This window comes from Camelina sativa, chromosome 3 (genome assembly GCF_030686135.1).
Source record: "Camelina sativa cultivar CO46 ecotype springtype chromosome 3, ASM3068613v1".
Classification (NCBI taxonomy): domain Eukaryota; kingdom Viridiplantae; phylum Streptophyta; class Magnoliopsida; order Brassicales; family Brassicaceae; genus Camelina; species Camelina sativa.
The window spans coordinates 14,334,129-14,457,819 of NC_141882.1; the positions used below are offsets into that span (position 1 = coordinate 14,334,129).

Here is a 123,691-nt window from a genome sequence, read left to right on the forward strand (position 1 = left end):
AAAGAAGATCTTTCAAAGTAATGTTTTCTCATTTGATTTTCTGCCCCCCCCCCCCCCCCCCCCCCCATCCCCTTACCCCCTGACCAATAATTTAAATTATATAATTATATTAATTGTTTTTTTATATAAAGACCTGAGTAAATCAGTCTAAATAATTGTACTTGATCATTTTTCACTTTATTTATAAATTTGACAGGAGCAGTATACATGTATTATTTTCATTGAAATTAAACATAGTAATTCATACAACTGAGTGAACTATTGTTTTTTAGTTATTTTATTATTCCCATAATTGTATTATTCTTTGTTTTATCGAGTTAATTATGAGATAAGATTTTACCATTTCTTTAAAATTATTTTAAATTTGCCATTTTTTTAATTTAAAAACACAATTTTACACATTATATTTGGGTTGATTGGGTTCTTTTAGGGTATAGTTTTTGTCATTAAGTATGTATTCATGAAAAACATTCCCCAAATTTTTTAGCTTTTTAAGTAGAAAAAATAGTAAAAAATGGCAAATATGGAAGATTTTAGGGAAAATGGCAAATTTAAAAAATGGTTAGGCAAAAATGGCATTTTAGACAATCATCCCTTGTTTTATATCTATTTTGTTTGGTTTCTTACATAAAATGTCATTTTCTAAGGCAAAATTTACGAAGACGCCTTCTTAATAAAATTTTATGGATATGCTATTTTTAACACTTATGATTTTGCTTTTTGCTAAAATACATACTTTATAACAAATACTAAACTCTAAGATAAAACTGACTAAACCAAACATAACATGTAAAATGCATGCTTAATCGTATTTTGTAGCTTAAAAATGACAAAACCATAAAATTTTAGATAAAAAGACGAAATCCATAAATGTCACTACAAAATACTAAATTCATAATTGATTTCTTTTTGTTTAGTTAAAGATAAAAATAAAATGTGGTTGCTAATAATATAATGATTTTTTTTTGCAACATATAGTGAAATGAATATGTTGTACCATTTGCATCACCATTCACGACCCTTCAGAAAACTATTGTTTTGTAGATCAATCTAACGCATAAAAATTGGCGCGTTTAAAACAAGAGTTAAAATATCATAATGTTGATTTAATGTTTTTGCTATTTGTTTCGTACATCAAATTTGTTCGATAGTGCTACTACTACGTGTAATTGTTTGAGTTTGTACTGAAGAATTAGTTACAAAAAAACAAAATATAGCCCATTAGTTTACGTGGTTCAACACCCATTGCCTACATCATGAAACAGCATAACTCGATGGTATTTGAAAGAATCGATAATAAATCTCAAATTAGTTTCAAGATGTAGTACTAAATTAAAGGGTGATTATACTCGACAAGCAACAACATACGGATGGATCTTTACAAACCATCAAGATGACTCACTTGTGTGGGGAGCGGCTAGATTAAATTATGTAGAATTCCCGTTAGAGACAAAAACAAAGGACTCTTGGTAGCAATTCAACAGACTTGGATCAGAGGATATACATCTATTGTTTTTGAAGGTGATTGTGAAATTTTAATCAAAATGGCTAATGGTCTACGTTAACAAATCTTCTACGAGATATAAGTTTTCGAGCATCTAAATTATGTCATGCTGCTTTTACCTTTACAAAAAAGAATGTAATAGTGTTGCACATGCTTTAGCTAAGTTTGGATGTAATGAAAAATTGTATTGTATGCATTAACGCGAATTTGGCTCCTTCATACTATTTATAATAATTTTACCAAAAGTCAATATATTTTCAATTTGTGGAAAAAAAAAATTAAAGGGTGATTATAGGATTCTCAACTAATTATACTAAAAATTGTTTGGATAGTAAGAGTCTTCGATGTCTATATAATTTATTTATTTTTGTCAATTGATGTCTAATACTAGTTAATCAATATTATGCGAAATTAGTGACTGCAAAAAAGTTTGATAAAATATTGGACGTGGAGAATTTAAAATAAAACATCTATAGTACCTAAAATTCGTTTGCTCATCACCCTCATATATAATCTTTTGAACCATATCAATCAATTTTTCTATTAGTATCCAAAGAAATCAACAACTACATCATATAAACCAACTAAATCAGATTCGTATTCATCGTGACAGTGTAAAGCAGTTTTTTTTTGTTGTTGTTGGAAAGGTATATGAAAATAATCGACGGGACAAAGCGTGAGAGACCGAACTTATAAATGTGTTTTTGTTTGTCTTTTTCTCCCTATCAACCATTGTTGGATAATCACTAGCACGTGATTGTTCCTATGATATTATGTCACACCAAAAAATTACATTTATTTTTCAACGATTTGATATGTTTATTTGCAAAACAGAAAAAAAAACTCACTAAGGATGCTTACATTCTATTTATGACACGTAAATACTATGATTTATACGTCCACTAAAACCTAGGTTCAAGAGTTAATCTGATTAGAAGTACCTAAAATATATATATAAGACCAAATGAGTTAACCAAAATACTATTGTAAGTGTTTTTGATAAATATTTTTGAGTTTTCATGATTTCAATGTCTTTTTTTTTATCAGTGTGGCTGTGTGATCAATGTTGGTTTCTTATTTTCTTATTTTAAAAATCTTTTATTTATATTTCAATAAAGGTTACTGAATTATCGTAGTCTTTAATTGTGTATTAAACCTCTTTTTCTCTAGAAATTTTCTAAAGTACTCTCGAATAAAGGAGATTACATTCATGTTTATGGTCAAATCACTAGTGGACCTTTTGGTTCCTTTGCTGATTTTATTCGATTGTTTTTTAGTTAAATAATTTATTTCCACTCTTTCTGTCAAGGTATCTTTTTATTATTTATATTTCTTTTGTAAAATGATCATTTTTATATTTCTAATGTTAATTTTTTCTTAATTAATAGATTTAACCTTTCAACAAAATAATATAGCAGCTAAATAGTTTACTTTTTCTTTCACATAGATCGTTTAAAACATTGTACGACACTTAGACCAACTGACCAAATAAACAAAACAATAAAACTTTGAAGAATAATACTACTATATTTAACTAATAAATTCGATTTTAGAAAAACATAATCAAACCTGATTAAAAACAAAAACAAAAACAACGTCCGGTCGAATAATATCAATACTCATGGTGCACATTTAGAAATCGAATATAAACCCCACGAATAAAAAAACGGCGGGTAATACAACTATAGTAAAAAAAAAGTCATTACTATAAAAATACGTGTTTAATGATTACTAGTTAATTAGTTACCCAAACAATTCTCTTTTTGTGAGTGGAGCAAAGTATTGATACAATTTTTTGATATCATTGTGAGGTTGACCATCTTAACATATCATATCATTTGTGGAAGTGCGACGCACACACACACACATTTTAATAATTAATATATATGAAAAAATTTATGTTCGGTTTGCAACTAGGATTTTTTAGTAAAACTTTATCACTTCAATTTATATATTTATATATTGGTTTATTTTCGTTCGATTACATAAAGATCTCAAACCAAGATTTAGACTAATCGTCAAACCCATGATGATTAGTTGATATATAAACGTAGTTAATTAACCATGACTAAAATTGCGACAAAAGAAAAATTGAATTTTGTTCTCTAAATTTCTCTTTTTAACCACTAAATTACTAAGTTAGTTTTTCTCCTTTCTGCGGATTCTCCTTTCTAACTAGACAAACCAAGTTAATCCCAAGATATGCATGATGGTATTGGTATTAAACTATTAATTACAAGTCATCAGCCTTCAAAACCTTAGTCATATAGCTTCGAACAAGATTACGCACGCTTATGACTTATGATAGAAACCAATATATACACAGTGATCGATCCTTTTCGTGACCATGAATGCGACATACATTGCTTCCAAAACTATCTAACAAGAAAACAATATAAAGAAAAGCAATTCAAATATCTATGGTTTTCTGAAATCTGTGAATTAATATATGCTCATCAATGACGTTGAAACACACTCATGAGAACTGAGATGACATTAACCGACTGTCCGGTACGGTACATATACATACACTAGCAAACAATATTGGCTTTTTTTTTTGTTATTTGTTTTTTTTTACTATAACTAGATTATTGTGTTATTCAAAACCTTACTTCAAATCAATCTATATATAGAAGTTGAATTTTTTTTCTCTGACTTCTAACTTCTTTAATTTTCTTTCCGTAACCAGTTGAAGACATTGATGTCACGAAATTATGCATAACATATTCTTTTGTCTGGCATAAATTCTTTTTGATATTTAAATGCCTAATTAGTCATAGAACTAGTAGTAGACATAGGCGTGTGTTTTCTTCGAGGATGGATATTAGACCATCCTGGTCGGGCCCGTAAACCCACTTGGGAGTATTTATAGCCCTAATCATTATTTATCTTAATCATCATCTTGTGATGTAGCTAGCACAACTCGTCCACCATTGTTTTTTCCCCCTTTTTCGATTAATTATTCTTTGCACTCTTACACAATCCTTAATTTAACTTTGCACCGTCCATTGTTAACAAAAATTAATTAATAAGGATTTGATTTGATCTAACGTAATGCTTATTTCTAGGTAGATGATGGTTAATCTTTAGGTATTCAAGCCATGATATAGTATTTTAAAGCTAAGTGAAATTAATAGGTTCATTTATTTTTTTGTTAACGTGGAACTTGGTTATGGTACTTATGCCCATAATTAGTAGGGTTCATTTTAGTGTAGTAATGAGCTTTGTCTACTGATAACAAATGATTGAGTATTAGATATACATGACCCGATAGACTCCAACTAAGTTATAACACACATGATGATAGATTTTTTTTTTTTTGCTAAATCACATGATGATAGTTTGGTTCTAGAAACATGATTTTGCTTGAAAATAGTAGACACTCGATTTTATGTTGAACGTTGAAATTAATGTCTTTTTGACTCGCATGCATGTTATTTACATCCGTGAAAACAATTTGGGTTTTTAGTCCGAATCACGAGTTCAGAATTTTTTTGTCAGATTGGAAATTTTGTAATTTAGCATTAGAAATTACTAAATAGATAAGTTTGCATTGAACTTCATAGAATCAAGATTTGGAGCCAAAAGTTAATGTTTGCCTCGGAGTAGTTGTGGTGGAGTCACGATTTGGCATCATTTCGGAATAATTATGTGACAGCATAAATTGTAAAATCACATCATTGCCATATCCTTGCTTTGGATTCGCAATATCGAGATTGGCATAAAGTTTAAGAATAAAGATTTGACACAAACAATTTTGTATATTGGAAAAAACATTTTATTATTTTATATAACAAATGAATGCTTACGTATATATTTTTCTTACACCGAAATATTTTTTCTAATATTCCTAAACAAGGTTTGGTGCCACAAAATGAAATATCAAAAATAAAAAACATATGGTATGATGTTATCTTTGATGGGCCATTATAAGAGGCCCATATACAAAAACGTTGGGCCTAAATTTCTGAGTTTTCGACACGTAGAATCATTTCAGATCCGACCGTTCTGCAAGAGGAAGATTAGGGCTGGGCAAAATAACCGATAACCAAATAACCGACTGAAACCGAACCGAAAAAAACTAAACCGAACCGAACCGAAATTCTTCAAATACCCGAATGGTTAGTAAAAATCTATATCCAAACTAACCGAAACCGAACCGAACCGAACCGACAATTAAATGGTTAACCGAAATATCCGAAAACCTAGAAGATATCAAATATTATATACTTAATATTATGCAAAACTATAAAATAAACTTAAAATATAAATTATTTCTAGATTCAAAACAATTAAATATTTTAAATAATCAATATATGTAAATGTTATTATTTTGAATTTACAAAGTTAAATACTATTTTGTAAAATTGAATCAATATTTTTCCCTTTTTTGTATTTTTGTTATTGTATATTTGGTTAATTTTGGTTATATTAGGTTAGTTTTGGTTATATTTGGTTAATGTTAATATAATTTATGTTAGTTATGGTTATTTATTTAAATAACCAAACCGAAACCGAACCGAAAGAAACCGAACCGAACTAAACCGAAATTTCATAAATATCCAAATGGTTACTATATTACTATATCCAAAATAACCGAAACCGAATACAACCGAACCGAAACCGAATGGTTAACCGAATGCCCAGGCCTAAGGAAGATCACCAGAGATCGAAGAAGAAGAAGAAGAAGAAGAAGAAGAAGAAGAAGAATGCTCGAAGATCGTTTGTAGAAGAAGAAACCCGAACGAAGCAGAGTAACAATGGCGTCGACGGTGGGATTAGCACCGGGACTTTCTCGGAAGTTGAAGAAGGTATTGGAATGTCGTACGGATAGTCCGGATCTGATGGCGTCGCTTAACGCTTTATCCTCTTTCTACGACGAGAACAGTGCTCACGCACGGCGGAACCTCAGATCGACGATCGAGAAACGAGCGCTTCTGATCAACAGCGAGTTCCTAAGCGCGGCTGATTCGACTCAGATCGCATTGGATCGTGTGGAGGAGGAAGTGAATGCTTTAGCTGATTGTTGCGATAAGATCGCGGCGGCGCTAAGTAGCTCGGCGGCTACCACTAGCGATATCATTAGCACTACTGAGAGGCTTAAGCAAGAGCTTGAGGTTACTACTCAGAGGCAAGAGATCGTTAACTGTTTTCTTCGTGATTACCAGCTTTCGAATGAAGAGGTGAGTGAGCTCTTAGCAAATCATTAACTTGATGGTGATTAGATCTCTGTAATGTGAGATGAGGGTTTGATTATTTGATGCAATTTTTGGCAGATCAAAGCGCTTAGAGAAGATGAATTGAATGAGAATTTCTTCCAAGCGTTGTCACATGTTCAGGAGATTCATTCCAATTGCAAATTACTTCTCAGGACGCATCATCAGGTGAGATTTGCCATATTTTCACTGTGGTTTCGCAAAATGTATTTAGTTTTAGTGCAAACTGGATCGTTGTTGTTAGTATTGTTGAGTGTATGGGACGTTTGTGGATGCAGCGTGCTGGCTTGGAACTGATGGATATGATGGCTGTGTATCAAGAAGGAGCATACGAGCGCCTTTGCAGGTACATATCTGTTTCTTTCTAAAAAAAGTAGAAACTTACTGTTTGGATTTAGCATTGCTAGTTTGAAACTTAGATTGTTTGGTGTATCCTGAACTTCTCCACAATGTCTCTTTACATATCCGTTTCTTTCCCACAAGACTTGTTGGCAGAAATTTAGTGTTTGGATTTAGCATGAAGTCCTCATTTCGGAATTTGGATTTAGATTGTTTGGTGTTTCGAACTTCTCCACAATGGTTCTTCACACTTTTTACTTTGCTTATGGCTGTCTAAGTCGTGCTAGAGTTATGCATTACATATGTAGCTTGGAAAGAAATAAATTTTAGTTTATCCATACAAAAACATTTACTCATATGTAAATAGAGGATCATCTTAATTTGGTTCAAGTCAGATCCACCAAAAAAATTGGAACTTGCATTGGGTGAATGGAAACTGTTTTTTCATGATATATATGATGAAGTTCTGTTTTGGAAAGAGGTATATGTCTTCTATATCCGCCTAGGGCCAACAAAGGAAATACAGGACTAGCCCTGTCCAAGTTGAAACTACTGAGTGTCTTTTTATTCTTTTTGCTGTGAAAATTTCATAGAAATTTGAAGTATCAAATATAACTAAAGAAACATTGATCTTCTAGGTGGGTTCAGGCTGAGTGTAGGAAACTGGGTGATACAGATAACCCAGAGGTGAGTGAACTTCTGAGGACCGCTGTTCGCTGTCTCAAAGAAAGACCTGTGCTCTTCAAATACTGTGCAGAGGAGGTTAGTCTTTCGACTTCACTGAAGTCTAGTCTGTGTTGAACTATAGTGATATGGGGCATGTAAGCCTGATCTCCTTATGAACTATGTCAAATCATACAGGTAGGAAATCTGAGGCACAATGCGTTATTTAGAAGGTTTATTAGCGCTCTTACACGTGGAGGACCTGGAGGAATGCCCAGACCCATTGAAGTTCATGCTCATGACCCCTTACGATACGTGGGAGACATGCTTGGGTGGTTACATCAGGTTTGTGACAACATTTTCTTCTCCTATGATCCCCTCGTTTAATCCTCATGCTACTGATATCAGAATGGTGGTTTGTTTGCTACACTCAACAATAGATATAGTACATTAATAATTGTCAGATCAAGTGTGTAAATTGATTATTAGATAATCATAGACATTAGACTAAATATCTGTGTTGTTGTTTTTTCTTTCCTAAAGTGATGTTGTTTTGGCTGCAGGCTTTGGCATCAGAAAGAGAATTGGTTCATGCGTTATTTGATATAGATGCAGCTGACCATAAATCAACTGCAAAGAATACCTCTGAGAATGATGCCCTAAAGGCAGCAGAATCAAATTTTACATTTGTCCTGGATAGAATATTTGAAGGAGTTTGCCGCCCATTTAAAGTGAGAGTCGAACAAGTTCTGCAGTCACAACCAAGTCTTATAATTTCTTATAAACTCACCAACACATTGGAGTTCTACAGCTACACTGTGAGTTTCTATTTAACCTCTAAGAAATGTTGACCTTTATGAGCTACTGGTTTCATCATTGGTTTCTATCTCACCTTGCAGATCTCAGATTTACTTGGACGAGACACTGCTCTTTGTAATACAATCGGGATGGTGAAGGATGCTGCACAGAAAACCTTCTTCGACATTCTTAAAACCCGAGGGGAGAAACTTCTACGATACCCTCCACCCGTAGCCATTGATCTCTCTCCTCCTCCAGCTGTCCGAGAAGGAGTTTCTCTAACTCTTGAGATAATCGAGAATTACAACAGCATGATGGTTTCCGCTTCAGGAGAAAAACCCGCTTTTGATCCCGTCCTCTCTGCACTACTCGACCCAATCATCAAGGTAAATGAAAGTAGAAGCAAACTTATAGTATATCTTGTCCATGATAATGATATTTAAATTGAAGCAAATTTCTCAACTTTCTCCAATCCTGCAGATGTGCGAGCAAGCTGCAGAGGCGCATAAATCGAAGAAGAGTGGCCATCTACGCAGAAGAAGCAGAACAAGTACCGACTCAAGCCAGTTAACCTCAGTCGATGCTCTACTCTCTAGCAGCCCATCCCCACCACAGGTATCATTCGCCTATACAACACCGTTACGGTACATCAATGTTCTTAACCCGAGAAGATGTTCCTAAGTTTCATTTCTTCTTTTTTGCAGAACAACGAAACACCCTCTAAAATTTTCCTCATCAACTGTCTATGCGCGATCCAACAACCGTTGCTAAGACATGATGTTGCGTCCCAATACGTAACCAACATCGGATCAATGATCGAAAACCATATAAACCTCCTTGTCCGGAATGAAGTTGACACACTACTCCAAAAATGCGGTCTTTCAGACAAAATGCAAATCTTCCGCTCTTCCACATCTGAACTTCCCTTGTCTGAACGACAAGACACGTCACCCGCGATGCTATCCGAATGCCTCAAGGCATTCTTTGGCCTCGTATTGGGAAGCGAAGGCTCTCTTCCAGAGTTTGAGCAGATACAAGTCCCTAAACTCAGGTCTGAAGCTTGCGTCAGAGTCGCTAAAACTCTAGCTGAAGCTTACGAAGTTATATACCAAGCTGTAACAGATCAACAAAATGGATATCCAGATCCGAAATCTCTCGCTCGACATCCACCAGATCAAATCCGAACCATTCTTGGTATATGAATATGTACGCTTCTTCTTTTTTTCATTCATCTTACGAAATCAATACTTTTAAACCAAACCAAACAATTGATTAATCTTTTTGTCTAAATTCTCTGTTCTTATATATATATAGATATTTACATATCAGGTTTGTTATCATTTTCTCTTATCTATAGTTTGTTAAATCTAAAAGTGGGCTTCGTTCAAAAGCATGTCATGTGATTTGATACCAGTAGCTTTCATCTGATGGAGAAGCTTAATAGCTTCAATGTAAAACCCATTCTGCATATAACCCGCGACCATAGCGTTCCAGCAACTATCACTCGTCTCATCTTTCCTACTCTTGAACACCTGTTCTGCCTCTTTCACCTTCCCATACTTCCCATACATCTCAATCAACCGACATTGGATCAAAAAATCAGACTCGAACCCGAGCTTTATAGCATTCGCATGCACTTGATGCCCGCTTCTCCCACCGTCACTCACCCATGTACATGCTTTCAAAACATTAGAGAACACTGAAACGTTCTTCTTGACCCCATGCTTACCCATTTCGATGAAATCGCGGATTACTTCTTGAAACTCCCCTTCTCTGTAATCGTTAGTAACCTTGGCTGCCCAAACAACGGTGTTAGCACTGGAGAGCTGGTGTAGCACAAGATTAGCGTCTTCCAAACACCTGAACTCTCCGTAGAAACGTATCAAAGAACCAGAGAGATAAGAATCTTCGTCGTCTATAAAACCTAGCTTCTGACACAACCCGTGAACCTGCTTCCCTAACGACAAGTCTCTGCTCATAGCACACGCTTTCAAAACACAACCCATAATCCAAGACGGAATCTTGAAAGCACCATTCTTAGAATGTTTCAACATGGAAACAAAGAGCAAAGCAGCGTCTTCGTAATCACCCGTTTCAATACAACCGAGGAAAACAATCGACCAGGAATGAAAATCTCTGTGAGGCATTTTATCGAACATCTGGCGTGTAATATCCAAACGCCCACAAGACACATGCATCAGAAGAAGACGATTGACAAAAGTGGTCGTGGGTCTTATACTAGACTTCATGATATGCACTTGCAGCTCGTAAGCTCCACGTCGATCGTTTTCTCTGGCTGATTCTTTCGCAAGACAAGAGTAAAGGTCTTCGTTTCCAGGTAGAGAAAGCGAATCCATTAGTCTGAGAATATCAGAAGTTGAGCAACGTGGAATTGAATTTTGCGTCTGAATCTGTGGCTGTTGTATAACCACGACTGGTTCTAATTTTTGGCGTTTGGGTTTCCTTAGCAAAAGCTGTACATCGAAGTTGGTTCTGACGTCGTTTCCTACGGTTCGTGCGGCGGAGTTGTTGTAGTTAAAAGAAGGAATCAGAGATGGTGGAGATGGCGGTAATGCTAACTCCAAAGTTCTCATTTTTTTTTTGCAACAGGAGAAAAAAAAAAAAAAAAAAAAAAAAAGAGCTTTAGAGCTTCAGCTAACTTTTTAAAAAGTTTGAAGATTTTGTATTTACAAATCTGAGAGGAACTGAGAGAAGCAGCACTTTATAAATTGGTTTCCAATTTTTGTTTTTCGAAATTAGAGAGAGACCAGAGAATTTTACATTTGTAGAAGAAGAAGACGATGAAGAAGAAGTAGAACAAAGCTACAAGCCAAAAACCCGGTTCGATTCAATCTCAAATAATAATATTAGGTCCGGTTTAGTTTGTAGCGTAACCGGCTCGATTTAAGATATGAAATTTGTTTGTTGTCGTCTTTTTGTGGTTCGCAGGTGCGTGTTATTATTGTGTGTTAACGACGTGTTTAAGGAAACTAATCAAAATAAAATCTCTGGAGTTAGAGAGACTTAGTACAGCTCTTAATAAAAGAGATAATGCGTATACGTTAGTAAAATGTACACGTGTCACTTCTTCTTCTTCTTCTTCTGAAACTTCACACACTGAGAAAATTTCGAATTTTGTTTTCATGGTTTTGAGTTCTGTGTGATTTGAGGTTTTTTTTTTTATGGCTATGGCGTTTCCTCTATCGTATAATCCAATCACCGTTAAACCAGTAACGTACTCTCGGAGATCGAACTTTGTAGTTGTCTCTTCTTCGGGTTCTAATGGAAGAGATCCTTGTGAGGAGAGTTCAGTTCCTAATGGTGGTAAAAGCATCGATAAGCTTCAAGAAGAGAAGCGTCGTGCTGAGTTATCTGCTAGGATTGCTTCTGGAGCTTTCACTGTTCAAAAATCTAGGTGAATAAAATCAAAACTCTTTCTCTCTGAATTATAAAAAAAAAAAAAAAAAAAAAAAAAAAAGAACAAGAATCATGGATTAGAGATTTGAGTTTAGTTTCAGTAATCATACATGATCTGATTTTGACATATATGGTTTCTTGGTCTGTCTTTTGTTTGTGTTTGTGAAAGTTTTCCATCTACAGTGAAGAATGGTTTATCAAAGCTTGGAGTTCCAAACAATGTTCTTGATTTCTTCTTTGATTGGACTGGCTCTGAACAAGACTACCCCAAGATTCCAGAGGCTAAAGGCTCGATTCAGGCGGTTCGTAATGAGGCTTTCTTCATCCCTTTGTATGAGCTTTTCCTTACTTATGGTGGTATTTTTAGGTTGACCTTTGGGCCAAAGGTTTGTCTTTTTTGGTTTTATCTTCTGATTTCTTTTCTTAGCTTAAGGGTTAAAAAAACAGTACTTGGCTTTGAGTATAATTATGAATCTATATCATTTTTGGTGTTGGTAGTCGTTCTTGATCGTCTCGGATCCTTCTATTGCTAAGCATATATTGAAGGACAACGCTAAAGCTTACTCCAAGGTATAGTAACTTAGTAGTAGCACCAATAATTTTTACAGATGAATATGATCTTAGAGTTTGGTGCTTTTCCTTATACATATCTACTTGTAAATCTTAGGGGATTTTAGCTGAAATTCTAGATTTTGTGATGGGAAAAGGACTCATACCAGCTGATGGGGAGATATGGCGTAGAAGAAGGCGTGCCATTGTTCCTGCATTGCATCTAAAGGTAAACCAATTTCTCAATAATGTATGATTCTTTAAGTTGAAAGATATAAATCATTGTTTTCATTTTCTTGTCTCTCTTTTATAGTACGTAGCAGCTATGATTAGCTTATTTGGAGAAGCTTCAGATAGACTTTGTCAGAAGCTTGATGCTGCTGCATCAAAAGGGGAAGAAGTAGAGATGGAATCACTCTTCTCTCGTTTGACACTTGATATTATCGGCAAGGCCGTTTTCAATTACGACTTTGACTCGTTAACAAATGATACCGGTGTCATCGAGGTTCTCTCATGATTACATACATTTGCTTTCAGTACTTTTTTTATTTACCTTTCTGTGTGTTTGTTTGGATGAAAAGCTTTTTGTGTTCTCTTTGTTAGGCAGTTTACACTGTTCTAAGAGAAGCTGAAGACAGAAGTGTTTCACCTATTCCTGTTTGGGACTTACCGATTTGGAAAGATATATCACCTCGTCAGAGGAAAGTTGCTTCTTCCCTGAAGTTGATCAATGACACTCTTGATGAATTGATCGCAACATGCAAGGTATAACTCGGAGTTATGTCCAAGAATTGTTCATAGCTCTTTGTATCCTCATTACATTTGTTGTCTTCTTACACAGAGAATGGTAGAAGAAGAGGAGTTGCAGTTTCACGAGGAATATATGAACGAAAGAGATCCTAGCATCCTTCACTTTCTTTTGGCTTCAGGAGATGATGTAATAATATAGTCTGTTGTTTTGGAATCCAATAGGTATCAGCTGCAACGCATCTTTAAAATGACATGTGTTTCTTCCCAATTTGTTTTCAGGTCTCTAGCAAGCAGCTCCGTGATGACTTAATGACAATGCTTATAGCAGGACATGAAACATCAGCTGCAGTATTAACATGGACCTTTTACCTTTTAACTACGGTAGAGAATGGACATTATCAACCTAAACAAAAGCAGTTGATTTGATTTGCTCCCAAATTTTTTATAACAATTGTTGGTATTGTGCAGGAACCTAGTGTAGTTGCCAAACTCCAGGAAGAGGTATGGATATACATGATTTTTGCAAATGATCTTAGAAGAATATTCACATGTTAAAAAGAACTGTTTGGTTTTATTTTAGGTTGATTCTGTTATTGGGGATAGATTCCCAACCATAGAAGATATGAAGAAGCTGAAATACACTACCCGAGTCATGAATGAGGTAAAAAGGCAATTGAATTTACTGGTTCAGACAAAAAAGAAGATCATTGGTTTTACCTTTTTTACTTTAAATGATGTGCAGTCATTAAGACTATATCCACAACCACCAGTACTGATTCGTCGGTCTCTAGAGAGCGATATGCTTGGACAGTATCCCATAAAAAGGTCAGGGAACTTCAATATTGTGGTTTTCGTTTATCTGCGTTTTGGCAATTAGCTTGCCTTCTAGAATGCAGTTTATGAGTTATGATAAAATATTGTGTTTGAAAAACCAACCAGGGGAGAGGATTTCTTTATCTCGGTTTGGAATCTACATCGAAGTCCTCTTCATTGGGATGAAGCGGAGAAGTTTAATCCCGAGAGATGGCCTCTAGATGGACCAAACCCAAATGAGACAAACCAAAACTTCAGGTACTAGCTTTTTGCTTGTCACTTCTCATTTGATTATAGTTTTGATTATATCAAGAACTTTTCTTCTCCAGTTACTTACCTTTTGGTGGAGGACCGCGGAAATGTATAGGCGATATGTTTGCTTCGTATGAGGTAAAGATTTTATTGACATCAATACTTGTTACATATGAGTACCTGCTTCAGATGTTCTTGTAGTCACAGAAATCTCTGTTTGTAGAATGTGGTAGCAATCGCAATGCTTATTCGAAGATTTAACTTTCAGACTGCACCAGGGGCTCCTCCGGTATGGTCATCAGCAAACTCCTTCTGTTCAATCTCAAAACAACAGAAATATTTTAAAAACTGAGCTAAGATAAAACTTGAAACTCAAACTGAAATATCACTGATGATTAGTTCGTTTCTCGAATTTCGTTTTGTGGATGGACAGGTGAAAATGACTACAGGAGCTACAATACATACGACAGAAGGGTTGAAATTGACAGTGACAAGGAGGACAAAACCTCTCGACATACCATCTGGACCAGTACTTCCAATGGATGCTTCCCGAGATGAAGTTTCATCTGCTCTGTCTTAAGTCTTCATCTTTGCAAAACTGAAAACAAAGAGCAAGCTCAACTGAAGAAGCAAAAATCTTGTGCTAGAACAACAAATGTAGAATTTGTTAGAATTGACCAATGCTTCTGATAATTTCTCTGCACTATGTTGTGCAGACAAGTAAAAAGTAAACATTTATTATTCTTTGGAAAAGAAAAATGTTTTTCTCTGCACAGTGATGATAATATAACTTTTGGATTCTACAAAAGTTCAAATAGTTTCTAGGACATAAACACGAACCTCTGATTTTTACATAAATGAAGTGATCAGAGATTAAAAAAACACTTCCATCGAACATCATCGAAATTGACTACTTCGTCTCTCGTTCCGTATGTGCAACATTGACTCCTATAAAGAAAAGCTTTTAGCGATCCGAAATCTTCGGGTCTTCAGAGTTAAAGAACAATGTTTGTTTCATGTTCTATGTCTATGGATCTGCTGGATAAGATCGTTATCGTTATCAGCGCCATCTTTCTTTGTTGCTGACTTCTCCTTTATTGCTTCTTTCTCCAGTTTCTTCTTATCAGCCTCGGTTTGTTTTTCATTCTCCTCTCGAGATTTTATGAACGTCTTCATGAAAAGAGTCAGAATCTTGGTCACTGCAGATGGGAACAATGGTCGGATTAGAAATGAATAGAGATGCACTTGTCCCATAATGGCTTTAGACAATCTAGAAGAAGAGATTAGTGCATGTACCTTGCTCGAAAGGACATCGAGCTGGATCTTCACCGAAGTAGTGAGACAAAGAATCTGCATTTCTTCCCTGTGAATAACATATATCTAATATTAGGATTGGAACATGAGTTCGAATTGCTTGTCCCAGAAGGGTGAAAGTAACTGAGGAGTTGTTATAACTCACCACTTCTGAATATAACGAAGCAAGCGTCTTCACTTCCTCATCAGCGGTATCAAGAAAATCCTTCAAGACCTGAAACATAAAGTAATCTTATTTGAAACAGCTACAAACATTTTGTGGTTCTTATCATTTGGCAATGAGTTAACCAAGATGCACATTCCTGATACCCATATGAGCAAACTCAGAACACATTTTCACTGTGTAGCTCACCTTCCGGAAGCCCAAAGAAATGGCACCATCATTTTCTGAAGCCATGAGTTCTTGCTCAACCTTTTCAAGGCCTTTAGTCGCCGCTTGCATTTCTTCAGCCAACGTTTTCAATTCAATCTGCAATATTTGGAAACAAATAATAGAAAGTGAGAATGCGGAAGTTCATATTGCAAGCTCTAGCATCTAGCACAAGAAAAGAAGAAAGCATGATTAACAAGCATACCTTCGATGCAGCTTCTAAGTGAACAAGGTCATTAGCAAAATCCAGCAGTTCTGGCATTTTCTCACCAACAAGCTTAACAGTAAAAAGGAAATAAGGTATAAGTTTCATCTTTACGCAGCACCTTAGGCAAATAACTGCATTAACAGTATGATGCACTTCTAACATGCTCTGGAAATACTGAGATTAGAAAATCAAGTGAGGCTATTTCTACCTTGCATAAGTAATGCATCAAAGTCATTTTGTTATTTCTGGCACGTGTATCAGATAATTTAAGAAGACTGTCCAGTTTGAACCCCACAGCAGACCCTGCAACGCAAAGTCACTACATCACTAACAAATACTTTAAGAAAAATCATGAAACTGGAAATCAATAGGAAAACATGATACCTCTCGCAGTTCCCTGATTTAGAGCATTTCCCAGTGTTAAAATTGTTTGCATAATTTGACGCAACTTTGCAGACTCCTTCACCTGGAACATGATAATGAATCTTAATTACCAAGATGGAGATATATTGCCATGACTTAGAAGATCTCACCCTCCACTATACCTCTTTAGTAGCAGCGTTTATTATATTTAGGCAGCTTTTTAACTCGTCAACCTGAAAAGAACCAAAAAACAACATCGATTACAATATGTCTTAAGACAGGATCGACCAAATTCAGAGAGTTTCACTTTTCTACCTGAGAAGCAAAGGTAATCTTAAAGCCAAACACTCGTAACTTAGCTTCAATACGTGGAACCTTCATTAGTTCCATGAAAAACTGGTACATATGCAAGGTTAAGAGTCAGAGCACAGATGTATACAAGTATCATCCAACGCTTTAAGAACTGGACAAACCTGTTCACACTTTCCGAGCATTTCCTTGTCACCAGTATAATTCTGAAACAAGAACAACATGATTTAGCTTCAGGAAATAAGGAAGTGTGGATAGGAAAAAAAATTAACATGATCTTTCTTTGGTTTAAATTTTTTATCAAGCTTACTGTTTATCAAATATCGTTAACTAAACTTTCATAAGGGAAAGAAAGATGGCTTTAGAAAGAAATATGACAATAAAATTTTGAAATTACCCTTAACATTTCCATTTCCTCCTTGGTCGGGCAAAATTTGATGAGATTTTCAACTTGGTCGATGTCCAGAGCTGATGAATCTAAGGCTAGAACTGCACTCTAAGATAAGAAAATTATTTGAAATATTCAGTATTAGAAATCTTGTAAACATTCATTGAAAAGAGATGAAACTATACAAAATGTTAGATAAAGATATGTAAGCACTAAAGAACAAAACATGTATGTTTATGACAACCACCTTTCATTATTGTTACAACGCCAAAATGATGAGCAGAAAAGACTGAAAGCAAACACTTACAAGCATATCTGGTAGAGGAATCTTTATTTTCGTAAGCATTATTTCACAGTTATTTGCTCTTCGCAGGTCAACCTATACAAACAAAGCAAAAAGGTTAGAAATGAAAGATAAGGAAACTAAGAGGCAAAAATCGTAATCATTTGTATTAGTTACAGAGTACCCATTTGCGGGAATAAGTGACATTTGCAATGTCTATCATTTGTCAACTTTTTCTAGTAGCCAAAGTTAACCTTATATCATCATGTAATTATCTGGTTATTACACACTATATAGCTGTAGGTGATACCTGTTTAATTGATCCACTCTTAATTTTTGGTTTATAAAATGTCATTTACATATAATAAATGTTATATGTATACAGAGGTGAAATTGAGATGCCTTACCAGTTGAACTTTCTCGGGTTTGCTGATACTAGAACCCCGGCGACCTGTGTTTTTCTTAGCAGTGGTATCTGAAACTGCAGAAAACAGACTCTCGAGCTCTGATATATCTATTTCAGGGGCCCTGTCATGAAGATTCGTAAAATTCATCGTATTAGTTCAAAGAAAAATAGCAGCTAATGGGAGACAATCAAAACTGCAAGACAGAACTGGAACGACAGTTGACTTTTGTTTCATCCATCAATTAAATTATTCAGAGACCATGAATGTCAAACTAAAACATAAACAAGACGGAAAAACAGAAGAGGAACCCACCGTTGTTGATTTTCTTGTTTCTGAGTATCAGCCCACAAACTACCTTTTGCTGGCCGAGTAACCTTAGACCAATGCAAAGGTTTTAGCACGGTTTTCTTAGGTACAGCATTAGGAACACTCCCGCCTCGGCCTCTTCCAAGTCCTGAGGAAGCTCTGCCCCTTCCTGCAGAAGGAGGTGGTGGTGGTGCAGTTGAACCTTTTGCTCCCAGTGGTGGTGGGCCACTACCTGTACCACGACCCAGCCCTGGTGGAGGAGGAGGAGCGGGGGTCTTGGATACAGGTGGTGGAGGCGGAGCAGGGGTCTTGGATAGTGGTGGTGGTGGAGGTGGAGGCGGAGCAGAGGTCTTGGATAGTGGTGGTGGTGGAGGTGGAGGCGGAGCGGGGGTCTTGGATAGTGGTGGTGGTGGAGGGGGAGGGGGAGCACCCAACTTTTTAGATGAAGGAGGAAGTGGCGGAGGAGGAGGTGGCTTAGGGGCATTTGAAATATTAGCCTTAGGGGGAGGAGGTGGTGGTGGTGGTGGCGGTGCATATTTAACAGCAGGAGTTGCTTGAATTGGAGGAGGAGGTGGAGGTGGAGGTGGTTGCGCCTGAAATTTATTTCCTGTGCTCCCAAACGAAGGTGGCCGCGGTGGCGGTGGTGGTGGTTGAGCTGAGGGTTGAGGAATGCTTCTAAAAGGAGGTGGCGGGGGAGGAGGAGGTGGTGGTGGTTGAGCTGAGGGTGGAGGGATGATTTTAGAAGAAGGTGGCGGAGGAGGAGGTGGTGGTGGAGGGGTTTTGTTGATAGGCTGACGTAATGTTGTCAAGGGATCTATATTGCTGAAACTAGTGAAAGGAAGTGGTGGCGGAGGGGGTGGCGGTGGGGGTTGGGGTGAAAATGAGGCTGTGCTCGTAAAAGAAGGAGGAGGAGGCGGCGGTGGAGGTGGAGGTGGAGGTAGAAGTGTGACATGAGCAACGGAAGACGGTGGATCTGAGGGAACAGTTAAAGGGTAGACACTGTCTTTCACTGGAACTTCTTGCTGCTGGTGACGAGAGAACTCATGAGATTCCTCTGAAGATTCAGGAGCAACAGATAAAGGAATGTCGTATGTCTCATCATTATCAAAAGGTATACGAATGTGAGGTCTCTGAATGGCATCAAAACCTTCATCTGAACTATCAGCGGCACTAGATGTGTTTGTCTCCTCCTCGGAATCAGGAGAATTAAAATAAAAACTCCCTTTTTGCCGAAATCTTGTAAACTCTTTCGCATCATTTATGGCAGCAAGTTGTTTCAGCAACCACAACGCAGCATCATCTCCATTCTCAGCCAAATCCACACCGCTAAAAAGTTCTTGAACTCTAGAAAAGGCTTCAATGGGCAATCCACCAGTCTCATCACCATTTACTATTGGGGTTGGAACTTTCTGAGGCGCGGCATTCTCAACTTCTCCAAACAAGACCTGGATGCATAAAGAATGGAGTCATGACAAACACATGTAGAGCTTAGTATGAGTATGGACTATCTTTATCCAGCCATCTAAGGTTAGTCATTTTTTGTGTTTCGTTTCTCCTTTCTGCACCCATCTTTTCTCATATCCAACAAAATTACTATCATATAAAATTAAAAGAGATGGATAAAAAAGGTACACACCTCTGCTCGAAACCCTTTTGGGTAATGATCCTTGGCCTCCCAAAGAATATCCAAGTTGTCAGAGTTCAACATTAGTATGTTGGACCTGATAAATGCAGTATTGAACATCACACGAAACATCATAACCTCTCGTTCTGGATCTAGATCCATATGCACACACTCCAGAACAACATCTCCTTGAACCCAGCATTGGATGTCAATCTTGATAACGTCACATTCTGCCTGCAGCCATATTGTACAGACTTACATTACTAAGAAGAGTTATACTTTATAGAAGGTGTAGAAGAAATCATAAAAACAAGAACACACCGACCTGTCGGTAATGGCGAAGGGGTTTTTTCTTATCGGACATAGAATACACCATCTCCGTGGAAAGACCAGCTGTGCTACTATAGTTTCTTCCAAAAATACGTATAATTGGTCTGCAGCCATGTTGAGAGTCAAAGTTTGGAATAGCTCGAATAATAATGCAATCCAAGGAAAGAGCTCTTTCAGGAGGTGGCCACTCAGGATTTATGTTTCTCCTTGCTACATACTGAAGATAACGCAGTTGAGACGGGAATGGATTTAACGGCGAGAGCAGCTGCAAGAGACCCTTGGGAGCTTCTCGATGCACAATCTCAAGAGTTCTGCGCTCACCACTGTGAACTTTCCTGAAAATCAGAAAACTAGCAAGAATAAAAGCCAAAAGTGGCCAGCCTCCTCTTTCACAGTGAAGAAGAATCACATCCTGACGGTTCCTACGAGCAAGCCAACTCTCACAAACACGGAGAAAATGCTGAATCAATGACAAAGGGAGCAAAGGGCAGCCTTCATACTGCCTCGGATACTCAAGAACCGTAACATCATATTCACAGAGAGTTTCAGCAAAGACACTCTTTTTCTCCCCTTCTCGGAAATTGAAAGCTAGAAACGACGATTCCGGGAACTCTTCGTGTAAATCGTTGATGACTTCATGCAAGAAGATCTGATACAACCCATCCGCCAACACCTCAGTGCAAAAACATGAATCAAAAACTGTACATTTAACAAACAGATTGACTAAAATTAGATGTGCAAAAATCCAAAGAAACTAAAAACAGTAATCAACTAAAATAGCTCTCTCATTCATGATTAAAGAAAAGGAATGGTAAGTTACCATAAACTCTATCAGCAAATTCAAGCAACCCATCTGGTGGTCTCTTGTAAAAGAACCTACTTAATAGAGACATTTAGGCTAATCGGCAGATTAAACTATGCTTTCGATCAACAACCTCGAGAACCTGAGAAAACAAACAAAAAATGAGCCATTCGAAGCTACGAGTAACCAAATCAAATCACCATCGAAAACGAAAAACAAAGTCTCACAAATGGTTTAACAAAGTCAAAAGCTAATCGAATCAAACAAAAATAGGCAAAATCCCTTAAAATTACAATCAAATTGGAGATAAATCTAACATGAGCTTCGAATACGGATGGTTTTTGAGGATATGCGAACACTGGGACTTCACAGAAACCCCTCGAATTAGGGTTTATAAGTGCAGAAGATGAAGATGATGATAACGATGAGTTACCTTATTAGAGTAAGAAGAGTTTTGCAAAAACCGATGCAGCTGAAGCGGCGAAGGCGGCGGAATTGCGGCGGAAAGGCTCCGGTGGAGAACACAAAGGATGAAAATCGGGGAACGTTTGGTTTTTTTTTTTCAAATTTTGAAAAATAGAGAAATTTGTTTAAAGGGAACAGACGACAACATAAGCAGACGAATCGCTTTTTCGGTTTATTTAAAAAAATTTCCCAGTTCTTTCATGTTATTAAACTACTAAAAAGTAGTGCTCAATCGAATAATATTCAAATTAAAATTTGTTAAGTTTTCTAATACAAATGTTTGTGGAATTACAATTATGATAATACCATAATGTATATATTTTTAGTAATGTTATTGTTATTATTATTATTTTAACCCTTACTAATGTTATTTTTTTTTATTTTGGTTTTCTGATTCTGATATTTATATTGTGATATTAATAAATTCTAATAAGAATTTGAAAATTACTAAATAGCACATCACATAATAAAAAATATTATCTGAATGTATATGCCAAGTTTGTTCATGCATTTTTGACAATTGTTATTTACGTTCGATCGATATTTCAAGATAATATAGAATATATTAGCAATATAATGGTATAATTAAGAAAATTCTACTATATTAATTGAGAAGTACAAATATGAAATTAATCCGAGGTCAAAAAACAAAAAATGAAACCAACCTTATAAAATGTAAAAAAAAAAAAATACATTGTCCTGGTCAAATGTTTAGATTTTTAGTAAAGGTACAAATAAAATTTTAATATTAGACTAATAAAATCTTTTAAATAATTTTTAGTTTCCAAAAAAAAATTATTGTCTCTCCAATTCAATTACAGACGAAAATAACTAATTAATTTTAAAAAATTATAAACTAATCAGAATTTTAAAAACTAAGATTTTATCCTACTATATTAATTGAGAAGTACAAATATAAAACTAACCTTAAAAAGTGCCATTATAAATAGTTAAGAAAAAGATAAAATCATTGAGAGTAATAAAGATAATTAATAATTAATTAATCATCTAATTATCTATTTAAACAGATAAACTCAAATGTGAATCCCACCATCATCGGGTTGTATTCTGTTTACCGCAAGTTCTATTCTATTTCACACTATTATCAAATCCCACACACGAATATTTATTAAAAAAACATAGCTACAAAAATGTTAGCGTTCCCATTACCTAAAGATCTGACGTCTTTTAAGAATTAATGGCCTATTTGCATCAATTACAAAGGTTTAACTAATTTTATTTATCGTTACATGCAAATGTTTTATTGACAAAGGTTTTCACTTTCAATAAACATTTTTAAAATACAAAATTATTATATAAACCAACCAAATTTATAATCACAAACAATTATAAATAACATAATAAAGAAAAAAACAAGTTTACATTACAAAAAAAAATCAGCCCGCAGTCTACTGCGGGTTAGTACCTAGTATCTAAGTATACAAGATGATTATTTTTAATAACTATGTTTGGAAGATTTTGTTAAGATTTTAAATTATGATTCTCCTATCATCTTTCTTTTATTTCATTAACAAACTTTTTTCAAATCATATTAATATTTATAATTAATAAATATGTAGATTTTTTCTGCATATAGTGTGATTTGAGTTTTTAAAAACAAAGATATGTTGTTCAATCTATGAAAAGAGAATTGTTATTTAATGTTCCACATTGACGGGTTGGTAAAATTAAAATATATCTGGTTGATAAATTAATAAATTTTATTTGCTCACAATTACAATATTATAATTACTACTTTAAAATATCTTACAAAATAATGATGTAAATACAACAAACAAACAATATAAAACTGTAAGATACATACATCAAACAAATTAAAATAATATAATAATTTTAAATATTAGTATTCAAAATATATATGTACATTTACCAAACAATTGACATATTAAAAGTAAATATTGTCTCACACAAAATAATTTTTAAAAGATATATAATACTCCCTCTATCTCATAAAGATTGATGTTTTAGGATAATTTTTTGTCCCATAAAGATTGATGTTTTGTAAACTTCAAGAAGTAATCATTGAAAATATTTAAAATTTTGAATTGTTATTGGTTTAAAATTAAACAATATATATTTAGTCAAAAAATATATATTTAAATTCAGTAATCATTGTTTTCTTAAAATGTGTAAAAACTTCTAAACATCAATCTTTTAGAAACGGAGAGAGTAGTAAAAATTGTTATTAGTTTTTGAAAAAATGTTGCCCCATTTTTATAGCGCTGGATATTTCCTAGTAACTTTGTAATCGTTCTTAGTTCATTTTAATGGTAAGCAGTCGTTAAAAAGGAATTAAGAAATTCATTTGAAAATTTTTTATTTACTGTAAATAAAATACGTTTGCTTCTCATAATTTTAACATTGTAATGCATGAGATAATTTATAAATATAACATCGGCTTTAATCTTCTTATTTTCGTCATGATTTTGGTCACAACGGCTTTAAGCTTTGATTGTGATATAGAGACTACAATAACACAAAAGTTTGCTACTGTACATGGCACACAATTCTTAAATTTCTCAACAATTAAGGTTATGTATAATGTACAATCAATTTTTACAAAGTTCCACATAAGAGGTTTAATCTACAACCAATAAAATAATCAGACACTAACTATGATTCTACTTAATAAAAATTATTGATTTTTCTCATCTACTAAATTGTAGCCCTCAAATTTGTAGGTATTCGGACACTTCAAAACAAAACGTCTGTACCTTCAAATATAAACCACATACAATTTGAACAATTCTGCCACGTTCCTTTTTCCAGCTTTTGTATTATATACTCCAGATTGAACTTTAAAAAAAAAAAAGTTTTCTATGAATGTGGACTATAGCCTATGTACTTTAGATAAGGGTTCATCTTCAATTCGATAAGATCATATCACGGACGGACCAAACACCATATCCTATGGTTTTAATTTGCATCGTGATTCTTCGTTAAGACCAATATCAAGCATTTTTAAGATATGAAGACGAGGTCACACAAAGTAGAGAGATTTATATAATAAAAACACCAGAGCAAGAACAAGTCTTAAGCTATGTTATTTGAAGCTTTAAGATAAAAATAAAAGCAGAAAGACAGATTTGATGAATCACACACATATGTTAGTTCATCAGGTTGAAGCAGCTGCTTCCATGAGTTGCTTGACCTTAGTGATATAGTCACCCATGGCATCTTCCGTTGATTTCGCTGCCATCATAAGCAAAAAACCAAAGACAACGACAGGTCAAAACTCGGTTTCCGAATGAAGTACAAGAATCGCTAAATTACATTTCAATATGAAGTGTGTTTGTTAAGACGTTCATCATTTGAGAATATCTTACCTTCAACGGCCTTCCAAGCATCCCACTTGGCTCTTTCCTTCATGCTGAACATTCCAGGACGACCTTTGAATCAAATCGAAAAGAAAGAAACTGTTAATAACATAGCAAAGCAAACCGCAGGATCTGAACTATAATGAAGCTTCTTAAGGAGAGAATAAAAAACAAAAAGAGAGAGAGAGTGAGATATTAACTGGTGTCCACTGGCCCAACTGTAGCTTGCTTGTAAAGCCCGTAGAGGATGAGCAAGTCTTCGTTAGATGGAAGAGTGGTGAGCTCCTTCACTTTCACAGCGTGCTCCTCGAAATCCTCCTGCAGATTTATAATATATAAACCAACAATATCAGGAGAAAGAATCTTAATCGCATAAAACACCATTGGGATACTGTAAAAATATTACTACTACTCACTGGGGATGATACAACAAAGTGCAAAAGAGACTTTCAAATCAAACTAAACTCAACATATTCAAAATCTTTATTACCCTCTAACAGTTATAAAAACAGAACTTGGACAAGACCATACAGATCAAAAAGCTTGATTCAGTAAAACTGAATATCAAAATTCCATAAAGTGATCACACAACCTTCAATTTTTGCAATTGATAAAGCTTTTTTAAATTTATCATTCCCTAACTCTTTCTCCTCTTTCTAATAATGAACCGAATACAAAGAATCACGAAATAAGGAACATAACCTGGGATCGAACATTAAAACAGTAAAAATCTCAATCGAAGAATCCAGAATTATCAAGAAGGGAGAAAGACAAAACAAAACTAGATCCGCGTATAAAACCCTAAAAAACCGAGATCGGTTGGGTATATGGATCTGAACGTACCTTCAAACCCATGATGAATAATAATAGACGTATGAAGTTGAGGAGAATTAAAATCAGCGACGGAGAAGACGAGGACGACGCGTGAGATATATATATATATATGGGAGGATACCTCTCCCAGACCCATAACTAATAAATATTTTTTTCTTTAAATGAAATAAATCTTCTTAGAGATATAGACTGTACACGTGGATTCAAGCACTTCGTTGATTGGTTTATTCCCATCAATGTTGGTACAACTGTACATTAAATAAAGAACATGTTCTGTTTTTTCTTTTCTCATCGAACATGTTCTTCTCCAAATGCTAAAGGCATATCCTCTTCTTTTTGTTTTGCAAATTCTATTCTAAATAATGTACACGAAATACTATTTTGTTTACTAAGTTTTTTTCCTTTCAAGTTTAGAAATTCAGAAACGTAGCCATTAATAAATCAATCAAGCCAAAACACCTACTAGATAAACTCCACTGTGTTATATGAATCGTGGCAGATTACCTACCAAATCAAGGAAGATACATGTAAGATCAATTCATTAAGACCATTACTACACAAGAAAACTATACTAATAAACGTATGAAATTAAGGTTAAAATTATATAACACTGTACAATCAAGGCAAAATCCTCTGTAATCCACTTCCACAGGAAAACCAAACCCCCAAAAAAAAAAAGGATCAATTTGCTCTTATATCATCACAAAAACAGCGACTATATCAAGAGTTATCTATGTCACTGAACATCAATACACATAGAGCATTAGATCTCTTCAATCAGAAATCCTCTTTAAATCGCTTGCATTCGTATGATAAATCTTACCAATGGATATGCTACTGAGAATAGTACGGTGGGTGGTATTGTGGTGGCAACCCATATCCACCATAACCAGTTTGCTGCTCAAAGTAGACAGGTTGAGAAGCTGGACCTGGTACTGGAACCGAGCCAAATGGCGCCAATGGGTTGCCATATGGGACAGATACACCAGGTAGCATTGAGCTCAACAGACCATATTGGTTCACTTGTACACCGTGGCTAGGATTAGGCAAAAGTGGCTGTTGTTGCTGACTCATCGGTGGGACTGTCAAATTATATCCCGTAGTTGAACCATTACCAACTCTAGGACGCTTATTATCGACCTGTTGTTGCGGTTGTTGGGTATTATTATTAGCAGGTGAGGTGAACTTAGTGGCACGCTTCCTCTGAGCTTTCTGATCCTCCAACTCCTTAACACATTCTTCGAGTTTCTCTTCAACAAACTCGGATTCAAGACTTTTCTCTTTGACAACTTTGATCACTGCTCTCAACGCATTCAACTCTTTATCAGTCCCTTCGTTCTGTGCCTTGAGAGAGTAACTCCCTTCAGCACAAACTCTCTTAGCAGCTGCTCTCGAGTTCTTCAGACTAGTTTTCAAAATCGAAACTGGTTCGAATTCACCAGTCATCTCATTCTCATAAATGAATTTGATAGCAACAAGTAATCTCCCAGTATGCAAAAACTTCTTAATCAGCTCTGCTATTTTTTTCCTATCTAAGCCAATCTTCCTAGAGATCGTTGTCACTTGTTTATACTTAGTGATCAAGAAAATGTAATCACAAAGCTCCTCGTTACTAAACAGAGACCCCAATTCAAACGCTGCAACCAAATGCAAAAACGCTAACGCTTCTGATGGTTTGTTACCTATACTCAATTTCCAATTATAAGCAAGAGTCCTAGCTCTTTCTCTCAAATCATTCGTGAGATTCGCATTGATCTCAATCAAATCTTCCAATAACAAAACGAAGATCCTTCTTAACCCGATCGCTCTCGCCGAGGAAGACGACGACGAAGATGGGGAAGAGCAGTGGTAACAACCTTCGATCGCGTCTAGAACCAAAGCTGCTGGATTCTCTGCGCAACGAATCGCATCACGAAGCTCTAGATTGATCGATAAACGCTTCTTCGAATTATCAATCATGTACTTCCCCAAACCTATTCCGTCGTTCTTCTCACAAAACTTTCTCAATTCCGGCCAAACGAGCGTTGTCTCCGCCGTTGAGGCTTCGATTTTATCGGAATCGGGAGGAGGCGCGGCTGATTGGAGGAGACGGAAGCGGTCGAGCAGTGAAGACTGGAGAGAGGAAAAGTGAGAGTCAATCTCAGACCATGAGAGGTTGAAAGATGGTGAAAGAAGAGATCGGTGAGCTTGGAGATCGTCGAAAGCTTTCTTCAGATTCTGTTTCTTCTCGTCGATTTGGTTAATCGATGCGGCGATTGATTCCGGCGCCGTCATAATCGGAACCCTAGATTTCTATTGCTTCATCCGCGGTTGTATTGGTCAGCGGAGCGAGTAACTTACTTTCAAGTAGTATTAAATATTTATGTTCTAGGCGTATGTTGGCTTGTTCACGTCGGTTATTTCGGTTTTAGCCTTTAGGATATTTCGAGTACAACAAGTATCTTTTCAATTTTGTGTCTAAGAATTAATTTTATGATGAGTTTGATAAGATCTTAGCAGTGTTGTTGTATGAGATCATTTTTTTTATGCAATGAGAAGCAAGAGATAAATTGTGACCAGATCTTATGTGATTAAAAAGCTCTTCTAGCCTCAAAAAAATGCATTGTATCAAATTTATAATTTACTTAATAATTTTAAGAAACTAAAAATTAATAAAATATAACTCTAGAAGAGAAAATTGAAAACTAATTTTATCTCATATTTGAAAAGATAACAATATCTTAAATATATTTGTTTCATACTTTCTAATTTGTAATATCATTAGTAATAGTTTTACTACTTGTCCAACTAATTTTTTTAAAAACTATACTAACATTATCATAAATCAAAAATTCAAAAACATTATTATGTGAAAAATTATTTGTTTATATAAAGGTGAGTATCTACAATCTTTTTTCTTTTAGGATTAATAATTGACAGTATAATTTATTTAATTATGGTATTATAGTAATTAATTGTATAATTTTCTTAATTCTTTTTCTTATAGAATTAGTAATTTAAAATTAGAATTAGTATTATTTTTTTATACATATATGAACTATCTTTTATAATTATTAAATTTTAAAATTTTTAATTTCTTATAGTTTACAAATATGTTAAAATGAAGTTTTTGCATAGCACATGACAAAATTTTTAATTATTAAAATTGACACTTGTCGCAATCATATGAGTTAGTAACTTTGAAAACCAAAATTTATATAGTAACATAATATTGAATATGCTATCAAATGATTCACCGATTGAAAAACGTATGAAATTTATATTAATTGTTATTTTAATTATCTTATTTTTCTTGTATTATTTAATGTGAACCATATATGATTCAGCTTCAGTTCCCACAGAGACGGTTCTGATTTGGTTCGAAAGTAACCAAAAGTAACCAAAACTTCCGATTTAACCAAAAGTAGTAAAGTACAGTTAAAAACCAAAAACATGGCCGAAAGACTCAAAACCAAACTAAATCAAGAAATAATGTTTCGTACTTTTGTGGTAGTTTCGGGTGTTTTTGGATACCACTAGGTTTTCAGGTTTTACCCGAACCGAACCAAGAATCGGTTTGTAGTACTCTAAATCTTATGAATGCAACCAAAGTTTAAATTTTTGAGATTTCACAATTTAAAATTTTAGGTTTATATATATTCAGTTGGGTCTGGCTAATTCTTGTAATCTTTTGTTTAGACATTTTGTATTGTGTCAAAACAGGAAAAACCGGATCACGGTTAACCAAGTTCAGGTTTATTAATCAAATCCCATTGGTTCATACCCGAATTTCTTCGGATCTTAAACGAGAAACACACAACCAACAAAAGAGACAAATTTGCAAAACAAAATGGTTTCCACAGTGAGCATAGGATTATAACAAGAGACGAACACGCCCACACGTTTACTTTTCACACCCGACGTTTCCTTGGTAACCTGCAACCATTATGAGCTTTCCTAGTGGTGTCCTCGATGTACACAATCGGATTCATATCAGACCTAGAGTTGGTGAATCCATCTCTAAACGCAATAATAGCTTTCCTCTTCTTCCCAAAATGCGTAAATCCATTGACCTTAACCACCACATTTTTCAACCCCATAGCCTTAGCTCTTCTCCCAATGTTTTCAGCGGTTGCATCAGCTGTGTAATTCGTCATCTTCCTTCCACCTTTAAGATCAGGCAAACTACCAGACGTTGCTTTCAGTTTGATGTTTCCTTTGGAATCGGTTACCGTGACGAACGTGTTGTTCCGAAGCATCTTGATGTGGATAATGTCAGCATTCGTTTCAAGGTTTGGGCGATGGAAATGAGAGAATACCCCTGAGGTTCTCCGTCCTTCATCTTCTGATATTACTTCTCTAATAAACTCCATGTCGCTTGACTTCTCTTCGCTTGGAGAATTCTCCTTGAGAAGCGAAGATTGAGTGAAATTCTCGTAGCTAGGAGCTGAGAATCTGCTTCCTCCCGTGTTTGACAACCCTGGATTCGTCTGACTGAACTGATCAGGTAAGGTGTTTGGTAATCTTGCTCTCAGTGGGTTTTTGAAAGTAGGAGGAGCATTAGGAGCAGAGAAACCGTTTCCTCCTCCCCTGTTTAACATGCCAGCTTTCAAATCACCGAAAGTTCTCAAAGGCGAAGAAGGGTTAGGATCCGAAGGGAAACCAAATCTTCCCGTGTTTCGTACGCCTGAGTTGTTTTCAGAGTCTCCAGGAACTGGCCCTTGCTCTCTGAACCTTCCCCCTGTGGAAAGACGAATCAATCAATCCAGATACAATTTCATCCACATAACTCATAAGACTAAAGCTGTTACAAATATATATGTTTGCTAGATTCAGAATTCGTAGAAGATATTGTTTCAATCTATACGAAACTGTTATTAATCGCAAAAGGCTACTCGAACGAGTCCTCAAATCACACTTACTAACAGTGGGAAAAAAAAACCTAAAACGCCGAATCCAAATTCCTAATTTCTTGATCCAAATCATTAAATCTGAGCCATAAGTCAAAATGTAAAAGCAAAATGGCGTCTTTGGATAAGGTTTTAGGGAAAATAACGAACCAGAGAAGACATCAGATTGAGATGAAAATCGACGGACCGAATTGATTCCACCAACATAGCCGCGAATCAACGAAGGAAGTGAAGAAGCTCGAAGATGACGAGAGACACCATTCATTTCTCTTCTCTCTCTACTCGCAAATTTTGGGGGTTTAGGGTTTTTTACTCTGTAGTTTAGTTCCTTCTTCCTCTCGATCACATGAAATTGTAGATCTACAAAAAGAAATTGCCAAATTGGTATTACTTACCGGGCCTTTTCTATTATAATGGGCCTCTCTGCCATATAGGCCCATTAGTTCTAATAATCTTTTTGCGCTTATGATCTTACTAAAGATATAAAGACTAGTAAAACACAACACGGTTCAGTTCAGGGTTATTATGTAGAAATAGATTTCCATATATTTCTTGTTTAATTTCCTTTTTGTTTTGTTGAAGTGTATATTCTCTTGATCTCTTCATTAAATGATATGATATAATACAATACGCGTTTATTAATCTAACCGTTGTAATTGTAATTTTCCTTTTTCTGGTTTGTTTCAATTTTACTATATCAATCTAAACCGTATATATCTATATATATCTCTCTCAGTAGTCTCTATATATAATTAATCAGAGAAAACAAAAGAAACCCTAAATTGCTCTCTCGATCGTCATCTCACATTCATCAGCGACGAAACTCTTGTCTCTATGTTGGAATTGACTAACGCTTCTTTCTTTGCAGGCTTTATTTGCTTAATCTCTGATCGACGAAACTGAACTCTTGTCTCTCTGTTCGAATTCACTAACGCTTCTTTCTTTGCAGGGATTTATTTGATTGATTGATCTCTTTGTCTATCAGCGATGAAACTAAACTCTTGTCTCTATGTTGGAATTGACTAACGCTTCTTTCTTTGCAGGCTTTATTTGGTTATATCTCTCATCGACGAAACTCAACTTTTCTCTTTGTGTTCGAATATTGACTAACGCTTCTGTCTTTGCAGGCTTTATTTGATTAGTCTCTCTTTGTGTTTGAATATTGACTAACGCTTTTGTCTTTGCAGGCTTTGTTTGATTAGTATCTAATTTCGTTTCTTTTGAGTGTGTTTGGTAATGATGAATATGACAGGTTGGTGTTCAACGAAAGAACACTTTCTCCCCAGGAAGCGATCCAAGGAAAATTTTGATAGGTTTATACCAAATAGGGCTGCGATGGACTTTGACTACACTCATTACGCTCTAACTGAAGGAAGAAAAGTTAAGGATGAGGTAACTTCACCATCAAGAAAAGCATACATAGAAGGATTAGCAAAGACAATGAATATGAATAGAAGGCAGATTCTCGCCTTCAGAAACAAACCTCTAGCTCGGCTTTCTACTAGTATTCACTCTGCTTCATCTGATCCTCACCTACGACAACCTAGATCCGTAAAGCCTCGTAGATACATTCGTCAGACTTGTGAGAGAGTCTTGGACCTACCTGACATAGTCGATGACTTCTACCTTAACTTGTTGGACTAGAGCAGTGCTAATGTTCTAGTCGTGGCTTTGGGAGACAGTGTTTACTTGCGGAATGCATCCACTGATCTTACATTTGAGCTTGTGACTGTTGATGAAGAGGAGGGACCTGTCACAAGCGTTAACTGGACGCAAGATGGTAAATCTCTTGCAGTTGGTCTTCACAACTCTGAAGTGCAGTTGTGGGATTCTTCTGATGGTAGACTGATAGAAACATTGAAAGGTGGTCACCAGTCAAGAGTAGGATCATTGGCATGGAACAATCACATTCTAACAACTGGAGGAAAGGACGGACGGGTCATCAACAATGATGTGCGGATGAGATCGCCCATTGTGGCAACTTACGTGGGTCACACTGAAGAGGTTTGTGGTCTCAAGTGGTCAGGATCAGGACAGCAACTAGCAAGTGGTGGGAACGACAACGTGGTACACGTATGGGATCGTTCCTCCAACTCAACTAGGCAATGGCTGCATAGGTTTGAGGAACATAGAGCTGTTGTGAAAGCTCTTGCGTGGTGCCCTTTCCAATCGAGTTTGCTTGCAACTGGTGGTGGTGGCGGAGATCAGACGATTAAGTTCTGGAATACACTCACTGGGGCTTGCTTGAATTCAGTTGACACCGGCTCTCAAGTTTCTTTACTGCTATGGAGCAAAAACGAAAGAGAATTGCTTAGCTCACATGGGTATACACAGAATTAGCTTACACTTTGGAAGTACCCATCCATGGTGAAAATGGCTGAACTCACTGGTCATACATCAAGAGTTCTTTATATGGCACAGAATCCGGATGGGTGTACCGTGGCTTCAGCAGCAGCAGCACATACGAGTCTCTCAAGTTTTGGAATGTTTTTGGAGTACCAGGGACCGTCAAGAAAGCTGTTCCAAAAGTAGCTTCAGAGCCATTTTCTCATGTTCATCATATTCGTTGAAACTGTGAAGACTCTTTTTGACACTTGACATCAAACGGATTCTGAGTATTAGTTAGTGTTGTTGTCAATTATTATAGGCAGTGTCATTAGATCTCCAAATATAGCCTTAGTTTTGTCTCTTTTTTTTTAAGAAAAGTAAATAAGATTTTAAAAACAGGTTTTAGCGTGTTGACATTTGGGACCTTGTCCACTCTTTGAGCTCTCTCACACTCTCTTATGCTTTGTTTTAATAGAAGAATGTTCCACTCTCTTGTGTTTGTTTTGTGTTCTTTGATAAAACAAAAAACGTTTTAGAAAGAGACAAGAGATAAACTATAAAGACCAAAAGTTTTGAGTCCCTCAAAGTATTTTTGTGCTGGAGTTTTGAGGTAATTAGTCACTAGTATAATTAAAAAATATAATATCAATTTAAAGGACCAAAAAAAAGTAAAAGTAGATTGTTTATAGCTATATCTTGGATTCAAAGGACCAGCTCTTTTTGTCTGTGTAAAACTGCCAGAGTAACACTGATTACCAGTTTTAAAACTTTGATACAGTGACCACATCAAGAGGCTTGGTTAGACGAAAACCATAGCTTTTTCTGGCAAACCAGAATCTTCTCGCTTTTGACTGCATACTCAGTCTCCTCTCTCATGCAACTCCACCTCATCCCTTTGGCCAATGTTGTGATTGCATCCATGAAATAACTAGATTCTCGGAATATAACATATCCACTCGGTCGCAAGATCCTGTCCATCTCTAGCAAAACGTACTTCATCTCACACCTGTTCACAATATAGTTCAAGAAACACTTCAATACCAAAAAAGCCAAATCGTAACAACTCAAACTTAAACCATACCAAATTGAACAATAGTAAATTTTGTACCTGTGACTCTCTAAGGTAAAAAGGCTGTCAAGGTGAAGAAGATCATATGTTCTTGGATATGTCGAGAAAGCTTCGCACCTGCAAATTTGGTAACAGGTTAATAATATCACAAAGACCAAATAACGAAAACAGAGTGTTTTTTGAACAAAATGAAAACTTACCAGTCGTGGTAAGTTCCGATGAGACCGCGATCAAAGACAACAGGCAGTGAGTTTGCGCTGTACGAGGAGACAACATTCATGACCCAAACAGGATCCTCAATGAGAGCTGCAGCAAAACCTCCATAGACAGTGTTCATATCCATAACATTCCTTATCTTGTCTGTCCCAAGACCTGGTAAAATTTTCTTGTAATGCTTAACTCTATTCTTCCATTTACCATCATCGTGTTTCAAACCACTCGCGCTCCCTCCATGTACATCACCGATTCTCTCAGGCGTGACGTTTAACCTCTCAGGCCATTTTGGGATTGACCCGAGACCGGAGTTCTTGACTTTAGAGGTCGGTGCAACCACGCAGGGACGGAGAGGAGTGTACCAAGCAGAGTCAGGTTCTATGCTGTCGTCACATTTGGGAGGGTAAGCTTCCATGTTCTTTGCGATTTTGTCGTAGCAAGATTTGTCTGAAAGCTTCTGCCACACGGCTATGTCATCTTTTTGGGCGTACTTCTTGAAACACATGGAGGTTAGAAGTGTCTGAAGCTTGTTGTAGTCAGATTTCTGATCTTCCATGGTTGTGTTCCATCCACGCCATCTTCTGTTATAGTTCACGGGTGGACCAGAAAGAATCCAGAAACCTCCTGGTCGAACTATACGATGAATCTCAAGCAAATAGATTCCACCTGCAAGATCAGAGATCACACTTTTAATAAGGTTTCTTAGTCCCAAATATTTGATATAAGTGGATTAGATACACCAGTCACAAGAACTCAAATCCATTAGTAGATATCACTATGGAGTAGTCAATTCCATTAGCAATACATATCGTAGTTCAGAAGATACTTACCAAATTCTGTCCAGGGAATAAGACATCTTGAGCAATGAGCCATATCAAATGCATTTGAAGGGAAAGGGAGGCGTTGCGTAGAGATAATGCCGAGAATCGCAGGAATCCCACGTTCAAGAGCAAACTGAACCTGAGCTTCATGGTTATCTCTTGGAGCAAGAGAGAGTGATAGAATGCCACGGTCCAAAAGATCGCCTCCCCAGCTCGCAACCTACATAAGAAGAAACCACGGAACATTATAAACCAGAACAGATTAGAGAGAGTTCGAGTAGTTGGAAGAGAGACTAACCCCACAGCCAGTATCAATGGCGGTCCTGACTGTTCCATCTTTCATTCCGGGAATTAGATCTTGCATCAAATCAACATAGTGACTAACTCCACGAGGAAACATGGTACCACCACCGGGGAAATGGAACTTGTCCCCTTCTTTCTGAAGCCAATGCTGGTTTGATTTTTGCTTATTGATCCAATCATAAGGCACGTTTCTATACCAACACTGTTCTCGGCTCTTAGGCCATCTTATAGGTGGTTTATACCCGTCTGGTGGTGGAATCAAGCACTCGCTTTTTTCATAAACCGCAGGACAATGACGCTCCAAGAAACTTAAGCGATGTGTACCATATTTTTTCCACCTCTGAAAGAACAAGAAACACAAACAATAGTTCAATTATATGCAACTAAAAAGTGAATATACATATAAGTTGAGAGTGGAAGTGATGTTACCTTTGGATCGGTGCAAGGGGTGTAATCTTGGAACTCTGATCCGCATTCAGGGAAAGAAACGGATTTGACTTGAATAGGAGAAACCGTAGGTTCCTTAGGGGAAGCTACAGCCTTTGTAGTGGTGGTTCTTGTGACATCTTTGACTTCGATCTTGTGTCTCTCAGAGCAAAATATACCACCAAGATAGAAGGAGAAACCGCAAAATGCGATAAACAGAATCGTCAGTGACAAGATCCTCGAAGAACCCTTTTCCTGTTGTGAAGATTGCTTCCCGCTCTTCATAACTTCAATTACACCAAAAGATGTAACCAAACCCCACCTACAGAGTCAGATGAAACCAAGAATCTATAATCAGATCATAACAAAGTTGCCAAAACACTCAGCAGATCAACTGAAGAGCAGAAACATGAGTTTGTTAAGGAAGTAGAAGCCTAACTGGAAGACTTAAACGGGCTGGATCAGAAACTAAAGTTTGGATCTTTGATCAAATACAATAAACAAGATTTGAGATTTAGAACACATGGATCTGAAATTAGGCACTTTCCAACACAGTGTAAGTTCTGTTTCATGTACATGATTTATGGGTCCCCAAAAGTAAAGGTATCCATCCCCCTAAAGCATCCCACTACTAGCTATGTCAAAAAAAAGTTGAATTTCGAAGACATCAGACGCAACTACTCATTTGTTTTAACGCTAAAAATATAAGTCTCACCATCAACAACTGCTGATTTCAACAACTACGCATATTCCCAAAGATCGAAATTTTGCAGCAAAAAAAAACCAGTTTGAGAAAATTTGAGGGATTAATAAATAAAAGATCAGATCTTTAAATGATTCTGAAGTACCCATTAACAAAAACAAGTCTCATATAAACAATGGTTACAGCTCACAAGCTCTAAAGAAATGGATCTGACACACACATAGAGAAAAAAAAAACAGAGGAATATGAACAGAACTTGGAACTAGATTACTTACAGTGTTTTTTTGGTTTACTCTTTGGGAGGAAGAGAAGAACAAGATTTGAAATTTCTGGGAATAATCTGTGGGAGATAAAAGAGTTGAAGTAGGTAAAAGATAAGAAGTTAGAGAGTCCTAAGATGAAGGGAGAAGAAGAAGAGATCTCCGTAGATCTCTCTAACACACACTCTCAAGTCTGTGATTTTGGTTTTTTGGACAAGAAGTGATTGATACTTATCAGACAGATAGAGAAAGGTTTTATATATTTTTAAAAATATCTTTCTTTCTTCCTCTGTTAAATCTCTCTCATTCGCTTTCCTTCGTTCCCATCTTCTTCTTCCTCTCTCTCTCTCTCTCTCTCACTAGATTTTTCGATTTCTTTATTAGTGTAATAATTTTTTCCTGATTTTTTAAATCTATTTATTTTGGTATATTTTTGCTACAGAGATAAAAGTGTTTCCCTTTATTGTAATTTAGACAAATTGTTAAATCTCTTTCATCTCTACTTTTTCTGTTTCTCACTTTCCCATTCGGTATGTGAGACGATATTGATGAAGGGATATGAAAGTTGTTGTCACAGTAGCGACTACTACAACAAATGAACAAAGTGGTTTAAAGCGTGACCGGAAAAACAAAAAGTATTATAACATTTTAGTTCATCTCCAATGGGTTTTTACCAAAAACACCATTTTGGTGTAAGTTTTGGGTCAAAAACTCTCCAATCGTCAAATTTGGTGTGATGCCTATCTACAGCCATAAGCGTTATTCACTTGTTGTCTTAGTAATTAATTGATAAATTAAATAACAGGAGTATAAAATAGTTTAAAATTTATAATTTAATATTAATATGTAATGTTATTATATAATATTAATATTAATGTAATTATATAGTAATAAGTATCAAATAATAATGTTTTAAAAAATTATAACATAATAATGAATATTAAATTTTTATATGATATTTGGTGACATGTCATAATTTTTTGTATTTATATTTTAATTAATATGAAAATGTATTTTATTTATAAAAATAAATTCAAAAAATTGATTAAATTGATGATAAATTCAATATATTGGAAACATACAAATTTAAATTTAAGCGCTAACAACAGACATAAAACTATTAAAAATATAAAAGTAAAGTATATAGTAAATTAGTAATAGATATTCATTTTTTAGTGTCGTAACTGAAGAAAATAAATTTGTGGTTTTAGAATTACAACAAAAATGGTGTATAGCGATGAAGATGTCAAATAGTATGAGGAGAGCCACTATTGTTTTAAATGAGTATTCTCCGGAATTATATTTTTATTTTTATCCAAAATAGTACATTGATAAATTTGTGGCAAAATTGTCAAAGATGACTACTTTTTCTTACCTCGTCTACTTATTACATGAGATTCTAATATAGCAATTTCAATCATAATGAATGATCTTTAGTGAGACTTCTTTGAAGTAACCCATCTCTTCATCATTGATGTTTGGAACCTCCACCAGTGGGAGAGTTAAGGGGACCATATGTATTTGTCCCTCTCTTTTTTTTCTTTCATGTATCTCTAAACATTAATCACTAAACTACATTGAGTCAATTAGACACGTTACAAGTGATATATATATATATATTGATAGGTTTGTACTTATAAGCTTAATAATACTATACAAAATAAAGTGAAGAAAGTATTTTGATTACCATAATTTTTGTAAATTAGGTCGGTATATCAAGTCTAGTTTCCATGATTTTTCTTCTTTATTTTTTCTTTCTCCTAAAGTAGTAGTATTATGAAACAAACTATTTTAATAATTTTAGTGCTGGGAAAAAAGGTCGAGATCTAATATAACGCTTTTAGAAAAAGAAAAGAAAAATAATACGTGCATCGGTGCATGGGATATTATAATTCAGAGATAGCAACCATTTGTAAGTTAACACGTAACCCAACACAAAGCTTGAGACTCTTTGACGCACCGATACGCATTTTCATGAACGATGCAATTTTGTAATCTTCTTCTTCATTCAGCGTCAATCAGTAGTGATGCTCTTCTTTATTTTCCGAGGGCTTTCAAACCAAAACAAAAAAGATTCATTTGGTTAATAAAATTAAAATATTAAATATGTCGGCTGAGGAATAAAAGAGCACCGACAGAAGAATGCATCTGCCTTTATTCTTTGCTTTGGAATTCTAAACAACAAAAACTGTGTGCTCTCTCTCTCTCTCTCGATCTTGACCTCGAGTCACAGGTTCATATTCACTTCTTGAAATAGTTCAAACTATTTTGCAATTTGCAGTAATAATAATACTTTGAAAATAATCACAAGTACTACAGTATATAAGTTTTAGTGGAACGTATCCGTATGTGACTTTGTTGAATCATTGGAAATTAGTCCAACCAAACGTACTAACATAGATATCAAAATAATAACGACGGAGACATATACATGGGTCCTGTAATAAAAAAGATAAGCAAAAAAGTTTGATGCGGACATATTTACACTCAAGTAAGCATCTACAATGACATATGATTATGGATGATTATAACTGGTGATTATGGATGATTATAACTGGTGGCTTAGGCCTTGAATGGTTGGTTGGTATACTCTGGAACCGACTACAGTCGAATCAGTTTGCTATTTTTTTACTATAATTCACATAATTGTCTAATATATTATATATCAGCTCCGCTTCATTTCCGGACCAATAAATTACATGTTAATATGCAGTGAACAATAACTGTATACCAAAATATTACTATCCATTTGCAGTTTTTGGTATATGTTTTAAAAGTGTTGTATACTCTAGTATGGAATTTAACATATCAAAATGTTAGTTTAGTATGCAGTGTTTTTGCTTTATATAAATATAAAAAAACTTATTTTATATTTTAAAGTAATTATAACCTGATTAAATTGTGAGCATAAACATGGTATAATTATTTCTATTAATTGTATATTTTCATAAATAAATACAATTATTATGTTTTCTTTTGACATCACAATTATTATGTATGCAATTACAAAATACAAAACAAAATAATTCATTTTTGTCATTTGTAAATAATATAAATACAAAAGTTATGTATCTTTAGTTTAGTTTTTTTTTTTGGGGGGGGGGGGGGGGGGAATTTCTTTAGTTTACAAACGCAAACACTGTTATAATATTAGTCTGTATCAACATGAATCCCAAAATACATAATTCCATCAAGAGGGGTAATGTAAAAACCGGACCAAAAGATCTGGTTACATACACATCAATGACCATTATTGGTTCTGTTATAAATAAACCGGGGGAAGAGTTCTGGTACTGTCGTTCGTTATCAATCAATTGTCGTAGTAACATGACAATGTGCTTAAAGTTTCAAACTTTCCCACATGGATGTGTTGGCATTTTCACCATTTGACTTTGTTGTACACAGATTAGTAGTTACTGACCAAACTCTTTTATGTTTGAGTTTGGCTAAAAGGGAATCAAATCATATATAAGTATTAGTTTCTTCTCCTTGGACTTCACATTGGACAACATCGTATTGATTCCTCTGTAAACCAGATATGTGTATATAAAGAGAGCTCATCGGTGACTCACTGATGCATCTCGAAAGCCCATCTGACTGTATTGTTTTGGGCTGAGGGACGAGAGGTATGAATCTTGATGAGTGATTATAAGAATTCCTGAAAAATAACACAACCCATAAGATGTTTCACATATGTGACGATGATATGTTTCTGTAAGAGTTTAATGAATCCTGAAATATTGGAGCAAGGATCCTGATATGAACAAAAAGCGATGATATTCTCGTAACCATTATTACCTGGGAAATAGTAGAAATGAAGCACACTCACTCCTTAATCAGGCATCGGTTTGTCATGTACCCAGAGCCCTTTCCTCATCAACCATTTTGGGGTATTATATTCTGAAAGGGCTCGTTGCAGCAAATCATCTGGTTTGACTCCGTTTCTTAACATATGTTCATACAACAATGCAGCTTCAACGAGTCTTCCAACCTTACAACAACCACGGATAAGAATTCCGTAGGCAACAACATCAGGCAATAACTTTGAATCTATAGCTTGATGGAAGATATTTTTTGCTTCATCCACTCTTCCTCGTTTGCAAAGACCATCGATTATGATGCTATAGCTTATTATGCTTGGAGAAATACCTTTCTCTTGCATATCCTCAAAAAGCTTGAAAGAGCCTTCAATATCTACGGACTTTGAAAACCAATCCATTAGACAACCGTATGTGACAACATTCGGATTAGGATCCTTTTCCTTCATTGTGGAGAATATCCTTATAGCATCATCCATATCATTATTTTTACAGAGCGCATGGATAAGTATAGTCAAAGTAACGGAGTTGGGTCCAAAAGGGGTACATTTTAGCATCTCGAAGATCCTCGCTGCTTCATCTAACCTTCTCAAAGAGCAGAAGCCACATATCATTGTGTTATATGTCACAATATCAGGCTCCATTTTTCCTTCGAGGAGATTTTTGAAGTACTTAGAAGCATCCTCCGCACAATGACTTTTGAACAGCAAATTAATGACGACATTACACACTGCAATATCCGCCGAGATTCGATTCCTCTGCATAAGATCAAAGAGCTGAAGGCCAATGGTTGGCTTCATATGCTTGCAGAATGCATCCATTAGGGTACAAAATGCTACAGCATCAGGTTCCAAACCCATTTTGAACATCCGGAAAAACAGAAATAATGCTTCTTCTAATTTACCCTCCATCACACTCACCCTCATAAGTGTAGTGAATGTGGCTACATCAGGTTTTATACCATATACCCCAATTAATCTAAACACCTTCAAAACCTCTTCAAAACGATTTAACTTATACCAGCCATTTATCAAGGAATTAAAAACTACAACACTGGGCTGGACAGACTGGCGTAGAGTCTTTACAGAGAATCTCAAAGCATGGAGCATAAGCCCTTGCTTACAAAGGCCATCCACAAGCACACTATAAATGACAACATCAGGCGTATAACCCATCTGTATCATATCCTCATACAAAGCGAACCCTGATCTTAAGTACCCACACTTGCAAAGACCATCAATGAGACTGCTATAAGTGACAACAGATGGCTTCAGACCACGTTTCAAGATATGACCATATATACCAAAAGCCTCGTAAATTCTACCATCCTGGCACAAGCCTTTTATGAGAATGGTGTAGGTAACGACATTAGGAGAAATCCCTTGACACAACATTCTCTTGTACACATCAAACGCTGTAGTTATATCCCCGACTTTTACATATACATCAACTGTTGAACTGAAAACAACCACGTCCAACTTCACACCTTTATGTAAGGCCTGCAAGAAAAGTTTATGACCCATTCCTAACATCCCTGCTTTGAAGTATCCATCAATTACAGTACTGTAAGCAATCAAATCTGGCGCTATTCCCTTCTGTTCCATAACTTTAAAAAGCTCAAACGCTCTATCCATTTCACCTCTTTTGCAGAACCCATTAATCAACGTACAAAAAATCACCACATTAGGTGCCGGACCACAATCCAACACCAAACGTAACATCATAGAAGCTACCCCTATCTGATCAACCAAAAGACCCTTCAAAATCTTATTACAAGAAACAATATCAACACGAAAACCTCTCTCCATCACTAACCGGTGAAACTCTAAAGCCTTAGTAACCTCTCCTTTGCAGAAAAGAGCATCCATTACAAATCCATGAGCACTCACACCATAAGGCACGATTCCTCTACATAACTTATCAAAATGATCAGCTATCAAGTCAACACGAGCAGCATCAATCAAAGAATTTAGCAACCTATATACAGAATCCTCCGGTATAACTACACCCAGTTGAATACTATACACAAATATCTTCATAGCCTCATCAACCATACCATATTTACAACAACCATCAATCAAAAACCTGAAAACATCACCATGTTTCAAACAAACCTCCATTGACCTATCCTTAATCGAACCCAGAACGTGAAAATCCTTCCCACGATTCACAACCATTTCATCGAACACCTTATCTGCAACATCGACCATCCCATTCCGGATCAAAACATGAGCAATGGTATAAAAAGAAGGATCCTTCCCAGAAATCTCTGCCCATCGAAAATACTCTACCGCAGAATTGGGTTCTGATTCAAGCGAAAGAAGGACCAAACTCGTCTCGTTTCGTTGCAAATTTAGGCCGTAGTCAGAATCTAACAAGTTAAAGTTTCCTTCTTTGATTGCTTTAGATACACCGGCGGCGAGGGCTTTAATAGAATCAGACGAAAACACACGAGTGTTCAGCTTCACGAACACAGAGTAAAACGGCGGGAAAAACTTGCGAAATCGTAAAGACGATGAAGACAAACGAAACATCTTTCACAGAGTTCCCATCGCCGCGGAAAAAACAGAGCGACTCTGTTTTTTTTTTTTTTTTTAATAACTAATTTTAAAATTGACTTAACTTATATAATATGGGCTTTTAAGTGAACCAGCCCAATAGAATTATTTTAATGAAAGCGACGTCGCCCCTACCTCGTGAAACCCTAATTAGTAATTACAAAGCCGCCGTGTAAAAGACCCGGTTTATCTCAACCCGACCCGATTGAATAAAAAACTATGGGCTTTATTGGTTCAGCCCAATAAGACTGATGAGAGTTCGTTTCTTTATTTAATGGAAGCGATTCTTTACTCTCAAAACCCTAATTCAATACTCTTGTATTCACCGCCGTGCTATCTCAATCTCCGGCGCCGCATCAGCGTCGGATTTTGAGATTTATTTGCTCATACCGATGCATTCGTATTTGGGTTTTGCTTTAATTGGGATTATATCCTAAATCTGTAGTAAAGTTTGATGCTTTTTGTTGTTTTTGGTTCCAAATTTCATGTGCTTGGGGTTAAGAGAATGAAGAGATTTTGCACTATGCATCGAAGGCTATGTCAATCACTATGGCATAGTCTTTAATCAAAAGGTGCAGAAATAGAGAGCTGTTAAATCAGCAAGCGGCCAGACAACCGTCGGGATAGATCCACAGGTGAAGCGGATTTTGTCATCTGATTTCAGCTACTAAATCTATCTTACATCTTTTGTGGACATGAAAAATCTCATTTTGTTTTTTGAATTTTTTCGATACTTGAAGTTGTTTTGTGTTATTGAGTTGTTGTTGTTATTGCACCTTGAATTGAAAAGGTCATGCTTCGTTCTGGTGGCATGGCCATTTTCGAGGATGCGTAAATTGATTGCTGTTAAGTCAGTAAGCGGCCAGACAACCGTTGGGATAGATCCACAGGTGTTGCGGTTTTTTTCTCCGCTCTCTGCCTACTAAATCTATCCCACATTTTAATGTGTTTCTTTATGGATTCAAGTTTCCTGGTTAAAGCTTTGGTTCTTTTGTAATAGTGTTTGGAGTTGGGCATGAGATGTGTTGTTAATAATGGGAGAGTTGATTGGGTTTTACAGATATTTTAATTAGATAGAAGACTTGGTTTAAGAAATGTTCCTAGATCTATTATTGAAATTTGACCTAAATATCTCGTACTAGTATTACAGTAAACATTGGTGTTGGTAATGGTTTGGTCTTGAACAAAAAACATATGATGAGAGCATAAAGATTTGTGAAAAGCAATTTGAACAAGTTCCATTTCAAAATTTGAGTAATTAAATTGTTTAGTCACTCTCACTTTCAGAATAAGAATATGAAACTCAAACCTTTTATTAACATTTTGTTGAATCATCTTTGAGAGATACAGTAAGCGAATCAAACTTTTAAGCCTAAAGCGAATGTGGTTCCGTTTGTGGCATTCTGTTGCAGCGATCCCGAATAGTATAGAACATGACTTCTTCCATGATCATTCAAAGGCGATATGCTTTTGTGAAATTTTGGTGGTTTACAATCGTTACACAGTGCATCCAATTGAAAAGAAACAATGATAGAAGAAGTTGAAGATATATTGACAGAGGTGGATGGCGGTTCAGTTGTAAAAGAAAATAAAATTCGTCTGTCGTATTCAGAATCAGATAAGTTAAATAAAAATCTTTTTTTCTCTAACATCTAAAAAATGTTGAATACAATATAGCTTGAGAATTCGTAGTTTATACTGTTAGTTTCAAATATTAAGCGATAAATATCAAACAACTTCAAATTTTAGAAGCTGACTTTTTTTATCCTTATGACAAGTAGGCAAACCCACAATAGTATTAGTATTGTTAATTTGTATTCTTTCCTCATTTCCGGATGTTGGCTTTGGAGCTAATGGAGAGACGACTAGGGTGTCGTATGATAAATTTTATTAAGAATGTTCGTGTAGGTTTAAAAACTGTTAGAGGCAACAAAATAAATAAATTATTAGACCACAAAAACGAAGAAATTAGTAGAAGCAAAAAATATATAATTTTGGAGCCAAAACTGAAATAACATATGCGTTATTTGGTACTAAAATTTTTACTAAAAAATTAATGAATTCTATTTTTCATTCACAAATATCCAAAATTCAGTTTTACCAAGAAGCCTATTTGAGTGTACTACTTTCTCTTGTTAGAGGATTATGAATAAGGTAGAAACTCGAAATTAAAATAAAAGATTTGAAGTTTTCTATATTGTGGTAAAAAATGATTAAATGTCTGACCATAGTACAGTAAAACCTCTATAAATTTATTAATTTATAGAGGTTTTAATTTATCGATAAATTAATAATTATTAATTTATTAATTTATAGAGGTTTTAATTTATCAATAAATTAATAATTATTAATTTATTTATAAATTAATCAAATATTAATTTATGAAGAGGATTTTTATCAGAAATTTAGAGTTTAGAAGAAACTGCTGCTACTATTTTTCAAGGTGATGATGAAGTTGAAGAAGATATGATGGTACCTTTAGACCAGTTACACGTAAGGAAACAATTATCGCGTCAAGAACTTTCTACAATTTTTGGATGCGATTTGAGAAGACAACACTAGAAGTTTTTAATGCAGTTAGAAAGATTAGAGATGCTCTCAGACAAGAATTCAAATTCAAAAACAAACAAACAATAATAGACCATATTTTACTAGATTTTCTTTATATATATATATATATATATTAGTTTATTTGATTATTAATTTATGATATTGATGAGATCATATTTTTATATGAAATTTTTAAAAAAGTTATTAATTTATTATTTTATCGAATAATGTCCAAAATTACACTAGTCCCAACATGGGACCAAAGAAATTTATTAATTTATATAAATTATTAATTTACGAACATTAATTTATAGAGGTTCTACTATGATACCATGAACATGGTACATTTGCTAGATTTGCTGCATGCAAAAGGTCAAACCAAACCCAACTAAAGGGTACACAATAACTAACACAGATCCAATTTGCTCTTTCTACACGTGAATAGATAATAGATTTTATAACGCTTTGTCCTTGCCCCATTTACCAAATACTTTTGCCTCAAATACTGTTTTTTACTTTTTTTTTCTTTTTTCTTTTTTGTAATTCATTTACAATATATGTATTGTTTCTACGGTTTTCATAAATACAAATTTGGTTACCACTTATCATAGTTTAGTTTTGTACGTTTTAGGATGAAGTTTAAGTTCTAAACCTAACAACTCATTAATGAAGAGCAATACTTTTTAGCAATTACACCAACAATGATATACAACAACAACTAACTGAGATTCGTACTTAGAATTTAAAGAATAGTCAAATAATATACATCGACAACAATGACAACAACACTAACAAAGATATTAAAAGCACATGCGAGATATTCCAGATTCCAGATTCCAGATTCCAGATCCATCTTTGTGATTTTTTTTTTCGCACATTTTCTCTTCTCCATTTGTTTAAACAGACGTGCAAGAATCTTTTAAAAAAGCCACGAGGCGAAAACTTAAAAAAATATATAAATAAATTCCTATTTCATTCATTCTTTTGAAATATGGGTTTTATTCTACAAAGAGGGGTTTGTTTTGTTTTCTTCTTCAGGCATCTCTGAATCGTTCCAAAGCTTCACCAACCTTAACAGACGACGGAGATCTCAAGAAGATCCTCGACTCGATTCTCTCACGGTTCGTTCTTCTTCACTTCTCGTTAAAGATTTAATCTTTATTCATCGTTGATCAAGACATCAATCTCTGTTTCTTGATGAATGATCCAGTTCAAAGATCTTTACTTTTTAAAGTTCCTTCTCGTTTCTTTTTCGATTTTGTTGATGTATATTGAAGATACCCATCTGAGAAAAGTAACAAAAAAGTCTCCTTTATTTTGTCTACTTTACCAATTGTGACGAACCCTAGATTCAAAAAACTGTAGCAAATTTGAGTTAATCTATAAAGGTTGTTGCAGATATCAAAAATCCTTAATTGGGGATGATGTGGAGAGTTCTAATCCGTTTAAAATCTGGATGACGTTATGCAGAAGCGGAGGATCATCACTGTGGATCACTCGTCGTCTATCGAGATGAGAGAGTACAGTAGCAGCAACGATGAAGTTCCTTACTCTAGTGTCCGCCGTGATGATGAGGAGGTTCCGTCGTCACCTAAAGCTACTGACAAGATTCGGAAAGTTTCGATGTTGCCGCTTGTGTTCCTCATATTCTATGAAGTCTCAGGAGGTCCTTTTGGTGTTGAAGACAGTGTGAATGCAGCTGGACCATTGTTAGCTTTACTAGGGTTTGTGATCTTCCCTTTCATTTGGAGTATTCCTGAGGCTTTGATCACTGCTGAGATGGGTACAATGTTTCCAGAGAATGGTGGTTATGTGGTGTGGGTTTCTTCTGCTTTGGGACCATTCTGGGGGTTTCAGCAAGGTTGGATGAAATGGCTGAGTGGTGTTATTGATAACGCGTTGTATCCTGTCCTGTTTCTTGATTACTTGAAATCTGGAATCCCTGCTTTAGGTAGCGGTTTGCCTAGAGTTGCAGCCATCTTGGTGTTGACTATCTTGTTGACGTATCTCAACTACAGGGGACTGACTATAGTTGGTTGGGTTGCTGTGCTTATGGGGGTTTTCTCTATCCTTCCCTTTGCTGTGATGGGTTTGATTTCTATTCCGCAGATAGAGCCATCGAGATGGCTTGTGATGGACTTAGGGAATGTGAACTGGAACTTGTATCTGAACACGCTTTTCTGGAATCTTAACTATTGGGATTCGATCAGCACGCTAGCTGGTGAAGTGGAGAACCCGAACAAGACGCTTCCAAAGGCTTTGTATTATGGTGTGATCTTAGTTGCTTGTTCTTACATCTTCCCTCTTTTGACTGGAACCGGATCTATCCCGCTAGAGCGTGAGAAATGGACAGATGGGTATTTCTCTGATGTGGCCAAAGCTCTTGGTGGAGCGTGGTTGAGATGGTGGGTTCAAGCGGCTGCAGCTACATCAAACATGGGAATGTTTCTAGCCGAGATGAGTAGTGACTCTTTTCAGCTTCTTGGAATGGCTGAGCGCGGTATGCTTCCTGAGTTCTTTGCCAAAAGGTCACGCTACGGGACACCTTTACTAGGGATTCTGTTTTCAGCGTCAGGCGTTGTGCTCTTGTCTTGGCTAAGCTTTCAAGAGATTGTAGCTGCAGAGAACTTACTCTACTGCGTTGGTATGATCTTGGAGTTCATAGCTTTTGTTAGAATGAGAATGAAATACCCTGCTGCATCAAGACCGTACAAGATACCTATAGGAACCGTTGGTTCGATCCTCATGTGTGTTCCTCCAACGATACTGATCTCTGCTGTTGTAGCACTCTCGTCTCTAAAAGTAGCTGCAGTAAGCGTTGTGATGCTACTCGTAGGTTTCATAATGCATCCTTTTCTGAACCATATGGATCGCAAGAGATGGGTAAAATTCTCCATCAGTTCTGACTTACCGGACCTTCAGCAGCAAACTCGGGAGTATGAAGAAACTCTGATACGATAAAGAGTGTTCTTTGTTCATTCCCACAACTATGTTTTAAAGTACAGAGCTTGTAAGCCATAGACTAAAGCTCTGTACTCTGTTCATTCAAAGCTTGTTCTAAAGTTTTTAGTTTTTTTTTTCTTTCTCGTAAAGTTAGTTTACGTTACATACGGTTTTAATAAACTTGTGCAATGTGTTTGTATCTCCCTTTCATTTTCTTTTGGTCTTTGCCTTTATTGATTTGTGTAAAACAAGGTTTAGCAAATCTTGGATAGCTAGATAAGATTTCATCGCTAATGATTGAAAAGATAGAAAACAAGTATCAGTGTTTGACCATTCTTTCTCACGAAAGCAGGAACACAAGTGTCTCAGTTGAATTGATCAATGTGATATGGACAATCTCAAAACAGAGAACCACAGTTTCTTAAATCTTTGACAAGATGTGACCAACTATAACGATATGGTTGAGTTTTGTGTTCTTCTTAAAGCATAGCTCCATCTTTGCTAATAATCTTCAGACGACGAAGATCCTCAGACAAACCTCGATAGTCTCACGGTTCGTACTTCTTCACCTCTCGTAAAAATTTTAGACTGTTGTATCAAGGATTCAAGAGTTTATACAATTGTTTTAAGCTTTATTCTTGTTTCTTTTGGTTGATTCAGAAGAGAAGTGTTATTACCATGAGAGACTATAACATGAATGACTTTGCTTATGCCGATCTTCAAGATGATGATGTTTCTCTGCCTGAAGCAGCAACCAATTCGATTCAGAAAGTTTCAATGCTACCACTCGTTTTCCTCATATTCTACGAAGTCTCAGGAGGTCCTTTTGGTGCTGAAGGTAGTGTGAACGCAGCAGGACCACTGTTAGCTCTTTTAGGGTTTATCATCTTTCCTTTCATTTGGTGTATCCCTGAGGCATTAATCACAGCTGAGATGAGTACAATGTTTCCAGTAAACGGCGGTTTTGTCGTTTGGGTCTCCTCTGCTTTAGAACCCTTTTTGGGGGTTTCAAGTAGGTTGGATGAGATGGCTTTGCGGGGTTATCGATAACGCTGTATCCTGTTCTGTTCCTCGACTATTTGAAATCCGCTATACCGGTTTTAGCTACTGGATTGCCAAGAGTTGCGTCGATCTTGATCTTGACTCTATTCCTTACTTTTTTAAACTACAGAGGACTAACCATTGTTGGTTGGACTGCTGTGTTTATGGGAGTTTTCTCTATGCTTCCGTTTGCGGTCATGACTCTTGTTTCGATCCCGCAGCTAGAGCCATCGAGGTGGCTAGTGATGGAGTTAGGAAATGTAAACTAGAACTTGTATCTAAACACGCTTTTCTGGAATCTTAACTACTGGGATTCAGTTAGTACACTAGCTGGTGAAGTTGCAAACCCGAAGCAAACACTTCCTAAGGCTTTGTCTTACGGTGTGATCTTTGTCGCTCTTTCAAACTTCCTCCCTCTTTTGTCTGGAACGGGGGCTATACCGTTGGATCGCGAGTTATGGACAGATGGTTATTTAGCTGAGATTGGTAAACTCATCGGTGGAAGATGGTTGCGGTTGTGGGTTCAAGTGGCTGCAGCTACATCAAACATGGGAATGTTTTTAGCCGAAATGAGTAGTGATTCGTTTCAACTACTTGGAATGGCTGAGCTCGGTATGCTTCCCGAGGTCTTTGCGAAAAGGTCTCGTTACGGGACACCTTTGTTAGGGATCCTTTTTTCAGCTTCAGGTGTGTTACTATTGTCTGGACTAAGCTTTCAAGAGATTGTAGCTGCGGAGACTTTGCTCTATTGTGGTGGAATGGTTTTGGAGTTTATAGCATTTGTTAGGATGAGGATGAAATATCCGGCTGCGTCGAGACCGTATAAGATGCAAAGGAGAATATATATTAGGGATCTTTTTGTAATTAATATAGACTTAAACCCTAACTCTAAACCCTTTTGTATCAGCTTATATATATCTTGTACATCGTTCATATAATATAATGTGGCTTAACCTACATGGTATCAGAGCCATAGTATCTTAACAGATCTAAACCCTAAAATTTTTTTTTCCGCCGCTCTTCTTTTCCTCCTTCTTCTTCTTTCTCTTCCTCTTCCTTCTCTCGTACCTTCCTTCTCTCGTACCTTCCTTCTCACGTCACTTTCTCTTTCTGTTTTTGTCATATCTTCTACAAAGAGTGAAACCGTTGTCACCTCTGATGCGTCTGTTCTCCACAACGTCAACATGTCTAATGTGATCAAACTGACTGCCTCCAATTACTTGATGTGGAGTCGTCAGGTTCATGCCCTTCTTGATGGACACGACATCGCCGATTATCTTGATGGCCCCACGAGCTCTCCACCTCCAACACTCACCACTAACGGTGTTGCATATGTGAATCCTGCGTACTCTAACTAGAAACGTCAAGACAAACTCATCTATGCTAGTCTTCTTGGGGCAATCTCCGTCGAGATCCAGCCTATCCTATCCAAGGCGTCGACATCTGCTCAGATCTCGAGTACTCTCTCCGACACTTATGCCCAACCTACGTGGGGTCATATCAAGCAGATCCGGGAGCAGATCAAACAATGGAAGAAAGGTACTCGTTCCGTTGATGAATACGTTCAAGGCTTCGCAACTCGTTTTGATCAACTCGCTGAGCTTGGGAAGCCTCTTGAACACGAAGATCAGGTTGACTATATTCTTGCTGGTCTCCCGAAGGATTTTAAACCTCTGATCGATCAAATTGATGGCCGAGATTCTCCTCCGTCGCTTGCTGAGATTCATGAGAAGTTGCTCAACTATGATCTGAAGCTTCAAGCTTTGGCTCGTGCGGTTCCATCCTCTGTTCCCGTCACTGCCAATACTGCTTCTTGCAAGAACTCCGGTGGCCATAACAACTTCCGCAATCCAACCCATGGTTCGTCTCATGGACAATGGAATCAACAGCCGTCGTCTTGTGGATCTCAAGGTCGTGGATATCAGGGACGATGCCAACTCTGTGGTGTCTATGGTCACAGTGCTCAGCGTTGTTCCCAGCTCCATACCTCTGGCCGTGGCTACCCGACCTCTGGTGGTGGCTATCCGTCGTCATCCTCCACGTCGTGGTAACCACGAGCGAATGTTGCTGCTATGTCGTCTCCTACTCCATGGATTTGTGATACTGGCGCCACTCATCATCTTACGTCTGATCTCTCGAATCTTGCACTCCATCAACCATACACCGATGGTGAGGAGGTCACAATTCACCATCCCTGATGGTTCAGGTCTCGCGATAACACATACGGGTTCCGCTTTACTCCCTACTCCATCTCGATCTCTTGCTCTTAAAGATGTCTTATATGTCGCGAATGTGTGCAAAAATCTAATTTATGTGTATCGACTATGCAATTCTAATCAAGTGTTGGTTGAATTCTTTCCTGCATACTTTCAGGTGAAGGATCTGAGCACGGGGTCCGATTACTCCAAGGCCGAACTAAGAATATGTTGTACGAATGGCCGATGAATCGTCAGACGATGTCCATTTTCACGGCCATTTTCACGGCCGATCTCGCCTCATGGCACCGACGACTAGGGCATCCCTCTATTTTGGTTTAAAAGAATATTGTTTCTCAATTTTCCTTACCACTTTCTCCTTCTCCACAAAAAGATTTTTCTTGTTTGGATTGCTTTATTAATAAAAGTCACAAGTTACAATTTTCCACAAACACCATCGTCACTTCTCATCCCCTTGAAGTTATCTATACAGATGTGTGGTCCTCTCCCATTTTATCCTCTGAAAATCACAAATACTACCTCATTCTTGTTGACCATTTCACCCGTTATACTTGGCTATACCCACTTCAACAACAATGCCAAGTCAAAGATATTTTTATTGCTTTTAAAGCCCTTGTCGAGAATCGGTTCCAACAAAAAATTTGAACCCTATATTCGGATAATTGGGGAGAATTTATTGCCTTGAGGTCGTTATTGGTGTCTCATGGCATTTTGCACTTCACCACTCCACCTCATACACCACAACACAATGGTGTCTCGGAACGGAAACATCGTCATGTTGTCGAGACGGGTCTCGCAATGCTTGGTCATGCCTCTGTTCCGCAACGGTATTGGCCATATGCACTTGCTATGGCGGTGTATCTTATCAACCGCATGCCAACTGATGTTTTATCCGGCGAGTCACCTTATCGGAAACTATTCCAAACTACTCCAAATTATCAGAAACTTCGAGTGTTTGGTTGTGTCTGTTATCCATGGCTTTGTCCCTATCGGCAAAACAAGCTAGAGACTCGCTCAACGTCATGTGTGTTTCTTGGTTATTTGCTCACACAAAGTGCATACTTATGTCTTGACGTACAGAGTGGTCGGATATACATTTCTCGACATGTTCAGTTTGTTGAGACGTCATTTCCATTTGCCACTCCTATGGTCTCTCCCGGATCATCGTCGTCATCTATCGGCCATAACAACAACTCTTCTGGTTGGCCTTCTTTAGTCTCTCTCCCATCGCTGCCAGTTCCTTCACCGCCTCCGACCTTGGCTCCACTTTCGCTGTCATTGCCACCGTCGGCTTCTACATCACCATCACCAGCTACCCCTACCGTCTCCTCTGCTCTACCATCATCGACCTCTGTTTCATCGGATGCTACTCATGAAATAAGGTCCAAACGGGCTCAAGATTCTATTGTGGCCTCATCACCTTCGGCCCAACAAAGTCCACAAGGGTCCTCAGGCCCTTCGACATCAGCAAGTCCACATTCTCCATCTCAATTATCTCCGCAACCCTCATTGTCTCCAATATTGTCGCCGACCTCTATTTTGCCATCTCCGATATCATCTCCGCAACCGGACCCATCTCCGTCGCCGGCTCCTTCGCCATCTCCGGTGTTACCTCCAGGCGCATCTCCAACGCCGTCGCCTTCACCACCACCACAAAATGTTCATCCTATGATGACACGAGCCAAGAATCAAATCACCAAACCACAAAAACGACTGAACCTCATGGTTAATGTCACGCTTCCTGTGATTCCGACGACGGTGGCTCAAATCTGACATCACACCTTCAATTTGGTTCCCCCTGATGTTGTTACAAATGTGATCACTTGTAAGTGGATCTTTACTCTAAAGTATAAACCAGATGGCTCGATTGACAAGTACAAAGCAAGGTTGGTTGCTCGAGGTTTCAACCAACAGTATGGACTTGATTATTCGGAGACGTTCAGTCCCGTAATTAAATCCACAATGGTTCGTCTTGTTCTTGAGGTTGCAGTCAAACGGAATTGGGCGCTCCATCAAGTTGATATCAACAATGCTTTCCTTCAAGGCACTTTAAATGAGGAAGTCTATGTCACTCAGCCACCGGGATTTATCGATCGTGATCGTCCTACACATGTGTGTTGCTTGAACAAGGCCTTATACGACCTTAAACAGGCGCCTCACGCTTGGTATTAGGAACTCCGTCAGTTTCTCATTCAATCCGGCTTCAAAACGTCTCTCGCAGATGCTTCACTCTTCATTTGCAAGCGTGGTCAGTTTTACATCTATGTTCTTGTGTATGTAGATGATATTGTGATTGCTGGAGATCCGGCTGTGGTGGCACCTTTCAATGCTAGTCTTGCACATCGTTTTTCCCTCAAAGATCTTGGTCCACTTAGCTACTTCTTGGGTATTGAAGCAACTCACACATCTCAAGGTCTTCATTTGATGCAACGCAAGTATATCACCGACCTCTTATCCAAGACCAATATGCTTGGTGCCAAACCGGTTTCCACACCCATGACACAGAAGCCACTCACCCTCTTTTCTGGAACGCCACTTGATGATGTTGTACAATACAGAATGGTAGTTGGGAGTCTTCAATATCTTGCCTTTACTAGACCGGATATCTCTTTTTCGGTTAATCGATTGTCACAATTTATGCACAAACCCACCAACGAACACTAGCAAGCGGCTAAACGGATATTGCGCTATTTGGCGGGGACGACATCATTGGGTATTTTCCTACGTCGTGACGCTCCTCTCACCATTCATGCCTTCTCTGATGCTGACTGGGGTCGCAATCATGATACTTATGTGTCTACTAATGCCTATATTGTGTATTTTGGAGGAAGTCCAATTTCATGGTCATCAAAGAAACAAAAGAGTGTGTCGCGATCTTCAACGGAAGCCGAGTACCATGCCGTTGCTAACACAACTTCTGAACTCCGCTGGATCTTCTCCTTGCTCACCGAAATGGGGATCACACTTCCCACTGCACCGGTCATCTATTGCGACAATGTCGGAGCCACATATTTGTGTGCCAACCCTGTTTTCCTCACCAAAATGAAGCATGTCGCCATCGATTACCATTTCGTTCGTGAACACATTCAAGCTGGGATGTTAAGAGTCGTACATGTCTCCACTCATGACCAGCTTGTGGATGCCCTAACCAAACCTCTCCCATGTCCCCGGCTTTAGGAACTCAACTCCAAGATAGGAATCAGGAATCTGCTTCCTTCTTGAGGGGGCGTGTAAAGGAGAATATATATTAGGGATCTCTTTGTAATTAATATAGACTTAAACCCTAGCTCCAAACCCTTGTGTATCAGCCTATATATATCTTGTACATCATTCATATAATACAATGTGGCTTAACCTACATAAGATACCAGTTGGTACCGTTGGTTCGGTTATGATATGTGTTCCTCCCATTGTACAAATATGTTTTGTCTTTGTCCTATCTACTATCAAATTGGCTTTAGTGAGCTTTGTGATGGTCGTCATTGGTTTGTTGATGAGACCTTGTCTAAACCATCTCGATCGGAAGAGATGATTCAAATTCTCAATCAGTTCTGATTTGCGAGTGTTTAAGTAGGAAAATTCGAATTTTGAAGAATATTTGCTACGTTAGGAGTAAAAAGCTTGGAATCCATTGCCATACAAATATCTCTATCTTGTGTTTGTTTTGTACTTTTTTCTTCAGTACTTGTAACCAAAGCTTGAGGATCCTGTTTGGGTCATGAATGTTGTCTCCTCGTACAACGCAAACTCGCTACATGTTGTCTTTGATCGGGGTCTCATCGGAACTTACCACGACTGGTAAGTTTTCATTTTGTTCAAAACACTCTGTTTTCGTTATTTGGTCTTTGTATTAACATGTTACTAAATTTGCAGGTGCAAAGCTTTCCGACATATCCAAGAACATATGATCTTCTTCACCTTGACAGCCTTTTTACCTTAGAGAGTCACAAGTACAAAATTTACTATTGTTCAATTTGGTATGGTTTAAGTTTGAGTTGTTACGATTTGGCTTTTTTGGTATTGAAGTGTTTCTTGAACTATATTGTGAACAGATGTGAGATGAAGTACGTTTTGCTAGAGATGGACAGGATCTTGCGACCGAGTGGATATGTTATATTCCGAGAATCTAGTTATTTCATGGATGCAATCACAACATTGGCCAAAGGGATGAGGTGGAGTTGCAGGAGAGAGGAGACTGAGTATGCAGTCAAAAGCGAGAAGATTCTGGTTTGCCAGAAAAAGCTATGGTTTTCGTCTAACCAAGCCTCTTGATGTGGTCACTGTATCAAAGTTTTAAAACTGGTAATCAGTGTTACTCTATGGCAGTTTTACACAGACAAAAAGAGCTGGTCCTTTGAATCCAAGATATAGCTATAAACAATCTACTCTTACTTTTTTTTTGGTCCTTTAAATTGATATTATATTTTTTAATTATACTAGTGACTACTTACCTCAAAACTCCAGCACAAAAATACTTTGAGGGACTCAAAACTTTTGGTCTTTATAGTTTATCTCTTGTCTCTTTCTAAAACGTTTTGTGTTTTATCAAAGAACACAAAACAAACACAAGAGAGTGGAACATTCTTCTATTAAAACAAAGCATAAGAGAGTGTGAGAGAGCTCAAAGAGTGGACAAGGTCCCAAATGTCAACACACTAAAACCTGTTCTTAAAATCTTATTTACTTTTCTTAAAAAAAAAAGAGACAAAACTAAGGCTATATTTGGAGATCTAATGACACTGCCTATAATAATTGACAACAACACTAACTAATACTCAGAATCCGTTTGATGTCAAGTGTCAAAAAGAGTCTTCACAGTTTCAACGAATATGATGAACATGAGAAAATAGCTCTGAAGCTACTTTTGGAACAACTTTCTTGACGGTCCCTGGTACTCCAAAAACATTCCAAAACTTGAGAGACTCGTCTGTGCTGGTGCTGCTGAAGCCACGGTACACCCATCCGGATTCTGTGCCATATAAAGAACTCTTGATGTATGACCAGTGAGTTCAGCCATTTTCACCATGGATGGGTACTTCCAAAGTGTAAGCTGATTCTGTGTATACCCATGTGAGCTAAGCAATTCTCTTTCGTTTTTGCTCCATAGCAGTAAAGAAACTTGAGAGCCGGTGTCAACTGAATTCAAGCAAGCCCCAGTGAGTGTATTCCAGAACTTAATCGTCTGATCTCTGCCACCACCACCAGTTGCAAGCAAACTCGATTGGAAAGGGCACCACGCAAGAGCTTTCACAACAGCTCTATGCTCCTCAAACCTATGCAGCCATTGCCTAGTTGAGTTGGAGGAACGATCCCATACGTGTACCACGTTGTCGTTCCCACCACTTGCTAGTTGCTGTCCTGATCCTGACCACTTGAGACCACAAACCTCTTCAGTGTGACCCACGTAAGTTGCCACAATGGGCGATCTCATCCGCACATCATTGTTGATGACCCGTCTGTCCTTTCCTCCAGTTGTTAGAATGTGATTGTTCCATGCCAATGATCCTACTCTTGACTGGTGACCACCTTTCAATGTTTCTATCAGTCTACCATCAGAAGAATCCCACAACTGCACTTCAGAGTTGTGAAGACCAACTGCAAGAGATTTACCATCTTGCGTCCAGTTAACGCTTGTGACAGGTCCCTCCTCTTCATCAACGGTCACAAGCTCAAATGTAAGATCAGTGGATGCATTCCGCAAGTAAACAGTGTCTCCCAAAGCCACGGCTAGAACATTAGCACTGCTCCAGTCCAACAAGTTAAGGTAGAAGTCATCGGCTATATTAGGTAGGTCCAAGACTCTCTCACAAGTCTGACGAATGTATCTACGAGGCTTTACAGATCTAGGTTGTTGTAGGTGAGGATCAGAAGAAGCAGAGTGAATACTAGTAGAAAGCCGAGCTAGAGGTCTGTTTCTGAAGGCGAGAATCCGCCTTCTATTCATATTCATTGTCTCTGCTAATCCTTCTATGTAGGCTTTTCTTGATGGTGAAGTTACCTCATCCTTAACTTTTCTTCCTTCAGTTAGAGCGTAATGAGCGTAGTCAAAGTCCATCGCAGCCCTATTTGGTATAAACCTATCAAAACTTTCCTTGGATCGCTTCCTGGGGAGAAAGTGTTCTTTCGTTGAATACCAACCTGTCATATTCATCATTACCAAACACACTCAAAAGAAACGAAAATCAAACAAAGCCTGCAAAGACAGAAGCGTTAGTCAATATTCGAATACAAAGAGAGACTAATCAAATAAAGCCTGCAAAGACAGAAGCGTTAGTCAATATTCGAACACAAAGAGAAAAGTTGAGTTTCGTCGATGAGAGATATAACCAAATAAAGCCTGCAAAGAAAGAAGCGTTAGTCAATTCCAACACAGAGACAAGAGTTTAGTTTGGTCGCTGATAGACAAAGAGATCAATCAATCAAATAAAGCCATGCAAAGAAAGAAGCGTTAGTGAATTCGAACAGAGAGACAAGAGTTCAGTTTCGTCGATCAGAGATTAAGCAAATAAAGCCTGCAAAGAAAGAAGCGTTAGTCAATTTCAACACAGAGACAAGAGTTTCATCGCTGATAAATGTGAGATGACGATCGAGAGAGCAATTTAGGATTTCTTTCGTTTTCTCTGATTAATTATATATAGATACATACGATTTAGATTGATATAGTAAAATTGAAACAAACGAGAAAAAGGAGAATTACAATTATATATAATAACCCTGAACCGTGTTGTGTTTTACCCTAGTTCTCCAAAGAGTTTTTATTTTTTATTTTCTCTCTGTCAAGAAACTAAAGCTTCTTCTTTTACTCTCTTTTTTTTTCTCTGTAAACAAACAACGTAGCGACGTACAATGATGGCTTCTTCTTCTTCAATGTTGACGAAGGACAAAACAACGAAATTGTTGTAGGTGAGAAACCGAAGATGTTCAAGAAACAACCCTCGCTCTCTTCCGTATCAAAGAAGACAACGAATCTTCCTATGAGAGAACATACCATGTTTAAGAAAGCCTCCGAGCTTTCAATCCTGTGCGATGTCGAAGTCTGTGTTATATACTACAACCGTGACGGAGAACTCGTCAGGACATGGCCGGAAGATCAATCCAAGGTTCGAGACATGGCGGAGAGATTCAGCAAACTCAACGATAGGGAGAGACGCAAGAAAAGCACAAACCTTTCTCTGTTTCTGAATAAGAAGACCGGCCTCAAAGACAAGAAGACATCTTTTGATATCACGGACAACAGATTCTCTGAGAAAGTTTTGGAGATGGAGGCTTCGTTAGAGAGTTCTCTACGGGTGTTACAAGATAAGCTTCTTCGGTTACAGAACCAGGCGGAACCCAATCAGAAGAACCCTGTGGTGTCTTCCGGCGGCTTCTTCACACCAGATCCATCATTGATGAGCGGAACAGAGCAAGACCTATCGACGCCATCATTGACTCAACAACATCAGAGCAAATTTTCAGTCTTTCTCTATAACCATGACAACGGTAGCTTCTGCCAACTCCCTGACTCCTCTGTTTCTACCTTTGACCCATCGACGAGTTCGGCTTCACTTGGGACAACTTTGTTGTGACCAATTTAGATTTTAGGGTTTGTAATAAGTCGAGAATTTTTGTTATTATCTTTTGAATAATTGTATGTTTTGGTTAGTATGAATGCATTTTTTTTTTCTCAAGTTTTGTAACATAGTCTTGGCTTCGGCTTCGGACAGATGATATTGTTAGAACTATCACAGTTTTGCAACTTGAAAATAGAACTTCTACCACAGTTTTGCAATTTGTATTGTTTGCAAGACCACAGTTTTGCAATTTGTATTGTTTGCAAGACCACAGTTTTGCAAGTGACGGTTAAGTGTATGAGTCTAGCAATTTGTTCTGTCTAACAAGACCACAGTTCTAATATCTTGAGGATGCTATGAAACGGAAGCTACTGCTCTTGTTTTTGAACATTAAGGCACAGAGTTTTTGATTGATGCTCCTAACTGTGTGCTCTAGTATCTAAAATTCGAAGATGATATAACAAAAAAAGTAAAATCATAATTAGTTCAAGTACAACGTTCCTACTACCTTGTTCCTATGAATGAGTTTTGTTTAATTTCTATGAGTTCTTGTGAGGTACGTAACTGGAACAGAGTTGGTTGAAACATATTGGACAGGTAGAAAGGTCTCAAAAAGTGATAGAGGCTACTAACTTTGTACCACATGAAGAATTATGTTGTGTTTTTTTGGCCAAGTTAAATGCGTAAACGAACCATTTATTTATTTTATAACAAAAAATATCAAATCATACAATACACAATTTCACAATGACCAGTAACTTCAAAAATTCTAGCAAATACATGAAAACGGTCAATCGAAAAAAACAGTCACTTTGTACGGTTTTGCTTCTCCTCGATTCCAGATTGAGAGAAGCGTTTCCTAAGAACTGCAAAAACATCTTCCATCTTCACATCCCTTTTAGATAGAAGCACCATTGCGTGGTATAACACATCAGCCATCTCCGATGGTGTTCTTGAAACTTCCTCATTATCCTCCAGTGTTCTGCATAACTCATCAGCTTCTTCCCTGAAACAAAAAATCCCAATAAGCTTCATAACGATCAAAAAGCTCAAATACAATTACAGATAACCGACAATATACCTGATCTTTGAGCAAAGCAGAGCGTCATCAGTCAATAACCGTCGAGTCCATGACGGTTTACCTTCTTGAGGAACTGTTGATTCTTCTTTCCGCTCGGAAATGATTGATTCTAGCGAATACAATGTTGTTAAAGCTAGCTTGTTTCCTGAAGCCTGTGATGCAGTCAGAGGAAGTAGTTGATTTCCTTCAGATTTCAATTCATCTCTTGTCAGAGGAAAAGGTAAAAAAAAAAAAAACCCCCACAAAGACAAACCTCATCATTGTTTAATTGATCGAAAACAGATGTGTAGTAGCAAGTCTCTTCTCCTGTGTGACAGGTAGGTCCATCAGGTGTTCCAAGGTAAATAATCTGAGAAAATACAAACCAGTGAGTTTACGAAGAATACAACTATTATGATTCATATCAGCGGTCAAAGCAAACATACCGAATCTCGATCGCAATCAATATACACGTCGCGGATATTGATGAAGTTATTGGATGTCTCTCCCTTGGTCCATAAGGTTGATCTTGATCGACTAAAGAATGTAGCTTTCCGAGAACTGATAGTTGTGGAGAGGGCCTCCCTATTAACAAAGCCTTGCATTAGTACAGCTCCTGTGTCAACGTTTTGTGCTATTGCCACAGCTAATCCTTTGTCATCCCATTTAATGCTGTCCAACAAGTTATCTACCTAACCCAAGAAAACAACAGAAACCATGATAAACACCAGGGAATACAACAGAAGCATAAACAATGCATGTTGAGACAGCAATAAAAAGATCACAACTGCAACACTAACAATACAGATACATAGTAATTTAAACCAAACAAGCCCCTCTCTAATAATATAAAGAATAAATGCATTATCGGACTAGAATTGGAAGCTAAAAGAGAAATGTCTCAATGGAGATTATTATTTATTCAGTTGTGGAGGACAGATGTAGCCCATGCCATCACAGATTCAGACGACCAAGCAAACGATGAACACCTTCAGAGAGAATTCCAGACAAAAAGATGGAAACCATCAAAAGGCCCTTCCTTCTCTCTGTTTTCTTTACCAGAGATGTAACAGTTCCAACTCACTAGTGAAAGAGTAGGAACCTGACCATCTCTGGCCAAATCTCAACTATACGGGATGTAAGTATAGACTAACAAATAACAACAAATTAGAGTAAGAACATGAATCTTTAGTTCACTGACAGATCAATGCAGCATGACTCTTAAACGTGAGACCCCAAAGACAAAATGTTTTTCCTTGAAAAGATATCAAAATGTGATGAACAGATGTAGCTCAAGTCATCACGGAACAAAGATGACAAAGCAAACGATGAGCACCTTGAAAGAGAAATCCCGACCAAAAGATGGAAACCATCAAAAAGCCATTCCTTCTCTCTCTTTTCTTTACCAGAGATGTAACAGTCCAAACCCACATGTCAAAGGGTAGGAACCTGACCATCTCTGGCAACAAAATCCCAACTTTACATTATACAAGAAACATTAACACAAAGGCCAATCGTAATTACCAATTATTCTCACTAGTCTCTAAGCTGAACATAAGTTAACTACAGAATGTGTCCATAGAACTAAATTACTTTCTTCAATTCAATGCTTTAATAGAATGTGATGAACAGATGTAGCTCAAGTCATCACCAAATGCAGACAACTAAGCAAACGATGAGCATCTTAAAAGAGAATATCCAAACCTAAAAATGGAAACCATCAAAAAAGCTTTTCCTTCTCTCTATTTTATCTACCCGACATGTAACAGTAGTTACTCATATGTCAAAGAGTAAGCACCTGACAATGTCTGGTTCGATATTCAACCCAACCTCTAATCCAAAGCTTCTGCAACTAGTTCTAGATACAATTTAAGCTTAACACGATTCCATTACAGATCATAAAGTTTAGATTATACAAAAGATTAATTCACTAGTTTTACCTTAGCTTGAAGAGCAATGTTTTTATTATCATTAGACGCGAATACGACATTGGATCTGCTTCTCTGCTTAGTATATCTGATTGGGATGAAACAGCTACTTCTCGTATGTAAAGACTGAGCTAATGCATTGTACGATACCGCCATTAACTCGATGGAGCGCTTATAAAAGAGGAACCAAAAGTGGCGGCGGACTGAATATAAAAGAGTGACGGAAGAAGAATAAACCCTAACTAGTTCTTCTGAGTTTTGTGGTTTAGTTACAGAGACAGTGAAGGGCTTTTTAAAGACCGACTCAGCATATATTCAAATAGACTAAAATGCCCCCCAGTCTACCTCCATTTTCGAAATTTACAAAAGCATCCCTGTAATTGCTTCAAATTTCAATTTCCGCCATAACTTGTTTTTTTCTTTTTTTTTTTTTTACTCTCTTCGTCGTCTCCAAGGGGATTTTTGGGATCCAAAAGCCCTAGAAACATCTCCCCCCCCCGAGTTATCATCTATCAACCTTTCGCGTTGGGTTTTCCGATACTTTCACGGTCATCTCCGGCGTTAGTTTTTCCGATTAGGTTGGTAATTTTACGATTCTATGTATGTACGTCTCTTCGTTTCGCTCTCTCGGTTTTATAGAATCGCTTCTAGAGCAGATGCAACGGTTTTATGTGAATTTGATGACTATATAAGAGACTTAGCATTGTTTTGTTGTTTCTCGATTCAGTCTCAGTTTTTTTTTGTTTCCGGCTAGATAGATAGTGGTAACCTAGGGCTTGATTGATGCTTATTCGAGTGTTGCTGCTACTAATTGTTGATTCTGGATTGGTTCAATTTGTTTTCTTAAGATGATGAATGGGTGGCATTGTTATTCATACTGTCAATTTTTCGATTCCTGTTTGATTTGAGCCTCTGGTTTCTGAATTGAATTTATATATTTGGTATTTTAGGCTTCAAATATCTCAGAGATGGCTGCTGCAAGAGCAGGAGGCAATTCTTTAAAAGATTACTTGAAGAAGTATGAATGTAGTGATGTTGTAGAAAAGAAGAAGAAGAAGAAGAAGCAGAAGAAGAAGCCAGTTAAACCTGAAGCCAAAGGTGTTTTAGTTGTGGATGAAGATCCTGTTTGGCAGAAGCAGGTTGATCCTGAAGAGGATGAAAGCGAAAATGATTCAGCAGGTAAATTTCTTTTTACTGTTTCTTGTTTCTTGGACTAGTTGTATCTCCTATGCTTTCACTTCTATGATCTAATAAACAGTTTTGGACTGACATGTTTTGTTTTGTTTCGTGAAGAGGAAAAACCTGTGGTTGATGAAGACATTGAAGTTAAGAGAATGAGGAGGTTGGAGGAAATTAAGGCAAGGCGTGCTCATAATGCCATTGCTGAGGATGGGAGTGGGTGGGTGACGTTACCTCCAAGCCGTGAAGACACAGCATCTGATATTTCTCCTCCACGTAGGCAAAGAACTCGTAATGACTCGCCCTCTCCTGAGCCTGAACCTAGACGCGCGGTTGCGGATAGAGCTGAAACAGATATGTCACCACCACGTCGGAGAAAACGTCACAATACGCCTTCACCTGAACCTAACAGAAAATATGATTCCGATATGTCACCACCTCGCAAAAGAAAAGCCAGGAATGACTCGCCTTCTCCTGAACCTGAAGATAAAGTCCCCAAAAATATGAGTGAAGATCTATCTCCTCCTCGCAGGAGACAGGTTCATTCTCCATCACGTGGATTTAGTAGAAGGCGTTCTGATTCTGTTGAGTTGGACGATGATTTATCTCCTCCTCGCAGGAAAAGGGATTTACATGGTTCACCTGTCGCAGATGTAAAAAAGGAGAGCAATGACCTTTCTCCTCCACGAAGAAGACGATATCATTCTCCATCACCTGAACCGGGTAGAAGGCCTGCAAAATCTATTGCCTCAAATGCTGATTTGTCTCCTCCCCGCAGGAATAAGGCTTCTCGAGACTCGGATCTTTCTCCTCAAAGAAAAACTGCGGATTCTCGACGTTCTTCTGAAAATGTGTCCAGGAATTCCAATATTGATAGCTCTCCTCCACGGAGACCACGCAGAGAATCACCACCTCCTCAAACAGCTAAGGAGCAACGAAAGACCGGATTGATTAGTGGCAAAGACATTGGAAGTGAATATCGAAAGAAAAAGGAGGATGAACAATTGAGGTAATTATCAGAAAGTAGAATAAGATTTTTTACACTGTGTTTAAGTGATAGGCATCAGGGTTGTTTCAATAGTATCGGGCAAGAGTGGTTTCCTGTTTTCTGAAGTTTGATGTTGCCTACTTCTTCCTAAGTTGCTAAGATTTTGTCTTTCTGTGTCTTGTAATAGGGAATTCATAGAGAGACCAGTCTTCAGTAACGATGATTTGAGATTCTTGACTGCACAGTTTAGGCTGCTATTTTTCTGACAAATTATACTCCTGTGCAGGTTTAAAAATATGGATTCCGAGCTAACTGGTCAAAATGCAGAAGCAGTGTTCCGTGACAAGATCACAGGTGGACTATAGATCTTTAGTCATTATAAGCTGTAGCGTAAATCCATAATCTCATGCCTAACTCCCTGATGCTTCCTGATTTTGCAGGGAAGCGTATAACAAAGGAGGAATATCTTAAATCCAAGCAAAAAAAAGTAATTGAGAAGCCAAAGGTACTGTTTGTTCGTTACTCCTGAAAACAGATATTGTAATCTAAATCCGAGACAAATAAAGTTACCAATGTAATTGCCTAATTCTTGTAGGAGATAAAACTGGAATGGGGCAAAGGTTTAGCTCAGAAGCGTGAAGCTGAAGCTAGACTACAGGAACTTGAGCTTGAGAAGGAGAAGCCATTTGCTCGGACAAGGTATTTTATTAATTCTTCTTCTTGACTCGAGGTTGAGCTATTATGTACTTGGTTGTTTATTTAAACGGTTTTATATCTGTCGTTTCAGGGATGATCCCGAGCTTGATCAAATGATGAAAGAAAGAGTTAGATGGGGAGATCCAATGGCTCATTTGGTCAAGGTATTGAAATTACTTCTGCTTACCACAAACCTATGATTATGAATAACCAAGATTGTCTTGTCATAAAATGTAACATCCTAATGTATTACCAATTTTGTATATGGCAGAAAAAGCGGCATGAGACAACTCTTGTGGATCTAGGAGACGATGAGAAGATGAAAGAATCTGGGTTCATTATACCACAAGCTGTGCCTAAACACAGTTGGTTGACGAGAGGACTAGAAGCTGCTACAAACCGGTATGGAATTAAACCGGGTAGACACTGGGATGGGGTCGACCGTAGCAACGGTAAGTTACTCTGATACATTTGTTTTCATTATTCACATTCAAACATTCCATTAGAAGATTAGTTGTCTGATCTGTTATTTTTGTCTGGTGTAATGGTTTCAGGAACTGAGAAGCGAATGATTCAGAAGACCAATGAGAAGAAAGCAACAGAAATAGAGGCTTATCTCTGGTCCGTTGCAGACATGTGAATCAAGATTTTGTTGGGAAAAATGTGGTTTGTTTCGGGATATAACAACCTTTCTAAACTGAGGAAGTTTGGGTTTGTATTTGTTCTATATGTCCGATAACTGAGCCGTTTAGACTTAAGAGGAATGCTGATTCTGGTTTGGAATGTGAGATAACCATATATAAAGTTTGGCCTGAGTCTTGTACGATCGGGCTGATGCAGTTGGTACGTAACGTAAGGAACCAGTCCAAGAAAACGCACTCAAGTGTTTATTCGGATTTATAATTTTATTCTCTGGTTATCTAAACGAGCTGTAACACTAACACTATCGAAGTAGTACAGAATAAATAGAAGTAAAAAAAAGTTCAAAAAGTTTCAAGTTAAATCAAACACGATGAACCCATCGTTGTTACTTGTGTATGCATGTAATCTAAAGTGTAGATTCGGTAACTTTATAAGGGCCAGCCTAATGTTTTGTGTTGTTTTGTTGCAAAAAGTGTTTCCAAGTTATAGTTTTGAAATTATTATACTTTATCTGATTTTGGTTATTAGTGGCAGCAAAATTCCAAGCACATCTCAATAAGTATGCACGGACACCTAATTTATTTGTAAGACGTTGATCTAGGATTATGATTGTCAGGTCATAAGAGAACATGTTCACTGGGAAATGATTTTATTTTGACTGTTTTCTTTTTGTATTTTCTTCTATTCCTAAGCAAATAAATAAGGAGTATGTTCTCTTTACTTCCTAAAACAGAAATGAGGAAAAACCAATTTAAAGGAAAAGGATTAAGGGAAACCTGGGAAATAGGGAAAGGAATTGCGAGATAAAGAAGATCACCTGATGACGCTTTTACCTTTTCTAACGTAGGACTATACTATTCATTACTCATTTCATAACTGCTAAATCTACTAATTTTCACATATCCAAGTATTGTAAATATTAGAGTTCAAGTGATTTCATTTTCACAATCTTAATTAAGTTTTGAAATATTGTTCTTTTCGATTATATAAGTAGTAAATGAAAAAGGTCTTTATCAATTTATAATCAACACGGTTTATAAGTGTAGGTTGGTGTATGTAACTATCCAAACAAAATATTCGTACTATACACAATACATTCATACATAGCCCAACAAATTGTAACTATTAAAAATCACAAGATAAAAGAAAAAAAATAATGTATTTTCGGATAAATTTGTATCTTTAATACTTTCACGATATTTTCTGTATTACGAATTTTTGAAATTGTAAAATAAAATAAAACTATAGTCTCATTGCTTTAGAAGATTTCAGTTCAAATTAAACATTGTTTTAGTACTTAAAAGGAAAAGGGGAGACATAAGAAAGTGCGTTGCCCATGTTTTGAAACTAGTCTTTTCCTCTTTATCAAAATTTCAAACTGGTTATAAGTACAAACTCATTAAAATGATATCTCCAATAACAAGGGTTCAAGTTAATGGTGTCATTATCCAAATTCAGTTCACCATAGTGCATGTTAGTGATAGAAAGAAACATTATTGGCAAACTAACAACCATTGATATATTGCTTTGTGGTAAAATACGACTGTTTAACTTGATGGATGACTATATTTTCTAACTAAAGTGGGCGTCAATCGACTTATGGTTATTTAATTAAGTAGGTTTAAATATTTTAGTTTATTCCATTAAGAGATTTTATAACTACATTAAAATCATAATTTTTTACATAGTACAATGTTTGATTCATAGTCATTTCAGTGTTAAAAGTAAATAAACCAAAATTATCTAATAGATAAGATTAATACAGATCAGTAGACTCTACATGTCTTGTTGTGACTTTGTTTTGGGTGCAATATCTTGTTGTCACATGTATACATTTATGATAATTAATATACTAATATTATTTAGTCATTCCCAAACTTATGAAAACGTGTGATCGTTTGATAACTTGATTGTTTAAGGTTTTGGAAGTTACACATCTATACATTAATACTCGTTTGTCGGTCGTCGCGACACAAATTTACTAATATGTACACACTATTGTCACGTCCATCACTCAAATTTACGTTTGTAGCTGAAGTTAATAAAATTTGGAAGTATCCAAACTTTACATTTAATATATAACATTGTGGACGTACAACAATTTGCAGCACTGCTATTTACTACATTTGTGCACAATACAAACGTTCACAATATCATTGAAAAGTGTCAAAGTTATTAAATCATTGTACGTTTTTTATGACTTTATCAAATCAATAGTGTCTCACTATTTTTTCAATCCTCTCAACTATTAGTCTATAACGACAACTCTTCTCTTACTCGCTTCCGGTCAACTTAGCAAGTTTTTGAGACCAAAACCAATCAAGAACTGCCAAAGGCACCAGAAAGAAAAAAATCAATTATTTCTGGTTTGATTGGTTCAAATGCAGAATTGGTGGACTTCATTACAAACCTTTTAAATTAGAGTAAACGTTCAATATTTTTCTTGTACCTGAGCAACATTAGTTAATGCTACTGTAAAAGAATTTAATTACAAACTAAAATATAAGTCCACTCGTTATTCGGAATAGTTTCTAAAAGAAGCTTAGCATATCAAGTTTTTATATTGTCCTTACTTTATTTATTGTATCAAAATGAACTTGCAAACTGCTTACATTAGTAAATATATAATGTTAGCAAAATATCGTTCTGAATAACTTATATAAAGCGTATTGTAATTATATAAAAATTAGAAATTTGGAATTTTAATTTTGAAACATAAATGGGATATGATTTTCTGTTTGTCCAAACAAAAAAGTGGGATATGATTCATTTAACTATAATTGGAATATGATCTAACTATGCAGTGAAAAGATGTCTAAAAGGAATATAAAAATTAAAAAAAAAAAGCCCTAAAGCTGAAGAACATGTTTGTAATTTTTATTAGTAAAACAACTCCAAAAGACAAAATTTAATGTAAGACAAGATGGGAAACGTCGTTTTGGGGACATTGACTATACTTTTCTTACATTAACTATTTTCTTACATTAACTATATAATAAACATTAAGAAAATTTGTATAGAATTTATTACTCCCTCCATTTCAGTTTCAATATATAAGATGTTTTAACTAAAGCACGCATATTAAGAAATATTTACTTTTAACAAGTTCAACTAATCAGAAACAATACTGCATAATATAAATACTAAACTAATCTAAAAGTTGCATAGAAACTTGAAAGCATCCTATATTATGAAACAAAAAGCTTATCTAAAACATCTTATATTTTGAAACGGAGTAATTTTTAAAAAATATTTTTTACATAGTCCATATGTTTCCAAAACCTTCGGACCTCTCGTACATTTCTTCTTCATATAAAAGACTAATTTAAAAATATTACATTCAAAATTGATGCAGTTCTTTAATAAAAAGAAATGGTTTAGACTTAAAAGATCTATATATTAATTAAAATACCACAAATATTTGTTTTGAACCCTATACAATATTCAGAACATTTCTAAAATATCATAAATGTAAAAAAAAAAAAAATATATATATATATAAAGGTATTAGCCTAAATCACAAAAATGTTTTTTTACAATAACCACTTTTCATTAATATATATATTTATTTATTTATTTATTTATTTATTTATATATATATATATAGTATATGAAACTGATTAATTTTTTTTTTTCAGTTATTTTCATATGTCTTGGATCTTTATTTGGAGTTTTGCTGTCCCTCTGTTCGAAGCATTCTTTGCTTAAAGGCAGGTTAGCCCCAGGAATAAAGCCAAGTTGCCACCCCCAACGTTTTGGGTTAAAGAGATACATTTATATTTATCTTTGATTTTATTTCTTTTTAAGAAAGTTTAGCATCGTCGAACATGTTGCACATAAGCTAAATGCTTTTTTAGACACTGCACCTTATATTTTTCAATGTTTCTATTAAAAGATCGAACTAGAGTTCGTTTAATATACTTATAAAAAAAAGATAGTTAGATGCTTTTAGTAAAATATATATTAGTACTTGTACTGGATGTTTGATCAGAAGAAAAGTTGAACAACAAAATAAAGCATAAATATTTACGGCATTTTGTTACAACTTATTAAGTATAGTAGTAATAATCGCTACGAAATATTGTGTTTTTAATTTTCGTTTTGATTCACATACAAAAGTTAACTGCTTGGACAAACTAACAAACTTTGGTTTAAACCGAATTGACCATAAAATTTGCTAAATGATCCATCCTAAAAAAACTTCGTTTTATATATAGTTTTACTTTTACTAATAGACTATGTGATATGATCAACCACAAACTAAAATAACAATTTTAAAAATTATTAAACTGATTATTTACATTAATGTTTTTCTTTTCATGATAAAATAATGTATTAGTTTTATGTAGGTCTTGACAAAATTTATTTGGTTTTATGTAACCTTTTTAGAGGAATTGACTAATGACTAAGATGTTTTTTTTTACTATGATGTTAAGTCAATGTTTGCTTAAGTCAAAATTTGGTATAAAAGGATTAACTAGATTAGTTTAGTTAGTGTACGGATTTACACAAGTTCATGTACAAATATAACGTGATCATAAATTGTATATTATTACAGAGAAGTGTAATGCCTATTACTTAACCGCGAATTAACGTTAACGATATCATAAGCCTACCTATGAGACTTTGGAGAAGGATCTCCTGATGCCTACTAATATTTAGTAATTTTATAATCAAAAGTTTGTGTTTTAGTTTACCATGCATCTTTATCGGAATCAAGTGAGTTTTTTTTGTCCTACAATTTTTATCTAAAAGAACGAAAAAAATCGATGAACAACACGACTAAGTAAAGCCAAGCTCTTTCGTCACATATTATCTCAAAATTTTATAATGATTCGAACTATTAACTATACATGCTTACTTTTACGCTATACATGTGAAACTTCTCATGCATGGTGATTAACCTTTTATGTTTACTAATATGCCTTTTTTAATACAGTATATTTTAGAATTCCAGTTCAATTGTGTGCTTTCTTCGAAAATTTTATGATTAGCTAGCTATGTAAACTGTAACGTTCAGTGAAATTGAAGTAATTTCTTGATTAGAATTTTGCATTAGATGATCAGTTCATAACCACCATAAATCCATAATCACTGTTTTATATCCCAAATATATCATCATTATCCCCAAAATTAAGAATGCTTGTCCGAAAACTCATTTGACATTACACTTAACTTTTGATAATCCCATAATTGAGTGAAAGTATCAAATTAATATATTTTTGAAATTACATAAAATATGAGATATAACAAAAAAAATACATAACTAAACACGTCAATTTTGCAAAGCTCTTGTGTACTAGAGAAAGTTTTGATTAGCCAATCAAGAAAAAGACATAAATAAGAAACACTTGAAAGCATTACAATGCATAAATGTACCATAAACATTAGCCTAATAAACATGACAAAAAAAAAAACACATCACATGTGGAAAAATAAATAGAAAATAGTTAGTATATATGTATCCCATACTTGAATTCTCTCATCCACCATGCCAACATTAATCCATGATGGGGACAGTATCTAAGCTAACCAAACACACTTCAACTTGAAACACTTTAACGCTATTATGAATTCATCGTTTCTCTCTATATTATTCATCACAAGCGATGCTTCTTTACTCATTTTGTAGAAACATGATAAAACAAAATAAAAAATATGTCACACACACATGGATCATAACCAAAACAAGACAAAACGATGAAAACATATGCACATAATAATCTTAAAAACTAAAAAAGAGAGAGAGAGAGAGAGAAAGAGATGATGAGAGAACCCACAGGCCACAACAACAACACACACACATGTACATGACAAAACCAAGCAAAGCGAATGGTGATGCGACGGTTCCCTAAGCCTTGTCAAATATATCGTGACCAAAACCCGACCCGGTTTCAGCTGTCTTAAACCAATCGTGAACCGCCACGTAAGCAACTTACAGCACACGTAAGCCATCTCCGTCACCGGGTAGACAACATGGGCCCTCGCTGCCGTCTCTCCCCGAGACCAACCTTTCATCGGCACACCAAAAAAACAAACTCCGTTAAGTCACGGTCTTTTTAAACATTTAACGCCGTTAAAAAATAGATAATATAAATACTCTTCGAACCTCTTTGTCTCTTCTCTTTCTCTTCGTCTCTCTACTAGTTAGAAAGAAACACACAACAAAACAAAAAAACAACTCGGAGCTCTGTTGCAGTTCCCGGGTCACCCGATAACCCGAATTCTCAACCCGGTTTCGTTCGTTCGTTTTCGTTCTCTTACATATTTATCTCCGAGAAGACGAAGAAGATTTTCTAGAGATTTTTGATTTGGAGCTTTTGTTCAGAATCAGATTCCAGTTTTACACGAAGTAAGACGTTCAGGTCAGTACTACGACACAAAGGTGTTATGATCTGAAATTTTCTCGGGAAAATAATAAAACAGAGAGATTCGTTACTTTGTTTTTTCTTGTTCTGTAGAAACGATTAGTCACTGATTTTATTTTTACCGATCGATCTTTTCATAAAAAATTTCCCGGAAAAAAAACAAAAGAAAGATTCAGCGTGTTTTTTTTTTTGTATTTAAAAAAATTACACTGTCACACACTTTGATTGATTTGATTTTTTGACAGATTCGATTCGTCGTTTCTCTCTGATAAAAACCAAATAAGTTTCCATAATTTTTTTCCTCAGATTTTTTCTTTCTCACTAAACCCAATTAATCAGAAACTTTCCAGGGGAAAATGTTACATTCAATTTCAATAAAAATAAATTCAAAAATTTCCCGGTATTTATTGTCGTTCCATTACTTTTAACCCTTTATTTTTTGAGAAAATAAAACGTTGCTAAATAATAATAATAATCATAAATTGTATTCGTCCTTTTGTTTTCTAGTATACATTTATTACAATAACTACTGTGTCTGTAACACAACACCACTAATCTCTCTCTCTTTCTTTACTCTCTGCAGCCATTGATGGTCTATTTATAGGCTTAGACACAGAGCCGAACCCCACTCGTGCCGGCGTCCTAAATAGACTAATCCTTCCTTCCACAGAGCAAAACATAAATCTTACAATCAACTTGTTTTGTTGTTTCTCAGATATCGAAAAAAAAAGGTTAGTACTTGAGTATATTTTAAAACTCTACATTCTAAATCAAGATTTAATGTTTGGGTCTTTATTTTTGATTGAAATGATTTAAAAAAAAAAATTAAAATATTCCATGAAGAAGAAGTCGTTTTCTGAGGTGAGAATAATAATAGGCTTTTGTATCAGTTTTTTTGTTTTGTTTACTTTCGAATATATATATCCATAGAGCTCTTCTCATGTCGCGACACGGTTTAGATTGGTCCATCATCACTCATAAACCCTAAATATAGTAACCAAACTCTTTTTCTTTTTCTTAACACGTGACTGTCAATATTCCTTTTTCTTGTTAAAAAAACTTATTTTATTTTTCCTTTTTCATTGATTCGAATTATTATTATTATTTTTTTACTTCATCGGTTCTAAATTGTGTTAAGCACGGGGATGGGAATCAGAACATATTATTTTAAGTAGACTCATATAAATAATTTAAGTTTTTGAAAAATGTCAGAAATTTCGGCTACTGTAAAAAAAATTTAAAATGTAATTATACTAGAGCTTTTTTTGTTAGTTGAGGGATCGGATCTTTGCTGCACACATTTAAAGTAGAATAAAGAACCATTGGTCTCTGTTATGATCTTCTTTAGAATATTATATTACTTGTAAAATAATGTGTTTTATATACCATTTCAGGTGTTTGGATTTGCACATTTTTTTTTCCTTGCACTGGGGTCCTATCCTCTGATCCCCAAACTCTTTTTTTTTTTTTTTTAATAAAGAAAAATATAACTTGTAGTTTTAACACTTTTGTCTCTATCAAGATCACTCCACTAATTTAAACATATATTGGTTTCCCATTTTTTTTTGGTTTTCATAGATGGATTTAGTTCTTGAGATATTTATAGCATTGGTTCTTCATGAGAGTTAAACAACCAATTTATCAATCAAGTTTCATTTTTCTATTTATAACATGAGTAGTAGTTGTTTCCTGACTAGAGAGATATGTCATCAACAACTTTGTCCTTTTCTGTTTGTGTGTTGCGTTATAAGAAAACGACAATTTTAAAAATCCAAGTTCTCTTTTTATATGTTTCCAACTTCTCTAACTAATGTTTACAATTGTCTTGTTACTATTGTAGGACAACTCTCATCATTTCCCTATATTTATTTAAATGTGTACTATGATGATTACATAAGCTCTCTCTACCCGTGTTATAATGTCGGATTGTGGATTTAGCACTACTCTACGTTTTTTTAAAAAATTATTCATTTTGCGTAGAGTAGTAGAGGTTTGGTTGTGAGATGTGTTTTTTAAGTAGGAGACTCTGGTTTTTATAGGGGCTGATAAGGCAGAGAGAAACACACATACAAGAAAAAAGAGAGGGGCAAAGATGTTTTCTTGTATAGCTTGTTCCAAAGCAGACGGAGGTGAAGAAGTTGAACATGGAGCGCGTGGTGGCACCACTCCCAATACTAAAGAAGCCGTCAAAAGCCTAACCATACAGGTCTCTCTCTCTCTCTCTCAATCTCAGTATCTTCTTTCTTTGTTGATCCTTCTCTGCTTTTTTTCTTTCACTTTATTCTATTGCTTTTTTTCTCCCCTTGCTCGTGAAACAACAAACTTTAGATATAAGTAACGTACGGTCCATAGATTTGACTCATATTCGTTTCTTTTATCTTAGAGATTCTATTTACCAAAGGATAGATAGAGGGTTACTACTGTTGTTTTAGGACAGAGAGATCTTACAGTGATGCAACTTCACTTCACTTTGGAATCTTTCACTAGATCTCTCTTTTAATAGTTTTCATGTCAGTGTTTGTTTCCTCCCCTATGTGACTAGGCATGAAAGTCAAAACAACTATACTAAAACAATTTAAATTTATAGGATTATATAGTGGCTGATTAAAGCTTATGATGATGGGCCATGCTTTGATGAATATTGCTAATGAAGACTGATCTAAATACATACCTAGACAGGGAATAAAGAAAGGGTTTGAGGGTGGGGGTAACTATTTTAGTAAAATCAAAAGAACAAATAACAAAATAAAAAGTGGGCCGGTATGATTGTGTTTTTGCAGACTGAGAAAGACAAGTTGAAGTATTTTTTTATATACTTATGTTAGATCTCATTAGCTTTACTGAATGTTCTTTTAAGAATGATCAATCATCATAGTAGACCTCCTTTTTAACTTCGTTAGGCTTAAAAAAATATACTTAGTCATGGTTAAAGGCCTAATCGGTGTTTTTTGGGTGCCTATTATGTTATGCAGATCAAAGATATGGCTTTAAAATTCTCTGGTGCTTATAAACAATGCAAGCCATGCACTGGTTCCTCTAGCAGCCCTTTAAAGAAAGGACATAGACATTTCCCGGATTATGACAATGCTTCTGAAGGTGTTCCATATCCTTACATGGGTGGAAGTGCGGGTTCAACTCCTGCTTGGGACTTCACAAACTCTTCTCACCATCCAGCTGGACGGTCAGACTCAAAATTTACATCAATATATGGAAATGATCGGGAATCTATCTCTGCACAGTCTTGTGATGTGGTACTGGATGATGAAGGGCCTAAAGAGTGGATGGCTCAAGTAGAACCTGGTGTTCATATTACATTCGCTTCGCTTCCTACTGGAGGAAACGATCTCAAACGGATCCGCTTCAGGTATTTAAATAACTCAAAACAACCTTTATGTCTGTGCTCTTTTTTAGTTTGTCTTGTCTCCTGTTTCGATATGTATGTTGGTAGGTTTAGTTAGACATTGCTTGAGACACCAAGTGCTTAAGATATATCTCACTTCATGACTTCTACAGCTAAAACATGAGATAGAAATTTACCATTACTTCTGTTTTCTTTTGAAAGCCGGGAGATGTTTGATAAGTGGCAAGCACAACGGTGGTGGGGTGAGAACTATGACAAGATCGTTGAGCTTTACAATGTACAAAGATTTAACCGCCAAGCTCTACAAACGCCTGCTAGATCCGAGGATCAGGTCTTTCATCTTTCTCTTCAGACAAGAACCTTTGTGAACCTTATCTTTTATTCACCAAAGAAGGTAACACAAGTTTATTTTTCAGTCACAGAGAGATTCAACGTACTCTAAGATGGATTCAGCGAGAGAAAGCAAAGACTGGACTCCAAGACACAACTTCAGGCCTCCAGGAAATGTCCCACATCACTTCTATGGCGGCTCTAGTAACTATGGACCAGGAAGTTATCATGGAGGAGGACCTCCAATGGATGCAGCACGAACCACCACTTCTTCCAGAGATGATCCACCGTCCATGAGCAATGCTAGTGAAATGCAGGCTGAGTGGATCGAAGAGGACGAGCCCGGTGTTTACATTACCATCAGACAATTAGCAGATGGGACTAGAGAGCTACGTCGAGTCAGATTCAGGTATGAATAAAAAACATCTACTAAAATATGCATTTAGGTTGGATTGTTCGATAACCATACGGTAACTAATTGGAGTATATCCTTTTTGGTTAAATCTAACAGCCGGGAACGATTTGGGGAAGTGCATGCAAAGACATGGTGGGAGCAGAACAGAGAGAGAATACAAACACAGTACCTCTAAGAAAAACAAACAAACATTATGAGTCTCTCTCTACCAAATCTTTGATTAATTAATCTCTTTCACACAACAATACAGCTATACACATTTTGCTAATCTTTTGTTCATCTTAATTAGCTTAACATCTATACATAAATCAAGTGTTTTAAATCATCATCTGTAATCAAAGCTGATTACATATACTATCGTTAACAGTTAAAAGTTTAATACAGACAAAAAGCTTTGACCATTAGAAATATACTCATACTATGGACTAGAAGATTAATGCGATCAAACATACTCTCAATTCTACGAGGCTAACTCAAACTGTATCCAGAACTGAAAAAAAAAAAAAAAAAAAAAAACCAACGCAAACGATTATAATTAAGAGGAGGATCAAAGAAAACAAAATTTTAAAAAAAACTTGTGAATTTCTGAAGCGGTAAATACAAGAAGCAAACAAACATGTAAGCAAAGCTTCCTATATTAACCCAAGTCTCTTTGTTTGGAAGTTCATTTCTTATTGATCATAAAATCTGAAAAAACACTCCCCTTCTCGACTAAGAGCTAGAACTACGGGTACGTACGACTGTCCTTTCAGTATTGCCATAACACTTTTTCAACCACTCCATTTATGATGTGCACATGTCTGAGCCGCCGCCTCCAAGATTTGCATGTTCTGTGTCTTCTCCTCCTTCAAGTATCGAGGTATTGCCTTCTTCCATAACATCCATGAATGCAGTATCATGGTCATCCTTCAAGGCCTCCTTTGCAACCTTTGCAGCCTCGAGAGCTAAACTTTCTTTAACCTCTAGCTTGTTTTGATCCTTAAAAACAAGATTGGAAAAGAAACATGTAAACCTTTTAACGTTTATTAATTTTATGATGACTTAACAATGGTAAAAGATCGACCAAGGTTAAGGCAATATGATATCAAGCATACGTTGCATCGTCAGCTGTCAAAAATCTTCCTGTAATGAATTAATTACAGGAAGATTAATTCTAGGAAGATTAATTGTGAATTAAGTCGCCAGATTTTTGTTATTTATTTAATTCTAGGAAGATTTTTAATGACTTTTTGTTACCAAACATTGTTACTCCTCTACGGGGGTTTTAAAATATATGAATTTTTAGTTCTTATTCTCAAAGAACTGATCAACATGTTGTAGAATAAAAAAAAGTCAACTTTAGTATTTGCTTATTTAGTTATTTATATAAGTTCTAACGATTACAAAGTAGAGTTGACTATTGGAGATTCTAAAAATGTTTGGAGAAATGTCACCATAGTTCTATCTATCAATGGCCGAGATCTCTGATATTACTACTCAGACTCAAATCACCGTCTTAGAAATCGAAGATGGTCAATCCGGGAATCATTCATCGTCACCGGATGTCTCAGGTCCTCTTATATCCGTATCGTTCGTTCAAAAGGTGATCGACATGGTTTTCTAAGTTTTATCCTTGTTAGTCAAACTTAAATCTTGATTTTGGTTCTAATTTTTGGTGACTGAATTTTCTTAATTTAATGAAGTATACAAAATCAAACCAAACACACATCTATTTCAAATCCGTTTGGTACAATTGATGGATCTACCACTTGTTCACGTTTAAAATTTGAATCTTTTATTTATATCGTTCATAAATTAGATGGATTTTGTGTGTTTGATCAGGTTTTTGAAAATTAATTCTATTGTAATGTATATGTTAAAGATATAACTAGAATTTATTTTAAAATTAAAACTAAAAAGTAGTAGCTAATACCATTTCAACGAAAATTTGTCATATTTTTTTCTTAGCTTTAGATTTTTAGATATTGTAAAAATTATATATAATCAATACTACTGAATTCAAATTCGGTTTCCTTCAAATGTATCTTGTTGATTAAGTGTCGTTATAGGTTCAATTCATTCTTATCGAGCATCTTGAATTTTGGATATTGCAGCATTACGTGACCCAAAAGTGAAATAGTTTCTCAAGGATCTTATACTATAGTATTTTTTAACATATCTTATTATTGTACTTTCTATATAGTTGATTGGAGAGTTCGTAGGAACATTCACTATGATATTTGCCGGCTGCTCGGCCATCGTGGTAAATGAGACGTACGGTAAACCGGTGACACTTCCTGGTATAGCTTTGGTATGGGGACTAACCGTAATGGTTATGATCTACTCAATTGGTCACGTCTCCGGTGCACATTTCAACCCTGCTGTTTCTATTGCCTTTGCATCTTCTAAAAGGTTCCCTTTTAATCAGGTGAATCTAAAAAACATCTATATCACTAGTAAAAATGCCTCATACTGTTCTTTCGTTTCCATAACTACCCTAGTACCAACCATACCGAAAAAAATTGTATATGTATGTAATGCATTGCATGTGGTTGTAATCGATATCTTTATAGGTTCCAGGGTACATAGCTGCTCAAGTTCTCGGATCAACCTTAGCAGCCGCAACTCTACGGCTTGTTTTCAATCTCAACGACAACGTCTGTAGCCTCAAGGGAGATGTTTATGTGGGAACATATCCCTCAAACTCCAACACGACATCGTTCATAATGGAGTTCATTGCTACTTTCAATCTAATGTTCGTTATATCTGCTGTTGCTACTGATAAACGAGCAACCGGGTCATTCGCAGGAATTGCTATTGGCGCTACCGTAGTGCTCGACATCCTTTTCTCCGGGTAATTAAGCTATAAACCTTTTGATACGTGTTTCAAAGGTTATATTGTTAAAATGTACCATGAAACATTATATTATGTTTTTCATAAATTGGTTAGGCCAATTTCGGGAGCATCTATGAATCCAGCAAGAAGCTTAGGGCCTGCCCTTATATGGGGATGTTATAAGGACTTATGGTTGTACATAGTTTCACCGATCATCGGGGCACTATCAGGTGCATGGACTTACGATATGTTACGATCCACAAAAAAATCATATAAAGAGATTATTCGTCCAAATTGCAATAAAGTTTCTTCGAGAGATCGCCAAGAAGCGTCTCAAGATGAAAATTGTCTTCTACGAGTGGTTGATCCGTCTAACCAGAATTATTTTATATGTTCATCACCTACTAAAATCGACGACAAATGTAATGTCACATGTAAGTTTGAGTGAAAGATCGATGTACGTACTATTCTCCACACTAGTTCAATCCCCATCTTACATTTGGGTTTTGAGATCTCTCATATATTTGTTGGTGTGTTTGTTTTTCTGGCTTAATAAAATGTTGTATATATTTTTATTTTATATGCGCTAAACGATAACAATAAAGAATCAAGAGACTCTTGATCTAGTAGTTTTCTTGAAAAAAATAAAAACAGATAAAAAAAATTATAGATTTGGTATTTGTTAAAAAAAAAAATGATCTAAAAGCTTAAATATTGCTGTTAAATATTGCTGTTAAATATTGCTGGTCGGGGATGGTATTGTTTACCTCAAGAGAGAGAGTCTCTTATGCAGTCTCACTCCTGTTTATGCAGAGGTTGAGGCCTTAGTTTGGGTAATACGATGTATGACTGGGGCGGATAATTAGAATGTTGTTTTCTTTACAGACTGTTCTGATTTTGTGAAAATAGTGTTTTCGCCTTCTGAGCGGCCAGCTTTCAATACGTATTTGGACGAGATTCATGTTGACAAGGGAGAGTTCAGTTCTTTTTCTTTAGGCTTATTCTCTCGTTCACAGAATGGTAAAGCAGATAACTTGGCTCGAGTGTTCTGTCAGTTTCTCGTTTAGTTACCTATATAAACAATGTTTTTTCTTACTGGCTCGTTTGAGCTGATCTTGTAATATGTTGTTAAAAAAACAAAAAAATGACGAAGAAGCCTATGAGAATTTATATGTTCGATTTTTTTTTCCAACATTCAACTTTATATGATAAAAATAATAAAACGGAAAACTATTTACTAATAGAAATTTTATTTTAATGTGGTCAAGAACTAGAAAATGTTCATAAGAAATTACAATGATATTATTAAAGAACTATAAGATGTTAATAACTGTTTTGTTGGTCAAATTAAAATGTTAATAACCATATTAAAATAAATAAATGGTTCGTTTACTCATTTAACTTGGCCAAAAAATACAACATAATTCTTCATGTGGTACAAAGTTAGTAGCGATGTAAAAAAAAGTTGAATTTTGAAGACATCAAACGCAACTACTCATTTGTTTTAACGCTAAAAATATAAGGCCCTGTTCGTTTGGTGAACTAGACAAAATATCTGGATACAGTATCAAGACGCAACACGTGGATGCAACATCTAGATGATGTTCGTTTGTGTTATTGGTTCATGTGTCCATAAATTGTATCTGCTTTTAATTATGTTTGTTTTGTAATTTGATATATGTATCTGGATACAATTTATGTAAAATGCCAAATAAAACCCTTTATTTTATGTTAAATATGTTTTAGTGTATTAAATTTACTTATGTTTTTTTGCTTATTTTGATATTTTCATATATATATATATATACTAAATAAATATTTCAAAATGAGATTTTACGGTTTTAGCGGAAAAATATAATTTTGCGGTTTTGGCGAGAAAACAAGATTTCGCGAGTTTGGTGGGAAAACGTGATTTTGTGGATTTGGCGGGAAAATGAGATTTTGCGGATTTGGCGGGAAAACGAGATTTTGCAGTTTTGGCGGGAAACAAGAATTTGCGAGTTCGACGAGAAAACGTAATTTTGCGGTTTTGGCGGGAAAACAAGATTTTCGCATTTGACGGGAAACGTAATTTTGTGGTTTTGGCGGGAAAACAAAATTTTGCAGTTTTGGCGGGAAAATGAGTTTTCATGTTTTTGTGTTTTTGGTAGGAAAACAAGATTTTGCGGTTTGACGGGAAAAGCTAAATTTTGCGGTTTTTGGCGAAAAAACGAGATTTTGCGGTTTTAGAGAAAAATGAGATTTTGCAGGTTGGTGGGTGAAGAATTGGAATTTTAGAGTTGTATTTATATTAGAATTGAGAAAAAATATTTTGTAATTATTTAATTAAATAGGGGTATTTTTGTGGTACAAAGTTAGTAGCCTCTATCACTTTTTGAGACCTTTCTACCTGTCCAATATGTTTCAACCAACTCTGTTCCAGTTACGTACCTCACAAGAACTCATAGAAATTAAACAAAACTCATTCATAGGAACAAGGTAGTAGGAACGTTGTACTTGAACTAATTATGATTTTACTTTTTTTGTTATATCATCTTCGAATTTTAGATACTAGAGCACACAGTTAGGAGCATCAATCAAAAACTCTGTGCCTTAATGTTCAAAAACAAGAGCAGTAGCTTCCGTTTCATAGCATCCTCAAGATATTAGAACTGTGGTCTTGTTAGACAGAACAAATTGCTAGACTCATACACTTAACCGTCACTTGCAAAACTGTGGTCTTGCAAACAATACAAATTGCAAAACTGTGGTCTTGCAAACAATACAAATTGCAAAACTGTGGTAGAAGTTCTATTTTCAAGTTGCAAAACTGTGATAGTTCTAACAATATCATCTGTCCGAAGCCGAAGCCAAGACTATGTTACAAAACTTGAGAAAAAAAAAATGCATTCATACTAACCAAAACATACAATTATTCAAAAGATAATAACAAAAATTCTCGACTTATTACAAACCCTAAAATCTAAATTGGTCACAACAAAGTTGTCCCAAGTGAAGCCGAACTCGTCGATGGGTCAAAGGTAGAAACAGAGGAGTCAGGGAGTTGGCAGAAGCTACCGTTGTCATGGTTATAGAGAAAGACTGAAAATTTGCTCTGATGTTGTTGAGTCAATGATGGCGTCGATAGGTCTTGCTCTGTTCCGCTCATCAATGATGGATCTGGTGTGAAGAAGCCGCCGGAAGACACCACATGGTTCTTCTGATTGGGTTCCGTCTGGTTCTGTAACCGAAGAAGCTTATCTTGTAACACCCGTAGAGAACTCTCTAACGAAGCCTCCATCTCCAAAACTTTCTCAGAGAATCTGTTGTCCGTGATATCAAAAGATGTCTTCTTGTCTTTGAGGCCGGTCTTCTTATTCAGAAACAGAGAAAGGTTTGTGCTTTTCTTGCGTCTCTCCCTATCGTTGAGTTTGCTGAATCTCTCCGCCATGTCTCGAACCTTGGATTGATCTTCCGGCCATGTCCTGACGAGTTCTCCGTCACGGTTGTAGTATATAACACAGACTTCGACATCGCATAGGATTGAAAGCTCGGAGGCTTTCTTAAACATGGTATGTTCTCTCATAGGAAGATTCGTTGTCTTCTTTGATACGGAAGAGAGCGAGGGTTGTTTCTTGAACATCTTCGGTTTCTCACCTACAACAATTTCGTTGTTTTGTCCTTCGTCAACATTGAAGAAGAAGAAGCCATCATTGTACGTCGCTACGTTGTTTGTTTACAGAGAAAAAAAAAGAGAGTAAAAGAAGAAGCTTTAGTTTCTTGACAGAGAGAAAATAAAAAATAAAAACTCTTTGGAGAACTAGGGTAAAACACAACACGGTTCAGGGTTATTATATATAATTGTAATTCTCCTTTTTCTCGTTTGTTTCAATTTTACTATATCAATCTAAATCGTATGTATCTATATATAATTAATCAGAGAAAACGAAAGAAATCCTAAATTGCTCTCTCGATCGTCATCTCACATTTATCAGCGATGAAACTCTTGTCTCTGTGTTGAAATTGACTAACGCTTCTTTCTTTGCAGGCTTTATTTGCTTAATCTCTGATCGACGAAACTGAACTCTTGTCTCTCTGTTCGAATTCACTAACGCTTCTTTCTTTGCATGGCTTTATTTGATTGATTGATCTCTTTGTCTATCAGCGACCAAACTAAACTCTTGTCTCTGTGTTGGAATTGACTAACGCTTCTTTCTTTGCAGGCTTTATTTGGTTATATCTCTCATCGACGAAACTCAACTTTTCTCTTTGTGTTCGAATATTGACTAACGCTTCTGTCTTTGCAGGCTTTATTTGATTAGTCTCTCTTTGTATTCGAATATTGACTAACGCTTCTGTCTTTGCAGGCTTTGTTTGATTTTCGTTTCTTTTGAGTGTGTTTGGTAATGATGAATATGACAGGTTGGTATTCAACGAAAGAACACTTTCTCCCCAGGAAGCGATCCAAGGAAAGTTTTGATAGGTTTATACCAAATAGGGCTGCGATGGACTTTGACTACGCTCATTACGCTCTAACTGAAGGAAGAAAAGTTAAGGATGAGGTAACTTCACCATCAAGAAAAGCCTACATAGAAGGATTAGCAGAGACAATGAATATGAATAGAAGGCGGATTCTCGCCTTCAGAAACAGACCTCTAGCTCGGCTTTCTACTAGTATTCACTCTGCTTCTTCTGATCCTCACCTACAACAACCTAGATCTGTAAAGCCTCGTAGATACATTCGTCAGACTTGTGAGAGAGTCTTGGACCTACCTGATATAGCCGATGACTTCTACCTTAACTTGTTGGACTGTAGCAGTGCTAATGTTCTAGCCATGGCTTTGGGAGACACTGTTTACTTGCGGAATGCATCCACTGATCTTACATTTGAGCTTGTGACCGTTGATGAAGAGGAGGGACCTGTCACAAGCGTTAACTGGACGCAAGATGGTAAATCTCTTGCAGTTGGTCTTCACAACTCTGAAGTGCAGCTGTGGGATTCTTCTGATGGTAGACTGATAGAAACATTGAAAGGTGGTCACCAATCAAGAGTAGGATCATTGGCATGGAACAATCACATTCTAACAACTGGAGGAAAGGACGGACGGGTCATCAACAATGATGTGCGGATGAGATCGCCCATTGTGGCAACTTACGTGGGTCAAACTGAAGAGGTTTGTGGTCTCAAGTGATTAGGATCAGGACAACAACTAGCAAGTGGTGGGAACGACAACATGGTACACGTATGGGATCGTTCCTCCAACTCAACTAGGCAATGGCTGAATAGGTTTGAGGAACATAGAGCTGCTGTGAAAGCTCTTGCGTGGTGCCCTTTCCAATCGAGTTTGCTTGCAACTGGTAGTGGTGGCGGAGATCAGACGATTAAGTTCTGGAATACACTCACTGGGGCTTGCTTAAATTCAGTTGACACCGGCTCTCAAGTTTCTTCACTGCTATGGAGCAAAAACGAAAGAGAATTGCTTAGCTCACATGGGTATACACAGAATCAGCTTACACTTTGGAAGTACCCATCCATGGTGAAAATGGCTGAACTCACTGGTCATACATCAAGAGTTCTTTATATGGCACAGAGTCCGGATGGGTGTATCGTGGCTTCAGCAGCACCAGCACCATACGAGTCTCTCAAGTTTTGGAATGTTTTTGGAGTACTAGGGACCGTCAAGAAAGCTGTTCCAAAAGTAGCTCCAGAGCCATTTTCTCATGTTAATCATATTCGTTGAAAATGTGAAGACTCTTTTTGACACTTGACATCAAACGGATTCTGAGTATTAGTTAGTGTTGTTGTCAATTATTATAGGCAGTGTTATTAGATCTCCAAATATAGCCTTAGTTTTGTCTCTTTTTTTTAAGAAAAGTAAACAAGATTTTAAGAACAGGTTTTAGTGTGTTGGCATTTGGGACCTCGTCCACTCTTTGAGCTCTCTCACACTCTCTTATGCTCTGTTTCTATCCTCTGTTTTAACAGAAGAATGTTCCACTCTTTTGTGTTTGTTTTGTGTTCTTTGATAACACACAAAACGTTTTAGAAAGAGACAAGAGATAAATTTTAAAGACCAACAGTTTTGAGTCCCTAAAAGTATTTTTGTGCTGGAGTTTTGATCCAATCATAAGGCACGTTTCTATAACAAAACTGTTCTCGGCTCTTAGGCCATCTTATAGGTGGTTTATACCTGTCTGGTGGTGGGATTAAACACCCGCTTTTTTTCATAAACCGCAGGACAATGACGCTCCAAGAAACTTAAGCCATGACTACCATATTTTATCCACCTCTGAGAGAACAAGAAACACAAACAATAGTTCAATTATATGCAACTAAAAAGTGAATATACATATAAGTTGAGAGTGGAAGTGATGTTGTTACCTTTGGATCGGTGCAAGGGGTGTAATCTTGGAACTCTGAATCCGCAGGGAAAGAAACGGATTATGCTTATCCAAAAACATTTAGGTAGGAGTCAAAAACATAATTGACTAAAAAAAAAAGAAAAAAAAAGTGTCTGTTATTAATTTTGTTTTCGTTGTAAAGTTACAATTTTATCCTTATCGATACTTAAGTAAACCCATAAATATCCCTAACCACCTTAACTTTTCTTGTTTCATTCTCCTTCCCTGCGCCTGATTTAGTCCAACAAATCCGATCTACCACCACACCACTCCTCGTCCCGCCGGTCATTTACTGCCGCCGATTCCAAAATTCCGATCACTTCTGGGAGATATCCAATCGCAGACAGTGGTTCTCAGTAAGTTTTCTTATGCTTACTTAATACTCTCGTCCGATTATAAATTGTTCATATTTTTACGAAATCAATCTAGCGAATGTTTCAAGGTTTCTCGAGTTTCTAGGTCTTCTCAATCGATAACGATATAGATATGTTCCTTTGTTCTCTGTATGTGTGGATTTATGCATGCCGCTTTGATTAGTTTTTATCTCGCTTCTTTCGCTTTAAGAGTTTTGCAATCTGTTTTGATCGTAGGTGAATCTGGGCTTTTGATTAGCGATCAGTTTTTGTCACTGTTCAGAAATGTCTGTGTGAGTGCTTCTATTACCCTATTTTCTCGGGATATTATTGATGCCTTTTTATAAGAAATCTTTCCATCTGATGAATCTGTGAAATGGCTTATTTCGATTTAAGAGATAGTAAAAGGGATCGGATGTTTTGGAAATTTTTTTTTTGTTCTTAAAAGATCTGTGATGCAGTGTTGCTTCTGCTCCTGGGAAGGTGTTGATGACTGGAGGCTACCTCATACTTGAGAAGCCAAATGCAGGGCTTGTGTTGAGTACAAATGCACGGTTATATGCGATTGTGAAGCCGATCAATGAAGAAGTTAAGTCTGAAAGTTGGGCATGGGTATGCATCTTCTTTCTCATTTGTGTGTTATTCGAGAAGTAAATACAGTTGCAGTGTTGATGGGTTATTGTGTGAAGACGGCTGATGAAACAGTTTTTGGTATGTTTGTTTACTTGTTTTCCAGCAATGGACAGATGTCAAATTAACTTCACCACAGCTCTCAAGAGAAAGCATGTATAAACTGTCACTTAAACAGCTGACTCTTCAGTGTGTGTCTGCAAGGCAAGACTCGAAAGACTTTTTTCAAATGTCACTTCAACAATTTTTTAAATTTTTATCATAAGTCTTTTAATTTTTATTTTGGCATATCTGTATGTGTCTGTAGCGAGATGTCACTTGTCAAATATAGCTGGTCATAGAGTACTTACATTTTTTTTTTTTCGGAACAAAAATCAGTGATTCAAGAAACCCCTTTGTAGAGCATGCTATACAGTATGCTATAGCTGCTGCTCATTTGGCAACTGACAAGGACAAAGAAGCATTGCACAAGCTCTTCTTGCAAGGCAATCTTCTAATCCATGCTTTTTTTAATCATTTCTATTTAATGAAGAAGAGATTAGATGATAACTGTTGCTCTAAATGTGTTTTGCAGGTCTTGATATCACAATCTTAGGTTCCAATGACTTCTACTCATATCGGAACCAGGTTTTTTTCTTTGCTGAAAACTGTTGAAAGTACACTTGCATTTGTTGATCTTTCCTTTGATTATTCAAATCCTCTTGAGGTGATTGTACAAATAGTTGATAATCGTACTTATTCTCATAGATAGAATCACGTGGGCTTCCATTGACACCAGAGTCGTTGGGTACCCTTGCACCTTTTGCATCAATCACATTCAACGCTGCCGAGTCAAATGGTGCTAATAGCAAGCCTGAAGTAGCAAAGACTGGCTTAGGTTCTTCTGCAGCAATGACTACAGCTGTGGTTGCAGCTCTGCTACATTACCTTGGAGTAGTTGACCTATCCGACCCATGTAGAGAAGGAAAGTTTGGTTGTTCTGATCTAGATGTTATCCATATGATAGCACAAACATCTCATTGTCTTGCACAAGGAAAGGTCGGAAGTGGGTTTGATGTCAGCTGTGCTGTCTATGGGAGTCAGCGTTATGTTCGCTTCTCTCCAGAAGTCTTGTCATCGGCTCAGGTTCTTAACTAGAAGTTTGCTGTTATATAATTTCCGCTTAGGATGGAAGTATTCTGACTCCCAAGTTTTGCAGGTTGCAGTAACAGGTCTGCCATTATATGAAGTTATTGGCAAAATATTGAAGGGAAACTGGGACCATGAGAGAACTGAGATCTCTTTACCGCCACTGATGAATCTTGTAAGCAAACAATCAGACCTAAAGTCTCACCCTGGAAAAATTTGATGTGAACCTCACCAACTTCTGATATCCTTGACTTTTGTGAAATCTGGTGTACTAACAAAAATGTTGTCTTAATAGTTCCTAGGAGAACCTGGAAGTGGTGGATCCTCCACACCATCAATGGTAGGTGCTGTAAAGAAGTGGCAAATGTCTGATCCAGAGAAGGCACGAGAAAACTGGCAGAAGTTGTCAGAAGCAAATTTAGAACTGGAAACTAAGCTAAACATTCTGAGCAAATTAGCTAAAGACCACTGGGATGTTTATCTAGGAGTCATCAAGTCTTGTAGTCTGCTTACTTCTGAAAATGTATATTTCCTTCGCTGATTTATTGACTTCATTTGACATTTTACATAGCAGCTTGGTTGATTTCCTTCTTGTATCTCATTTTTAGTGGGTACTACATGCTACTGAACCGATCAATGAAGCGATTATTAAAGAACTCTTAGGGGCAAGAGAAGCTATGTTGGGGATCAGAATTCTTATGCGTCAGATGGGTGAGGCTGCTGGAGTTCCGGTAAGTTTTTTACTTATTCTGTTTTGGTACTTGCTTCAGATCTCAACCGACCATTTGTGTATGACAACGTTGTGTTGATGCATAAAATACTCGGCTGGCTGTAGAATTTTAATAGCATACACAAATATAAGGGTTCCCACCTCGTGCATTAGAACAAATTGACTTGTTTTGCATCTTCATTGACCTGGAGGGACCATGGAATTGCAGATAGAGCCTGAATCCCAAACTCAACTTTTGGATTCTACAATGAATGCTGAAGGGGTTCTATTTGCTGGTGTTCCTGGAGCTGGTGGATTTGATGCCATATTTGCAATTACTTTAGGGGATTCGGGCAGCAAACTGACCCAAGCATGGAGTTCAGAAAATGTTTTGGCCCTGTTGGTGAGAGAAGATCCACATGGCGTTTGCCTAGAAAGTGGTGATCCACGCACCACAGGTATTACTTCAGGCGTTTCATCAGTTCATCTTGAGTAAGCAACATTGTTTGGTATAGGTGCATCACCGAGTTCGGTTGAGTATACTATTTTGCATATAGAGACTTGGGTGCTAAATTTCTTGGTGTAAGCACTTTTACTGTGCAATTTCCACCCATTGTAAGGTCTTTTTAACTCTTGGAAAACTTGCGGGAAAATAAAAGTAAGGTTGATTTTGAATGTTCTCTGTGTTTGCTTTCATTCGCTGCTGCTGTTATTGGTATATTCATATGCTTGTAAAGAGTCTGGAACAAGAATTTAACGATAGAGATATTAAACGAATGATCCAAATCTACCAATAATCTTTACAGGAACAAGTTCCACCTTTAAAAAGGTGAAATCTGTTTCTATCTCTTACAATAATCTCTCTTTCATAGATTATGGAGATTTTCTTTGTATATGTGTGACAGTCACTACACATCCTGAGGTTTCTAGCTATTTTAATGATAGACCCTGGAGGTGTATACAAAAGTGCAAAGGCAATAGCCACCTTTTGGCTGTGTCCTTTTAGTCTCTCTCTCTTTTCTTCTTCGTCTACGTTTAGCAATATCTGTGTCAAGTCCGGTGAATACCCTTCAAATTTTAGCTGCCATTCCATCTGGTTTAGCATCTTGTAGATTTCTTTGCATCGAGGGTGCGATCGATCTTGTGAAACAAACCTGTGGGTTTTACCTTTTACCTCGACGATGCTAAAACCAGGGGTTTGCTTCAAACCCTTGGTAGCAATTTCTGTTCGAGCTCTAGCTACATCATCCCACATTCCAGCTTGTGAATACATGTTAGAGATCAGCAAATAGTCACCTGTGTTGTGTGAGGCTAACTTAAGCAGTTCACGAGCTGCTATTTGGCCTAGCTCAACGTTCTGATGAACTCTGCACGAGCTTAAGAAGCTTCTCCAGACAACATCGTTTTGCTCGATAGGCATGCTATGGATAGTTTCCAAGGCTTCCTCAAGCAATCCAGCTCTTCCGAGAAGATCTACAAGACATCCATAATGCTCAGCCGTTGGCTCTACCTTACCTTCTTTTAACATTTCCTTAAAGACTTGACGGCCTTCTTTGACAAGACCAGAATGGCTACAAGCATTGAGAACACTGACATACACAACATGATCAGATTCTAAACCTTCTTGGATCATCTCTGAGAACATTCTTAAAGCTGCTTCTCCTTCTCCGTGCAAAGCAAGTCCTGAGATCATTGCACTGTAAGTCAAATTGTTCCTACTTTCCATCTTCTTAAATATATGCAACGCCTTCTCTAAGCATCCACATTTAACGTACATATCTACAAGTGAAGTGTGGACTGCAATGTTGAGTTTGCTTATGTTTCTCAGCAGGAAGCCATGAATGCTCCTTCCCAAATTGAGTGCACCTGTGTTGGCACAAGCCGATAGTGCACTAACCAATCCGCTTTCTTCCACCTTCAAATCCTTTTCTCTACACATTTCACGGAATAGCATCAAACATTCGCTCCACATTCCCATTGCTGCACGAGCTGACACCATTGAGCTCCAGGAAGCAGCTGTTTTAAATTCCAGTTTCTCAAAAACAGCAGAAGAGAGTTCCATCTCTCCACATCTTCCATACATACTAATCAAACTGTTCTGAACAAACACATCATCATCAAGACCAAGCTTAAACACGTGCCCATGAATCTGTTTCCCTTCTCGAATCGACTTCAAACGAGTGCAAGCCTTAAGAAGAAACGGGTACGTGAAATGATCTGGCTCAATCCCTCTCTCTATCATCTCACTGTAAACACATAAAGCTTCCTCGAAACACGTTTCGTTAACATAACCTCTGATCATTGTATTGAAATCAAAGGTACACGGATCATCGAATCCTCTGAATATGGAAGCTGCGTAATTCATACTGTTGTCCCATCCGGAGTGAGCGCATTTCGCGAGAACGCTGCTAGCTGAGAATGAAGAAGAACAGAGAAAACTTAGCTTGATGAATCTGGCGTGGATTTGCTTGAACTCGTCTACGTCGTTGCATCTCTTCAAAAGGTATAAAATTTCTTGCTCTTTACCTCTAAAGGTGTTGACTGCTTCTTGGTTATGGGTTATATCGTCTCTGGAAGAAACTAGAGACTGTAGAATTGGTGACTTAATCATCCTCTCTCTCTCCTCGTAACCATGGGTGTCCGGAAAAGATTTGAATATTGTTTAGGGGGAGGGGTTTTGAATCTCATCTTCGTGAGATTTTCATGGCAAATATGAGCCACTAGTAATTATTTGGAGAGTTCTGATAAGTTTGTGATGGGGTGAGAGAGAGACTAGAGAGAGTGGGTGCTTTGGATTCTCTCTCTCCATGCTTTGTCAGTTTTTTGGGACCTACCTTAAATTGAGATTCAGACACGATTGGTTCGGTTTTTTTTTAAAGCTTTATTTCGGTTCGGTTCTAGGCCTAAAAACTAATAGAAACATGAATGCACTGGCTTTTTTTTAGCAGTCGGAAACCAAAACCAGATTATGTTGACAAATGAATCCTCTCACAAACCCGTAGAACTGAAATCAGTTCAAAAGCGTAATATAAAGAATCAAATCACATGGGTGTCTTTCGGAGTCATATATAGGTTTTGTAGGTTTTCGGGTATTTTGGATATGAAATTTTGGTAACCATATAGGAACCAATTAAAATTTGGTTCAGTTTGGTATGGGTATTGAAATTTGAATAGAATCAGACCCGTAAAAGTTTCGATTCCAATGAGTTCGGTTCTGATTGGTTTACAAATCCAAAAGTAACCAAACAACCTGACCGAATTGAAATCGAAACCTGAGCGAATCCCAAATTTTGGTTTGGTTTGGTTTTTTTTTTTTTTTTTTTTTTTTTGGCAAACAGGTTTGGTTTGGTTTAAATCTTATAATCGAAACCGAAACCTAAGCGAATCCCAAAATTTGATTCGGCTGATACCGTTATCTAGTTTTGTTAGCTAAACTTGAAGATAGTACTATGAATTTTGTGAAAGCTCTTTACAAATAGAATGTCAAATTTGTGTTGATATCACATAGATATTTATAGTTAAAGAAAAAAAAATGTTAGTAGAGTAGTTGATAGTGTTGACAGGGTGGGTCTCCCATTAAGTTTAGTACTAATTACAAATTTGACTAATTGATAGTGTGTTTCATCTAAATTGGCGCAGAACCTTTTTGTGTTTTCTGTCAACATTTGAACTCCCACTTGTGAGAACTAAGGTTTTCACGTGAGTTCCGAAGTGAATTAAGTCTGATTGTTTCACTGTTTATCACCGTTTTAGTTCTGAGCAGAGTAAAAGAGTAAATAGTTATTTGCAAAGTGAAAGTGAGGTATTATTGCCAAGTGAAAGTTTTTTCGACCCCCTTCTACATCCCCACCCTCTCTTATTTATAGTCTAATTAAAATTAAAGTCGAATCAATTTACTCCGCAAATCCCGTGCTCTCATTAATTCGATTTATTGCTTGATTTTTGAACCATCTCCGAACTCCGAGATGCTTTACCCGACCATTATTCTTTTACTTCGGTGTTCCGCATCTCAGCCGAGCGGCTGGTTTCATTTCGTCCTGGCCTATCTTATTTGTCCGTCTTAGGCCCATTCTCAACGTCTGTCCAAGGCCCAAGCCCATGATCCGAAGTGACGGATCACGGTACCAACAGTTGCCCCCCAAGTCTCCCGAGCTACTTAGTTCGGGGGACTTTTATCTCTCAATTAACCGCTTCGAGAAACTGAATATTTACCAAATCCCATGATTTGATTGCGATAATGATGGGATTTTGTCTTCCCGAACAAGCTCTGGGCCCCCACGATTTTATACATTAGAACACGCTATAAGAGAGAGAGAGCAAACCGGGACCTTTCGCTTCCCTAGGTAATCATTGCTCTCTCCCTCGACCCAGTGTATAAAGGTGAGTTATTTACTTTGTTTTTGACATTTCTTCGTAAGAATTTCTTCCTGTGTATTGCTTCTTTCTCCTCTCTTATTTTCGTTGTTCGCCAACAAAAGCTGTTTTCTTCTCCTTTCTATCGAACGGAAAGCATGTCGCCGCACAAATCCACCCCGGCTAAAGCCGCGAAACCGCTCATCCCCGGGGTTTACGGTCGCCACACTCCTTCTATTCTCACAGAAGACAATATTGCAGAGATCAGGAGGTCGTGTTGTATCCCATCGGAGGTAGAAATTCGCATCCCGGGTGCCAACGAGTCGCCGGAGAATCCTCCTCCCGGTTACTGTTGCACCTTTGTCAAGTTTTTCTCCGCGTGCGGATTGTCTTTCCCACTCCCAGAGCTCATCGTTCAGATGATGTTCGAGCTTAGGTTCACTCTCCCTCAAATGTGTCCGAACTTCGTTCGGACTGTCCTTTGCCTCCAGACTTTCGCGGAGGAGCACGGCTACAAGTTGTCCCTTCCGGACTTCCTCCATATCTATACCGTGAAGACAGGGCGAACCAAGGGTACTCTGTACGTGAGCCCGCTCTCCGGCCTAAAGGTCTTTGACGACCTCCCGGATAAGGACGAGAAGTGGCGAAAGTCATTTTTCTTTTTCCCTGTGAACGAACTCACCTTCGGGCCCCGCGCGAATTTGTTCGTGTCGAAGTGGGCCTCGAAAATTGGTAGTGTAGAGTACTCTAAACGGTATTAGATGTCCTTTCTCTCTTCCATTACTAATCCTTTTATCATCATTTTTGCAGCTCACTTCGAGCGTGGACAGCTTTCCCCTACCTTTGCTGAATATTTTTCTCGGCTCTGCGAAGGCCAGATCGCTTAGGATTCGTTCTCGTGTAAACGGATCAGAGAGTCCAGAGTCCGACTTAGGAGCTGTTCCTACGTTACCTCTACCGATCCCTGCTTCTTTGACACCTCCGCCATGACTTACAGAGAGGAGAAGAACTTCAGGAGAGAACTGGAGAACGCCGTGAAGGAAGCGAAAAGGCTAATGTCCAACTCTTTGGCAAAGGGTAAAGCTCGCCTTCCGGCGAGGAGTGCTGACTCTTCGGCTTCGAAATCAACTGAAGCTCTACCCTCAACCTCGGTGAACACCGCAACTCCTGCTCGGGAGCCCAATGCTGAGCTGACTTTGGATCCAGCCGCGCCCCCTTTGATTGTTATCTCGGATTCGGCTGACGAAACCGGTGAAGGCAGTGCGCTTGCTACAGTTACCGAGAGTGGCCGAGCAGCTGGCGGTTCACAGCAGATGGAGGCGTCGAAGAAGAGAAAAGAGCCCGAAACTTCTTCCTCCCCCCGTGAAAAGGCCCGGGCCCGAACTAGCTCCTCTGGAGACGGGCGAAGAAGATCTGGTTCGAGGGAAGGACCCTCTGAGAAGAAATCTGGGGAGCTCCCTTTGGCTAAAGAATCCGGAGGTTCCTCCGGTAGACTTCCACCAAAAGAACACCGTCACTCTCCCTGAGGTAAGAATTTTGTCTACCACTTGTTCTAACTCCTTTTTGCATGATGCGATGGTGAGCTAAGTAATCTTCCTTGGATGCAGCTCCTCCTCCCTCGCCTGCGGACTTATTGAGGAGTTTTGCTCGCCCCGGGGCTCGTGTTCCGCCATTTGCGGACATGACCGAGACTACCCGTGAAAACTTCTTCCGATTCGCGGATAAAGTTGGCAAGGTGAGTCCAAACTGAGATTTCCTTATCTTAGTCGACGTCAGTTGGAAGGCGACACTAACCCCCTGTTTTTGCAGATGATGGTTGAGTTCAACAGTTCGGTTGCTTCATATGAGGATCAACTTTTTGCCGCTCCTTCGATTTCCGAGCTGTCGAAGTTAAAAGACAGGGTGGCCGAGCTGGAGGCCCAGGTAGAGGAGTACGCTCGTCTAGAGGCGGAAAACGCCGAGACCGTGGAGAAAGCCGAGCAGATTCGGTCGCGGATGAAGAAAGCTGAGCTCCAAGTGTTAGACCTCGGGATCGCAAATGAGGACCTTAGAGGGAAGCTGAAGAGAGCCGGCGACCTTTACTATGAAGCTTCAGCAAGTGAAAAGGCCGCCAAGAACAAGCTTCATGAGTCGAATTCCGAAACCAACTCCTAGAGGCAAGTCATGGCTGCGAGATGGATAAGGCCCGAAGAGAAGAACGCCAACATCTAAGGCGGTCCCTCCGACCCTTGATTGAAGATGTAAGAGCTCACTTCGAAGAGAGGAAACGTCTGAGCCCAGCTCTGGTTAGGGCTGCTGAGATTAAGGCGAACCGAATGCTCATCGAAGAGATCTCAAAGGGTGAAATTGCGGACCTTGAAGCGGAGCTCGAATCAATCCGTGCTAACGAAGAAAAGGCCGACGGTGATGTCGCGATGGTAACCCTCCGTGACTTTGATATTTCAGCTTTCTCAAGCCTCTTGACAGATACGCCCCCCTGAATTGCTATGCAGCGAGCCCCCATTGAGCATCGTGATCGATGAATCCGGGACTAACATCGGGCAGATGTCAAACCAGGAACTGGAGGTGATTAGGACTAACACTCCCGAAGCTGACGCGCCTGAGGTGTCGTTGTCCGAGCTATTCCCCGATGTCTCTGAGGAGCTGACCACAGAAGCAGTGGAGCGCAGTTCGGCCCCTGACCCCCTTTCTACTTCGTGAATCGTTTTTTCTTGGGGTTGTTTTGGGCCTGTGTTGCCTCCTCTCTTGTTGATTTTGCTTTTCCTTTAGTTTTTTTTTGTATGCTTAAAAACTTGATTCGGGAGTTTTTTGGTCTTGGTGACCCTCCCCATAATATTGCCCGTTTCGAAAGAATCTTTTTGCTATATTAACTAACCAATCGAATTCACAGCGAAGTGCTTGGCCAAGCCATGAATTGTACTTAGTCGTTAAATAAGTTTAAGCTTAGTTTGTTGGGACTTTTTGTTTTGTTTTTTTGTTTTTTTTTGCGAAGTGGGACTTTGATTTTAGGGACGCGAAGTTAGACTTCGGCTCTGTAGGTGCGAAGTGAGGTCTTGGCTTTTTTTTTTTTTTTTTTAAAATAATAGAAGGTTACACGTGTTTTAGCCTTAGGACCTCAAAAAGGTACGAGGTAAGACTTCGGTTTAAAGGACACGAAGTAGGACCTCGGTTTGAAGACGTGAAGTGAAAACTTTCAGACTCTATTCATACGAAATAAAACCTCGGTTTAAAGGTACGAAGTGTGACTTCAGTTTTTAAGGATACGAAGTGTGACTTCGGTTTTTAAGGATACGAAGTGTAACTTCGGTTTTTAAGGATACGAAGTGTGACTTCGATTTTTGAGGATACGAAGTGTGACTTCGGTTTTTAAGGATACGAAGTGTGACTTCGGTTTTTAAGGATACGAAGTGTGACTTCGGTTTTTAAGGATACGAAGTGTGACTTCGGTTTTTAAGGATACGAAGTGTAACTTTGGTTTTTAAGGATACGAAGTGTGACTTCGGTTTTTGAGGATATGAAGTATGACTTCGGCTTATACTGTATGTGCGAGGTAACGCAAAAAGTTCTATGAAAAACTTTAATTTTACTTTATGCTGATAGCTGGACCCGAAGTGGGCTGCCTACGTACCCTTTCGGGATCAAGCCAATCGTAGTTCGATACAATATTCAATACCGAACTAATTATAAAAACATTTAAGGTGTAACGAATTCCAGGACCTCGGCACGGCATTCCCACTTAAATCTTCCAGACGATAGATGCCATTTCGAACTTCGTAGGTAATCTTATACGGACCTTCCCAATTTATCCCCAGTTGTCCTGCGTTGTTCTCTTTGGTGTTTTCATGGACTTTCCGAAGAACTAGATCGCCGACTACCAAGGTTCTGCTTCGGATTTTGGAGTTATAGTAGCGGGCAACCGCGTTCTGATAGTTTTGAATCCGAACTGAGGCTCGATCCCGACACTCATTGATGGTATCAAGGGTGTCTTGTAGAAATTCCTCATTATCCGCAGCACGGAGTGGGTTTAGCGAGGTACGGACTCCAAGTACTCCTATGTCAGCCGAGACCACAACATCGACTCCGTACACCAAGGAAAAAGGTGTTTCATTAGTAGCCCGGCGAGGTGTTGTTCGGATCGCCTAGAGAACGCCTTGCAGCTCGTCCGGCCAGCGCCCTTTACGAGAATCGAGCCGTTTCTTCAAGTTGGCTAGTATGACTTTGTTCATTGCCTCGGCTTGTCCATTACCTTATGGGTAACGAGGAGTTAACTTACTGAGTCGGAATTTTCCACTTCGCACAGAAGCCCTCGAACTGCGAGGAGATGAACTGCGGACCATTGTCTGTGACGATCTCATGAGGAACGCCGTAACGATAGATTATACCTCTTCCCTTGTTACTTTCGCGTAGGCCGCTGCCTTTACCCACTTGGAGAAATAGTCGGTAAGAGCTAAAACGTACTGCACTCCTCCCGGTCCTCGATGCAAAAGGCCAATGATATCCATGGACCACCTCATAAACGGGTAGGGCGCGGACACCGAAGATAACAGTTCGGAAGGTTGATGTATTGATGGAGCGTGCTTTTGACACTTATAGCAAGTTCGGGAATATTCTTCACAGTCGGACACCATGGTAGGCCAGAAATACCCCTGTCTTTTGATTTTGTAGGCCAGAGTTCGTCCTCCGGGAGTGATTTCCGTTGGGGCCATCATGAACAGCTCGCATTAATGCCATGGGTCCTCTCCAGCTACACATGTTAGATATGGACCAGCTACACTCCAACGTAGGAGAATTCTGCCATAGATGCAATACCGTGCGCAAACGATTTTGAGTTTCCTGGCCGCCCATTTGTCAGCTGGGAGCTCTCTGTTTTCCAGATAAGCCTAGATCGGGCAGCGCCAATCTTCTGCCCCCCAATCGTTGGTGTTCGTATTGCTTGATGGAGTACCCGATTGATCGACGACCGGTGAGCTGGAGCTTTCCGGACCTTGGTCTGAGTTCGGTTCGATTAGAGGTGGATGATTGGTTTCCGGAACGGGAGTGATGGGAGCTGACTCCACTTGTGGTGAGGAGTCTGTCAGTGTCCTGCGAACTACCTCTTCGACGACCAACTTTTTCTTCATCGCTCGTGTTACGACATTGGAACTTTCTAATTTTATGCTCGGAAATTCGATGACTTCGACTGGGATAATCCTTGTCATTGCCAGGTCCGAAGTCGACGCTAGAGCCGCTAAAGCATCCGCAGCAGAGTTCTCACCTCGTGGGATTTTGGTAATTTCAAAATCTTCGAACCTAGTGACTAACTCCCGAGCCGCAGATAGGTAAGCCTCCATACGGCCATCCTTCGTCTCGTACTCCCCCAGAAATTGATTGGTAACCAGCTGGGAATCACAAAAAGCTGGGAGCTTCCGGACGCCGATCTCTACTGCGAGGCGTAAGCCAGCGAGGAAAGATTCGTATTCGGCCTCATTATTTGATGCACTAAACGCCAAACGAAATGACTGTTCAATCACTTCACCGGTAGGAGAAGTGAGGCGAACTCCAATCCCTGCACCCGATTTAGAAGATGCTCCATCCACGTATAAAGTCCATGGGATCTCGACACCGTCCCTATCCGAACTAGCTAGTGGGAGTTCTATCAGGAAATCTGCTAGCACTTGCGCTTTAGCACAAGTTCGAGTTCGGAACTCGATGTCATATTCACTAAGCTCGACGGACCACTTAGCTAACCTCCCAGACTGGCTCGGACTATGTAACACCGTCCGGAGTGGTTGCATCGTTAAAATTATGATTGTATGAGATTGAAAGTAAGGCCGCAGTTTTCTCGCCGAAGTCACTACCGCTAGAGCCAGTTTCTCCATCATAGGATACCTGGATTCCGCCCCTGTGAATGATTTACTGACATAGAAAATTGGTCGCTGCTCCCCCCTTTCTTCCCGAACTAAGACCCCGCTTACTGCGCTGTCCGAGACGGTTCTATAAAGGAAACGTGGTTCACCTAACTCTGGTTTAGCCAAGACCGGGGGTTCGGAGAGGTATGCTTTTAACTGAGCGAACGCCTCTTCGCACTTCGCATCCCATAAGAAATTTTTCCCTCCTTTTCTCAATAGTTGGTAAAATGGGAGGCATTTATTTGTAGAGCGGGAGATAGAACGATTGAGAGCTGCAATTCGCCCGTTAAGACGCTGCACTTTGCGTAATGTCTTAGGAGAACTCATGGATAAGAAGGCATTAATTTGCCTCGGTTCTCTTCAATTCCTCGCTCCGTAACGATGTACCCTAAAAACTCCCCCGATGGGACTGCAAAGGTGCACTTTGTGGGGTTAAGCTTCATCCCGAACTGGTTCAGGATATCGAAGCAAACTTTTAAATCCGAAAGGTGTGAGCTGGCTTCCATGGATTTCACCAGCATGTCATCGATGTAGACTTCCATAGTTTTCCCGAGCTGATGCTCGAACATCCTGTTTACTAGTCGTTGGTAAGTTGCTCCGGCGTTTTTTAATCCAAAGGGCATCAATTTGTAACAGTAGGTCCCTCGATTTGTAATGAATGCGGTTTTTTCTTGGTCGTCCGAGTTCATATGGATTTGGTTGTAACCAGAAAAAGCATCCATGAAGGACATCAGTTCATGGCCCGAAGTGGACTCGACTAGCCTGTCGATATGCGGAAGTGGGAAGCTATCCTTAGGACATGCTTTATTCAGGTCGGTAAAATCGACGCAAAGTCGCGAGTTCCCGTTCTTCTTCTTTACCACTACAGTATTGGCAAGCCACTCAGGGTACTTCACTTCGCGTATTTGCCCTGCACTTAGTAAGCGGTCTACCTCTTTGTTAACAATTTCAGCTCGTTCTGGGCCTAGTTTCCTTCATTTCTGTTTTACTGGTCTGAACGTCGGATCAACATTTAGCTCGTGTGAGATTACCGTCGGACTAATCCCGGGCATTTCGTCTACTGACCACGCAAAGGTAGTCATATTTTCTTTCAAAAAAGAAATCAACTTAGTCCGTAGTTCGATACTCAACCCAGCTCCGATCTTGATCTCCTGATCCGGAAACTTGTCATTAATAAAGATCGACTCTGTGAGGTCGCCTTGGAGTTGCCTCTGGACCGGGTTCTTCGGGACCTCAAGTTGTGGTTGCTATTGGACTAGGAGCTTATGGCTCGTGAGATAGCAGCTCCTCGCCGTCCTTTGACCTCATAAAATCTCTCGAACTCCTTGCGGAGTTGGGAACTTGACAAACTGATGGTATGTTGAAGCCACTGCCTTCATCTGGTAAAGCCAAGGTGTTCCCATAATAGCATTATAGGCCGCAGGTCAGTCAAAAACTGTAAACTCTACCATTCTTACTACTCCTTGAGTGGAGACCGGTAGTGTTATTGTTCCTAAGGACATTGAAGTCTCACTCGTAAATGAGACCAAGGGTGAAGGTGGTCCCGAGATATGCTCTCTTCCAATACCCATTCTAGTAAGCATTTCGAGGAATATCAGATCCACCGAACTCCCAGTATCGACTAAGATTCGGCACACTTCATGGTTGGCAACATCCAAAGATATGACTAACGCGTCGTCATGCGGAGTGTCTAGCTCCTCGGTTTCTTTTTCTGAAAAAGTGACTTCGGGTAAATCACTCGTAGTGATTTTAATTCGCTTAGGCTGCAGGCTCGCGAGCTTCCGTTGGTGGTCTTTTATTGCTGTGATGGAGTTCTGGAAGAGGCGTGAATCTCCCATTATGACGTCTATCCTTTTCTTGGGAGTTGAACCTTCCTCGGATTGCTTAAGTTTCTTTGTGGGTCAAGCTCGGAGATAGTCACGCTTGACATCTCGCCTGACATGAATTTCTCTGCATGGAGATGTATCAATTTTTTGCAATCCCGGGTGGAATGACCATTTGTCTTGTGAAGCTTGCAGTACGCGTTCTCATCTCGAACCCACTTGTTACTTGGGAGTACCCCGCTGTTGGAGCATGGTGAAAACGGAGGCTTGGACAGTGAATTCTTTGGAGATCCCTTTTGCGGAGATTGGTTCACGACAAATGTGCCTGCTCCAGACTTCGGGGTTGAAGGCGGAGTCTTTTTGATTGGGACTTCGAACTTGGGCTTGGTTATGACTTTGAGCTTTTGAATTGCTGCGGCTTTCTCTTCTTCTGCAACTATCCAGTTCGAAGCTCGATGGAGGGCGTCCTGGATGGTTGCGAACTGGTTTACAGTTAGCTCTTCGCAAAAACGGGACTCATGCCAGAGACCATTCTTTAGTGCTGCCAGGGCAGTTTTATCCGAGAGCCCCGGGATTTGGACCTGTATTTCCTTGAACTTAGTAATATACGACCAGAGTGACTCTCCAGCGACTTGACTTAGATTCCACAGTTTGGCGTCTGTTACCGCCGTTTCGATCAGACTAGAGTATTGCTTGACGAACGAGGTGAACAGCTCAGTGAAATTGTTAATGGATCCAGCCGCCAAGGACGCAAACCAAAGCAGGGCCGGTCCACAAAACGTTTCAGCGAACAACTTACAGTATCCGGCGTCCGTTTCGTGAGGCTCGAGGTCCACGCGGCTGACAGTCAGTAAGAAGGTCTTCAGATGAGTCGTCGGGTCTCCTTTCCCTTCGTAGCTTGTGAACTTTATTTTCCCGGTATCCTTGATACGAACTCGAGCTATGTGACTTGAGAAAGGAGTTCGCTTTGATTCCTCAATTACTCGGGAAATATCAGGTGCTGAGGTAGTCGCATTGTGCACCATAGACCGCATATCCCGGATTTCGCTCCGCATAAGGTAGATCTCGGGGTTGGTGGTATGACCAGGAGTCAGAATATTTCCGCCCACAGGGGGAGGAAAGCGAACCTGGACCTCGGAAGATCCAGCGACGTCGTGCTGAACCGTAGTGTGGCTATCGCCAACCAACGGTGGTGGTGCTTGAGTACTTAGTTGGGGTGGGAAAGTGTTTCCTGGAGTGGCGGTTGCTGCTGCCGGCTGCGAGGTGAAAGGTGGAACGACGCCAGTGAAATCCAAAGCACGCCTGCGAGGGTTTGGATCGGAGGACAAGAGGTCGATCTGATCGGCATATGCGCGGTGAGAGGTTGAAAGATCGGTTACCGACGTAGTGACTGCCTCCAAGCAGGTGGAGAGCTGCCCTTCCAAGGTGTCGAAACGCTCGGCAAGAGCAGCGAATGCTGCTTGCTGGCGATCAGACTTCTCAGTCAAATCCTGCAAGAGTTTCTGAATGGTTTCTAAAGTTACCTGGTTGGAAGAGTCAGTAGCCATAGCAACGTTTGTACGAAGCGGATTCGGGTAGGAAATCGGAACTAGCAAGAGTATAGGTGATAATACCCCCCTCCTTCTAGCGCCAAATGTGAGAACTAAGGTTTTCACCTGAGTTCCGAAGTGAAATAAGTCCGGTTGTTTCACTGTTTATCACCGTTCTAGTTCCGAGCAGAGTAAAAGAGTAAATAGTTATTTGCAAAGTGAAAGTGAGGTATTATTGCCAAGTGAAAGTTTTTTCGACTCCCTTCTACATCCCCACCCTCTCTTATTTATAGTCTAATTACAATTAAAGTCGAATCAATTTACTCCGCAAATCTCGTGCTCTCATTAATTCGATTTATTGCTTGATTTTTGAACCATCTTCGAACTCCGAGATGCTTTGCCCGACCGTTATTCTTTTACTTTGGTGTTCTGCATCTCAGCCGAGCGGCTGATTTCATTTCGTCCTGGCCCATCTTATTTGTCCATCTTAGGCCCATTCTCAATGTCTGTCCAAGGCCCAAGCCCATGATCCGAAGTGACGGATCACGGTACCAACACCACTAACAGAAAGTAATCAAACCTGCTTTCATTATTTAGGCTCTCCGGAAGATTAAGATGAGAGAGAGAAATAGTATGTAATTAGAGAGAGAGATTCTTAATACGGCCAACAACAACGTCACAAACACAATGATAATGTCATTACCTCACATGCTCTTTTTTTTATTTAAATGACGCAAATATCTCTAAAAGTCGACAACACTTATGCGCATATTAGTTAGCATATTTACCGTCCCTTCTTGTATTTTGATTTGAATGCTAATTAAATTCTCAACGGTTCACACACAAGTGGGTAAATTAACTGGGAGTTAATTACAAAGATAAAAATCATTAAACGTTGACAAAAAGAAAAAAAAAAACAAAGATGTGAGTGTGTTTAGTGTAGTGGCACACGCGTAAAAGCGCGTAGGGGTGAACGTTAACTAGTGTGGTGTTTGGAACCAAATAATTAGATTGGTCGTGACCACTCGCTAGAAAATAAGAAAGTGAAAGACACGCGCATCACCGAAACCCGTCTCCATCGTCACGAACTATGTAAGGAGAGACTCGTGGGGTCCTTTTTTTCGATTTCATCTGTCTCTATAGATTTCACCGTCTCTCTCTCTCTCTCTCTGTTCTCTCTGCCGTCTCCTTTCTCCCTGATTTTTTTTCTCAGAGAGAACAAAAACAAATATCACAGCAACCAAAACAGATTCGTTCCTCCTATTACTTCGTCTTCTGAGTTCTTCTTCTCAGATTCAGCTTCTCCTTTTTTTTTGTTTATTTATTTCCACACTTTTTTTTCTCTCTGGCAAAAAGAAAGGTAAGATTTTTTCATCTTCTTTTACACAAAAGATTTATTTTTGTTCTGTTTAGCTTTAATTGGTGGCTTTGTTGTGTCTTTCCCTTGAGACAGCTAGCTAGCTTAACTTTGGTTTCATTTCTCTCTCAAAAAATTGAAATTTTTTCCTCTTAAATTTTGCTTAATCTATAAAACCAACAACACTCATGATCTGAAAAATTTGTTTGCATGTATCCTCAGCAATTTCGATTTGGTAAGTGGTCTCTAGTGGGTTTGGTTAGATGTTGAATTATTTTGTTTTCCAGGACAATTGATTTGACCAATGAATTTGTCAAAATGGTATTTGAAAGTATTTTTTTTCCTTTTTAGGTTTCAATGAAACGTCCATATTTGCCGGCTATTTGACTTTGATTTTTATTAGAATGTATGACTAATCCAATTTGATTTCATTTAATTACATATCCTGTCGTAATCTACTCTTCTCGTTTTAATTGTCTTTGTGTCTCATGATGAACCAGGTTTTTAAAATGGTGGTGATGTGATTTGAGAGATTTTAGGGTGTCATCTTGTAAAGTTCCCAATTTGGTGGTTGCTCTTTTGATTCTTTGTAAAAACATGGAGAAGAAAGAAGAAGGTGAAAGCTGGAAAGAGATGGTGAGAAAGATGCTTCCACCTGGAGCTCCTTTACCTGAGAACCCATCTGAGTTTGATTACTCCATAGCTTTAGAGTACACTGGTCCTACTCCTGTCCACGATATCCCTAGAGTAGCACCTGTCGAGGTTAATTCTCGTGTGAACAATCCCATCCCTTTACCTGTTTCTCGTATAGCCGGAGGAGTCACAAGCTCTTCAGGTCAGAGCCCTAGAGGTTCACCAGCTAGCTCTGAGTCTGTGGTCTCTGTGTTGCATAATAACCCTGAGTCATCATCTGGCTCAGCTTCTGTATCACCAGTTTCTGGTCATCATAGGCAGAATGGGAATCAGGTTCGGAGACCTGTTGTGAAGTTCAAACCTGTTGATGATCATGACCGGGTTGAAGGTAGAGACGCTAATGCAGAGGAGGTGGAGACAGAGAGGGAGAGGAAGGTACATGAGTGTACAAATAGGAGTAAGAAGAAGAATAAGAAGAAGAAGAGAGAGTGTTATAGATGTGGGAAAGCAAAATGGGAAAATAAAGAAACTTGTATTGTGTGTGATGAGAAGTACTGTGGGAACTGTGTTCTTAGAGCAATGGGTTCGATGCCTGAAGGAAGAAAATGTGTGAGCTGCATCGGTCTAGCGATTGACGAATCGAAACGGTCTAAGTTAGGGAAGCATTCGAGGGTATTGTCACGGTTGCTTAGTCCGTTGGAAGTTAAACAGATAATGAAAGCGGAGAAGGAGTGTACTGCTAATCAGTTGAGACCAGAGCAGCTGATTGTGAATGGGTATCCGTTAAAGCCTGAGGAAATGGCTGAGTTGCTTAATTGTCCTTTACCACCTCAGAAGTTGAAACCTGGTAAATATTGGTATGATAAAGAATCTGGTCTATGGGGAAAGGTAATAACATATGTATAATGGTTTTGGTATTTGTTTTTGGTTGAAGTCGCTTTGTTTTGGTGTTCATTGGCTATTATGTTGTTGTGAACAGGAAGGAGAGAAACCTGATAGAGTCATCAGCTCGAACTTGAACTTCACGGGGAAGCTGTGTCCTGATGCGAGTAATGGGAACACGGAAGTTTATATTAATGGTCGGGAGATTACAAAGCTTGAGTTAAGAATCTTAAAGGTAACTTTTGATATTTTCTTGTTTGATGTGTCACTTGTCCTGAAACAGTCGAAGATAAATCTCGTGTGTGTGTGTGTGTGTGTATGTTTCAGCTAGCAAATGTACAGTGTCCACGTGATACTCATTTTTGGGTATACGATGATGGGCGTTATGAGGAAGAAGGGCAGAATAATATCCGAGGAAACATTTGGGAGAAGGTAATATAATTTAACTTCTCATCAGATCCTTACAAAAGTGTAGCTATTTTGAAAGAAGTATTCATGAGTTCTTTGGTTTGGCTTAATCAGGCATCTACGAGGTTCATGTGTGCATTGTTTTCGTTACCTGTTCCTCAAGGACAACCTCGCGGAACGGTGCAACCACCGAGCAATTATGTTCCTGTTCCGAATTATATAGAGCATAATAAGATTCAGAAGCTTCTACTTCTTGGTATTGAAGGGTCTGGAACTAGCACTATCTTCAAACAGGTATGTTAAGTGGATGTAATGTGGAAAACATTAAAGAGATAAGCATCTGTGGTTGCTTATTGAGTTTACTTGTTGATTGAAACAGGCCAAGTTTTTGTACGGGAACAAGTTTTCAGTGGAAGAGCTTCAAGATATTAAGCTGATGGTACAGAGCAATATGTATAGATATCTTAGTATCCTACTTGATGGGAGAGAACGATTTGAAGAGGAAGCTTTATCGCATACGAGAGGTTTAAGCGCGGTTGAAGGAGATTCAGGAGGTACCATTTTTCTTTTGCGTTAGATAACGAGGAAATTTGATTTTTTTTGTTGATGTGTTGTTTCTTGATTTTCTTGAAATGTTTTTGTTCTTGCAGGCGAGGAAGCAAATGAAGATGGAACTATGACTACACCACAATGTGTCTATACCTTGAACCCGAGGTTGAAGCATTTTTCGGATTGGCTTCTAGATATCATAGCAACTGGTGATCTTGATGCGTTTTTCCCAGCCGCAACACGTGAATACGCTCCCTTGGTTGAAGAAGTTTGGAAAGATCCAGCGATACAAGCAACATATAGACGAAAAGATGAGCTTCATTTCCTTCCTGATGTTGCTGAATACTTCTTAAGCCGGGTATGGGATGGTTTATGTTTCGGTGTTATGCTTTTCATATTGATTCAAATGTTAAAACTAGGCTTCATTTGCAGGCCATGGAAGTATCGAGCAATGAGTATGAGCCTTCGGAGCGAGATATCGTATTCGCGGAAGGTGTTACACAAGGAAATGGTTTAGCTTTCATGGAGTTTTCTCTCAATGAACATAGTCCAATGTCTGAATCTTACCATGAAAACCAAGACGCGTCTACATCTCCGCAGCCAAAGTATCTACTTGGCTCTAAGCCTCTAACCTTCAATTTCCACAAATCTTGAAACGTAAACTTTGGTACTTACTATCACCAATCCTTTCTGTTTTCAGGTACCAGCTTATCCGTGTAAACGCAAAGGGGATGAACGATAGCTGCAAATGGGTAGAGATGTTTGAAGATGTACGCGCAGTCATCTTCTGCATCAGCTTAAGCGATTATGATCAGATAAACATAGCCCCTGAAAGCAGTGGAACAGTCCAGTTTCAGAACAAAATGATCCAAAGCAAAGAACTATTCGAGTCAATGGTTAAGCATCCGTGTTTCAAAGACACTCCTTTTATCTTGATCCTAAACAAGTACGATCAGTTCGAGGAAAAGCTAAACCGTGCACCGTTGACATCTTGCGACTGGTTCAGCGATTTCTCTCCCGTGAGAACGAACAACAACGTGCAGTCACTTGCTTACCAAGCTTTCTTCTACGTCGCTATGAAGTTCAAGATTCTTTACTCGTCTATCACGGGTCAGAAACTGTTTGTGTGGCAAGCTAGGGCTAGGGACCGTGGGAATGTTGATGAAGGGTTTAAGTATGTGAGAGAGGTTTTGAAATGGGATGAAGAGAAGGATGAGAGTTACTTAAATGGTAATGGAGAAGATTCATTTTATAGTACGGATATGAGTTCTTCCCCATATAGACCGGAAGAAACTCTTGATTCATGATTTGTTGTTGTTATTTTCAACTTTGAAGTAGAGAGATAATGTGGGAAGAAGAAAAATAAAATTATTTGTAATCTTTGTGTTAAATTTGGTTATTGGTTCGTAGAAATTTTTTATTTGAATGAAATAAGGTTTTGTAAATATTAAATGAAATTGGCAAACCAAATTGTTTCTTTGAGATTTTTCACACATACAATGTATATGAAGATAAAAGCTAGTAGAGAAATTAGTTATTTGTCTAGAGAATAAAACATATCTAATCTTGTAAGATGATCAGTGAATTGTTGTGATCCTTTTGGACAAAGAATAATATGATATTTTATACAACTTTTAAAACTAGCAAAGAGTAGGAGAGTTTGGTGAACTGTATAAACACTATCATGTGAGTCATGAGAGTAACTTCAATGCAAAGCAAACTTTTTTTAATTTCCATCTTATCTTCTTTTCCTTCTTTCTATTTATTGTCATCATTTCAACTCTCTCAAACCCATATTTTACCAATTTTTAGTCTAAAAAGAAAAAGAGTAGTAATGGGTCACTTGAAGCTCTCATCTTCTACAACAACTCTTCTTCTTGTTCTCTTGATCCTTTGCCTTGTTTTGGTTTCTGCAGATTCTACGAGAACTCGAGTCGATAATGCAATGGACCGTGAAACCACCGAGGGAAATCAGGCCGTTGGATTGCATAGAAGAGCAAGGATTAATCACGGGAGTAACCGTGGGCCACGAAAACATCTAGTGAATCCCACAGTGGCAGATGTTTACACAGTTCCTGAATCTTCAGTTTGAGTTGAAGATTTCTTTAGATAAGATCACTTGTTGCAAGCAACATAAGAAGGAATAAAGTCTCTTATGTATTTTCTTCATGTTGAAGTAAAAACAACCAAAGTGGATATACAAACTACAAAGTTTGTTTGAGTTTAAAAAGTACTTTTCTCTTTTACCATATAAGGCTGATTTAGTGAAATTTACTTGAGGAGAACTCAATGTATAATCCACAAGTGCAAAAGTTAAAGTCTAAAGGGCAAATCAATCTTAGAAAAGATCAGTTGAAGTGTTAAAAGTTCTCTGCTTACCGCTGAGACAAACGCTGTAAGAACGAAAATATTGGTTTTGAGATATATAGAGCAATAAGCTTATTGAATCTGTTTACCTATATAATATATATAACATACACTATGATTTGGTTTTGTATTGTCACACACATAAGTAAAATCGTAACGATAGATAGAGATTCAAGTTTGAGGAACAAGTTTGTATCGGTGTGATAATATATTATGAACTATGGAGTTTTAAGGAACTTTTTATTCATCCATTCTTAGATGTTACCGGCGGCATGGCATTGCATTCTTCTAATAGATTTAGCAAGTTGTGTTCAGGGGCACTGAGTGATGGCAAGATCGAACGGTTTGGCTGAGGCGGACGAGGCGGTTTTGGTGCGGATCCATCTGATTCAGAAGCAGCTTCATCTTTTACAATCTGCAAATCACCTTTTCTCATCATAGACGCTGATACTCTCTCCTTCCAGATTCTCCCATCCTGTTTTTACGAAAAACAATCAGTAACAAGATTACAAAACCAAAACTTTAAGATGCTTTTTAGAAACACAACTACACTTAGATGAACAAAAAGAAAACATTTTTTTTTTTGTATAGAATGTTACATTTAGAATGGATGGTTCAGGCAATGGACACTGAATGGGTAGATCATTGTCTAAAGGCTCGACGGGATGTTCCACAGGTTTGAACTCTGTAGCTACTTCAATCCCATGAGTAGCAGTTGTTGCAGTTGTGGTAGTTGCTGCAACAACATCAGAATTTGGAGCTAATACTTCCTTATCATCCTGATCAAAAGAGAGAATGAGACATCTTCAATAACTCAGATTAACCAACACAAAAACCCACTTTGAAAAAGACCAAAGCTTTTTAAGGCATAATTATGAATCCGTAACACAAAAAAAAGCTCACCCTTTGGTTGATCTTGAAACTGAAACTAAACGATTTCAAGAAAATCAAGAAGACTACTGTAGAATCTAATCTGGGGTATTTCGAATCCTATCTAAAGGAGATATTTTTAAACCAAACAAAAGATCTAAAAACATGTTCCATAGATTGAACTTTCAATAAGAATCAAACCCAGAAGCTGTAAAAAGAGAGAGAGAGCTTACGATTGCACTTTGTGTTCGTCGGTGACTGCTTCTACCAACAGAGAATCTTGAAAATATACCAACCATGGTTTGATTGAATCTGAAACCTTCTTAGGAGGACTTGTAAAGAGATTTTAAAAATCTCCCTTGATCTTGATTCTTGACTTGGTATGAATGAGCCCAAGAGGTTTATATATAAAGAAGATGAAGAAGGAACAACAACTTATAAGAAGAAGGTTGCTTTATATCTCCAGAAGAACTTGGTGAATGAATGAATGGTTGATATATGCTTTTTGATTTTTATTTGTGTTTGTTTGTTTAAAGCTTTGCTTTTTGATTTTGCTTAGCTTAGGCAGATTATTCCTACTTATGCCTTCTTCACTCTGTTTTTGTTTACTTTTTTTTTTTTTTGTTAATTTCAGCTTTTCTTGGATTTGGAAAATCTAATTATCATTATTCTAATGAATGTATGTTTTGTTGTGTCTAATTGGAAGAATAAAGAATCATAGATTAGTGTCTAGTGGGGTTATTTTTATATATGTTGATTGGTGAGTAAAGATAATTTTGTTATTTACGTCACTGTCTACTTCTTCAAAGTTCAAACTGAATGAAATAAAGAAAAAATAAAATTTGGAGTATAAAGGGAATAAAGGATTTATATGGATATCAAACACCCAATATCTAACTGTAAAATTAATTACTCTACTTAGCAAGTCAATTAGTCTGTGTTGTTTGCTAATAATGGATATTATTATTATTCAAGAAATTAATTTGATCTTATGTAAAGTTACAAACTGTAATTAATAAATTCATAAAAAATTTCATATTAAAAAAATTTACACTTTAAAATCTTGCATATTATTTTCAGACTCCATGTAGACTAATTTAGGTTCTAAAAACGTTTTGTATTTAGTCCACTCCAACCAAAATTTATCAATTATAAAATTCAGAATTGGACAGATTTTTCTTGTTATTTCTTCTACACTCTATATTTTTAGATTAAACGTTAATAAAATAAATTTTAAAAGACAATAATCTAATATTAATTTTATCTTCAAACTAGGTTTTACCCCGTGGTACACCACGGGTCTATTATTTTGTTGATATGATATTGTAATAGTTTAGTGGTGCTTCTAGTCGATGGTGAATTGCATATCTCTATATACCGTTAACGGTTGTAGATAAGTTTTGTATAAACTCTTGATTCGCAAGTTGAGAATATACATTTTATGATTTAGTTAACTATGATTTAGGAATGAATGATATGACATATTCTTATTTTGATTCTCAATTGATATTACTAGGTTAGACCCGCGCTACGCCGCGGGAATGTTTTTTGTAACTATTTTTAGATATATTGAATTTTTGAAAATATGAACTTTCTTTTTGGAATTAGATTAATTGTAAACACTATGGTTTATACAATAATAAAATATAAAATGCACTAATAAATTAATGATTGAGAAATCTCAAATCTAAGATGGCTTATAAATGTTTACATTTAAAGTGAGTGGACTTAATTGTATAAATAGGCTAACTAACACTAATGTATGTTATATTTTATTTTCTTTACCCTAATGTGGGAGATATATTAGCGTAGTTTGAATTTGTGGTGTATTTTTTTGTCTTTAATATGAATTTAATCACATATTGTTTTATAGTGTTTTTTTTTTAATTGTTAGAAAAATTAATATTGGTCAAAATACATAAACATATTTTAGAGGGATGGTCGTAAATGTGATGTTGTAAACCTGTAACCACTTGACTAAAGACACTATCCTCTGATTTTGTGTATTATTTTAATACTATTATATTTTTGTTGAATAACATAAGGATTAGGTTAATTTTTAAAGTAATTTTTAAGTAAATGATTATTTAGTTTTCACTGCTTTAAACTATAATGTAAAACCTTCAATTTTGGAACTTATATATTGTTTATTTTGACATTAGTTCGTGTTATAATATATAAAATCACTATCAACATTACTCTCAAATTTTATTTTCTTTACTTGTTATGGGAGTTAGAAATATTAGTGTAGCTTGATTTTCTGGTATATTATTTTTGTAGTTTATAAAAATTTAATCACCTAATTTTTCTATAGTTTATTTGTTGTCAAAGAAGTTATTTATTTCTCTTTTGTTCTTTTTGTAAAATATAATTGTTTTGTTTTATTTGATAATAATTACATTTAAGTCAATATAAACATAAATATTTTTTACGTTAGTTTGGTTTTGTGTTATTCTTGGTTAATCTTGATTTATATTATACTTATATTTTACTATATGATACTTATCTTGTATTGATTGTATTAATATACCTTTGTCTTTAAAGTTGTACATGATTTATTAATTTATTTTAAATTTAAGCTATAATTTAAACCTATGTTTTTGGAAATATTGATACGACATATAATGATATCATTATTTAAAAAAAAATTGTAAATGATTTATAATTTAGTTTAAATATTTGTCTTTTTTCTGAAAAATATTGATATGATGTATAATATTTCTTATAATTTGATTGGTTACACAATTTTAATGATGTGTTAGTTACTTAAAATCCAGAAATACTTATGTTGAACAAGAAATAATTATTATTGGTTGAGATATATGATTTTTATTAATCAAAATGTTTTTATTGGATATCAATTTTAAAGATGCATCACTCTCAAAACACTCCAAATATCTGATGTTCGAATTTTTGCGTTCATCACCACAAAGGCACAAACTTCTCCATATTCATTTTAGATAACAAATTCTCTGTTTTTATAATGTTCTTCACAATCTTACAGTTACAAGAAAGAAGACATGTATAAGAAATGGTCACTTTGGTTGTCATGGTGTTACCCAAGTAATTTAGTATGACTTTACCATTGTTTCTTACAAATGCCTCAAAACAAACTAAAATGAGATTTCTATATCGTGACCGATGAACTGAATTGTACGATTGTGGAAACCATAAAGTGCACAGAGATGGGTCCAAAAAATCAAATTGGTATATATTTTATTACCAACAAGTTGGAACACGGATTCCCTAGCGATGAAGAATATCTGACTGCATGCATCTTGGGTTAGACTTGTATGCTAAACTCTATAAAGTGATAATTGATTGCATATCTTCATCTGGTTACATATCCTTCACCAGATTGCCCATCAATACTTGTCTTTCATGATTTTATTGTTAGTTCATCATTACAAGTTCAAGAAATCCTAATGTTGTTAAACCAGGTAACATAGAGATGAAACATATGATCAAAAACAATGGATTAAAGATTCACTAATCTATAAGTGACCATCTTTCCCACATCATCATTAAAGGAGATAGCCCATAGGCCCCATATGGTAAAAGAATGACCACAAAGTGAAGATTAGAGGCAACATGTATTATTATACTCATAGAAGAAGATTTTAGAAAATAATAGCACATCATACTTAGATTCACCTAATTAAGGTTTGAGAAAATTTATAATCACCGTATTCATTCTTAGACTACCAAACTTGTTAAGAGAAACATAAGAACACATTGACGTGTAAGCTTTTGTTTGGGGGGATTTATACAATGGCAAAGTTATAATCACGATTGGTTACTTGTGTATAATATAAACCTAATGGTGAGAACACATTAACATAAAAAAATACCTAGAGTGAAGTGACGTGGAAAAGAAGATTATTATTGGAGAAAAATGATGAGTTGTATTAATTCTTTTAATTTGATTGGTTACTTATTTTAACTGAGGTGTCAGCTCTAGAATTCTTCAAAATGCTGAGGTGTCATCACCTGGTGAAAAACATCCAAGTTTTATTGTATTGATTGGATTAATAGTGTACATTTAAAGCTAATAAGAACTTAGCAAATATGTAACCGTTTATTAAACGCAAATTAGATATTTCCTAAGATGTATCCATCTTGAATTAGTTGCTATGTTATATGGATGTGATTACAGAATTTATGTTATCAATTCTTTTTGTCAAACTCAGCCTAAAAATTCCACATGTAAATTAGATCTTTCCTAAGATACAATAAGCATTAATTGACATTAATTGGATGTAAATAAGTACGCTATGAATTAGAAACCGGCCCAAAATATTTGGTAATCTTAAGGAGGATCCAGATAATTGAATCGGTTGTAATTTTAGTTAAAAATCTGACCCGGAGTTGGCAAAAAGCCAAAAAGTAATGACACCCTATTGTACTTTAAAAATGTATTTCGAGCTCTATATATGTATATACTTGTTTGGTTATAAAGATCCTAAGAAAAATTTTAAAATACATATTCGTTTATAAAAACTCAAATCACATCATATGCAGAAAAAAAAATCTAAAATTTTATTAACTTTATGAATTAAATAGTAATTAAAATAATTAAATATAAGATTAAATAAAAGTGCAAGGAGAATTATATTTTAATCTAACATATTGATTTAAATTAGGTAGATAATTTTTAAGAAATTAATATCATCAAATAAGGAAATGATTGTGTTTGGTTGTAAGGATTGTAGAGAATTTAGTTGAGACTTGTATGGATACAAAGATAATAAAGGACTAGGATCGGATCCGCGCTGTAGCGCGGGAGAATACTTATTGATATATATGGTTTTAATAGATTAGAATATGCTATATTTTTATTTTTACAGTAAATCATATTATTGAGTAATGAGATTGGATAAAAAGAATAGTAGGGAAAACAAAAATGTTAGTAAATGGTAATATAATGAGTTTTTTTTTGTCAAAAATAATGAGTTTTGATACCTAAAAATAAACCTTTTAAAGTTTAGAGAAAATTCTAACAACACAAATGAATAGATAATTCAATTTGATCATTTTGGTAGTAGAAATAGGAATATACATTAAAAATTTATAAAAAATATTCTGTTTGTAAAAGTTACATACTCATAAGATGTGACAAACCATAAGAACAATTTCTCATTTACACAACTTTTTATAATCCGTGACAAACTTATAGAATATAATCTAAGTAAATATAGTGATTTTGTATTAATAGTGAGTAGAATGATTAAGGAATATTGTATGCGTAATATTCAGTTTAAATTTTCGATTTTATTTATTGTTTACAAAAATATATAAAAATAATTATTGTACTCACCATCCGAATAAGAAAAATTGATTAATCAATATTATGAAATTTCTAAATATTTAGGATCTTTAGTTACATATTATTATTATTGGTTCCAAAATAACAGTAATTGATAAATTCTAAGATAAAAAGTAAATTCTTATAAATTCGAAAAATAAGTTTTGATATTAAAATGTATATGATTTCATTATTGTTGCATTGTAATTAACATAACTAAAAGCGAAATGATAGAACTTTTTGTTCACATATAAAATCATCGATTTGGTTAAAATATAAATACTTTTGTCAGAAAATTTAAATATATTTAAATAACATTAGTTGCAGAAAATAAAACAATCTAGTTTCTATATTAAGTCAAATTATTTACAAAAAATGTAAAATTGTTCATATGCTAAGTCAAATTATGTATATACCTTAACATAAGGAGATAGTAATTTGATAATTTTCATAAAGCTTCATATATCCAAAAACAATAAAAATATATCAATCAAATTCATAATTTGGTTTGTAGTAATAATCTGCATCATAATTAGAAAGATATTGAATGAAATTTTGTACATACCCGTATCACATAAGAACCTATGAGTTTGTTTGATAGAACCTATGAGTTTGTTTGATAGATTCACAATGTTTTTGATGTTCCTATAAAATAAAATAAAAATTCATATAGGATAAAAGAACATGAATATATACAAACAAAAAATCATAAATAAAAACTTCATAAAAGCATAGAAAAGTTGGAATGAAACTATTGAATTCCAAATGTATTGCATTATATAGTGATGAATGGGTGTCGAATTTTAGGGTTAGTAAGTTGATTTTTTCTATGAAAATATGTTTTGGCTTGTAGAGATTTAAAGTAATTTCCTAATAATTATATAAATATATTTAGAATATTAATAGTAATTTCGGATTTTAAGGTAACTAACTTATTGAATTTGTAACTGATCTTGTATTAATATTGAATATAATCATATAAGGAAATATTTTTTAGTGATTGACGATATTTCTGTTTTCAAAATCATGTAAAATACTAACAGTTAGGTGAAAACTTGGGATAGGATATTTGGAAAATATATGATATCTTTATAACTATAATTGATATTTTAGGATTTTGTTTGTTTAGCATAGAAATTAATGAGATTTCCGATAGATGACTAAAATTTTTGAACAATTTGTAATCAAATATTATTCTATAATAATTTTCCAAAATTGAAGCGTCATTTGATTTACTAATAATATTAATTTTGGAACAATTTGGTAATCAGATATTATTCTATTCTATAATAATTTTCCAAAATTGAAGCGTCAATTAATATAAATTTTGATTTTCTATAAAACATTTTAAAATCTCAGAACTTTTAAAAAATCGTATTAAACACTATATATAGAGTTTTCAAATTTGGAGGCCTGGTTTGAACATTTGTAAAAAAAAATTATAACCGATGTGTGATATTTTTTTCTTTTCGATAGAGTAAGATTGAGATCTCTATTATTTGCAAAATCAATATCCTAAATTTACGGAATATTTTTGTAAGGCTGTATAACAAATAATGTTGATTTGATTTAGATTTTCTTGTTAAGCTTTTAATAAATGTAAATTTTATACGATGAATCCAAATAATTCTTTAACTTTATATGTTTCCTAAATTTCAGAACTGAACAATATTTTCGAAATCAGTATGGCATATGTAGAATATTTTTTTAAGATTTATGTAGGCAGTTAATGTAATAAACAGTAGATAAATTTATTGATATTTTACATTTATGATTTTTATTTATTGAAGTTTCTTTTTTTTTTTTATAACCCGATAACCCATTTAATTCGATGACCCATTTAATTCGTCGCGGGTTTATTTTGACCCGAATCCGACAGCTTTAATTTCGGGTTATTTTCTGCAATTGATCCAATCCAGAAGCACTTTTGTACTTCTCTTTTACTTATATAAGGATGACATAAAAATGTACTTCAAAAATATTAGATAGATTATCATGTATTGCATGTGAAGGAAGCCTATACTGTCTACAATAATCTGACATCAATTGTTTTGGGGTTATTGTTCATATGGGCCACAAAAAAAATTTGAAATAAACATTTCTGTCGGTGCTTGTGAATTTAGGCCTTTTTGTTAAGCGAAATGACGGTTGTACCCTTCTTTGTTCTTCTTCGTGCTCTGCATCGTTCATCATCGTTCCTTACTCGTTTTATCCTTCTTCATCGTAATCGGCTCACTTCATTAACACAGTCTCTGTTAAATCCATCACCACCAATAAATCCAAGGGATTCAATTGATTGTGTTTTGAATAAAAAATCTAAACCCTAAAGGGATAATGTATAGTGAACGCAAGAGCCATAATTTTAAACAACGATCGAATCAATTAAGAATTTTTTTTTTCTTAAACTAGAACAACGAACTCAATTTTTTTATGTGATTGTTTACAAAATGAATCAAAACCTCCAATACATCATCAAATCTAAACTAAATTTCAAAACTGCATATTTATGATTGGAAACATCGACTCCATTGACTCGTTGCCACCATCGACTATCATCATCACCATCATCGCTGCTGCACTATGTTTCCGTTCTGAAGTAGAGATCTCACCACCATAAAAAACAGAAGGAAAAATAACATTTTTACCTTTGTCTCCTTGGTTTCTCTCTCGACCAGAAACCTTCTTCTCCGACAACATCAATGATTTTCCGGCAATAATCCTTGATTTTGAATACAGAAAACTAAACTCTAACATGATACTGTCTAGTGAACCCAAAGATTCTAATCAAAACTTCCATTTCATCTTAAAATCTAAACCAAATAAAAATATTACATGTTTGCAATTGATAATTCTTAGAGAAAATCAAAACAAGATCACCACCGTTTCTAAGTCAAGATCACACCACCATCTTCAAATACTTGCTTCTCACCACCGCACAAATTGTCGTTGTCACCGACTCATCATCACCACCATCTCGTTTTTATTGTCGTCTTCCCGTTTCTCTCCACCATCTGGTAAGTATAATTGCCCTGCAGCTCAAGAAGGGTAACCATGTAATTAAACATAGGGAAGAAATGCTAAATTCAGAAGCACAGACATAAAGGCCGAGTCAGACAATACTCTTCCAAATAAATGCTTATCCTGTAAATAACTGCAATTCTTTTTCAATGTTAATATATATGGTCTGTGGAGGAAGTCCCAAAACGCAAAATCTCCTTCTAGTACACACGATGCAATTACTTTCATTCCATAGAAATCTACTGTATGTTTATGAAACACATTGGATTAGTGTTTAATATATAATGTTCTTGGTAACTAGTCGTTGCCAATATATATGTTCTGCTTACTCTAATATATATTTTGCTATAGAATGTTTAACATACTTTATTATATCATTTTCATGACCTAATGGGTGTGACATTACGTAGTAATACAATACAATATCTAAACAAAGGTCCTTAAAGCATATATGTTTTTATCATTATATAAATCTCTCTTGTCATTATATAAATCTCTCTGTGTAAGTATTTGTTTTCGTGTCATTTCGCCAATTTAGGTGGTTTAAGAGATGATTTCATTCCGAGTCGTGGTGTGTTATCTATCTCAGTATGATTAAAAAATGCAATGGTTTTCGATTAGGTAGCGTTAGATCCGCTAGTGTTTCAGGGTTGTACTTGATTAACCATTGCATTTGTTTTAGTCCAAAACTATAGAGGTGAATGTAATGTGCTTTTGATTTGGTTGCAACAATTGGGTTAATGAAAAGTTGATATTGAGCAAAAAAAAAAAAAAAAAAAAAAAAAAAATCTCTCTTGTCTCCAAAAGATTTAACAAGCTTGTATACGCTAATGACTCCTTTGTTCTTAATTTTTGAGCCTAGGCAGGACCAATCACATACAGTCCCTTGAGTAATCCATCGGCTACTCACTTGTACGCAACCTAAAATCATATGAATGTCATCCCAATTAGCATACTTTGAAGGATCAATACAATTTTCACTCATACAATGTCCTCCTAAACCACCTAATGCGAAAATATTGCATCTCTCTAAAAAATATCACATAATCTTCGGGCTGACTTGACGCATGACAAGTTCAAACACTACAAGAAAATGAGTCCATTGTCACGTAATATTCCGTCACGATAATTTTTTTTTCGTCACAATAAAAATATTGTTACGAATCTGTGACGATTGGTGAATGGTTACAATACAGTGGTCACAAATTTTTTTTAGTCTCTAAAACGTCACACGAGTTGCAACTAACTCATACGTATCTATTTCGTCACCAAATGTAACGATTTGTAAATGTATCTAAAATGTCACAATTGCTTACTAAAATTATCGTCCCAAATACGTTTTATTTCATGACCGAAATCACGTATCAAGTTAGTCACTATTTATGACGCTGTTGTAGTCTTAAAACGTCACACTTAGTGACCGGTAAAATGTCACTTTTCCGTCACAGTTACTAACTAGGAACATGTATCAAAACTATCATTCATTATAACAAAACTTTAGTCCCTAACCCTTAATGCATTTTGTTACTATTATTACGTTAAAATGTTTAACTCATCACAACCAACCATTAGTGTCAAAATGATTACAGTTAATGACTAAAACCATCGTCTCCTATTTTTCTTAATATTATTGTTTCATCAAATTATTGTCACAATGATACATAAGCTATATATTAATAATTACAACAAACTTATATAATAAAATAATTTTATTAATTTATAAATTAAAGTAAACAAAACCAATATGAAAAACTGGAGTATTATTAATAGACAAAATAAAGCTAAACCAAACTTAATTAACTAGCCACTCTATTGGGAACTTGTGGAGGAATAGATGTTTTCAATGTCAAGTGCTTGGAGACATCATGACTCTTTTTCAATTCATTTTCAAGTTGTTCAAGTCGGTGGACACACGACGAATCATCCAAAGAAATAGAAATCCCATTTTCCAGCTTTGTTTTGATATTCCAGCAATCTATAAAAAAAACAAAAGTATATGAACATTTTTAAATGCAAATAAAATACTAAATGTTTAACTCATTAAAAAATATGTAATTATGTATAATTTAATCTATAAATATTACCTTAACATAAATTTCATATTTCTCCTTTTGGGTTAGACTCTATTGCCAATCCCTAGCCATTTTTGAAGACTCTCTCTGTGTAAAGAGTTCTTTCACATGTTCATCGATTTTTCCTGCAATCACTCCATCTAAATATATACGTAGATGACATCACAACAGTTTCCTCAAATCAATGTAACAGTGTGAAATCAATTCGATTCCTTTATATATACATACAGATATATTAGAATAGTCAAACGGAAAATCTATATATACAATTATATACATACATTAGATTAGTGAAAATCAAATCACTCCGGAAACGTATCAATGATGATGCAGTACTTTAGTAAACAAAGTGCTAGAACGTGATAATAGAAAAAAGGATAATTTCAATGATTGATTGCATAATATAAATCTAACAATTAAATTAAAAAGATGGCCACTAACTTTGCAAGAGTGATCAACGAGAATGAGAGAAACAAAGCGGCTAGAAGAAAGAGTAATAGAGTTTTCAATTAGGGTTACAATTTAAGGATTAGGTATATTCTTTATATATAAGATATGTAAAGTTTTTAGGTATACTAATCTATACTATTAAAAGGGAAACACTTTTTCAAGGCAAAAATGACACATTAAAATATATGACAAAATATGCCCCTGAATAAATTTAAAAGCATACAAGATAAGAAGGACATGTAAGTAAATGTCGATGTAAAAAATCGCGGATCCTTCTCTAACCCGGATGTAATTAATTCGGATCATTTATAAGCAATTCAGAGTCAAATTACATAATAGTATAACCAATCAAAGTCTTTATGTTTCAACAAAGTCTCAGCCTTTAAATTAGTGGGAGTGGGCCAAACGTGTAATATCCAATAACCCATTACCAATATACAAAGTAAATACAGTGGTCCAATATATTAAAATATTTCCAGACAAAACATGATTCTCTACATAAGAAAAGGTAATGACTACTATAATTAAGAAGATATTGTATACCATAAACAAAAACGAATAACAATACTAAGGTAATGACTACTATAATTACGAATATATTCTCATGCAAATAAAGCATTTAATAATACCAATACTAAAGATACACAAATATATATTTCTGTTTTCATAATCACGCCAATGAAGCATTTAATAGTTAGGTAAAATCAAACATTAGCAAAATTTCGTATATCACTCATGTTGAAAAGGGAAACTAACCTTATGTCCCATTCACTCAAATTAAGACATTTCTAACTAGGAAATTATAATAATTAGCATAATTATTGGATGCAATGTTTCCAAAAACAATTAGAAAATATTACATCAAATAACTTCTACTTACCATTATTGTTTTGCTCATTAACTCGCAACTTAATTGGAAACTATAGAACTATATATCATTCGAATGGCGAATACAATCGTTAACAAAAAAAAAAACACTTCACACATAAAATGGCTTCACATAATGGAATCACGAGTCTTGCTAACATAAAACCTTTCAAGTCGAGTTGGAAGACCCAAGTGCGGATCGTTCATGAGTGGAGACAATATACGATTTACAGTGGGGAAACTTTAGAAATGATTTTAGCTGATGTAGAGGTCAGATTCTATTAATTAACTCTATCTACTTATATTTTTAAACCCATGTATATTATTATGTGTCTAATAACATATTATTTGCTGTCTATAGGGAACTCTAATCCATGCCACTGTTAAAAAGAATCATGTTAACAAGTTCCACATAATGGTAGTTGCTGGAGAGTGGAGGTTTGTGGAGAATCTTCAGCTTACATTATGTATCATGTCGAAAACTATTATTTCATGAGTTTTGAAAATTTAATCCTAAAAATGTTGATGAGGCTTCAAGATTTTAATTTCAATATGCGAGCCTGTGGATTAAAGAATAGTTTAAAAGTAGAGCTGGTCGTCAAAATTTGTAATCAATTATTTGGTTAATCAAAACATGACAAAACAATACAATCAAAAACAAGAGGTCGTGATTTAGATTTTAGGGTTGTCATCATAATTACAATATAGAGATTAATTTGATTAACCAAATTTTGATATTTCCTTAATCTAATTTGCATCTTAAACAAAACTCAGATAATTGAGAAAGTAAAAGAACCTGATAAACGTTGCCGAACCTTTCTTTGGGTGTGGATCGTGAACTACCCCTCTCAATTTCGATCCCTCGATTCTTTGCAACAGAAATGGATTTCAAAAACAAGAATTAAAACCTGATAGATATCCAAAACCCAGCTTAAATACAAATTAACAAATTGAAATTGCTTACCTTGCACTATAATAACACACATAGTGTTGATCTAACTGGATTCGCCATATTATTATTGAGAGAAGATGGTTGTCGATTGATTTTTCAATTGAAAGGGAAGCATGTGGAAGAAGAAGGTTATCTGTTTCGCCTCTTCAAGTCGCAGTCACAGAGATTTTTTGTTTTTTTTTCGTGAGTTTTGTAGAATAAAGGACAAATCCAATCTCGGTTTGGACCTTTTATTATTGGGCTTTACAAATAAATTTTGTACAACTATAAATCGAGCCCAACATAACTGTGAGGCCCTAACGTTTATGTTATAGTTTATATCAAATACAATTAATTTGGAATGTTAGTGTAATTAATCCATTATATAGTATGAATATATATCTGTATATTAATCCTATGTTCTATAAAGTCTAACACTAAGTAGGAGAATAAAGAAGAATACAATATGCAAGTACATTTCAAGTTCCACTCGCTAACATATTTAAATTGATAAAACTCAACTATTTGAATAGTATATAAGATGGATAAAGTTAGGATTTTCCTTAAACGAACAAACTACGCTAAATTCACAACAAACTTTCTATACTACATTCACAACACATTTTCTACTCTCCCCTTATTCTCGATAGAGAAATTATAAGCTCTAAAATAACTATGTTGAATAACAGTTTTTTGCAAGATAAAAAACTTAGGTTTAAAGCAATATCAACTATATTTCAAACACTTAAGTATAAGAAAACCATTAAAAGAAAATTTTGTTTTTGTAAACAAACCCGCACGTACGTGCGGGTCCGGATCTAGTAAATAGTTTAAGAGGGAAACTCCAAAAATTACTAAATATTTCGGAAATCTTTAGGCGCTTAAAATTCTAATTATTAATAAAAATAAAATATTTTCCAAAAATTAAAAATCTAGTATATATGATATCTTAAACTACTTTGTTAAATTTAATTAAAATATAATAGGATTATTTAATCATAAATTCAAACTGCTTTAAAATAACCATAATTCCTTACATGTTCTAGTAACCAACTTGCAAATTCTTTTCCTCTAAGCAAGGTTAGATTATCTCCACTTATGTCAAAATTAGCAGCAACCATGATTTTATTGAACAACCTACATAAAATGTAAAAATATTAATTATTAAGAAACATAACACTATTTTATGTTAACCACTAATTAATGAAAATATAACTTGTTTTCACGTACCTTTCAAATGACTTTAACAAAATTTATTCACAGTTTAACAATCATTTAGTGTTATAACATTTTTTTTGTTTATATTCATGTTGTTTCATGGATTAATTAAGTGGTGGAAATGAGATGGATAGACATGAAGTAAACTTATGAAGGATATTTAAATATAAGTTAAAATACTTATCTACTTTATAAACAATACAATCATTTTCATCTTTTAAAGATAATTATTAAATAGTTATATACTTTACAAACAATACAATCCTTAGGATGTAATTGATTAGTTTACAAAAGAAAGTTTTTAATTAGTAGTGCGTATTTTCCTTAATAAAATACAATTATCATTCTCTATGTAAAAGTATATTTAACTGGTTAATCAATGTATGCTTCATAAAAAATATCATAATACCATTACAATAGTTATGACTTAAATTATCATAACAATTTGAGACAACATTTTGACATAAATTTATCCGTAACCGTAATATTATATGACCAAACAATTACGAACTTGTTACAATTTTTTTTCTTCCCAATAAAGTATCTAAAAGGTCACAAATGTGTGACAAATAATTTTGTCTCAAATGAACGTCACTATTTGTGACTACATAATTGTAGTGAAACTGTCACACTTGTTACGATTAATAATATTGACACCATTTAGTAGCTAATAGTGACAATTTTCAGTGACGACTTAATTCGTAATAATATTGTGACGAAATAGTTACTAATTTATGACTAAAAAAACATGTCACAACATAGTATCTAAAAAGTCACAAATTTGTGACAAAAAAAATTCGTCTCAATCTAACGTCACAATGTCCCATTTTTCTTGTAGTGAAAGGAGACATTGCG

At 36.4% G+C, this 123,691-nt stretch overlaps 19 protein-coding genes, 2 non-coding genes and 7 pseudogenes across 33 annotated transcripts; 15 read left to right on the plus strand and 13 right to left on the minus strand.

Annotated features, from left to right (window-relative positions):
- The first annotated feature begins 6,108 nt into the window (after positions 1-6,108).
- LOC104777207 (conserved oligomeric Golgi complex subunit 6) lies at positions 6,109-9,843 on the plus strand. The gene is made up of 9 exons (XM_087504546.1): positions 6,109-6,687; positions 6,781-6,888; positions 6,999-7,066; positions 7,698-7,821; positions 7,921-8,067; positions 8,286-8,540; positions 8,622-8,906; positions 9,001-9,135; positions 9,225-9,843. The coding sequence occupies exons 1-9, from the start codon at positions 6,265-6,267 to the stop codon at positions 9,720-9,722; spliced, it is 2,043 nt and encodes a 680-aa protein (XP_087360672.1). The 5' UTR covers positions 6,109-6,264; the 3' UTR covers positions 9,723-9,843.
- Positions 9,769-11,114, minus strand: LOC104777206 (pentatricopeptide repeat-containing protein At1g31790 pseudogene; annotated as a pseudogene). Its single transcript, XR_015592618.1, has one exon. The product of XR_015592618.1 is annotated as a pentatricopeptide repeat-containing protein At1g31790 pseudogene (transcript).
- On the plus strand, positions 10,024-15,109 carry LOC104777209 (protein LUTEIN DEFICIENT 5, chloroplastic). Of its 2 annotated transcripts, XM_087504556.1 has the most exons (16): positions 10,024-11,361; positions 11,470-11,935; positions 12,107-12,323; positions 12,436-12,507; positions 12,605-12,715; positions 12,800-12,991; positions 13,090-13,251; positions 13,328-13,423; positions 13,516-13,617; positions 13,705-13,737; positions 13,817-13,897; positions 13,979-14,061; positions 14,176-14,307; positions 14,379-14,439; positions 14,525-14,590; positions 14,735-15,109. In XM_087504556.1, exons 2-16 carry the CDS (start codon positions 11,703-11,705, stop codon positions 14,879-14,881), a joined length of 1,788 nt encoding a protein of 595 aa, XP_087360682.1. In that variant the 5' UTR covers positions 10,024-11,361; positions 11,470-11,702; the 3' UTR covers positions 14,882-15,109. The 2 variants fall into 2 exon arrangements, with proteins under 2 accessions (XP_087360682.1, XP_010499724.2); XM_010501422.3 differs by having other exon boundaries at positions 11,324-11,935.
- Positions 15,023-21,754, minus strand: LOC104779019 (formin-like protein 14). Its single transcript, XM_087504544.1, has 18 exons — positions 21,439-21,754; positions 21,024-21,147; positions 20,199-20,902; positions 19,886-20,107; positions 18,256-19,694; positions 17,944-18,064; positions 17,561-17,632; positions 17,263-17,361; positions 17,030-17,071; positions 16,872-16,952; positions 16,739-16,789; positions 16,578-16,659; positions 16,402-16,496; positions 16,191-16,262; positions 15,968-16,084; positions 15,761-15,829; positions 15,598-15,664; positions 15,023-15,500 (listed from the first exon to the last, which is right to left on the minus strand). Exons 2-18 carry the CDS (start codon positions 21,094-21,096, stop codon positions 15,316-15,318), a joined length of 3,591 nt encoding a protein of 1,196 aa, XP_087360670.1. The 5' UTR covers positions 21,097-21,147; positions 21,439-21,754; the 3' UTR covers positions 15,023-15,315.
- A 2,717-nt stretch (positions 21,755-24,471) lies between these two features.
- On the minus strand, positions 24,472-25,712 carry ACBP6 (acyl-CoA-binding protein 6). The gene is made up of 4 exons (XM_010501423.2): positions 25,652-25,712; positions 25,009-25,126; positions 24,818-24,880; positions 24,472-24,683 (listed from the first exon to the last, which is right to left on the minus strand). Exons 1-4 carry the CDS (start codon positions 25,661-25,663, stop codon positions 24,607-24,609), a joined length of 270 nt encoding a protein of 89 aa, XP_010499725.1. The 5' UTR covers positions 25,664-25,712; the 3' UTR covers positions 24,472-24,606.
- Positions 25,713-26,209: 497 nt separating this feature from the next.
- LOC104777211 (FRIGIDA-like protein 2) lies at positions 26,210-28,113 on the minus strand. The gene has a single exon (XM_010501425.3). The coding sequence runs from the start codon at positions 27,914-27,916 to the stop codon at positions 26,477-26,479; it is 1,440 nt and encodes a 479-aa protein (XP_010499727.1). The 5' UTR covers positions 27,917-28,113; the 3' UTR covers positions 26,210-26,476.
- A 1,248-nt stretch (positions 28,114-29,361) lies between these two features.
- On the minus strand, positions 29,362-30,903 carry LOC104777212 (small ribosomal subunit protein uS11m). Its single transcript, XM_010501426.2, has 2 exons — positions 30,682-30,903; positions 29,362-30,362 (listed from the first exon to the last, which is right to left on the minus strand). Exons 1-2 carry the CDS (start codon positions 30,794-30,796, stop codon positions 29,533-29,535), a joined length of 945 nt encoding a protein of 314 aa, XP_010499728.2. The 5' UTR covers positions 30,797-30,903; the 3' UTR covers positions 29,362-29,532.
- Positions 30,904-31,851: 948 nt separating this feature from the next.
- Positions 31,852-33,131, plus strand: LOC104777213 (cell division cycle 20.1, cofactor of APC complex pseudogene; annotated as a pseudogene).
- A 331-nt stretch (positions 33,132-33,462) lies between these two features.
- Positions 33,463-37,450, minus strand: LOC104777215 (putative methyltransferase PMT20). 2 transcript variants are annotated; one of them, XM_010501427.2, is made up of 7 exons: positions 36,670-37,450; positions 35,695-36,013; positions 35,261-35,605; positions 34,972-35,182; positions 34,129-34,807; positions 33,968-34,045; positions 33,463-33,865 (listed from the first exon to the last, which is right to left on the minus strand). In XM_010501427.2, the coding sequence occupies exons 2-7, from the start codon at positions 35,974-35,976 to the stop codon at positions 33,646-33,648; spliced, it is 1,815 nt and encodes a 604-aa protein (XP_010499729.1). In that variant the 5' UTR covers positions 35,977-36,013; positions 36,670-37,450; the 3' UTR covers positions 33,463-33,645. The 2 variants fall into 2 exon arrangements, with proteins under 2 accessions (XP_010499729.1, XP_010499730.1); XM_010501428.3 differs by lacking the exon at positions 36,670-37,450 and adding an exon at positions 36,131-36,351.
- A 2,318-nt stretch (positions 37,451-39,768) lies between these two features.
- On the minus strand, positions 39,769-43,087 carry LOC104777217 (uncharacterized). Its single transcript, XM_010501430.3, has 2 exons — positions 40,453-43,087; positions 39,769-40,312 (listed from the first exon to the last, which is right to left on the minus strand). Exon 1 carries the CDS (start codon positions 43,004-43,006, stop codon positions 40,487-40,489), a length of 2,520 nt encoding a protein of 839 aa, XP_010499732.2. The 5' UTR covers positions 43,007-43,087; the 3' UTR covers positions 39,769-40,312; positions 40,453-40,486.
- A 235-nt stretch (positions 43,088-43,322) lies between these two features.
- Positions 43,323-44,125, plus strand: LOC147946929 (uncharacterized). The gene is given in 3 exon segments (XM_087504506.1): positions 43,323-43,542; positions 43,545-43,568; positions 43,571-44,125. Coding segments are annotated over 3 exon segments (213 nt in total). The 5' UTR covers positions 43,323-43,484; the 3' UTR covers positions 43,702-44,125.
- On the plus strand, positions 43,547-43,716 carry LOC147946930 (small nucleolar RNA snoR143). Its single transcript, XR_015595726.1, has one exon. It is a non-coding gene; the product is annotated as a small nucleolar RNA snoR143 (small nucleolar RNA).
- LOC147946931 (small nucleolar RNA snoR143) lies at positions 43,801-43,971 on the plus strand. The gene has a single exon (XR_015595727.1). It is a non-coding gene; the product is annotated as a small nucleolar RNA snoR143 (small nucleolar RNA).
- Positions 44,126-46,313: 2,188 nt separating the features above from the next.
- LOC104741784 (putative polyamine transporter At1g31830) lies at positions 46,314-48,839 on the plus strand. 2 transcript variants are annotated; one of them, XM_010501432.3, is made up of 2 exons: positions 46,314-46,701; positions 46,979-48,839. In XM_010501432.3, exon 2 carries the CDS (start codon positions 47,045-47,047, stop codon positions 48,539-48,541), a length of 1,497 nt encoding a protein of 498 aa, XP_010499734.1. In that variant the 5' UTR covers positions 46,314-46,701; positions 46,979-47,044; the 3' UTR covers positions 48,542-48,839. The 2 variants fall into 2 exon arrangements, with proteins under 2 accessions (XP_010499734.1, XP_019099332.1); XM_019243787.2 differs by having other exon boundaries at positions 47,051-48,839.
- Positions 48,840-48,945: 106 nt separating this feature from the next.
- On the plus strand, positions 48,946-50,502 carry LOC104779021 (putative polyamine transporter At1g31820; annotated as a pseudogene). The gene is made up of 2 exons (XR_015594665.1): positions 48,946-49,076; positions 49,184-50,502. The product of XR_015594665.1 is annotated as a putative polyamine transporter At1g31820 (transcript).
- A 6,068-nt stretch (positions 50,503-56,570) lies between these two features.
- On the minus strand, positions 56,571-57,857 carry LOC104777220 (cell division cycle 20.1, cofactor of APC complex pseudogene; annotated as a pseudogene).
- An 834-nt stretch (positions 57,858-58,691) lies between these two features.
- LOC104779022 (agamous-like MADS-box protein AGL93 pseudogene) lies at positions 58,692-59,469 on the plus strand (annotated as a pseudogene).
- Positions 59,470-60,013: 544 nt separating this feature from the next.
- Positions 60,014-62,607, minus strand: LOC104777221 (histidine biosynthesis bifunctional protein hisIE, chloroplastic). 2 transcript variants are annotated; one of them, XM_010501434.2, is made up of 5 exons: positions 62,334-62,607; positions 60,840-61,085; positions 60,668-60,763; positions 60,415-60,566; positions 60,014-60,339 (listed from the first exon to the last, which is right to left on the minus strand). In XM_010501434.2, the coding sequence occupies exons 1-5, from the start codon at positions 62,475-62,477 to the stop codon at positions 60,141-60,143; spliced, it is 837 nt and encodes a 278-aa protein (XP_010499736.2). In that variant the 5' UTR covers positions 62,478-62,607; the 3' UTR covers positions 60,014-60,140. The 2 variants fall into 2 exon arrangements, with proteins under 2 accessions (XP_010499736.2, XP_019099333.2); XM_019243788.2 differs by having other exon boundaries at positions 60,840-61,081; positions 62,334-62,588.
- A 63-nt stretch (positions 62,608-62,670) lies between these two features.
- LOC104777222 (pre-mRNA-splicing factor of RES complex protein) lies at positions 62,671-65,988 on the plus strand. Its single transcript, XM_010501435.3, has 9 exons — positions 62,671-62,899; positions 63,272-63,500; positions 63,615-64,509; positions 64,775-64,842; positions 64,929-64,993; positions 65,084-65,187; positions 65,276-65,348; positions 65,456-65,636; positions 65,739-65,988. Exons 2-9 carry the CDS (start codon positions 63,290-63,292, stop codon positions 65,822-65,824), a joined length of 1,683 nt encoding a protein of 560 aa, XP_010499737.1. The 5' UTR covers positions 62,671-62,899; positions 63,272-63,289; the 3' UTR covers positions 65,825-65,988.
- Positions 65,989-71,948: 5,960 nt separating this feature from the next.
- BRX (DZC (Disease resistance/zinc finger/chromosome condensation-like region) domain containing protein) lies at positions 71,949-76,625 on the plus strand. Its single transcript, XM_087504644.1, has 7 exons — positions 71,949-72,191; positions 72,778-72,925; positions 74,234-74,400; positions 75,167-75,558; positions 75,757-75,886; positions 75,972-76,294; positions 76,397-76,625. The coding sequence occupies exons 3-7, from the start codon at positions 74,287-74,289 to the stop codon at positions 76,473-76,475; spliced, it is 1,038 nt and encodes a 345-aa protein (XP_087360770.1). The 5' UTR covers positions 71,949-72,191; positions 72,778-72,925; positions 74,234-74,286; the 3' UTR covers positions 76,476-76,625.
- A 1,058-nt stretch (positions 76,626-77,683) lies between these two features.
- Positions 77,684-79,690, plus strand: NIP3;1 (NOD26-like intrinsic protein 3;1). Of its 3 annotated transcripts, XM_010501437.2 has the most exons (4): positions 77,684-77,882; positions 78,483-78,707; positions 78,853-79,133; positions 79,230-79,690. In XM_010501437.2, exons 1-4 carry the CDS (start codon positions 77,751-77,753, stop codon positions 79,561-79,563), a joined length of 972 nt encoding a protein of 323 aa, XP_010499739.1. In that variant the 5' UTR covers positions 77,684-77,750; the 3' UTR covers positions 79,564-79,690. The 3 variants fall into 3 exon arrangements, with proteins under 3 accessions (XP_010499739.1, XP_019097370.1, XP_087360778.1); XM_019241825.2 differs by lacking the exon at positions 78,853-79,133 and having other exon boundaries at positions 77,690-77,882; XM_087504652.1 differs by having other exon boundaries at positions 77,690-77,882; positions 78,853-79,232.
- A 2,294-nt stretch (positions 79,691-81,984) lies between these two features.
- LOC104777226 (agamous-like MADS-box protein AGL93 pseudogene) lies at positions 81,985-82,902 on the minus strand (annotated as a pseudogene).
- Positions 82,903-83,577: 675 nt separating this feature from the next.
- On the plus strand, positions 83,578-84,858 carry LOC104777227 (cell division cycle 20.1, cofactor of APC complex pseudogene; annotated as a pseudogene).
- A 595-nt stretch (positions 84,859-85,453) lies between these two features.
- LOC109124405 (phosphomevalonate kinase, peroxisomal) lies at positions 85,454-88,991 on the plus strand. 2 transcript variants are annotated; one of them, XM_087504662.1, is made up of 11 exons: positions 85,454-85,852; positions 86,087-86,142; positions 86,311-86,461; positions 86,586-86,683; positions 86,858-86,964; positions 87,054-87,106; positions 87,227-87,604; positions 87,678-87,782; positions 87,903-88,130; positions 88,216-88,338; positions 88,546-88,991. In XM_087504662.1, exons 2-11 carry the CDS (start codon positions 86,135-86,137, stop codon positions 88,810-88,812), a joined length of 1,518 nt encoding a protein of 505 aa, XP_087360788.1. In that variant the 5' UTR covers positions 85,454-85,852; positions 86,087-86,134; the 3' UTR covers positions 88,813-88,991. The 2 variants fall into 2 exon arrangements, with proteins under 2 accessions (XP_087360788.1, XP_087360793.1); XM_087504667.1 differs by lacking the exon at positions 86,087-86,142 and having other exon boundaries at positions 85,696-85,852.
- Positions 88,992-89,068: 77 nt separating this feature from the next.
- Positions 89,069-91,119, minus strand: LOC104741795 (pentatricopeptide repeat-containing protein At1g31920). Its single transcript, XM_010462717.3, has one exon. The coding sequence runs from the start codon at positions 90,925-90,927 to the stop codon at positions 89,104-89,106; it is 1,824 nt and encodes a 607-aa protein (XP_010461019.2). The 5' UTR covers positions 90,928-91,119; the 3' UTR covers positions 89,069-89,103.
- Positions 91,120-97,549: 6,430 nt separating this feature from the next.
- Positions 97,550-98,884, minus strand: LOC147946932 (uncharacterized). The gene has a single exon (XM_087507300.1). It carries the CDS (start codon positions 98,882-98,884, stop codon positions 97,550-97,552), a length of 1,335 nt encoding a protein of 444 aa, XP_087363426.1.
- Positions 98,885-102,894: 4,010 nt separating this feature from the next.
- Positions 102,895-107,190, plus strand: LOC104777229 (extra-large guanine nucleotide-binding protein 3). Of its 4 annotated transcripts, none has more exons than XM_019243790.2 (10): positions 102,940-103,269; positions 103,618-103,672; positions 103,767-104,787; positions 104,879-105,016; positions 105,109-105,213; positions 105,304-105,483; positions 105,569-105,743; positions 105,840-106,096; positions 106,171-106,343; positions 106,439-107,190. In XM_019243790.2, the coding sequence occupies exons 3-10, from the start codon at positions 103,864-103,866 to the stop codon at positions 107,043-107,045; spliced, it is 2,559 nt and encodes an 852-aa protein (XP_019099335.1). In that variant the 5' UTR covers positions 102,940-103,269; positions 103,618-103,672; positions 103,767-103,863; the 3' UTR covers positions 107,046-107,190. The 4 variants fall into 4 exon arrangements, with proteins under 4 accessions (XP_010499742.1, XP_019099335.1, XP_087360824.1 ...); XM_087504699.1 differs by having other exon boundaries at positions 103,260-103,501; XM_010501440.3 differs by lacking the exon at positions 103,618-103,672 and having other exon boundaries at positions 102,895-103,269.
- Positions 107,191-108,177: 987 nt separating this feature from the next.
- Positions 108,178-109,715, minus strand: LOC104777230 (uncharacterized). Its single transcript, XM_010501442.2, has 3 exons — positions 109,209-109,715; positions 108,705-108,884; positions 108,178-108,580 (listed from the first exon to the last, which is right to left on the minus strand). Exons 1-3 carry the CDS (start codon positions 109,272-109,274, stop codon positions 108,350-108,352), a joined length of 477 nt encoding a protein of 158 aa, XP_010499744.1. The 5' UTR covers positions 109,275-109,715; the 3' UTR covers positions 108,178-108,349.
- Positions 109,716-123,691: the final 13,976 nt, after the last annotated feature.

What these genes read in the sequence shown, in the direction of transcription:
- ACBP6 (XM_010501423.2), bottom strand. An exon ending in AGTTGGGCCAGTGGACACCA is followed by an intron (nt 24,881 to 25,008) that starts GTTAATATCTCA and finishes TTTGATTCAAAG; the next exon opens with GTCGTCCTGGAATGTTCAGC. An exon ending in TGCTTGGAAGGCCGTTGAAG is followed by an intron (nt 24,684 to 24,817) that starts GTAAGATATTCT and finishes TTATGATGGCAG; the next exon opens with CGAAATCAACGGAAGATGCC.
- LOC109124405 (XM_087504662.1), top strand. An exon ending in CTTCAGTGTGTGTCTGCAAG is followed by an intron (nt 86,684 to 86,857) that starts GCAAGACTCGAA and finishes AACAAAAATCAG; the next exon opens with TGATTCAAGAAACCCCTTTG. An exon ending in TACCGCCACTGATGAATCTT is followed by an intron (nt 87,783 to 87,902) that starts GTAAGCAAACAA and finishes TTGTCTTAATAG; the next exon opens with TTCCTAGGAGAACCTGGAAG.
- LOC104777221 (XM_010501434.2), bottom strand. Translation starts at nt 62,477, where the DNA reads ATGGCGGTATCGTACAATGCATTAGCTCAGTCTTTACATACGAGAAGT. An exon ending in TTGATTGCGATCGAGATTCG is followed by an intron (nt 60,764 to 60,839) that starts GTATGTTTGCTT and finishes GTATTTTCTCAG; the next exon opens with ATTATTTACCTTGGAACACC. An exon ending in ATCAATTAAACAATGATGAG is followed by an intron (nt 60,567 to 60,667) that starts GTTTGTCTTTGT and finishes ACTGCATCACAG; the next exon opens with GCTTCAGGAAACAAGCTAGC.
- LOC104777211 (XM_010501425.3), bottom strand. Translation starts at nt 27,916, where the DNA reads ATGACGGCGCCGGAATCAATCGCCGCATCGATTAACCAAATCGACGAG.
- LOC104777212 (XM_010501426.2), bottom strand. Translation starts at nt 30,796, where the DNA reads ATGAATGGTGTCTCTCGTCATCTTCGAGCTTCTTCACTTCCTTCGTTG. An exon ending in TCAATCTGATGTCTTCTCTG is followed by an intron (nt 30,363 to 30,681) that starts GTTCGTTATTTT and finishes GTCTTTCCACAG; the next exon opens with GGGGAAGGTTCAGAGAGCAA.
- LOC104777207 (XM_087504546.1), top strand. Translation starts at nt 6,265, where the DNA reads ATGGCGTCGACGGTGGGATTAGCACCGGGACTTTCTCGGAAGTTGAAG. An exon ending in TTCTCAGGACGCATCATCAG is followed by an intron (nt 6,889 to 6,998) that starts GTGAGATTTGCC and finishes TTGTGGATGCAG; the next exon opens with CGTGCTGGCTTGGAACTGAT. An exon ending in TCAAATACTGTGCAGAGGAG is followed by an intron (nt 7,822 to 7,920) that starts GTTAGTCTTTCG and finishes CAAATCATACAG; the next exon opens with GTAGGAAATCTGAGGCACAA.
- LOC147946932 (XM_087507300.1), bottom strand. Translation starts at nt 98,884, where the DNA reads ATGAGTTCTCCTAAGACATTACGCAAAGTGCAGCGTCTTAACGGGCGA.
- LOC104777230 (XM_010501442.2), bottom strand. Translation starts at nt 109,274, where the DNA reads ATGGTTGGTATATTTTCAAGATTCTCTGTTGGTAGAAGCAGTCACCGA. An exon ending in GACGAACACAAAGTGCAATC is followed by an intron (nt 108,885 to 109,208) that starts GTAAGCTCTCTC and finishes TCTTTTGATCAG; the next exon opens with GATGATAAGGAAGTATTAGC. An exon ending in CTGAACCATCCATTCTAAAT is followed by an intron (nt 108,581 to 108,704) that starts GTAACATTCTAT and finishes TCGTAAAAACAG; the next exon opens with GATGGGAGAATCTGGAAGGA.
- LOC104777215 (XM_010501427.2), bottom strand. Translation starts at nt 35,976, where the DNA reads ATGAAGAGCGGGAAGCAATCTTCACAACAGGAAAAGGGTTCTTCGAGG. An exon ending in CCATTGATACTGGCTGTGGG is followed by an intron (nt 35,183 to 35,260) that starts GTTAGTCTCTCT and finishes CTTCTTATGTAG; the next exon opens with GTTGCGAGCTGGGGAGGCGA. An exon ending in TATTCCCTGGACAGAATTTG is followed by an intron (nt 34,808 to 34,971) that starts GTAAGTATCTTC and finishes CTGATCTTGCAG; the next exon opens with GTGGAATCTATTTGCTTGAG.
- LOC104779019 (XM_087504544.1), bottom strand. Translation starts at nt 21,096, where the DNA reads ATGTCTCTATTAAGTAGGTTCTTTTACAAGAGACCACCAGATGGGTTG. An exon ending in TTCCTCTACCAGATATGCTT is followed by an intron (nt 17,362 to 17,560) that starts GTAAGTGTTTGC and finishes TTCTTATCTTAG; the next exon opens with AGTGCAGTTCTAGCCTTAGA. An exon ending in TCGATGTCCTTTCGAGCAAG is followed by an intron (nt 15,501 to 15,597) that starts GTACATGCACTA and finishes TCCCATCTGCAG; the next exon opens with TGACCAAGATTCTGACTCTT.
- LOC104777209 (XM_087504556.1), top strand. Translation starts at nt 11,703, where the DNA reads ATGGCTATGGCGTTTCCTCTATCGTATAATCCAATCACCGTTAAACCA. An exon ending in GGTTGACCTTTGGGCCAAAG is followed by an intron (nt 12,324 to 12,435) that starts GTTTGTCTTTTT and finishes TGGTGTTGGTAG; the next exon opens with TCGTTCTTGATCGTCTCGGA. An exon ending in CTGCACCAGGGGCTCCTCCG is followed by an intron (nt 14,591 to 14,734) that starts GTATGGTCATCA and finishes GTGGATGGACAG; the next exon opens with GTGAAAATGACTACAGGAGC.
- LOC104777222 (XM_010501435.3), top strand. Translation starts at nt 63,290, where the DNA reads ATGGCTGCTGCAAGAGCAGGAGGCAATTCTTTAAAAGATTACTTGAAG. An exon ending in AAGGAGGATGAACAATTGAG is followed by an intron (nt 64,510 to 64,774) that starts GTAATTATCAGA and finishes ACTCCTGTGCAG; the next exon opens with GTTTAAAAATATGGATTCCG. An exon ending in CAATGGCTCATTTGGTCAAG is followed by an intron (nt 65,349 to 65,455) that starts GTATTGAAATTA and finishes TGTATATGGCAG; the next exon opens with AAAAAGCGGCATGAGACAAC.
- LOC104777229 (XM_010501440.3), top strand. Translation starts at nt 103,864, where the DNA reads ATGGAGAAGAAAGAAGAAGGTGAAAGCTGGAAAGAGATGGTGAGAAAG. An exon ending in CTAGCACTATCTTCAAACAG is followed by an intron (nt 105,484 to 105,568) that starts GTATGTTAAGTG and finishes TGATTGAAACAG; the next exon opens with GCCAAGTTTTTGTACGGGAA. An exon ending in TCTACATCTCCGCAGCCAAA is followed by an intron (nt 106,344 to 106,438) that starts GTATCTACTTGG and finishes TTCTGTTTTCAG; the next exon opens with GTACCAGCTTATCCGTGTAA.
- LOC104741795 (XM_010462717.3), bottom strand. Translation starts at nt 90,927, where the DNA reads ATGATTAAGTCACCAATTCTACAGTCTCTAGTTTCTTCCAGAGACGAT.
- LOC104777217 (XM_010501430.3), bottom strand. Translation starts at nt 43,006, where the DNA reads ATGTTTCGTTTGTCTTCATCGTCTTTACGATTTCGCAAGTTTTTCCCG.
- BRX (XM_087504644.1), top strand. Translation starts at nt 74,287, where the DNA reads ATGTTTTCTTGTATAGCTTGTTCCAAAGCAGACGGAGGTGAAGAAGTT. An exon ending in CTGCTAGATCCGAGGATCAG is followed by an intron (nt 75,887 to 75,971) that starts GTCTTTCATCTT and finishes TTTATTTTTCAG; the next exon opens with TCACAGAGAGATTCAACGTA. An exon ending in CTACGTCGAGTCAGATTCAG is followed by an intron (nt 76,295 to 76,396) that starts GTATGAATAAAA and finishes TAAATCTAACAG; the next exon opens with CCGGGAACGATTTGGGGAAG.
- LOC104741784 (XM_010501432.3), top strand. Translation starts at nt 47,045, where the DNA reads ATGCAGAAGCGGAGGATCATCACTGTGGATCACTCGTCGTCTATCGAG.